The following is a 137,500-nucleotide window of genomic DNA, read 5'->3' as shown; positions in this document are numbered from 1 at the left end:
GGCTACAGCCGCCAAAATAAACGTTTGGTTTAACATGAACCAGAAATTATGACAGAAATCTATTACTATTGTACAGTAGAATGTAATATAAGTAAAAATATAGTTTATTAACCTGTTAACTGTCACTCACGTTTTTGAAGATAGACTTGAACGTGCATGATACAAACCTAAATTTTTATAATTCATGACTGAAAACATTTTGTAACATGATTTTGTTTACATGGTAATGCAATGTCTGATTTTAAAATGGGTTTTAAAGGATGAATTTTGAGATTTTATGTTTTCAAGTGATATATAACTTCTGATGATTTCTAAAATGTGATAGAGAAAAAGGCAACAATTTAATATATTTAGTTAATAATCGATAGATGTTAGATCTTGCGTGAAATTGATATGACCATATTTCTTGTCTTCACATGCGTTCATGATGGTGGCTGTCAGGAAACCAGTTTGTGTCCTTGTTTTGTGTTTGCAGGTTCGCTCCATCAGTCTGAACGTGAGGAAGAACGTGTCTCTGAGTACCATGAGTCAGGACGTCCTGCTGAAGGAGTTCTCCTCTATATCCTGAAACCACGGGACCTTTGACCTTCATACTGACGCATCCATCGCCCCACATCTGAGGCTCCTCCACGTCACACCAGCCCATCTAGAACCGGACAGGACTGGATCTGATCTTCAGGCTGTGTACTGATGCGGTCGTGCTCAGAACAGACTCGGATTGGCTTCACAAAGCAATCAGGCCAACTTTGCACAATGTGAATTTGGATCCTGAATCCCCGGTGTTACTGGTTCCTGATTTTTTTCTTCCTTTTATTGGCAGTCCAGTGCTGTTTCTGTTGATTCTGTCGCGTATTCTTCATTGCCTTAGTACCATAACGGATGAAAACCAATATGCTCGCACAGAATAACCGCTGATTTTCAGTTCTCGTCTGCATTCACTCTGAATATAGAAAAAACATCCTATCCGCATGAACCTGAAAAAGAAATGTCTGGGTCACAATTCACCATGTATTCGAAAGAAAGAAAATCATAATTTGCATTAATCAAATAAAGCCATTAAGATTTGCATTCTGACATATTTTCATGACAAACACATTTTCTCCAAATTCTCATTATTGTAATGCAAAAAAAGGACAAGATTCTCATTACCATAATGCACCAAAAATATCATTCTCATTACCGTGATACCTTTCTTTTCTTTTCTTTTTTTAAAAACTTCATAAATTCAGTTGAATGCATACTACATAATGCATACTTACAATTCTAAATGTTTTTTTATATATATATAACGGTAATGAGGATTTGTGAAATTTCCTTAATTGGCTTCTCATTACCTTAATGTGCCAAAAACTCATTCTCATTACTGTAATACAGGAATCATATATTTTGTATGTATTTTTTGTTTTTTTATTGAAAACACCATTTAAATAGCATTTATATACAATTTTGAATATAATATACATTTTGATTGTTATGGTAATGATAATTTGGGTGTACAATTATATCAATAATATATGTAAGTAAATATTAATATTCCTAAAACATTTCCGCACATTTCCTCTCAAAATCTTACAGGAATGTTTAAAAAAATATATCCTTATTGTAACATTAAAACAGTAAAGATAACTATCCTATCCTTTTTTATTAAAAACAGAATTTCAGTGAATAATTCAAATTTCAGTTATATATATGGTAATGATAACTTGAGGAGAAAATTGTCTTGTCATTAAAAAATGGTTAGGCTTTATTTTAAAGCAAAATATCATATGCAACCTGGACATTTCTTGTTGGTTTTCATGTGATTCATCCTTTGGTATGAGTGCATTCAGACGGTCTCTTCATGTTGCTCTCTCTCAGTATTTCCCAGTATTGCAAGATGTTTCAGTGTGGTATCATGAACAGAAAGAAGAATTAAGAAACAATTAAAGCAAAGTATTAATTTGACACCGCACTGAAGAGAAGCGGCTGTCTGTGTTGGTCTGTATTTATAACATTATTGAATCCAAACCAGTTCTGCTACTAATTTGTCAGATTTAAACTAACACCTGGAGGATGATAACTGAATAAAACAAACGCATTTCAAAGACATCCTTCCTGGGTTTGGTTCTAAATGAGTATCTGGCTTTCTATGCCTTAGTGTTATTATTTATGGGTGTTTGTTTCCTTATTAAATCTTATTTTGTAAAACACACACTATGATGGCCAGTGTCTTGGTTTGTGTTACACACTTCAATGTTAACCCTATAATGCTCTGGCATCCCGGTAGTGACTTTTGCCATTAACAGTTGAAGTCGTCTTCTAAAAAACAAATCTGGTTTAACTTATTATCATTTACTATTATTAATTCTCAAATGTCGAATGTCTCAATGTCAAAAAGATCAATTAACCACACAAAAACCTATTATCAATGCTTACACACTTATTAAATCAGGCTTGTTTTAGGAGGATAAAGAGAGCTTCAGCTGTTTCTGTTTACAAAGCGTTTTTCACCTACTTTTCTCGTTTGGCCCGAAGGTGATTAAATCAATAAAAACAAAGCATATCACAAAAAAATAAACATTTATAATAGGCCTATGTAATTTTATTTAAACTATTAACAATACAAAAATATAAATATTAAAACAGTCTGTCGTTGCAGATTTTCCATTGGCTGCTGTTTTTGAATAATTAATTAGGTAGATCTAGTTTTTAGTAGTCATTTGTAAAGAAAACAATGCTGCAAGTCCCATTTTGGTTCCTGTATAGTAATGGTTACATTCCAGATTACTTAATTAGCTTATATACATCCATCATAATGTTCTTTTACCTGCTTTATAAGAATGAACAGTTGTTGTTGTTGTCATTGTTTTTTGTTAAATCATGAATTAACTGACAAACCTCAACTGAAATCCCTGTCTGATACATACCTTTGATTTCACTTTTTAATATCACAATACATAATGTCCATGAAAAGTATCTCAAATAACTCTCGTCTGAGTTTGATCACATCGTGTCAAAATGCGTTCAAAAGTTATTTTCTGCACGTGAAAGGAGGATTGTCTTCTGTTGTATTATTAGAGCATCTGAAATGCTCTGATCTTGAATGGGTGTTGTCAGCCCATGTCCTTTTCACCGGTTTCATGATTTTTAGACGGATAAATATAAACCCAATATTATATCAGACGATGCGTATACAGATCCTAACAGTTATATATACATCCTAACAGTATTAGGTCATTAATTTTTTTTCTATAGAAGATAAGATAATTCTTTTTTTGGAGAAGTGTGGTTTAAAAATATTTTAATAAACTACTTTACATTTTGGCAAATTGGTGGAATATTAGTATGTTTTTATTTGATCTTATCTTCCAGTGGTGGTTATGTTGAGGGGTGAACCTACAAGATCATCCTCAGAATTGTATGTTTTTGTATGATTCACATCGCAAAAAATATACCTTAAACATAGTTAGGTTTACCGTGAGATCAGATTGGATTTTTCAGATTTTCAAACAGTGATTAGAATTAGAATGCAGTGAATAAGAATGCATAAAAAATGTTGTAATTTTTTAAAAATAAAAAACAAAAGTTTAAAACTTTTGATTCAGAATGTTAAAAACATCTTTGATTTCAAAAGTGATTTTTTATTTATTTTGATTCTGAATTTGTTCATTAAAAAGCCTTTGATTTGGAATATGTAACATTCCTTTGATTCGGAATGTGTAAAAATGCTTCTGATTTGGAATTTTACAAAATGTTTTTGAGTTAAAAAAAAAAAAAAAAAAAAAAACTTTTGCTTTGCAGTGTCCACAAACTTATTATTTAGAAAAAGACAAAAGTGCTTTTGATTCAGAATGTGTAAAAATTAATTTGTTTCGGAATTTGTAAAAATGTATTTGGTATTCGTAAAGATAATTCTGGGATGTTGAAGAAAAAAAAATTGTTTCAAAGTGCAAACATGATTTTGATTCGGAATGAACAAAAATTATTTTGATTCAGAATGCACCAGAAATTATTTTGATTCGGAATAAACAAAATGATTTTTGATTCGGAATGCACAAAAAAAGTTCGATTTGAAAACATGCCGAAAAATAATTGGAATTTGTTGTTATTTGTTGTAACAAAGAAAAGTTTTTAAATCAGAAAACGTTATATGCTTTAGATTTGAGAAACAAAATTATCTGATGTGGAAAGTGCCAACAATACGTTGGAGTGTGTTCAAATAACTACTGCTGATGCTGGAGTGCCACATAACTTGATTTGAAGTTTTCTACAATGGGCAGTGATCTGGACCGTGCCAATGATGATGTCCAAACGCGATGTCCTGATTCACCGAGCAGGTTATTCATTACGCAGCAGGGCAGAACAGATGGCAGTGAGGCGAAGCGGAGACAGAGAAGAACTGACTTTGATAGTAGCCTACAGTCAGTCTACACACGTTCTTCAGATACTGGAGCGAATTCAAACACGACCGACGGGAACTTCTAATGGAAATATAACAACATTACTAACTCTCTAAAGCCTTGCACTCATACATTTTCTGTCAGACAGATAATTCAGTATCACTCTATCGGGATTAAAGGTGTTTTCTTCTGACTGCATCATGAAGGTGACTTCTAGAGATGAGAGCGTGAATACTTCTGGAGAATGTGACGGATCCAGTGACCTGCTGACGGGTGAGGGCTCTCAAATGACGAGACTTTTATGAGTGTATGGTATTTTTTGTATGCTCTCAAACTGAAGTTGCCAGCCCTTCCTTGTAGATTATGTATGTTCGCTAAACTCTCGCTGACTGAAGTTTAGCTTTTCGTTTTCAGAATGACTTTTACAGGACATATTTTCCGACGACTGCATATTTACAAGCAGCAACTATCTCTTCTATTATACCATGAAGAAGAAACAGAGTTCTCGATGTTTATTTACCACATTATTTCTGCATATAATATAGCCTCCACCTGACAGGACTTGGATTCATTGTCAGTGAGTTAAACCGTCACGTTTCATGTTTAAGTTTTTTAAGAAATGACATAAGCTACATTATACACAGCTGAGGCTACTGTTGACATGTTAAACTCAAGCTATTTTAATAAGCTTTTTGCTAATTATTTTATATAGCCTAGTTATGTCTACAGTTTTTATGACCACGGTTCAGTGCAGTGAATATTTGCAATAGGTCTGATACTGCTTTCACAGCATGAAAGACATCTTTCACATGTCAGTTTTACATAATGAACATCTTCTAAACGTCTATTTGACATCTGATAGGAAACATCCCATAGATGAACTGCATATGAGCAAACACTAACAATACGTCTAATAGACGTCTTTGTGATGTGCTATCAGGGATATTAATATAAAAATAATGACCTTGTCAAAAATACCAACACAGCTACATCTGGTTCATATTTTGATGGTTTTTCACGCTCATTTCATGCTAACTGTATTTCACATCTTGTCATAACAACTCTTTGTAATATGCGTGAATAATTGATGAAGTTTCATTTTAGAGTCAGGCTTCCTCTTTCTCAGTGTCACAGCTGTTCAGTTGCCTTTGTTTAATCCAATTTGTATAAAACATGTTGATGCATGTTAATGAAGACCTTATAAAAAATACTATGGTGGCCCTTGATAGATGGATAGATATACTTTGGATAGATAGATGAACATCTGTAATGTATGTAGCTCCTAGGTCACTGAGTGATTTATAAACTAGTAAAAGTCATCTGGTTATGTGACTTTCCCAGTTGATTAACAAGGTAAGTAGCTAATAAACTAAATCTAGTGCTATCTTTTTCCAGGATCTTAGTCACCTCTCTGCTCTTTCTGAGGATTCGGATAAGCTAGCTAATTTTGTTGTTGCGTCCATCTTGGTTTCGACCTTCATGCGTTCCTTTGTGTCTGTCAATACTCTCAGTAGCTTCAAATGAGAGACTGAGAAACAAACAAACAAAAAAAACAAATGTCTTTGCAACTTCTCATCCAACTGACAACCTGAAGGACTATTTTAAAATGGATCACTATTAAAAAAAACCTGATCAGCATGGTCAAATGGACCAAAATCACTCCTGAACTGAGCTGGTATTTAAAGCAGAAGACTGTAATTGCAGTGCCTCTTCGCGTCACCAAATGGAATAGCACAAATAATGAAATTAGAGTCTCATTCACTAAAATATGTGTGTTTTAATGGATTAATAGTGATCAGCTTTCGAACTAACATGTGTAGGAACAATTGAAACCACACGTATGAAAAACATGTTTTTCTAAGCGTATTAAGATTCAATTTTATACATAGATATTCCAATTGAGCTGCCGTTTAGACATTTTTATGCACAGTGGAAAAAGTATTTTTAACATGAAGCCTAGTTTACGGGGATACAGTGCATATTGTCACCACAACCCGGAGTAAGTAATAATAACACCCAATGAAACTGATCTAAGGTCTGTTCTGAATATTATTTTATTTTTGTTTCTGACTTTTACTTTGATGTTTTATTCATGACGCATTAGTTTTGATTTAAGAGTTTGTTTTCGATAAGCCACTTTAATATTTTCATGGGCATAATTATCTGTTTGCGCCTTCAAGATGATTCTTGGGGATTTTTTCGTGAACGCTACTACAGTTCATGAATCATTCATTCAACCGATTCTTTCAAAACGCTGATCAGGATTAAAACAAGCGTCTGACACGTACATCTCAGAGACGTCTATTTGATGTGCGTGTTTACTTCTGGAAGAAGTTGGCATCTGTCAGAGGTCAAATAGACGTTCAGAAGATGTCTTTAAGATGTTTATGATTTAAAATGAATGTAAAACCGACATCTAATAACACATTATTATGTTGTTATATTGTTATTGTTCTACACACACATCTGTTGGCCTGAACATGCACTTCATACTTTGCCCATGAAATTTTGTTGCTCAAATGTGAACGCGACTTTAATGGTATTTTCCTACTAAAATCAAATGCCATGTCCAGTAAACTCAAAAGGGTCAAAGAAAAGTATGTGCTCATATTCCTTCATCTTATGCTTGGGTGAAATCCAGTTCTCCAGATTCAGTGATCCGATTCATTTTTGAATCAAAGCCAGAGCAGCCAACTGGGCCAACTGACTGAGACAGACCGCGTGTTTTGCAAATGGTTTTGTGTCCTTGTGATTGAATTTAAATGATTTTCTGCATAGCTAAGCAGTTTCCCGATGTTTTTGCAGGTAACCCTCCCTCAGGCCCGAGCAGAAAGAGCATGAAACAGCGCTTCCTCAAACTTCTGCCCTGCTGTCATGTGGACTCCACGCCAACAGTCAGGCAAAGCAAGTGACCCACTCACTTTATGCACGTTCTTTCTGCATATATCTCTGAAATTAATTAAGTATTGTTTTTAGTTTAATGTTAATTTATTGTTATGTTTACCTCTGTCATATAGACAGTATAGAGGAGGATTTTGAGCTTGCCACTGTGTGCTGCAGGCCGGATAGTCTGGAAAAAATTCTGGAACAGACCAAGTTCACCAAAACAGAGCTACAGATCCTCTATAGAGGTTTTAAAAACGTGAGAAGCTTTTCCCTTAATGACTTTGTAAGCTCTCTACGGGTTTGATTTATTAATGGACTCTACAATAAGTTTATATATTTATAATACAAGTGTGTTTCTTCTTCTCTACGGCACTTAAGAATTAAACGAGCAGAAAAACGTTACTGTACCTTTAAGACTTCTAAATGTAAATCAGCTCTGTTGTGATTGGCTAGCTTCGCCACATGTGAATGAAGAAAGACTACTCATAGTTTGTGGGTTTGTTGACAGTCTCTTCGCAAAAATGTGCTTTTCCGAAAAGTCGCGTGATAATTCGCAACTATTTTATGTGATATTTTTGTATGAGCAGTTCATAGCCATTGGTTTTTTATTGTACAAATATACAAATAATGTGTTTTCCATATTGTATGAATTTGTACGAAATTAAAACTTTGTCAAAACCTTACGTTTTTTATCATTAAACCGGGATGGGTTTTCCGTGATGTGGCTTTTTTACGCTTACCAATTTTTCTTCTTTTCTATGTTGAATTACATATCGAAGATCTTTGTTTACCATTGTTTCCTCAAATCGTTCTATTGCTATTAAATATAGTTGAAATACTGAAATATTTTGATTATAGTTTTGTGTATGACTATTTTTATGTACTGTAGGAATGTCCCACTGGATTAGTGAATGAAGAGACTTTAAAGTTAATCTACTCTCATTTTTTCCCCCAAGGAGGTGAGTGTTCCATTTGTTCCAACTTTATAAATTCCAGTGAAATTCTATATTCCAACTCCCATTAATTAACTGAATTTAAAGAGACCTTTATAAATCCCTCGGTGTTTCACTAAATTCTTTTGAAGATTCTAGCGCATACGCTCATTTCCTGTTTGAGGCTTTTGACAGACACAAAAACGGAGCAGTTAATTTTGAGGTCAGTTTGCTGTTCATATACTTAATATGAATAAACATAATTAATATACCATTTACTTAATTGATTCAAAAGCATATAGTAATGTATAATAACTATGTAAAAGTTGAAAAGAAAATCATTTGCATGTATTTTATCATGTATCATAAAGTTGCACATTAAGATCGTTCTTTCGTTTACACTTACTGGTGTATTTCTCATTGGCTTCAGGACTTTGTGGTTGGCCTGTCAATCATCTTGCGTGGCACCGTCACTGATAGACTGTGTTGGGCCTTTAGTTTGTATGATCTCAACAAAGATGGATGCATCACTAAAGAGGTACTAAACTGTGTATCTGAACATTTATTCTAGTGCAGAATCTGGCCATTTATGTGGAGCCATTACTGTATTCATTCATTTGTTCTGTCTGTTTTAGGAGATGAATGATATTATGCAGTCTATTTATGATTTGATGGGGAAGTACACATATCCGTGTATGGAGGACAGTGCACCTAGAGAACATGTCGAAAGTTTCTTCCAGGTCACAAACTCCAGATCAGCATATCAGAGTGATATAATGATGCTGAAAATTCAGCTTTGATCACAGGAATAAATTATATTTTACTATATATTCAAATAGAAACCAATTATCTTGTATTGTAATAATATTTCACAATATTACTGTTTTTAGTGTATTTTTGATCAAATAAATGCAAGATGAGCAGAATAAAAAAACATAAAATGAAAACGATCATTTATTTTTGTTATTCTTTCTTTTAAACTGCTAATGCTTGTCATGTTTCTAGTAGAAACGGTCTCAAATTATTAATTTATTGATTGTTTATCCGTTTGCTCTCAGAAAATGGATCACAACAATGATGGCGTCGTCACAATGGAGGAGTTCCTGGAGTCGTGTCAAAAGGTACAAGGATGGCATGAAAACTAATTATCTCTGTCATTGTTTTGATTTTGGTATAAAGTGTAAATAACTTGTTTTTAGAATGTGATTAAAGATGCATTAGAAACCGTTTAGGTGGAGACCTGCAATGATATTTAAAGGGATAGTTCACCCAAAAATGAACATTTGCTGAAGATGTTCTCACCCTTGGACCTTCCAGAGTTTTTCTTTGTAGAAATGTAGCATTGCATCACTGTCTCTACAATGGATCCAATGGGTGCCGTCACCCACACAAGAATTAACGTCTTGTGAAGCCAAAAGCTGCATGTTTGTAAGAAATAAAAATTCCTCATTAATCAGGTTTAACTTGAAACTGTCACTTCTGGCCAAAATACGAGTCCATAATCCATAATACCGCTTCCTCCAGTGAAGCAGTCCATCCTCTGTAGTCTCTCACATCGAAATACAGACATTTTAACAAGAAGCAAAGGTTCTGGATTTTTTAGGAACTCAGCTTTTCACTTCACAAGATGTTAACTGATGGCCTGGAGTTGTGTGGATTATTGTGATGTTTGTATCAGCTCTTTGGACTCTCATTCTGACGGCACCCATTCACTGCACAGGATCCACTGGTGAACAAGTGATGTGATGCTATATTTCTTTAAATCTGATGAAAAAACAAACTCATCTACATCTTGGATTTCCTGAGGATTAGGGATGCATCGAAATCCGAAACTCGGGATGCATAAGCGCTCTGTGTCACTCTATATGGGCGCCTTTAGTATTATAATACCTTTCTGCACAATCAAAGATCATTAATAGTCTTTCTTGTTCTGTCCTATCTATGATATGTTGCTGCCTTTACTACTTTGCTATACATAAAAAAACATATTTCATATTTCTATATAAATGTATATACTTGTTCTTACATGAATGTTTTTTACATCAATACAAAGAGCAATGTGTAACATTTTACCAGATTTTAGACTTTTATTGTACTAGATTTTATACAATTATTGTGCACCTGTGATTTTTCTAGAATCTAGAGTATCTTTTGCTGCTGAATAATCCACTGACCTAGTTTATAACAGTATTATAATATATTATTATATAATAATAATTATTATTTTTTCATTAGTTATTTTTCATTAAAATGAAGTTGTGTACAGTATATGTAGTCGATTGTGTTTAACACACAAAAGAGTGATGATCAGGTCAACACAGAGAAGTACAGAAATTCTACATTGATTTAAAAAAAAACTGTGCTGTATCGGACTGGATCGGTATCGGCAGATACTCAGAATTTTCGGTATTGGATCGGATCTGTTCTGAAAAAGTGGTATCGTTGCATCCCTACTGAGGATGAGGAGATTTTCAGCACATTTTAAATTTTGTCAGCCTCGATCAACTATTCCTTTAATATGTTCTTTGTTTTACTAACTATTTTTGTTCAGGATGAGGCCATCATGGAGTCCATGCAGATGTTGGATCACGTAATTTAGCTCTGCATGATGATCTTTGGCAAATATTTCTCAACAGCAGCAGTGTTTGGACTGTTGTAGCGTCTGCTAGATGACTTCATCTTACACCTACAAAAAAAAAGACTGACAGTGAACACCTAAAAGACTGACAGTGAACACCTGAACAGGTGCAATACGAGCATGCCATGCTATTTTACACCCTGAGGATGAAATGACGTCTTTGAAGATCAGCTGTTATATGCCACTGTCTTTGCATTCTTTTTTTATGTTAATATAATTGATAGAAAGAGATATATTAAGCCAATTCAACAATATTTTTTTTATTTGTTCTGTTTTAAATTTGTTTTGCCAATTGTTTTCAAATAAATGCACAATTTTAAGTGCACTAAAACCTTATATCACTGTTATGTTTCCCAGAGAACAGAATGTGTGAAAATTCTATAGATCTACATAAATTATTCACGTCAGATGTAATTTATTTAGATTGTGTTCTGACATGCTACTTTAAAATATAGGTATATGCACAACAATTTAAAATCAATTTCCCTAATGGGAAAGGTTATGGAATTGGTGGAATTTGATGTGACAAACTATGCAAAAGTGGAATTGATTTATGTAGATAATATATATATATATATATATATATATATATATATATATATATATATATATATATATATATATATATATATATATATATAGAGAGAGAGAGATTAAATATTTATAAACTACTATAATATTTTGAGTAGATGAAGCATATGTGGACTTTTCATGTGTTTGCTAAGATTTTTAAGCTTGGTAAATCTTTTCAAGTTTATTTTATAGATTTGTTTATGTTAACAAACAGATTCATGATTGCTATGCACAAAAGTGTTAAATGTATTTCTATAAGGAAAATCATAATTTAGCCTAAATATACTTCACACCTGAGATATATATATATAGGTGCTGGTCATATAATTAGAATATCATCAAAAAGTTGATTTATTTCACTAATTCCATTCAATATGTGAAACTTGTATATTATATTCATTCATTACACACATACTGATATATTTCAAATGTTTATTTCTTTTCATTTTGATGATTATAACTGACAACTAAGGAAAATCATCTCTAGGTTACGTATGTAACCCTAGTTCCTCGAGGGAAAGAGACACTGCGTCGAAACGCTTTGGGGAATGCGTTTAGTGTGAGCAACTCTGAATATGATATCTAATCTGTCTTATAGAAGAGTGTGATGTCACAGGCGGGGTGACGTAAGCGACCAGGAAGCTATAAAGGCACGAGCCGCGCAGCTGGCTTCAGCTTCGAGTACCAGCAAGTGCCGGCAGGGGTGACGGGGTTATGGCCTCGAGACGCAGCGTCTCGTTCCCTCGAGGAACTAGGGTTACATATGTAACCTAGAGGCGTTCCTCTTCAGGAACTCGAGCTGCGTCGAAACGCTTTGGGGATTGAGTACCAACGCTGCCAGACTACCAAACCCCTGCCTAGTGTGTACATGAAGAGCACAGCTTAGGACGAAGGGAATGAAGTGCCTGGAGTGACATGTCTAAGCCATAGAATCTTTCAAAAGTAGAAGGCGTGGACCAACCCGCATCATTGCAGATGTCCAGCATGGACGCACCTGCTAGAAAGGCCTTGGAGGCCGCCATACCCCATGTAGAGTGAGCCTTGGCTCCCGACAGCGGGGGACGACCAGAGGACTTAAAGTGGCGTTGATAGTCTCAACTATCCAACGACTAATAGTCTGCTTAGAAGCAGGAAAACCCCTCTTGGGGGGACTGCGGCATGCAAGCAATTGGTATATTTTTCTCCACAGGGCAGCTCTGTGGGCGTATGCATCCAGCACTCGAGCTGGACACACACAATTTAGCTTCTCTTGGTTGGGCTCCCGAAAGGGAGGAGGACAGAAGGCCTGCAGCACTACAGGTTGTGGTGTAATAGAGGGCACCTTAGGAACATATCCCGCTCGAGGATATATGAACACTTTGGTCATTGCCAGGTGCAAAATCAAGATAGGTAGGGGCCACTGAGAGGGCCTGTAAATCTCCTATTCTCCCCAGAAAGGTAATGGCCAACAGAAAGGCGGAGTCAGATGTCTGTCTGAGATATCTTGAATCGGTTGAATGGATATTTACAAAGAGCCTCTAACACCACACCCAAGTCCCGGGGGGAACACGAGACTGTACTGGAGGTCTCAGCCTCAGCGCACCGCGGAGGAAACATGTAACTAAGGGGTATTGTAGAGAAGGGCATTGTAGGCCGCAATGGCTGCCACGTAAACCTTCAGCGTGGAGTGGGTCAACCCTGCAGAGAGCCTGGCCTGTAGAAAATCCAGAACTGTACCAACTGGGCAGTTTGCTGGGTCTAGCTGGCGGTCTCTGCACCATGAGGTGAAGAGTTTCCACCTCAGGACGTACAGTTTCCTCGTTGAGGGAGCTCTGGATTGGAGGAGGGTCTCAACAACCTCAGTTGAGAGACCAGCTGCTAACAGTTGTGCCCCCTCAGGGGCCACATCCACAGCTTCCACAACTCTGAGCGAGGGTGAATTATCATACCCTGTGCCTGTGAGAGTAGGTCTTTCCTGATCGGTATCTCCCATGGAGAGCCGTCAAAGAGCGAGACCAGATATGCGAACCATACTCGGCCCAGCCAGAACGGGGCTACTAATAACAGACAGACCCCATCCCGACGTACTCTCGCCAGAGCTCTCGAGAGCAGAGTAATAGGGGAAAGGCGTACAGACGAAGCCTCGGCCAGGTCTGTACCATAGCGTCCAGTCCCGGAGGAGCTGGATAAACTAGAGAGAACCAAAGGGGACATTCTGATGTCTCTTGAGTTGCAAATTGGTCTACTTGAGCCCTGCCAAATACTCTCCATATCTGCTTCACCACCTCTGGGTGAAGTCTCCATTCCCCGGGCCTCAGTCCCTGCCTCGACAGTATGTCTGCTCCCATATTTAGTTTCCCAGGAATATATACTGCTCTTAATGAGAGGAGTTTGCTCTGGGACCACACCAGGATCTGGTGCGCCAGCTTGTATAAAGGGCGCGAACGCAGACCTCCCTGGTGGTTGATGTAAGAAACCACCGATGTGTTGTCAGTGCGCACCAACACATGGTGACCCCTTAGATCTGGGAGGAAGTGCTTCAGTGCACGATAAACTGCTAGCATTTCTAGACAATTGATATGCCATGTTAGATGGCGACCGCTCCACAGACCACGGGCAGGGTGGCCACTCATGACCGCACCCCAGCCGGTGAGAGATGTGTCCGTCGCTAGTATTACACGGCGACAAGGAGCTCCCAGCACCGGGCCCTGATTCAAGAACCAAGGTTTCTTCCACATGTCTAAGGCACGGAGGCAGCGCCGCCCCTTGGGGAAAATCCCTTGGTCTTGAGCCACCACTGTAGGGGTGTCATGTACAGCAGGCCAAGAGGTATCAGGTTGGATGCAGCTGCCATCATACCCAACAATCTCTGAAATTGTTTGACAGTAAGTGACTGGCCTTCTTTGACTCTCTCGACTGAGATGAGGATCAACTCGATACGAACAGGGGACAATCGTGCCTCCATCGTGGTCGAATCCCATACTACGCCTAGATAGGTGATTCTCTGAACCAGAGAAAGTACACTCTTACACTCGGTCGAAGGACCGCCTCGATGGCCCCCTTCTATAATAGGGTTTCTCTTCTTGTTCCATAACCAGACCCTGCCAGGGGCCGACCATCGTCGGAATTACCCCGTTGAATATCGACGGTACAGAGCCGAATTTAATACGGTAGCTTTTTCTACTGTGTGCTGTGAGTTCACAGAGGGGGAAGGAACCGTTTTGCGTGCTTCCGAACCTCGAGAATGAACTTTGAATCTAAGGAATATGGGTGGAGATAGGCAGAGCCGTCTTCGCCCCGTCCTTAGATATGCGAGAAGCACAGTCAGGCCCTTTATTATTATTTTTTTTCGAGAGCTGACTGCGTGAGCTGCGCTCCTCATTAATGCTGCTTGTTATACAGTTAGGCATAATATGTTTGTGAAACTGATGCTTGTGTAACTGTTTGTCTGTGCAAATGATTTTTAAGCAGCTTATGTTTGTGCAAATGCGAGCCCATCGACGCCCTCCGTTTCAATCTCCTCGGAGAAAAAAAGGCGGTGCGTCACGGCCGTCACTTGGGGGGGAAGGATCGCAGCACTCGGGCTTCCACACCTGGAGATAGGGCAGATCTGGCGGGTGAGGTAGGAGATAGGGATGCGCCCGTCTCCCTACCCTCCAGCAGATCTTATCTGCGAACCCAGCGAGTGCAGGCGCTGCTCTGGCTCGGCGAAAGCAGGACCGACACCGAGAGGAACGCTGGCGAAGACTTGTACCAGTGCAGGCAGTCGGCTGCCTCAAGAGCCGAAACAGCGTGCCTCAATCCCAGGCAGACCGTGCACAGACCGTGTATTCTCACTCGTGATGAACACACAATCTGAAACGTGATCTGGATTCGCCTTTCAGATGTTTCGTCTTAGCTTTGCTCTTTGACTATTGCTTACTCTTTGAGGAGCTAATAGTGACAAACAACAATAAATAAGACTGACAAGACAGAATGACATGCACACACAGAGCGCTTGCTGAGAACGCAGAAGCTGAAGCCAACTGCGCGGCTCGTGCCTTATTAGCTTCCTGGTTGCTTACGTCACCCAGCCTGTGATGTCACACTCTTCTATAAGACAGATTAGATATCATATTCAGAGTCGCTCACGCTAAACGCATTCCCCAAAGCGTTTCGTCGCAGCTCGAGTTCCTGAAGAGGAACCCAAATTCAGTATCTCAGAAGATTAGAATATTGTGCCACACTCTAATCAGCTAATTAACTCAAAACACCTGCAAAGGCCTTTAAATGTTCTCTCAGTCTAGTTCTGTAGGCTACACAATCATGGGGAAGACTGCTGACTTGACAGTGGTCCAAAAGATGACCATTGACACCTTGCACAAGGAGGGCAAGACACAAAAGGTCATTGCAAAAGAGGCTGGCTGTTCACAGAGCTCTGTGTCCAAGCACATTAATAGAGAGGGGATGTGAAGGAAAAGATGTGATAGAAAAAAGTGTACAAGCAACAGGGATAACTTCACCCTGGAGAGGATTGTGAAACAAAACCCATTCAAAAATGTGGGGGAGATTCACAAAGAGTGGACTGCAGCTGGAGTCAGTGCTTCAAGAATCACTAAACACAGACGTATGCAAGACATGGGTTTCAGCTTCACATTCCTGGTGTCAAGCCACTCTTGAACAACAGACAGCATCAGAAGCATCTCAAGACAAAAAGGACTGGACTGGAGCTGAGTGGTCCACAGTTATGTTCTCTGATGAAAGTAAATTTTGTATTTCCTTTGGAAATCAGGGTCCCAGAGTCTGGAGGAAGAGAGGAGAGGCACACAATCCACGTTGCTTGAAGTCCAGTGTAAAGTTTCCACAGTCAGTGATGGTTTGGGGTGCCATGTGGATTCATTTGAGGGGTTTAAATTGAACCAAACAAAAATACAACCACGAAAATAAGTAAATAGGGAATTTCCTTCAGGAGTTGACCAGGTCAAAATAATAGAAAAAAAAATTTAGTTTAAGATTTCTTTCCTAAACCCTAATCAAAATAAAATAAAATAAAATAAAAGTACAATATTTTAACCTAACTTCCTAACCAAAACAGAGATCAAAATGTAACAATAAACAAGATGGCGTCAAACTCCTTACTTCCTCCCAACCCTCTATATTTACAATAATATACAACTATTTACAAGATCAGGCAAACAGAGTTACAAGGAGAATCTAAATCCGCATCAACGACAAAATGCAAAACACATGTACCACATGACATCTGCTGGTGTTGGTCCACTGTGTTTTTTTAGGTCCAAGATCAACACAGCCGTATACCAGGAAGTTTTAGAGCACTTCATGCTTCCTGCTGCTGACCAACTTTATGGAGATGCAGATTTCATTTTCCTTCAAGACTTGGCACCTGTACACAGTGCCAAAGCTTCCAGTACCTGGTTTAAGGACCATGGTATCACTGTTCTTAATTGGCCAGCAAACTCATCTGACCTTAACCCCATAGAAAAATCTATGTTATATGGTGAAGAGGAAGATGTGATATGCCAGACCCAAGAATGCAGAAGAGCTGAAGGCCACTATCAGAGCATATAAAACTAAAGAAAAGTAATTATTCATTTTGATGTCATTTGGTGTAACTCTCAAGTAAAAAGAAATAACATATTTTTCTTACATCCTGAATATATGTGTCACATCTTAGTCATTATTTTCAACTTTTTTTAAAATATGTTTTTCAGTGTATTTTGAAAAGTATTTTTTACAAATATCATGAATTATTAATTCATAAATATTGAGTTTTTGAGTCGCACCACATGACATTTTAAACCTGAACCAACCTTTGGCTTAGTTTATTAAAATTATTGGATATTCTAAGAGATTTATTGACTTTTTTTGCAGGTTGGTTGCACCACATGACAAAAGATATTAATGAAAAGTGATGCAGTTTTGTTTAAATATATATTTCAGAAATAATAATAAGAGTTGACAAATTACTTTTTTTTTAATTTAATGTGATAATAGTACAATTATATAACCCTGACATTTTATTACCTTATGCCTCTCAAAAAATATAAAAGTTACATTTTAATACAGAAATTAAAAACTTTATTATTATGACAAATATGTATTTAAGTCACTGTATGTTTAATTGCATTTTTTTTAATGCATTCCTTTTCCTTTGCTTTCTCTGTTTCATCCTGCTGTGAACATTCATTCGTCTTCATGCTTCCTACAAATTTACAACCAGGCTGTTGTCAGTATACCTTTGAGTTAGTGGTGGATTCACCGGTGATTCTTCTGTGGGAAGATTTCAGACGCTATTGACAAAAACTATTGAATAACCGTCAGTGTGAGAATGACATCATCTGTTTTGGGAAGTTTTCTGAAGTTTTCCGATTGCTCTTTTTTTAGTTTCCTGCCGCTGGGTTTTGCTATCGACTAGATTCATTGCAGTCGACAGTAATGACCGAAACTAATGTCAGGAACTGATTGGTGTCTTCAGAAGTATTTGGTTCCCAAATAAATTGAAGGCACTTCTATAGAATAAGTTCAGCTGTAAATATAACATAAATTCATTTTAATATACATAAATTCAGGTGTTACAAAGATTTTGATAATTTCAAGTTACCATCTTCAACCTGATGCCACGTTCCTGATTGTGTGGATTTTCTGCAAAATAAAATAATCATTATTATTGTTTATTATATACATTTTTTGTTATAATGAAATATATATATATATATATATATATATATAAAATCATGCATTATTATTAATTATTATTATTAACACTATGATAATTTTATTATGTACATTTTTGCGATATAAAAAATTAATTAATTAATATATTATCACTGCACTACATACATTTTTGCTATAATTGGTGAGATTTAATATTAGTTATCATATTTATTATTTATGTGTGTGTGTGATTTATTAAAAATAAATCATGCTTTTTACTGTCATTGTTTATGACATTTTTGTGATATGTATTATTTTCAATATCACTTCAAGTTTCCTGATTGCATGGATTTCTATTGAAATGACTGGATTTTGCTCACAAAATGTTGCCAAACTAGGCTAAATGTGTCTTTATAAGCACAATGCTTTTTTTAAACATCCACTATGAAATTCAACTGTATTTTGCATTTTTTGAATGAATATCATGACTTTCTTCAAAGTAAAGAGTGAAGAAATGTTGTGTTCCTGTAGATCTGCATGTGCAGGGTCTGTTTCGGGTCCCATTATACATGTGCTTTTGTTACTTTCATAACATATAGCTTTATTTTTATTTCAGCTCTAGTTTTAGTGAATTTAGTACTTCATTATTTTTATTTCAATGACTTGCCACGGAAACATTTGTAATTTTTTATTTAGCTTTATTTTCATTTCAGTGTTTTATTTGAAGAAATGTACTTCTTCAGCTTAAACATATTTCGGTTAGTTAATTCAAATGTTTTTCATTTAGGTTCTCCAAGTTTAGGTTATTTTAATAGCCACAGACCTCTTTAGGTGGCTTTTTTTATTATGTTGCCATTCATTTTTACAATAATTACATTGTGTGGGTTTATATAACAATATATTAACATATTAAAAACAGTTATAATAGCAATAGCATCGATGTTTTGAATAATTAAATAAATATAATTCCTTGATTTACCTTTGTAAAGAAATCTCATTGCTCTCTGCTTTCTTTACCAACGACATATTGACTTGTGTCGGCCACCGTAGCTCTATCAGGGGAGGGGTGAGCGGGGGACTGAGACGTTGGTTGCAATTCACAACCTCACCGCTAGATGACGCTAAAATCTACACACTGCACCTTTAACTAAACGACTTTTACAGATTCTGCAACAGATTTCAGTAAAGCAGAGAAATGGGGCAAAAGTATTGTAGTGTATCTCAGCCTTTGTTTTGGTATTGTTGTAACATACTAGAAGTTGAGACTAACTTAATTTAATATGTGAATTATTATTATTATTATTATTATTATTATTATTATTCGTTGTATGTTTTTAAGCTGTTCAGGTGTTGATGGGTAAACCACTGGATGTGTATAACTGACCCATGACCAGATTAACTCTCTCAGCTCATTCATATTGTCGAGGTATGTGTGTAATATATTTGTGTGTGTGGAAGTGTGTGCTGATGTCTGGACCATGTAACTTGCATAAATCACTCAGTTTATGCTGTAATCAGATTTTAAGGGAACGATAGACAAAATTTACTTTCAAAAGTGTATTATTATCATTTAGAGGTCTGTGTATAAACTGGTATTTGTTTCCATAAATGTGCCTATTTTAAAACCTGAGCTTGCTTTACTGGTGTAAATCATCAGCTTAAGAAAGTTTCCATGTAGTTTAACCACTAAGTCAAGAAGGTTTGTGTATTTTTGTATAAAAATTCATTTCAGTGTATGATAAATTTGTGTTTTTATATTGAGAAGTGCACAAAGCAGCCATGTTTCTTTACTGACTGTTGTTCCAGGGTTGATTTCGAGGGTTTTGGGTGCGTGTCAAGGGTCTTGACGAGGTGTTTGGGAGGTTTTATATGTTACAAGTGAGGTGGAGAGGATCATGGGAAGGATGCAGTGGTTGCTCTGTGTTCATAAGGTCAGTGTGTATGTGATGTCACTTCCTTTCATTGTCCATCATTTATAGATGTGTTTGGTTACAGGCGCTGTCCAAATGGACATTCCCTCGACTACTGTGGGTTTTATATCTGACTGATGAATTTTTTCCTCCAATTTTAATGCTCAAACTTAAATGTTTTTTTCTATAAATCTATATTTTAAGCCTAAAATTATGCAAACAGGGTGGTTAGATTGTTGAAATGGCCGGAAATAGTTTAAAAACATCTTTTGCATGCACGCGAGTTTTCAAGTTTAATATTACTGAACATACACGTGCGCAGGTGTCTGTTGGAAGAGATGTGATGTAACGTTTGGAAAATCACTGATTTGACACGGTCTCATTTTTTAATTCATTTATTTTTTTACATTTATTTTTATAGTAGTTAAAACTGTTTGTGCGGTAGTTTTGACCACTAGGAGGCGCTACATCACAGGTAATAATATCAGAAAAAAATATCATGCTTATCTTGACACAGCAGCCACAGTGCCACTGTATAACTGATATAGGCTTATGTCCCTACTGAGAAAAAAAACAACAACAAAAAAAACCCCTTGAACCCTTCACAGAAATTGTTCTTGGTTTCCACTACAATAAATAAATAAAAAACACAAACCACCAACTTTTACCCATTAAAACCATTAAAAATGGTTTGTTGTAGTGTGTTTTGGGACATATTCCATTAGGACTTTGCATAAAAATCCGTGCCAGATATCGGTGTTATACCAAAATTGTTTTTACGAAAATGTTTTATACGATTGACTTTGTATTTAATGTGAATTTATTACAAACATTGTTACAAGTTACTAATTAGCCTTTTAAATTACTAAATTAAGTTACTAATTACACTTTTGTTGTACAGAGAGAGAGCAAAGAACAATTTCAGATCAGTCTAGCGAGTTCAAGCTCTCTCATAATAATCTCTAAAGCTGTTTGCATTAATATCTTACACTCTTCACTCGCATTCAGTGTTTGGTGTCATATGATGGGGGGGGGGGGGGGGCATGTCCCATAGGCATGTATGTGGTCCAATTCAGCAGACTCAAGACATTAATACTGGTTCTGATGGGAAGGTGTCACTTTGGGAAGAAGGCAAGCCGGCGGAGGCAGTGTGATGCTTATATATATATATATATATATTCAGTCACTAATTCATATACTGTATTATATATACACACACACACACATACAGTAGTATATATACATACTATATAAGTATACTATGAATATAAATAAATAAAGTATAAAGAGAGCAATGTATATATATAATTATAGTTTATATTCATGGTCCATTGCTTGATTGGGTAATTTGTCTATGGAATGAGAAATGTCCAAGTTAAAACAAATAAATTATTAAACCTAGCTTACAGTTTACAACATGTACTTAGTACAGCCTTTCCGTTTACAAAAAATAACTATCGATTGCCCTGTAAATCATACATTTTATATATCTTTCCCTAAACATATTCTTCCATAAAGTTATACTTGTGTGCACATAAATGCTCAGTTCTTGTGTTTGTAGAGCCTCGTCCTCCTCCCTCTTCCTCGTCCAGACCCCACGCAGCCAGAGACTGTAATTACCCAGAGAGAGAGAGAGAGAGAGAGAGAGAGAGAGCAGGACATCTGCAGGTCTCCCATTACTGTGTGTGTGTGTGTGTGTGTGTGTGACCGTTAGAAACCGTTGGAGGGTGTAATATTGACTGGGAGGAGTTAGAAGCTGTGATTTGTAGATCCTTTGATGGACGATGCCTATATGTGAATGAGGGAGGACGAGTGTGGGAGATTACACGAGTCTGTCTTTTTTTTTTTCCAGAGCTCTACCCTGGAGGAAAGAAAGAGCAAGAAAGACAGAGAGAGAGAGTGAGAGAGAAAGAGAGAGAGAGAGAGAGAGAGAGAGAGAGAGAGAGAGAGAGAGGGGATCACTGTAGAAAGACAAGCATCACACAAAGACCAGCCAAAAAAACAGTCTGGAGAGAAGAAAATAACAAGTTCTGTTATTCCTGAGGGATCTGCGGTCTGTTGGCTTTACTTTCACTCTTTGTTTTTGACATTTTGAGTGTTTCAAGAAGTGATAGCGGTCCTGTAGTACATGTTTGGGCATTTGCAGCATCCATAGAGGTTCAGACGCACTTCTTTGAGCTTTGGGTTAGAGATGCCGGTCAGGACTGGCTGTCTGAATGCTGAACTGATGCTTCCCAGCTGTGGTTGGTGGATCTGGGGTTTGCTGTGCGCCCTTCTCCTGACGGGTCAGTCTGGAGCATGTCCTCCTCACTGCTCCTGCACAGGCACCACTGTGGACTGCCATGGACTTGCCTTCAAAAACGTGCCACGAAATATACCAAAGAACACAGAACGACTGTGAGTATGATCTGCTGACTGCAGCTGTGTCACCAAACGTCACTCTAATGTATGTGCATGATTGTGGATTTGTGAATGGCGTAGGCTGACACTCATCACCTTGCTTGGCTTTAACAGGATGTATTTTATGTGCTTGATACTTACATTTTGAATCTGTAAAGTATGTTTAGGGATATTTTAGATCCAATTTTCTCCAAAAATTATATCTGGCAACTTAAAGAATGTTTTGTGTTCAAAACAAGAACTACATATAATTATATTGACTTACCACTTAGTTTGTAAAAACATGGAATATATGTTTAGTGATGCATTTTAAATGACAAATGTTATATTTGCGATGCACAATATATCAGTGCCGTATTGATTCTCAGCTGATATTAGAGATTTTTTTAATTATCGGTATCACTTGAATCTTGGTTATTTAGATTATCTTTGCCATGATCTCAGACTCTGTCAAAGATAATCTTTAAAAGCAATACTAATTTTTACACTTTTAAATGTAACAGCTAACAAATCTAAATATTGATATAAATAAAAAAAAAATCATACAGTACTTTATAACTCTGTGCTACATAAATTCTATTTAAAAAGTTTTTTTTCAGTATATATAATTCTATTAAAAAATAGTTTACTTTTATTTAAACTGGACTGAAGTATAGTGTAGATATTTAATTTTTGCCATTCATCAGATATAGCTGATTGTTTGATATTGCTAATGACTCTATTTAACATCATTTTCTGCAATTAAAATAAAGCTGAAATTAGGTAAAAATATAAATATTACATAAAAAAATTTACAATTAGAAAATTTATGTTTTTTATTTAAGTTGAAGTACTAAAATTACTATAACTAAAACAAACAAATATCATATAAATATAAAAAAAGGAAAATATAAAAGTAACAAGGAAAAATAACTAGGAATAAGTACTATTATCGGTTTATCGGTATTGGCTAAATTATCGGTGCATTGCTGTTTAAGTATAGCTCACTAAGCTTGTCTGTACAAAATGAAACCCAATGAAACCCAAAAGTCCTGATCATGTAAGTCAGGTCAAGATCAAGATAATGGTATGGTAAACCCAATAACATTTGCATGATATGTTTAAAGTGGACTAGAAATGTACTGTTTACATAGAAAAAAATTATGTTAGTAACACAGATTATAGATAGATAGATAGATAGATAGATAGATAGATAGATAGATGTGCACAGTCAGTTATATTTTATTCAGAGAATGTACAACACAGTTGTTGTTTTCTGGTTGTGTTTACAGTGTCGGCCTTTAAATTATGCACCAGCTCTGTATATGAGCATGTTTGTGTGTCTCAGAGGTTAGAGTACCTCATGTTAGATCTATCAGAGCATGTCCATCAAACCCTCCATGCAGCTCAAGAGATGTCAAAAGTAACTGATACTGCAGGACATAATGTCCATTGATTTGGAGGACGTGATTCCGGTTATCGTCCTCCTCGAGTGCGCTTTCAGATCATACTGAGATGTATCATATGTTTGTTTCCTAAGATTGTTGTATTGTATAGCAGTGCCTCAAATTGCAAATGTTGCATTTAAAAGAATTGTTCAACTAAAAATCGTTTAATTCTGTCATGTCATGCCGAACCTGTATGACTTTCTTTCTTCTGCACAAGTTTCCATAGATATAATAAAAATGCCTGAAAGTTTTCAATAACAAAAAAGTATTGGAAAAGTAATCCATACAACTCTAGTGACTATGTCCAAGCCTTCTGACCAGAACAGACTGAAGTAGTTAATTCACAAATTAAATCAAAACATTCTTTAACTTGTATATTCAGAGCCCCAAATCAAAAATGACGACATGTGAGTAACATATAAGTTGTGGTCAGCGAAATTTTGCAGCGGACAAGGTCCATCGTCTGTTGTCAACAGTGTAATAATGTATGAAGCCGAACTCAAACAGAAGTCAAACCAAACAAACTTCTGTTGGTCATTGGGGAAAATCCATGTGACCAGCTTGAACCCATTGCGAAATATGCTTAAGGAAATCTTTCGCCCTTAATTCCCAATTACTGGATTTCATCCTTGACTGCAAATGAGACCAGACCCTTTCCCCAACAGGAATGATGTTTCGGGACAAACAAACAATTCAGGAAAGTGCCGCAAAAGAACAATGAAAAGGCATTTAGATGAGGTTCAATGTGTTCAACCCTGTTGAACAATTAGCAGTGAAAGCAATATTGATAACAGCCAGCGGCTCTATAGTGAGGAGGACATTCCCTAGGCGATGCGCAGCAAACAGAGTCATTTATCAAGGAGACTGCACTAGCCAAATAATATCCCCCATGGTCCCCTGAGCTTTGCCCAAGCAGTGGTAAAGAATGGAGCTGCGGAGGCGCCGTTATTTGAGTTGGCTGGGGGAGGCGAGGGTCGGGAAGGAGGGCAAAAGGCTGCTGAGGCTTGCAGCACTCAAACGGCTCTACATGATATCACTAGCCAATTATAGAGTTGAGAACGGACAGGATATATCTGTACAAGCTGTTTTTGCCTTTTGAATGAAATGAATTGAACATGAACGTAAACTGATTGATGAGACCATTGTATTAAATATCTAGTGCAAGGGTCTTTAACCGAGGATCTGCAGCGGTACTGCAGGGGGTCCACCAATCAATGTTTGAACACAAATCATTTTTGGTTTCAAAAATGAAAACGTAGGTAAACAAACAACAAATACAACAACAAAAAACCCATAGTCATTTTTAAATGTAAGCACCGTAAAACTAAAGCAAGATTTAGAAAGTACTCCTTTGAGTTTGAGCTTTGGAGAATGTGAAATGTTCCTGTACAGTGTGTTTTTGCAGCAGTGAGAAATCTAGCTAATGACAGACAGGTTTGTTGATCTCCTGAATGCAATGGCCAATCAGAGGTGTGTAAGTTGGAATCCACTCACCGCTCAAAACGTTTACGTTTTTGAATCTGCTTTCATTTGTAAACAACGACACAAAAGGAGATTCATTATGCAGTGTAGAGTAATTTATTGATTTTGATATATTGATCACAAACTTAGTAGTTGTAAAGTGAGCAGCTTTTCGCACTTTTGAGGCTTTATAATTTTCTATTAACACCAAAGGCTGTACGCTTAATATATTGCTCTGCTTCACACATTTGGTATCAGAGTTCTTTCTCACCGTGAAAAACATTGAAGACCCTAAATTTAGTGTATGGCATCTCATGTCTCAAATGCTCTGTAAAAGAGTTCAGTGTAAGCCAGTTGTTCATAAGAGATCGAATCTGAAGTGATTGGTAGTGGCCGAACACTGAAGGTGCGAAGGTATATACCAGAATGAGTAACAGGGTTGAAAATGTAGCCTACATGAGACTGGATGATGGTTTCTAGAAAAAGAAAGTCCATTACATGAAATATATGTTTAGTGTAAAATGTTTAGAAGAGGCTGAATTGGAAGTATGGGATGGATGATTGTTAAGGACCAAACTTTGAAGGTGTGTAGGTGCTTATTTAGGAGCGTTAATAGGGCTCATGGGCCTCCTGGACAGGTTATGGACTCAGATTCCCCTTAAAATCGTGTTCCAGGGGTAAGGCTAAAAATTGCTTGGCCTTCTGTCTGATCAGGGCCCATAGAATTGTCCCAACCATTCCCCCTGTGTTTATGTGTATAGCAGAATGGGTAACAGGGTTGAAGATGTAGCCTACATTAATCTGCCACTCAGTCGATCTTAGCTAGTTTGAGTCCAAAAAAACCCCAAAACCATTCCATTAAATTAAATATATGTTCAATGTAACCTGTAAAACACCAAAGTTGTAGCCTAAACCAATCTCTTAGTAGTGTTTAATATAAACTTAGCTATTCATAAGAGACCAAATCTGATGTATGGTAAATTGGTATGCAACAAACTCTGAAGGTGCATAGATATCTGTGGAGGAGTACTAATAGTGCACCGGATATCATTCTGGGCTCCCCTTAAAATCATACTCTGGGGGAATGCTGAGATTGCTGGGTCCCTCATCTGACCAGGGCCGTCATACTCATCCCAACCTCCCCCGTGTCACATTGCCCCCATTTGTATATATATGCCAGAGTGGGTAAAAGGGTAGCAAGTTACTGGGTTGAAATTGTAAGGGTACAATTTGAACATGGATTTGGGCTCCCCTAACAATCATTTTGCAGGTTAATGCTGAAATTTCCAGTCTCCCTAATTTGACCAGGGCCTGAAGAATTGTCCCATCTTTTTCTCTATTTTAGCTCCCCAGAGTTCATTTACCAGCATGGGTAATAGGGATGCAAGTAACAGGGTTGAAATTGTAGCCTATAATCTGTTTACGATTTGTCTCTGATCTTTACTAGTTTGAGGCTAAATAGTTTTTTCTTATTTATTTAGGGTCATTCATTGGTCAGTAACTTGTGTAACAGGGAACAACAGACAGAGAGACGGACAGACAGACAGACAGACATATAAGATAGATATTCCCCAACACATATCTAGATTCCATTTGAGTAGTTTTTCAAACTTTTCAATTTTCACTATATTGCTATGAAAATTACTTAAAATGTTATTAATATTCAAAATTGTTTTTCTGCAACACCAACAAATTTGACTTTGAAGGCCTAGTGATAGTTATTAGCCCTGAAAACTAATAATTTGTAAATAATTCAATCTGCTCAATCTTATTTCTCTGGGAAAAAAAAAAAGTCCAAAATAAACCACCCAAAAGGGTATTTGTGCTGAGAATATGCTTTAAAATTAATAATTACATAAATTATTAGGAGTAGTCTTAACTGCTTTTTATTAAATTAATTATTATTTTCCTAATATATTTTCTCAACGTTAATTGGGCCTGATAATGAACCCTTGCAAATGCATGCATTATATATAGACTCTTTATTGCCACATGACTGCGCTTGCAGAACTTAAGGTCTTTTGGTTATGTATATCTTTGTGTCAAGCCATTAGCTACTTTTTCAAGCTCTCATTGTAACTGTAGGGGTGTATAGCAGATAAAGAGATCAAGCTGCTTTTGTGTCCAATTTTCCACATTAATGGTCCCAGTGTTGGCCGCAGATGCAGGCCTAATTAAAGGATTAAAGGAGTCGCCTCATTCACTGCCTTGATTGGTCACACCTGGGCTCTTTTCCACAATAGTGCCATTACAACCCATGTCCCAGGTGACACTAGTCTACGTGTGTAAATGTATATTTCCACTACAAAAGGGGCGGCCTGTCAGCATTCACCTCTAAACAATGAATGTAACCCTGCTTTGCATGCACAAATTGCAGTCTTTATAGAATTATATATCCATTTCTTTGGTTTCAGTTCATTCACGCCTGTGTGCTGGTGTCCAAAAAATTAGATTAATGCCTACATTAATCTCATGAATGTCAAGGACAAACTATTGAGATATTAATTAAATTACCTAGCTGACTTTTGTTTAATCATTGCTGTTGCATCACTTCCTTTTGAAATGCACAAACTGAATTATCACTTATTTAAGCCTCACCTTGTCCACCTCCTTTCATTCCATTTCATGTATTTCTTTCCATATCATATTTCTTCTCTGTCCAACCCCCATTTAATATAAATATGAATAATAAAATATATCAGAATGGGTAACATGGTTGAAAATATATAAAATAAGCTAGTTTGGAGTCAAATGTTGACTTTTGTAGTTTAGCATAAATTAAGAAAATATTTGTTAGGTACTTTTCTTTAACATTACAATAACAAAAATGTTGGTAACAGGGTTGACTTTTTTTTATTGCCGTTGATTTATTAACTCATTGGCTGTTATTTAAAATAGTAAGTTATAATTACTATTTCACTTGTGATTAACAATACCTCTTTCATCTTTCTTTTAAAGAGACTTGAACACAAATAACCTCACACATATTGGCAAGGATGACTTCGCTGGCCTAAAGCACCTCCGAATTCTGTGAGTTTTATCCATTTATTTTTTCACATCAATCTGATTTCTGTTGTATTTTGTAATGTATAGAGATCCGGGCATTAAAATAGTTTTATATATGCCACAACTATAACTAGAAAGCAGGCAAGAGCACATTTGAACATGTAAGCAACAGTTTGGAATGGAATGTGTGGCCGTTCTTCAACACTTCACTTTCTCCACTTTGTGTTGAATGTTTGTTTCTTTTTAACTCTCACTGTGCATTACTTTATGAATTTATACAGGCACCTCATGGATAACCAGATTGTCAATATTGATAGAGCAGCCTTCAGTGATCTGAAGGAGTTGGACAGACTGTGAGTTTAAATAATTCTCTTTGTAATACAGTATTCTGTTTTGAAGGTTTTAACATTGTAAAGCATGACATATGAAATTATATTTATATGATTCATATAATTTGAAATGAAATAGTTATTAAACCTTTAGACAAATTCTAAAAACAGAAGTCTCTCTTTCTATATATAGATATATTTCAGAATAGATAACAGGGTTGAAAATGTCTAAACTAAGCTAGTTTGAGACAAATATTGGCTTGTAGTTTACCATAAATTATGAAAATGTTTGTTAGGTACTTACTATAAATTCATTATAACAATAACGTTGGTAACAGAATTGGCCACAATTTGTGCAACTAGTTAGAAACTGGTACAATATAATATCCTTGAGCATGTTGAGACAATAATTATATTTGATGGATCAGACTATTATGACTTGTATAAATATGATAAAATGAGAATATGAAGCTCATAATGTAGGAAGAAAAGCATCTCAGTTTTATTCAAAGGCCCAAACACATATGCAATTTGGTGCAGATGCTGATATTTATATGGGCAAACATAAGATGAAATTCTGAATGCATGTAAAGTAAATCAATCAGAATTTTTTTATAACAGTTTAGGAGACTACGTTCATAAAATAAAATAAATGTTAGTCATCATCACTCTATCTCTACCAATAATATGTCTTAAGGTGATATTTAAATGCTTAATTTTATTGGTGTAAGCTCTGTATAAGACTGTATAAGCAAATGGGCATGTGAGCCACTACCTGAAGGTGAACGTTTTAAATTTGTACTAAAAGGACTTTTACTTGCTAAAAAGTAACTAGCAATCAGACAATCATGTTGATAATTTAAAGGCCTTAGAAATGTTCAGATCAAAAATGTTACAGTAAGATTAATAGGGATAGGGTTAATATAAAATGTGTAGCATTTAACTATCTTTAACTATCATCTGTTGGAATTGACCACTTTCCTAATATCTGGGCTCCATGAGTCCCCAGAGCTGTATGTGTAAAATTAATCATAGTAATTTTGAAATTAACCTTCATTTTCCTTTTTACATATTTTTGATATGTTCCTCTGACCTAATAAAATCCAGATTTCACAAAAGAATCTTGGATGATTCCGCACTGTGCCTGGAATCCAATAATAGTAACAGAGTTTTACTTTGGATCAAATTTGACTTTTCAAATGAACTGCATCTATTCATGTCTTATATCGTTTCCCAAATTGGGTTTACTGAGCAGTATATCTGTGTGCTCCCCTCAGGCATCTAAGCCAATATCAGAATGGGAAACAGGGTTGAAAGTATCAAAATTAAGCTAGTCTGTGGCCAAATATTGGCTTTAAGTTTACCACAAATTAAGAAAATATTTGAATTTAAATAACTTTACAGGAGCAATGATTTTGGTAACAGGGTTGACTAATACAACCCTACAATTTGTGTAACTAATTAGAATCAGGCACAAAATTAATTTCTTTGAAAGCTACAGTGTGTAAGGACAATTAGTTAATAATCTTCAAACTGGGTTTAATTGTGAGCTGTATGTCTTTGTGCTTCCTGTAGACGTCTCAACCGAAACCGTCTCCAGCAACTCCCAGAGCTCCTGTTCCTGAAAAATCCCACTCTCTCCAGACTGTGAGTGACTGCTCCTTATCAGAAACATCAGGAAATGCTTGTTGAGATGGAACCATAGAAATTTCACACAACAACATAACAATAACTCTAGCAATAGCTTCTGCTAATAAATATTCACCAAAACATTCTGTGTAGCGACTTCCTGGAAAATATCATCTTAATAAGTGCTGAGGTTAGTTAGCTGTGGTTAGTCAAAATGTTTTACCATATAGTTTTTTGTGTTCTGTGTTTATTACGCTATGTTTACTATCATATCCTATTGTTAGCTTAGCTAACATGCTAATACCATTCTCAAGTGGAATCAACCTTTGTGAAAAAAGTAAACTTTAGAAATGAGTACTACGGAAGGAATATACTTAAGTGGGAACTAAATGTAATGTTTTCACACACTTAATTGCATGGTACTTGCAATTTCTAGGCAATTTCATAAATTTATTGTCTTTGAAATATGACAATGTTAATGACAAAAATATAGTATCTAGCTAATTTGCCTAGCCTAGTTTCTACCAATGAATTTGCTTCAAAACACCTTTGATGTACTTTTGTTGCATCTTCCTGGACATTCTTGTCCAAATAAGAGCTTAGGTTAGTGAGCTGTTGTTTGGCCAAGGGTTTTTATCATTGAATACAAATACAGTTGGTGAAGTCTCCTCTGTTGGGGGCAGTGGGTCAAAAAAGAAACTATGTAGGAATGTGTGGGAGTACGGAAAGAGGCATAATGGGTGCGAACAAATAGTTAAGGACAGCTGTGTTTGCTTGTTATTTGGTTGTTTGTTCATGCCATTTCACACGTTGTCTCATTAGTGAGTTGCCATATGGATGTGGTGCGTTCAGTCAATCTGCCTGCGAACACCCCCAACCACCCACACATGCCTTTAGGGAAAGATGTCTGCTATTATAAATGGAATTCATAGGGAGACACTCGTTTTGGTAACCTCAGGAATATTGGTTTATGATAATGTGGGTCATGTGGATTTTTTCTTTCTCTGTGTTTGAATTTTGTGGTGAACAATTAAAACAAAGCAAGAGCTAGTTCATTAAAACAAGTAATAGTTTCCTAATACTCGAAGATTCATTAGGATAGCTTTGCTAATTGGCACCACGGTGGTGTTCTCCGTGCACAATTAATTAACACATTTAATCAAGAGGGGAAATAACAGGGGTGATTGCTAATTATGATTGGTATGTAGATTTTTTTTCTCAACTCTGTCACTGTAGGTAGCAAAAGTTTTATTTTGCGCTAACGATGTGTGAACTTAGCTTAGAATGTGTATGTTAAGAACCAATGATGATGACAGAAAAGACTAATTATTCTTCAGTATTCAAGTTATTTAGTCTCTCTCCAGGAACGCTCAGAAACTGATTTCATTTGACAGGATGCTGTAGTGTGAACAGCTTTATTCCAAAAACTAGCAAGCTGCATATGAAGACAGCATTTTAAAGAGTATAAGTGCACTCTTTTGAATTGTAGGAATTAAAATGATATTGCCTCAAATCTCATTTAGGACAACATCCAACAAGCTCAGTTAAAAAACAACAGCAAAGTTTGTTCAGTACTTTGATGTATTGATAAAAATAGTTGACTATATTGTTTCACCCAATATTTTTTGTGATGTGTTTTGTGTGCTATGTTTATTATCATATCCCGTTGTTAGCTTAGCAAACATACTAATACAGAAATCAATTGGAATTCATTTGCAAAAAAGTACACTTTAAAATACTATTTAAAAGCGTAATTATTATGAAAATAATATATTTTAAAAGAATATATTTAAGTGTGAACTGAATGCAAATGTGTAGTAGTTTAGAGTCCTTTTTTGACCCATTTAAGTTGGATTTAAGTAAATTTTTATGCTATTTCAAATTATTTCGGAATGTTAATTCAAAGTATTTATTTTAAGCATCTTTTCTAAAATACAATATACTTTAATGTAAAATCTATCGAAGTGCATAGTTGTGTCTTTAAATATATTTTAATTATACATGTGTAATGAAGTTGCAATTTTAAATGTAATCATTTTAAATGTAATATTAACACACTACAGTTAGAACTGTAATTAAATACTTGATATGTGTTTTAATATGTTAGTCAACACATTAAAATATTTCAATTTTAGGTCCTCTGTTGTTTTCCTTATACATTACAATACTTATATGACTTACCAAATTGTTGAAAGGAAACTAAATGTCAGTTTCATGCAGATGACACAGTAATTTATATATCAGCAGCAGATTTATTAACAAATGAAATGACTGGTGTTTCACTGTGGTGCCAAAATAACTGCTAGGCTTTGAATTAATTAGAGTTTCAATGCAATAGAAAGAGTTAGTGATTTTAAATCTTTAGGCGTTATCTTATATTCTCAATTAAAATTTGATGTGCATGTAAAGAGGCTTTGTAAAACCATCAGAACAAACCTGAATTGCTTTTATATGATTAGATAATTTAAATCAGCTAAGTTATATATGAATGCAATGGAACAGTATCTAAATTTACTATCAAACCTGTTGGATCCCTATATAAACAAACCTTAAAGGGGGGGTGAAATGCTATTTCATGCATACTGAGTTTTTTACACTGTTAAAGAGTTGGATTCCCATGCTAAACATGGACAAAGTTTCACAAATTAAGTTGTACGTTTGAAGGAGTATTTCTGTTCCAAAAAAACCTCTTCCGGTTTGTCACAAGTTTCGGAAAGTTTTTTTCGAGTATGGCTCTGTGTGACGTTAGATGGAGCGGAATTTCCTTATATGGGTCCTAAGTGCGTGCTCTTCTGCCGGAAGAGCGCGCGCTCCTGTATAGCAGAGCACTGAGAGGCTGAGCACAGCCTGATCAGAGCGAGAGCGTCGCAAAAAGTCACAAAAGAAGTGTGTTTTTGGTTGCCAGGGCAAGACAACCCTGCACAGATTACCAAAAGAGAAACAGCATTAAGGGACCAGTGGATGGAGTTTATATTTACAGAGCATCAACGGAGTTGTGCAAGTGTTTTTGTTTGTTCCCTGCATTTCGGATTGCACATCGTTTATTTCTTAAGGATAATGCAGTCCCAACGGAAAAGGGTCACGATTGTGTGTTGGAACCACATGCGGTGAGTAAAACTGCTTCAAATATCTCTGTGTTGTTAACTTACCTATCAGCGCGTAAGCACATCAAGTAAACAACATGCGATGTTGTTATCAAACTGCACTTTCCACATGTACAGCTTAAAAAAATAAATAAAAAAAAGACGACATAAAGTAGAACTTAGTCATTTTCCAAAACCGCTAAGCAAATATATACAGTTTCAGTACATACCACATAGCGTACCGCCTTTGCTGATGCTGCTCTTGTTAAATTTCAGCCTCTGGATCTGTGTCACAGCTTCCAGACGCTCTCAACTCAAAAGCCTACTGGCGCTCCTGATTCTTTAGCTCCGCCCACACGTCACGCCTCTAGGCGCTCGTGTTTTTCCGGGAAAAATCGGTACAGACTATCTTTCTCTTATAAATATAATAAAAATAAAGACTTTTTGGAGTTATGAAGGATGCAGTACTACTCTATAGGTACTCAAGATTAACAGGATATTGAGTGAAAACGAGCATTTCACCCCCCTTTAAACATTTTGACAAGAAATCAATCAGATGGCATCATTACAAAATTGTACAAAAAGACAGTTTGCTTAGTTTTGACAATTTTATGAATCTGTCTCTTATTAAAATGGTTTTAAATTGTACCAGTAAGCTTGCTCCAGATATCATTTACCAATTAGTAGTAAAATAGAGTAGTATAGGCATCTCTACACAAAACTGCATAGTGCCTAAGAGTAAAACAAAATTATCTCAATCCACATTTTCTGTTAAAGGCACACTGCTTTGGAACAGCTTGTTAGTCGAACTAAAAATGCAAAATGAATTGAGCATCTTATATATATATATAATATATATAATATATTATTTTCAAGTAGAGTTCAAGATCACATTCAATACAATTAAATGCACTTCTCTGAAAATTGAGGGATTTTTTTTTTTATCCAAAATGTTAATTGCACAGATCCTTGAAGATAAGGTGTGTGTGAGGTGTGTGTGTGTTTTTAAAGTTATGTTGTATGTACAGTACAGTATGCATCTCATTGTTAGCTTTGCAACATACTATTGACAAACTCCATGTGAGCAGATGACCTAGCCCAAACTTTTTTTTCTAATTTCTAAAGTGTTTTGTAGTGCTAGTAGTACATGTTATGCTAACTGGTTATTTTACTAGAACGTTTTTTGCTTTTCAACTTACAAATATCTGTGGTTTGTTGTTGCTTTAAATACGTTTCTGGTCTTGAAGGAATCATTATGCTGAATGATTATTCTACATGGTAATATAATGGTCATTTTGGAGGCTTTCCTTGTAAAGTTATGCAATAATGGCACAATTAACCACCTCTTACAGTTCACTGGCCGGTCACACAAAATGTGCTTGAGTCAGACGTCTGCCTAGTTGTAGTGCAAGTGGTGACATGAGGAATTATTTATGATAGTACCTTGAATTATTGAAAATAACTGCACACCCGAGGTTGTAATGTGAAGCAGAGTTCAAGTTTTGGTAATTACATGGAAGACATGTAGGCTGGCATGATAATCAGCTAGCTATGATAAGCTAATGCCAACTATTACATAGAGTGTTTAATGTTTATCTTACAAAACATAAGCTAACTAAAAAAAAAAACATAGTAAGTTTAACTATCTATAGATCTGGTTGTATACCTATATAAATAAAGGTATATAATATGTGTAACAATTTAAAAGGCACAGTGTTGGATTTTTTTCAGTCTCTTATTCGTTCATCCATTTTCTCTCGGTTTACTTTCTTCACTGTCTTTGAGCTCTGATGAATGAGTTTTGCCTTTGCTAACATTTAATATCCCTCAGTAAACAGTATGTCAAACACAAAAAGACAAATGTAAGAAAGACGACGGCTAACAAAAGGAAACCAGTGTGGTTAGTCGCAGTCTCTCAGATCCCACAACTTGTTGCTCGTTTTTCCCACTCAGGTCTCTTTTGTCTTCTTCTTCTTGCCCTCTTTCAAGGGTTTTCAAATAAAAGATCTGGAGTGTAATATTTGCAGAGGTTGAGCAGTCTTACTAGCCGTACTGTTTGCCTTCACCTCTGTATGTCAGCCAGGTTGGGACCACAGCAAATGCAAACTGAACATCTTTGGCAACAGCTTTAATTAAAGGGGGTTACCAGGAAACCCTGTGCTCACACTGAGAGCACTGCAGGCTTTTCTTCCCAGAGTTTAGGAGTTTTTTCAAGTTTCCCTTAGTTTTTAAAGATGGATAAGACAGATATGAAGTTAGAATGTGTTTAAATTAGTTTGATGTGATAGACAATTGGCAGTGTTACATGTAAATAATGCAAGCCTGCATTACATTATCACGATACTTCTTGAGTTCTGTATATATTCAGGAGTCAGTAAAACAAGTTAAAAACAAACAGAAATACTTGTAAAGTAATGCTGATTACCACAAAAATAAATTAGACTCATTAATTGTTTGATATAAACAAAAAAAGTAAATATCAAAGTTGTGGGGAGGAAGTCACAATGTAAGCAACTTCACTCCTGAATCCAATGAGAAACGTTGAGTTCATATTGATATCCCTGACTTTGACTCATTAATACGTGATATCATTGGGATGATAGAGTTGACCAGAGTTGACCAGTAACCAGTGACTAGCATTCACAGGTAATAAGCTGTAAAGTAGAAGATAACACAGAGAATAAATTATTGCTTACATTTACATGAATGACAAATTAATTTAATTAGCCCTAGTAGGTATGTGCAATTAAACTAGCCCCACTGAATGCATATGTGGGTCAAATATGACCGATGTCATTTATTTTACTTTATAAAACTGCATTATGTGACAATAAATATGTTTTATAAGTGTAAAACAATATTTTTGTTAACATTTTATTAATTCAAGTATGATATTGAAATATCATGACTCTTATATTTAAATCACATTTATTACATATATAATTTCAGTTGAAAAAATTACCAGTGGAATGCATTAAAATACATAGAAAATGTATGTCATTTTGACCTACTTAAGCATTCCGGGAATAATGATACCTTATAGAAGGAAAATGCTTTTTAGAATGAAAATCTAATATAAAAAATTAACCATCCCTGGAATGTGAGGTGAAAAAGACCTATTTGCCCATATTTGCACTGAAAAGTACAAGAAGCAATTGAAAGCACATGCCATTTTAGACCCACATTCACATTTCTGACTCAAACAGCTGGTGGTTTTGTGTTCATTTCTATACTTATTTACAGTAAAAAAAAAAGACTCCTTACTATTTGTTAAAATAAAAAATATTCAGCATTTTCTCACTCTTTTCTCATTCCATTTCCCACTTGATTACAGATGTCTTATTTTGTGTCTGGTTCATTGTCTGGCTACTGGAAATAGCACCTTAGCAACTGACATCTGCTGTTAGCTTTTTACTGCTTTTAACTCTTTAAACAAAAAAAGAGCTTTAACCCTCTGGAGTCTAAGGGTATTTTTGGGGCCTTGAGAAGTTTTGTCATGCCCTGACATTTGTGCTTTTTTCAGTTTCTTATAAATATCTAAATGGGTAAAGTCTAATATCACTGTAATCAGCACAAACTGGGCTATAATAATATGTGAAAGGCATGCATGTACATGATTGTATTTTTGAGAAAAAAAATGTTATGCATGGTTAGTGAAAAACTAAAAATGTTAAATCACTTGAATAAGGCAATAAAACACATACATAAAATTGGTTGCCGGAAAAGTTGAGAACTGGAGCTTGTAGCCTAGAATTTTTCTTTCTGAATGATGTGAAAATCATCTTGTTTACTCATTCACAGAAAACAATATATTGATTTAAATTTTCTAAAACACTTTTTGTTGGTAAAAGTCATATGCGAGTAGGCTTCAACTATCATGAATATCATTGTGATTTACACCTGAGAAGACAAAGCCATGCATAATGAGCTGCATAATGAGCCTCTCATTCAACTGAGGGAGGACTTACAAGAAAGAATGTGAGAACAAAATAAAAGTAATTTTATGTTTGTAGTTTATTAAGAATATATGTAATTATCCCACAACATAATTTAATATCCACTTGGGGGAGCAGTTAAACAGTTTATTAGGAACAATCAAAGCTGACTTTCAAACAATTTTTTTGGCATCCTTCAGTCACACAATCCTTCAGAAATCCTTTTAACAATCTTATTTTCTACCAAATAAACCCCATTTATTATCATCATCATTATTATTATTATTATTAATGTTGAAAAGAGCTGATAATATTTTTCAGGTTTTTTTAGGGGGAATAAATCGAAAGAACTGCATTGTTTTTACATTTGTTAGAGTTATCTCTATTTGTCACATTTATATTATTTACATCAAGCTTTTGAATGGTATAGTATTGTATATTGTTATTGAAACTTCATAATGTTTCACTTGATTATACGTTTAGTCAGGAATTATAGTTTGGAAAAAGTCTTTGGAAAAAGTCTAACTAGTAAAATGTTTACACTTTATGTGAAAACTAGTACAAATAAATAAAAAGAGACTTACTCATGTTTATGATCTCTGCTGAATAAAGTGCTTCATTCTTTTTTCTGAGGAAATTCATTTCTTAAATCCTCAACCACATCACATCTTTTTGGGGTGAATTATGTCTTAGTCCTCTTATTGCGAAGCAAACAGTAAAATAAAATAAAAACTTGAAGAACAGACTCGCTGCTTTTTCTTCTGTGTGGGCGTATTCAAGCCGCGCGCTTCAGTTTGAATCTGAATAGCGCGTTCAGCGCGGGGGCGTGGTCACATTAGATATAATGAGCGGAGATATGAAGAACAGACATTGCGTTGTTTTCATATGGATTACTTTATCTCAGAATATTTGTTTTCGGCAGCACTTGTTTAGTTTAAAAGTAGACATTCCAGGCTTTCTATAGATATCTCTCTCATGTCTCTTCTTTGAGTATTCACGGAGTTACAGTTCATTTTAACGAAATGTTTGTACATGACGATCAGCGGAGACAAAGACTGTAGACAGCGCACCTTGTTTGTTATCTTTATTTTATAAGTGCACAAAGGTTCTTTGTTATTATGTTTGTATCCAAAAAAAACTAGACCCTTTACAGATTCGATTGATGTATTGCTCTTATCTGTACGATTAAAACTGAAAGTGTAATTTAAGTTCTTTTCGGGGTTATCAGGAGAAAATGACTCAAAACGCATATATGCGTTAATCGACTCGAAAGGGTTAATTTGATGAACTCTTTGTTCGTTCTGATGGAACTTAAAAGGCTTCCATCAAATGCTTACTGTAGCTTGAACCAATTGCGGGGAACTTAACAACAGTTTGAAATTGCAGCAAAAATCACATGCATTAGGAAAAGGTCACCAATTGCTTTCACATGCAGAGAAAACAGATGAAATGACATTTGGGAATCCAGATCTCCTTTTATTAAATGTCAATTTCCTGAAGAACAGCACAGAGCATGACTAGATATGAAATATAGACACTTTTCATATCCATGGCTGTGAGATTGTGTCACACACATTTTGTTTTCCGCCAAATTGGAAATGTTATTCATGCAGAGGCTTTATTTTGCATGATTAAAAATAATTGTCAATGAAAATAAATATTATATTTATATTTATATTAATATTATTTATACATTTAGCAGACGTTTTTATCCAAAGCGACTTACAGTGCATTCAGCTACCAATTTTTACCTAAATAATAAAATAATAAAGGACACAATTAAATTCTAAATAGAAAGTTACATATAATAAGGAAAAACATTTCTTTTGTATTTTTATTGTATTTATTATTCTTTTTAAAACAATAAAGAATAATCTTCATGTAACTTTTTAACAGTTTATTTTGAAAAAAACCCAGACAACAAAAGTAGTTTGTTTATCCAAGGTTTTTTTATTTTTTTTATGTGAGATACAGAAAGAAAATTAAATAGTTTAAAAACATTATGCATCATTTAATAAATCTGAGACAAAGCTGATAAATGAAATACTATACTCTACTAGAGGAGTAGTTCACCCAAAAATGTAAAATTTTACATTCTCCCCAACTGTAAAAGAGCAATAAATGTTGCATCTTGACTTGGTTGCTGATGGTTTCTAACTTAAACTTACATTTCAGCATCAGTTCAGTTCTAAATATTGATTTAATTTAATAAGATCTCTTAACAATTCTTTCAATTAGGGACTTAAGTGAAAATGCCATCCACATGATACCGAGAAGAGCATTTAGAGGAGCTACGAACATCAAGAACTTGTGAGTTAAAGTTCACACAACTTTATCTATAAATGTTTACTTTAATTTGTCCAATAAAATGATTTAAACGTAACCTTTAAATAATCAAAATGTGTCGTGTGCCATTGTGTTTCTGTTGATCTCAGACAGCTGGATAAGAATCACATCAGCTGCATTGAGGACGGAGCGTTTCGTGCCATGAGAGTCCTGGAGGTCCTGTATGTAGTTTTATTTAAAAAGTTTATGTTTATTGTTTGGTTTGCGTGTATTTCAGACTATATCTGTTCCTTTTCTTTGGTTCTCCTTCACAGCACACTGAACAACAATAATATCAGCACCATCCCCATTTCCAGCTTTAATCACATGCCCAAGTTACGTACCTTGTGAGTCCAGAGCCTTTTCCACATTTCTCCTCACACAGGAGTATGAGGATTGACAATAGTGATGCTTGCACAGTCCGTTGTCAGCAGTTATCTACTTTTGTTTTCCTAGCCGGCTACACTCTAACAGTCTGCGGTGTGACTGTCATTTGTCATGGCTGTCTCAGTGGCTCAGACAGAGACCGACACTGGGTCTATACACTCAGTGCAGTGCACCACCAAACCTACATGGCCTCAACCTGGCCGAATTGCAGAAGAAAGACTTCACATGCTCCGGTAAATCTGGCCTCTTGGGATATGGGATGTAGTTTGGACACTTTTTGCAAATTTTTTGTAATAATTTTTATTATTATTATTATTATTATTATTTTGCAATTTAATAATGCAATTAAATAATACAATTACAAGATACATTTTTACAGTTTTTGTAGATTTTTCCTTTTTTGTTAATTTCTATCAAAAATTATATATATATATATATATATATATATATATATATATATATATATATATATATATATATATATATATATATATATATATATATATATATCACATTTTAACATTAATGAAATTCCAACAAAAAATATTTAAAATAGATTTAACTCTTTAATTTCTCTTTGATATGTAGTATGAAGGTCACATTTTTCTTCAACTTGAATGTTTTGGGGTTATTTTTTAAAACATCTTTAAAACTTTAATTAAATTAAAAGTGAAATAATGGAAAAAAAATATTATAAAGAGATTTTCGACTTTTTATTTCTTTAGATGGTCACATGATAGGCTGCTTCTTTAACTTTTATGTCCCAGGTTAAATTTTTTTGCAACATTTCTAAAATGCTTAGTAAATCGGAATTTAAATTAAAAAAAATTTATTATGAGATTTTGACTTTTTGCTTTTTTTATATATAAATAGTATTATGAAGTTCACATGAACAGTGTGATAATTTTTTTTTGTTGCTATTTTCTGACTAACTTTAAGGAATTGATTTTGTTCCAGCCCCAGATTTAAGAATATGAAAATACGTCATAAAAATGTCACCCTTTTTCGTTATTATAATCTCAAAACAGTGTAAAACAATAATAAACCATTTTAACATTTATTGTGTGAAAGATATTTATAATTTTGCTATCAATTTTACTATTTGTAAAATATGGATTTTTAAATATCAGTGAACTTGTTTACCACGGAGACTAAAGAATATTTTTATTATTATGTATTATTTCTAATTAAGTTGAATATTATATAAAAAACAATCACCAAAATTGTTTTGCAAATTTTGGATAAATGAAATGCTTGCTGTGAAATTGCTCTCAGCAAGACAAATAATTCGGCCATTTTATTCAATGACAAAAATGTCATTTCCACAACAAATTAAATGATGATTTGAAAATTTAATTTTTTATTATTATTTAGAAACATGATGTTTTCTGAAAACAACACTGTTCCAAATCTAAAGAAAAACCCAGACCGATACCGAGCTAACTTTAAACCAATCAGCTGCATGCCTAATACTAATATCTGTAATGTTTCCTTCTTCTCCTGAGGTGTTTTTGATTCCGGTCCTCAGCCCTGTGGTCTTGCGTCTGGTTCCTGTCCACCGATGTGCTCCTGCATGAACAATATCGTGGACTGCAGAGGAAAAGGTCTGACAGCGATTCCAGCCAACATGCCTGAAGGCATGACTGAGATGTGAGTGTGTCTTTTACTACGAATATACTGTGAAAAATAAGTTCACTTTAGCACACTTTTAAAAAGAGTACTTGATATACTTGAGTATGAACAGAATATAATATTTTCAGACTCTTTAATTACATTTACCCTTGACCTGGGTTTACCCTTTCTTGACCCGTGTTGGTGCGCTCGACTGTTTGACTAGGGCTAAAGGTCGTGCCCTTCACAGAGCAGTCTGCATGATAAAAAAGGGGGCCAAGGAGACGCTCGAAATAACAGAGCTGAACTGTAAAGCTAACCATCCACCCTTGACATTTAGTTGAACTGCTCTTCTGTCTTTCAGACGTTTGGAGCAGAACGGTATAAAGTCTGTTCCTCCAGGAGCGTTCGCTTCCTACAAGAGACTGCGCAGAATGTGAGTCATTACATTTATATAAACTGTGACACAAATAAGCTTCATTAGTTACATACATTTACTAGAATCACTATACATGCAGTATTTGCTAAACATGTAATTGTCATAGAATTTATTCCAATTAAGAAAGAAATTGCTTTAGGATCTGCTGCATTTTTTATGAAACAGATGTTTTCCCTTATATTTATGATTATTACATTTCATCGTTCTGTCTTTTGCTCTGCAGTGATTTGAGTAATAACCAAATCTCTGAAATCGCCCCCGATGCGTTTCAAGGCCTGCGCTCACTCAACTCACTGTAAGTGTGCATTTATAATTCAATACAATTCATTCACTCTTACTGGGGCTGTTTTACAGATTTACATTAGAGAAAATAAAGGGATTCACAGCATATTTCCACATTTTAAATGTACAAACAAACATTATATTATATACTATTATATTATATTATAATGCATAATATGATATATTTTTATTTTTAAAGAAATTAATAACTTGAGCATGAATGCATAAAATTTATCAAAAGTAACAGTAAATACATTCTTGATGGCAATATTCTTTATTCGAATAACTTTATTCCGCTTTTTCCATTCAAAAAGGTTATGAAGAAATATAAAGCATCCTAAATATATTGATAATAATAAAAAAAAGTCTTGCTTGAGCAGCAAATTAAATATTTCTGAGAAATGGTGCTGAAAATTCAGCTTTGATCGCAGAAATATTAATTAATCAACAATATTTACAGCTTTTATTGTATTTAACATCAAACAAATTCAGCATTGGTGAGCAGGAGAGACTTATTTAAAAAAAAAAAATTCTACTGAATAGATTTAGCAATTCAGATGTTTCACTATAGCATGCTGAAAATAAATAAATAAATAAATAAAAAAAACCCAGAACAAATCAAACAAATGGAAAGCTCTCAACCCTTCAATGGATTTAAAACCCTGTAGAGTCACAATTTCAAACATGCTGTGTGTCATAAAGCTGAAGCGGTGCTAGAAATAGACCTTACAAGAAAATGACCCCCCCCCAAAAAAATCTTTGATAGAACAAAGAAGAAAATGGAGGTATTATATGAAATGACCAAGTCATAAACTCATAAAAATGCTGCAGAGGGTTTCATAAAGGCCTCAGACATCACTGATAAAATCATTCTGCTACAGAAATGTTGATGTAGACATTACTGCTAATGTTCCTTTAAACAACCCGGACCTAAAAGAAATGATTTCCAACAGCGTTTGGAGCAAATACTTATTTTTTCCACAGCAGGAAATGATATTTTCAACTATTTATATATTTACAGGAGAGTAAAGCCTTTAATAAATCCCCAGCAACAGTGATATAAATGAATAATTAAATGTATCCATAATAGAATTTTGCACTTGAATAAAAAAATTCAACAACGTTTAATCACAAAGAATAATTTGTATTTAATTATTATTTGTAAAATCAGCTCTGCTTACAATATTGTTTTGAGAATTACATTTCCATTTATTCAAATCTGTAAACAAGATGCCTGTGGTGTACATTTTCACAGCACTTATAGTATACAGTCATTTAATCAGCACGTATTTCCAACATGTTCATACATGCGCGCTTAATAGCTGTGTTGAATTATGCATCATGTAGCATGAAGAGCTCTTTGTAGACATCTGTTCTGAGACAATCTCAGCAGGGCTCTGATGTGATTGTGTGTGGTGTGTGTAAATATATGAGTGTGTGTCTGGCCTCCAGCGCTAGTCATCTCTAGCATACATGTCTTATATGATTTGATTGTGTGAGGAGGATGTGTGCGATTCAGCTCAGCGGGAACAATGTTTCATGCCAGATTGTCTGCCATGCTGTGTGTGACTTTTCTAAGTAATCAACTTAAAGTTTTTGATAAAACTGGTGTTAAAATCACATAGACTAACATTTAGTCACTTAGATCCAGTTGGTCTGATTCGTTACTGCTAATCGGCTCTTTCATTGACTGAAAAGACTGGACAGAGTAGTGATTCGTTCAAGAATCAGACTTTAATTAATACATTTATTTCGGAAAGTGTAAATATCTGATTCATGAATGAATTGAGTCAAATCTTTTGAATGAATCAGTGACACTGGTTCACAGACTCTGCTCGAATGTTTCATTCACAAACTGGTTGTTGGTTTAACAATTTACTAAAATGTTAATCTGACATTTCCAAAAGATTCGGTCCTGTGAGTAATTGTTTAGTTGACTTTAGAGCCATTTGGTCCAGTTCAGTCTAATTTGTGAATGAATTTCTCAAATTGATTCAGTTGATTCATTAAAAGATTCATTAAGATGTTTCATTCATGAATCGCACATTACTTATATTGAAAAAGGAAGTCATATCTAGAACTCTACACCAGGTAATAAATTGTTTTATTTGTTTCTTTGTTTGTGTTTTTTTATTTATTCATGAATGAATCATTCTGTTGAGTCATTCAATCAGTTGAACCTGTTCACAAATCTCAGCCTAAATGACTCATTCCAAATTTGGTTTTTGGTTCAAGGAATCTGTGAATTGTTGAAATGTCTAAATATATTTTGGTTTTAAGAGTTGCCGATTTGTGAAAAGCTTGAATCATATTGATTTTGTTCAACTGATTCATTATAATGCATTGCTTATGCTGAAGAAAAGAGACAAGAATATCATAGAGACTTGATGATTTGGCCAGTAAAATGTAAAATCATAAATTCAGAAAGATTGATAAAATGTGAATAGAATGTGTAAAATAAAATAAAATCTTTTTAACTTTGTGTTTGTGACATTTGTATTTAAATGTATGCGTAACCTTGTGTCCGAATGGTCAATTTTCTAATCCCTGTAGCCCTCAGCACCATTGTATCTCATGATTGTGTTTTGTTTCACAGGGTCCTTTATGGAAATAAGATTACAGATTTGCCTCGAGGCGTTTTTGATGGATTGATTGCATTAGAGTTACTGTAAGTACAGAAAAGCTTATGCCAATGCAAAATTACCACCCACATTTGACAAATGTCACAATGACGTTGCTTAATGGTCCATAAATAAAGTAGCACACTGAAACAGCAACATCCAGACAGTCTTTGTAATGTCTGAGATTTCTGTCGTTCTCTCTTTTAGACTATTAAATGCCAATAAAATCCACTGTGTTCGCGTCAACGTCTTCCAGGACCTTGAGAACCTGTCTCTATTGTCCCTGTATGACAATAAGATCCAGACTCTAGCCAAAGGCACATTTACTCCGCTGAAATCCATCCAGACCCTGTAAGAGATCTTATCTATTATAAACAGTTGATATGGGCATTTACTGTAACTAAGACGTTTTATCGTTGGCTTTCTTTCAGTCACTTAGCTCAGAACCCGTTCGTCTGTGATTGTGGTTTGAAGTGGCTGGCGGACTTTTTGCGCTCCAACCCGATTGAGACCAGTGGCACACGATGCGCCAGTCCTCGACGGCTCGCCAACAAGCGCATCAGTCAGATCAAGAGCAAGAAGTTCCGCTGTTCAGGTAGAACACACAAACGCACCGTGCAATTACACTGAACACAATTATAAACACAACCCTTTAGGTTTTTTCAATGTATTTGCATACATTTATTTATTTAAAAGTATGCACATAAGCTTTAATTGGGATGACTGTGTACAATTCCATGTTATTGTGTTGTAACTGTTTCTGAAGCCAGCACACTAGTAGCTGTTCCTAAACGAATCAAATCAGTTCTCTCGTAAGAAAAAGTTATTTGTTTTGTTCCTGAATAAATAAATGTTTTTCAACAAATCAGTTAAATTAATGATTTAATGATCAACTCATGAAGACAGTCACTGGTTTCATTCCCGAATGAATCTGTGTTGTTGAACAAATCATTTAAATTCATTATTTACTGATTCGTTTGTCAAGACAGCTACTTGTTTAGTTTATGAATTAATTTTTTTTTTGTACAAAAAATCTGAATGAATTATTCAGTGATATAGACAGTCATTTGTTTAATTCCTAAATTAATCAGTGGTATTGAACAAATCATTTAAGTGAAAGATTTAATGAGTTACTCATAAAAACAGTCACTGTTTTAATTAATTTTTCTTTTTCTGAACGAATCGTGTCAATAACTGTGTGTAGTTCCTGAATAAAACAGCACTGTTGAACAAATTGGTTAAGTGAACGATTTTGTAACGAAATTAAAACTCCATAATCATCGGGAAGAAGGAGGCGGGAACCGGCGCACAGTCAAAACATTTTAATATTCAAAATAAATACAAAACAGCGCACCAGCCCCTCACGGACGACTGGTGCGCGCAAATAAAAACCAAAGCATAAAATAATGGCCCAGGCCTGGTCCTCTCTCGTCCTTCACTATAGTCGCTCCAGTTATATATCCTTCCATCTGCTACGTGGGACTCGATACTGGCGGTGGGGCGCAGGTGTAGCTCATCTCCAATCACTACACCTGGCCTCACTCCTCGTTCCCACGCCTCTCGGCCCCGGCCCACTCGCCACAGATTTAATCACTATTTTGTTCCTTAAAGAGCAAATCAGTTAAAAGAATGCTTAAGTGACTCACTTATATAGACAGTAACTTGTTTAAGTGAATAAATCCAAACCGTTTTAGATCTTTGCTGGCTCCATGTTTATCTACACTTTCATAGATACATATTTTCTGTTTACTTGCATGTGTTGTCATAGCAGCCAAGGAACAGTACCACATTCCAGGTGAGTTGTTTATATCTTTTAAGTATCTCATTGAATCAGTTTTTTAAATGAATGGAAAAAGTTTATGTCATACAAAAAAAAAAAAAAAAAAAAATGGCCCATTTATACTCTCCTTTGACTGATGGTGGTTCTCTGAAAGCGTCTTTATATTTGTCTCAGGCTCAGAAGACACGCGTTTGAATAAGGACTGTAACAGCAAGCCAGTTTGTCCACCCAAATGTCGCTGTGAAGCCACTGTGGTGGACTGCTCAAATTTACGCCTAACCAAGTTCCCAGAGCACCTTCCCATTTCTACAACCGAACTGTAAGAAGATAAACACATACAACAATTACTCTATACTGTAGCTCTTATCTAAAATTGAGTGAGCTGCTTACATAAGGAATATTTTACAGCATCGTGTGTGTGCTCTCATTTGCCTAAAGTAGACTGTATTAATATACTATTCTTTTGTCCATTTCTTTTGTGTGAAAAGTCAATACAAGATTGCATTGCGACAAGCTCTGTGAAAAAAATCTGTCCAATATGGCGGCTGAAGGAACAGAAAAGTTGATCTTAAACTATTCTTTTAGTAACAGTTTGCTAAAAATAGTTTTGTGCTGTAGTCGAACATTGTTAGCTTAGCAACATTCTTTGTTTATTTCATTGTCTTTATTGCATTCTTTCAGACGTCTCAATAACAATGACTTGTCCATCCTGGAGGCAACAGGACTCTTTCGGTCCCTCACACATCTCAAGAAAATGTGAGATTGACATCTCTGTTCTACATATTATTATGAAACAAAGTCAACTGAATGGTCAGTAAACCAGTTTTGGTGCATTTCTCTCACAGAAACCTTAGCAACAATAAAATCACTGAGATTGAGGACGGAGCTTTTGACGGCGCGTCGTCTGTGGTTGAACTTCACCTGACCGCCAACCACCTGGTGTCTGTACGTGGAGGAATGTTCCGGGGAATGGACGGATTACGCATGCTGCAAGTCTCCTTTTCACCATCAGTTCTACCACAGCATTTCTAGTACTCTGAGAAGCATGGCTATTGAATAACTAGTTTTGGTTTTACATAATTAAAACAGTCATTTGCAAGTCTTTAGTTGTTCTACTATTCAGTTGGTTCACTGATTGACCTAGGAGGGCTTATTTATTGATTGATTGATTATTGGATTGGTTAATTGGCCAAATGATTGGTATTATGAAAATGATTGGTTGGTATGTTGATTGATTGATTGATTAGTTGGTCAACTGATGGAATGGTAGTGTAATGGTTGTATGACAGATTGACTTTTAGGATTTCAGATTTTTTGGGCTTATTGGTTGATTAATAGATTGGTTGGTTGACCGATTGATTGATGGGATGACTGATTGGTTGGTTGATTGACAGATTAGTTGGTGGACTGACTGATTGGTTAGTTGGATGACTGACTGACTGATTGGTTGCTTAATAGATTGCTTGATTACTTGCTTAACTGACTGAATGTTAGTATTAGTGATTGGCTGATAGGATTGGTGATTGGTTGATTAATAGATTGATTGGTAGCACGAGTGACTGTTAGGATGACTGGTTGGTTGCTTGTTTAATAGATTAGTTGGTTGATTGAATAGTTGGTTAACTGATTGATTGGTAGGCTGACTGATTTATTATTTGGTTAACTGATTGATATGTAGTATGAGTGATTGACTGGTATGATTTCTGATTAACTGGTTGTTTGATTAACAGTTTGATTGATTGGTTGCTTGGATGACTGACTGACTGATGGTTAATAGATTGGTTGGTTGGTTGATCAACAGATTAGTGGGTTGAATGACTGATTGGTTGGTTCCTGGTTACTGGATTGACTGGTAGTATGAGTGAATGACTGACATGATGGGTGGTTGGTTGGTTGGTTAAATAACAGATTGGTACAGTAGATTTTCTGACTGATTGATTAGTTGTTTAACAAGTTGATTGGTAGTATTGGTGATTGATGGGATAACTGACTGATTGATTGGTTGGTTGGATGACAGGTCTGTTAATAGATACATTTTTGTCCCAGTTTATCCAGGAATAATTTATGCATTCAGGACTCAACAGGAAGGATGTTCTGATTTAAAAAAAAAAAAATTAAATATAGAAATTTTCATTCATATATTCGCTGATAAAAAAGATTTCTTACATTTTAAATTAAATATTAGTTTATATTTTGTGTAAAAGATGTGTAAATTTACAGCTGTTAAAAAACAAACAAACAAACAAACAATGGTTTACATCAATGGTAAAATACATCACAAAACCAAATTCTCAAGTTTAAAAGAATGTAACATCTTTTTGTTCAGTGCTGGTATTGAATGAATTCTCACAACAGTCCAGGATGTTCATATATTTATGGTGAAGCCGTTCATTTATTTAAAAGTCTCATTATATTTAAATGTATCACTGCAGGATTGTGCAAATGCATCATGACTCAAGCACAATCAAAGCAAGCTCAGCCATTTTCATGGTTCCTCACAGTCACTCCGAAGCCCTGAAACGTTTGTTCTGTCTTTGTTAGGATGCTGAGGAATAATCGCATCCGCTGCATCCACAACAGCAGCTTCTCAGGCCTGCAGAACGTACGTCTGCTCTCGCTCTACGACAACCAGCTTACCACCATCATGCCTGGAGCCTTCGACACGCTGCCAAACCTCTCCACCCTGTAAACACCTGCAGTTCGTGCTGCCAGTTACTAATGTGTCTGATCTGAATATGGTAACTCTGTTTAATCTTAATGGTCTTTTTTCAGAAACCTTCTGGCAAACCCTTTTAACTGCGATTGTCGTCTGTCCTGGTTGGGCGAGTGGCTGCGATCTCGGCAGATCGTGACGGGAAACCCTCGCTGCCAGAACCCAGCCTTCCTCCGAGAGATCCCACTGCAGGACGTGGCAAGGCCGGACTTCATCTGTGACAAGGGTAAGTGACCGCTTTCAGGTTTTAAGATTTGAGTTGACTTTATCATTTGGAAGGCCAAAACATACTTAAATATGCGAACGCAGATCCATTTAGCTATGCTAGTTTGATTAAATGATTTTTTCCAGAACACAATTTACAATAAAACCCAGAACTGATAACTTTATCGCCCGAGCTGCAAAAGGCATGTGATTTCAAGTTTCAAATAATACAACAATTCTGTCTAGGTGCAGACTATTAAAAAACAAAAAAATAAATGGTGCCCTAATTTCTGTCTGAATTTGCTGAAGTAATTTATGTATTCGGGGCACAACAGTAAGGATTTCTTATTTCCAACATTTTCTCTGGCTCTTATTTTATTTCTATATTTACTACTAATAATATATTGTTATATTTTAATATATTTACAAGTAATACATAAAAGCGTCTGCAAAATAACTAAATGTAAATGTAATATTCAATTTTTTTTTTTTATCAAATATTGCGTTTTTTATATATATATTTTTCAGCTACAGTAAAATGGAACTGCTTAAATATATATATATATTTTTTACTGGAAAACACTGAAAGCCTATATGATCCAAAACATAACTGATTAGTTTGTAGTCTTCTTAGTTAATATCTAGGCATTTTTTACTTTTTTTTGTTGTTTTTCTGCAATTCAGAGTTAGTTTTTTGTTTCTGCCACATAAAAAAAAGGAAAAAAGTAATTGCAACTTTTTTTCTCATAACCCAAACTTCTTAACTTGCAAATCTGAGTTTACCAGAACTGCATGATAAAATAATTTTTTTCCGCCATAGAATAATAATAAAAAAAGAAGGTAATTGCGACTTTTTTAAAAATCAAATAAATCTGATTTTGCTTTTTCAGAATTGTTTATTTCTTGCAATTCTCTTCAAGAAAATAAAGCAATTAAAGTGAATTGTGACAATCACATTTGCTTTTTGTTTTATTCCTCGGCGTAAATGTGCTTCCATACTCATCTGCTGTTTATGATTATTCATCAAAGTCCACAAGTGTCATCCTGTCTGTGACTGTTTCTAAACACGTTCAGCTCTGATTGAAGACGATGAGAGTTGTGTGCCTAAGCCGGCGTGTCCTGAGCAGTGCACGTGTCTGGATACAGTGGTGCGCTGCAGCAACAAGCACCTGTCGGCTTTACCCCGCGGCGTCCCACACAATGTCACTGAACTGTGAGTCACACACTCGGCCGGATGATGGCTTCATGCTGTCTGCCTGTGGTTGAGTGTCTGATCAACTCTCTCTCTCTGTCTGTCACAGATACCTGGATGGGAATCTGTTTGTTGCGGTGCCTAAAGAGCTCTCAGCGTTCAAACATTTACAGCTGGTGTGAGTGTCAGATCTGCTGACTGTGTGCCTGCGTCATCTTCACTTACATCCACTGCTTTAATATATATACACTACCACACCAGCAGATTAATAGGAATAGGTGTATTATAGGAAATAGCATAATACATATAATATAAATAATAGATTGTGTGCTACATATATTATATTGGTTAAAAACAACAACAGCAACAATAATAATACCAACAATAATCTGTTATTATTATGGTTGTATATTGTCTTACTTGATAATAGTACAATGTTGCTAAATTATAAAAATGAATCCTAATACTAAAAATAATGACTAAGAAACAATGTGAATAATTTAAGAAACAATAAAATACTTGTAATAATTAATTTGTCAAATAATACTATAATATTACTATATTATATAATATACATTAATGATAATAATAAAATCTATGATTATTATTGTTTATCATTGTTGTTGTTACATATAGTTAAGAACAGAATAATAATAGAAAAATAAATTATTAAAATATTATTATTTATAATATTGTATAAATGTTTAATAATAATAATAATAATAATAATAATAATAATAATAATAATAATTATTATTATTATTACTAATGAGTATTATTGTTGCCATTGATGTTTTATATAATAATAAAATGTTGCAATCTTCTATAATATTATATTATATTAATAATAATCTGTTATTATTATTGTACATTGTTTCACTTGGTAGAGTACAAATAATGACATGATAAAATAAATAATAATAACATTAATAATTATTAACATTATTAACATAAAAAAATAAAAGATGATGATAATAATAATAATAATAATATATTATTATTATTATTATGTTATTTAATTAATTGAAAGTTATAACAAAAGTAAAAATAGAAAAATATAAATAAAGAATAACAATATTATTAACATTGCGTATTATTATTATCACAATTGTTTCTGTTGTTGTTATAGTATGTATAACGAAAGGATTTTGCTATATATTATATATGTACAGTAAATGAATATAAAAACATTATTATTATCATATAATGAAAGTACTTTTTGTGTTTTATTTCAGAGACTTGAGCAACAATAAAATCAGTTTCTTGTCCAATTCGTCTTTTGCCAACATGAGTCAACTCACCACACTGTAAGTGTCTCTCACACACACACACACACACACACACTCTCTCACACACACACACACACACACACACACACTGACTGCCGGCTCTGAACGTGTGTTGTGGTGTTTCACAGGATCTTGAGTTATAACGCTCTGCGCTGTATTCCTCGTCTGGTGTTTGGAGGCCTGTCGTCTCTCCGCCTGCTGTGAGTTTCCTCTGAAAACACTCTTACCGTCTCTCACGCAGCACACAGATCTCTCAACCCACACCTGTTTACCGCAGATCTCTCCATGGGAACAACATTTCTGAACTACACCAGGAAGTCTTCAGAGACGCCGCGTCGCTCTCGCACCTGTGAGTCTCACCTGTCTCACATCCACACGCAGCATCTGATTGTGAATGCATGCATTTACTGTCCGGCAAATCCTCATGAAGTCGGTGCGCTCATCTGCACGCGTGTTTTCCTGCATCTCTCCAGTGCGATCGGAGCAAACCCGCTGTACTGTGACTGTGGGCTGCGCTGGCTGTCTGACTGGGTGAAGAGCGGCTACAAGGAGCCCGGGATCGCCCGCTGCGCCGCCCCGCAGGGCATGGAGGGGAAACTGCTGCTCACCACGCCAGGCGCCAGCTTCCAGTGCACAGGTGCGTGACCGAGACCCCCCGCTCGGAGAGGAACGCCCTTTCCTTTGACCACTCAGCTTGAGTCTGCTCTCCCTCAGGTCCTGTGGATCCGTCCGTGTCTGAGAAGTGCAGCCCGTGTTCGTCCAACCCCTGCCAGAATCGAGGCCTGTGCCACAGCGACCCCGTCCTTCAGTACAAGTGCAGCTGTCCGCAGGGTTACAAGGTCCCCGACATCCTTTACTCAGCATAAAACCAAAAACATCACAGGATCAATACATGCACCGGATACGGGACATAACCACAACAATGATAGCTCACACTAAACATGAACATCTCACCCTCAGGCCATCCAAGATATAGAGGAGTTTGTTTCTTCATCAGATCTGGAGAAATGTAGCATTGCATCACTTGTTCACCAGTGGATGGGTGCCGTCAGAACGAGAGTTCACCACTCCAGTCCATCAGTTAATGTCTGGTGAAGTGTTCGTAAGAAACAAAGGCATCGTTAAGATTACTTCTGGCTTAAACACGAGTCCTCTATTCATAATAATGCTTAATAAAGTGAAAAACTTGCCTCGTCTGAATCAGGAGAGAAATCTGCACAGATTAAGAACCGTTTACGAGCAACAATGGTATTAACCAGACCTTGTGATGTTTTTAAGCAGCTGTTTGGAGCCATGAATGAGTGAAGAAACCGGCTCATACACATCTTCGATGGCCTGAGGGTGAACTATCAGCAAATCTGAGTTTTGTGGTTCTTTGCATTTCAGCTAAATTCACAATTTCTTTTTACAATTATAAATTTATTTTTACACATTTGCATTCTTTGCTATTTACATGTATGCATTTAGCAGATGCATTTATCCAAAGCGACTTACAGTGCATTCGGGCTATTCATTTTTTTTCTTTTTTTACAAGTATGTGTGTTCAATGGGAATTGAACCCGTGACCATTTCATATTTAAGTATAAATTACATTTACATACATTACATTTATGCATTTAGCAGACGCTTTTATCCAAAGCGACTTACAGTGCACTCAGGCTATCAATTTTTACCTATCATGTGTTCCCGGGGAATCGAACCCACAACCTTGTGCTTGATAGCGCAGTGCTCTACCACTTGAGATACAGGAGCACATATAAATAATGTACTTTTTAGTATTTATGCACTCTCTTATGTAGCTTGTATTTTCAGGAGAACCGTGTTTGCTTGTGTTTTCGAACCAAAGCAGACTCCAGCCTGATTTTCTCGGTCAGTGAGGCGTGTGTTTGTTGTATTGAGTGTTAAAGGTCTACTGCTGCTGTCTCCAGGGGAGGAACTGTGAGGTGTCTGTCAGCGCTTGTGAAGGCAGTCCATGTGTGAACGGAGGAACCTGTCACAGCGACGAGGCCAGGAAGGGTTTCAGGTGAGCACACACACACACACACACACACACACACACACACACACACATGTGATGACGCTGCCTCGCTCTCTCTCCAGCTGCCGGTGTCCCGTGGGCTTCTCCGGTCAGTTCTGTGAGCTGGACATCGATGACTGTGTGGAGAGCCAGTGTGAGAATGGCACCATCTGTGTGGACGGAGTGGGGAACTACAGCTGCGTGTGTCCTCGGCCCTTCTCAGGTCAGTGTTCGGAGCGGGCGCTTGACGAGAGCTGCGCTGGTGTCCTGCTTGGATTGAAGGGAGGTGTCGGTGTGTGTTACAGGACAGAGGTGTGAGGAGTATGAGGAGGATCTGTGTTATCCGGGACAGAACCCCTGTCATCGGGGGTCCACCTGTATACCCACCGTCACCGGACCTAAGTGAGTACCACACCTGATCAGATCTGTGTCTGCATCGTTACTGTAAATACTGGATGAAGATCGGTCATTACTCACATGGTTATAGATGAGGAAAACTCAGTATATAATGCATATTATAAAAAAAATGCACTTATTTATATATATATATATTAATTATTATAATACACACACACACACACACACACACACACACACATACTGTATATATATATCATGCACTACCATTTATATGTTTTGGGTCAGTGATCATTTTTTATGTTTCTTAAAGTCTATTTTGCTAACCAAGTCTGCATTTATTTGAAATAGAAACATTTTATAAGTTTAGAAAATTATTTACTGTCACTTTTGAACAGTTTCTTGCATTATTGCTAAGGATTTTGTTTAAATATAAAAAAAAATAAAAATAAAAAACTGACACCAAAGCAGTGCAATGTTTAAATATTTTATATTAAATATAAATGATACATAAAAGGTATTTATTATTTATATTAAAGAAAAAATGTTACTTAAAAATAAAGTTATATATATATATATATATATATATATATATATATATATATATATATATATATATATATATATAAATATTAACCATCATAAATTATTATAAATATTACATAATATTAATATAAATATAAAAATGATTAATATTAACATTAAAACAGTACAGTAAATCACGTGGCACACGTGTGTGTGTGTGTATGTGTGTGTGTATATATTTGTGTGTGTGTGTGTATATGTGTGTGTGTATATATGTGTATATATGTATGTGTGTGTGTGTGTGTCTGTGTGTATATATATTTGTGTGTGTGTGTGTATATATTTGTGTGTGTGTGTGTATATATTTGTGTGTGTGTGTGTATATGTGTGTGTGTGTATATGTGTCTGTGTGTATATATATTTGTGTGTGTGTGTGTTTTTGTGTGTATGTGTGTGTATATGTATGTATGTGTGTGTATATGTGTGTGTATATATTTGTATGTGTGTGTGTGTGTATATGTGTGTGTGTATATATTTGTGTGTGTTTGTGTGCGTGTGTATATGTGTGTGTGTGTGTGTATATATTTTTCTGTGTGTCTGTGTGTATATATATTTGTGTGTTTGTATATGTGTGTATGTGTGTATATATTTGTGTGTGTGTGTATATATGTGTGTGTGTGTGTGTATATATGTGTGTGTATGCGTGTGTGTGTGTGTACAAAATCAGGTGTTTGGAGAGTAAAGTAAATCACATTTCTTCTCCTTTTAAAGGGAATAGAACATGTTTCTGATGAAGGAGAATTGCGCTAACTTTGATAAAACCTTGTCCTTTGCGCTGATGAGTTGTGCTCTTCTGAAAGACTCCACAGGAATGTTGTTTCTATTCAGGCTCCTGTTTATGGCAAATATTTGCTGTGGTGTGTGAATAGGGCTTTGAGCTGAAAAGCGGCGTTTAAGGTCATTCAGATAATGAAATGAGAGAGATTTGTGAGCGTGTGTGTTTGTGTGCAGATGCATCTGTCCGCCGGGGTTCGTGGGAGACGACTGCAGCGTGGATTATAATGAATGTGAGGGTCATTACTGTCAGAACGGGGCGCGCTGTGTGGATCATGTGGCGGGATACACGTGTGTGTGTCCTCAGGGCTACAGGTGAGTCAATGCCCCACTATTTTTTTTTAAAATTTAGATAGAAAGATAGATACAATTAAAAAAAGAAATATATATTTTTTTTTCTCTTATTTTAAATATTCAGTAGGCAACACCACATGGCTTTTGAAAATGTTTTTTTTTAAGAAATAAATATTTAATTATAAAATGTTTTCAGATTACTACAGGTTTTTTTTTTATATAGATTTTTCACATTACTCAAATTGTTTATTTTTCCCTGTAAAAATATAAAATCTGACTAATTTATTATATGAAATAATAAAAAAAAAAAATTAAATGCAGTTAATACATTCAATGACTTAAATACATTTTTAATGTGGTGCTTATATAGTTTGTTGTTATAAAGTTAATATATTATTTGTATTTTGTTCAAATATTATATTATTTTTACATATAACATCTATATTAATACAATAATATTTAGATATTATACAATATTAGAAATGGATAATTTGATTAATAAGAATAGAAAAATCTGAATTATTTTGAAGGTAATATTTATATATAATATTTATATTATTCTATTATATATTATAAAATATTAATAATAATAGCATCAATATAGAAACTGTCCACTAAATCAAAGTCATATTGTGCACCTAACATGCAGGAGGAAAAAGCTAAATAAATAAATTACAACCAAAATTATAATATTGATATTCTGATAAGATCTGCACTGATACTAATAATAATAATAATTTGACCTTAAATTGTATTAACTAAATTATAAAATAAATAATAATGTCACCTTTTTAATGACGAGTCAGATATCAGGTGGTGCGACTTCCCAAAAACCCAATGATGAATTAATACTTCATGATATTTGTAAAATATACGGTTTCACATTAAAAAAGGATTTTTTTATTAAATTGTTACATTTGAACACTTGTGCTGAAGTATGCTTTTACTTTTTACTCTTTGATTACACCACAACACATTTTTTTTGAGTAAATAAATGTAATATTTTATTTAAAATCATATAAAAAGTGCTAGAGAACCGTACGAAACCAACATTTTTTACAAAGAGCACACTTTCAGGAGCTAGATTTGTCCTTGTCTTTATTCCGGACACTCTCGTGTGTGATCTGTCGTTGATGTGTGTGTGTTTGTGTGTGTGTGTGTGATCTGTCGTTGATGTGTGTGTGTGTGTGTGTGTGGCAGCGGTCGTCTGTGTGAAGTGTCTCTCTGGGCTCCGGCCGGCTGTGAACAGCTGCTCTGTGAGAATGGCGCCCCCTGTGTGGAGAGCGACGGTACTGCAGCGTGTCAGTGTCTGTCCGGGTTCGGCGGCCCGCGCTGCGAGAAGCTCCTCAGCGTCAACTTCATCGACAGAGACTCTTACCTGCTGCTGGACGACGTCAAGAACTGGCCCCAGACCAACATCACGCTTCAGGTGCAGTCCACTCAACAAACAAGAAATCATCAGCATGCCAGTCAAACACAGGAATGAATCACTACATGAACGTCTCAGTCGATCAAGTCCACCTTTCCCGCCATGCATGTTGAACTTGGATGTTGTCATTTATTCTCTCGGTTGTTAAGGACAATCAACAACCAAATTTGGAGCGTGTGATGCGTTTCCTGTAATTGTGATGTGTGTAAAGACACAAAATAAATTCTGTGGCAGCACATATGTCAACTATTACTCACGTTTATCCACCAAACATGTGCATTAGTGTTGTTAGAAGCACTCTTTAATTTATGATAATGTGAGAGAGACAGAGACCTCCACCATATGCCCAAAATATAAAAGGAAAAACAGCTCCCTAAAGAAATTATTTCGGTCCAAGCATATGCTTCACATTCGTTTCCCCTGACCTTGACACACGCAGCATCTGCTAAACAAGTAAATGTAATTTTAACAGCCATATGTCAGAGTAATTTTCATATTTTTTATGTTTGTACAATTGTAAGATTCAAGTATGCAATATAAACTATAGAGTGAAACACACCAGACACTGAACACTTTCATTTACAGCTGCTTTGCAGAAAAATGCATCACGGAAAGCACAAAATAAATAACCACTAGTATATATGTATATTACCACATGGTTAATATTAAAAGATATATCAATAATTGTATTTTCAGGTCTCCACAGCTGAAGAAAATGGGATTCTTCTCTACAACGGCGTCAATGATCACATCGCAGTCGAGTTACACGACGGCCGAGTCAAAGTGACCTACGACGCGGGACAGCAGCCGGGGAGCACCATTTACAGGTACATTAAAGATCACGCTCCTCTTTAAACATGAACCTATACCTGCTCTGATTCTCTGCCTGTCTCCTCAGCTCTGAGATAGTGAACGACGGACAGTTTCATACCGTCGAGCTCGTGACTTATGACCAAATGGTCAACCTTTCTGTGGACGGGGGGCTTCCTACGACTCTGGACAGCTCGGGACACGTCCAGCCCCTCACCAGAGACGCCCCACTATACGTCGGGGGTATGATTGTCACCCATAATCATGAATAATGATCCTACTTGTCTGCATCCATCTCTAGATGTGTGTTTTTCTCATCAGGTATGCCTGAAAACGCCCAGTCGCTGTCTTCCAACCAGTGGCCGTCTCTCAACGGCTCCAGTTTTCAGGGCTGCATCCGAAACCTGTACATCAATAATGAGCTGCAGGACTTCACGCGCACGCAGATGAAGCCTGGAGTGGTGCCGGGCTGCAGGGCCTGTCAGGAGCTGCGCTGTGTGAACGGCCTGTGTCTGCCGGACTCCACCGTCGGCCCCGTGTGTCACTGTCAGCCGGGATGGACCGGCAAACACTGCCATCAGGCCCTGCTCGCAGCCGCTACCAACCCCTGCCAGAAACACAAGTGCGTACCTGTGTGTTCATGGGACTCGTTCCAAATCAAAAGACTGAACATGTTTGTGTGGAGGTTATTTAATATGAAAACATAACATAAATTATCTGACACTTGAAATATACTGATGTAACATCAAATATTGAAGAAAATGTTTTTCTGTCATACAATATGTAAAAAATGGTAAAAAAAAGGGTTTAAATATTTTGTAGAGATAAAATAAAAATCTTATAAAATCTTTATATTTTTTATCTATTTTATATATATATATATATATATATATATATATATATATATATATATATATAAATCAGATATAAAGCATTTTTAATGTTGTCTATGAATATACTATTTATGTCAAAAATAATATTTTTGTTTAAAAACACACATGTATATACACACTATAATATAATTTTATAAAATGTAATAGAATATAATATAAAAAGCTAACTAAAAATGTTGATAAATGTTGTTCATATAAAATATAAAACAAATGAAAATATAAAAAATATAAACATTATCACGTTTATGTAATATAAAGGCCAATCTAAAATTTTTATTATTTTTTATATAAAAATATAATATTGCTAAAATTTTTTATACATTTCTTTACAGATAATAAACATTTTCCTACATTTTTTGTACGTACATTTATGGATAGAGCAGACGTTTCTTTCCAAAGTGATTTAAGTTGCATTCAAGGTATTCATTTTGTCAAATTCATGCATTCATTCAACCCATGACTTTGGTGTGGCAATTTAATTTTATAATATAAAAGCATTATTAACCAGGAAAATATTCCATTATTATGACACAAACCACTAGTGTTCAACAAACCCTTACTTACAGAGTTTCTAAACATATTCTAAGCCTCCTTTCTCTTCCTGTAAGGTGTGTTCACGGCACCTGTGTCCCGGTGGACCTGCAGTCGTATCGCTGCGAGTGTGCGGACGGTTTCCAGGGGCCCCTGTGCGCTCAAGAGGACGAGTCCCCCGGCCCCTGTGCGGCGCTCTCATGCCAGCACGGCTTCTGCGAGGTATCACCCACAGGACAGGCGCAGTGTGTTTGCGACAGCGGCTACAGCGGACAGTTATGCGACACAGGTGAACAGTGCTCATTGACACAGCAAACGACTGTCATAAAGCCATTATCTGACTGTGTGCTTTGCCTCCAGTGGCTCCGTGTCAGGGCGAGTCCGTACGGGACTTCCATCGCGTGCAGCGCGGCGAGGTCCAGTGTCGCAGCACACAGCCGCTGTCCTGGGTGGAGTGTCGTGGTGGCTGTAGGCCGGATTCGGGCTTCTGCTGCGGCGGCACCAGAGTACGACGCAGACGCTATAGCTTCGAATGTGACGACGGAAGTTCCTTCACACAGGAAGTAGAAAAGACGGTCGAATGCGGCTGTGGAAAGTGTGTGTAGTCATCAGAGACCACAGAAGACATTGAAAAGCTAAAATAGTGTGCATTTGTAACTGTGGACCATAACATCTGTGAGGTAGCTTGAGGAACTATTTAATAAAAGATAACCCTTGCATGTGAATGACGAATTATGAGTATTTTGTGCTGTCAGATGAGGAATTATTAATGTCGAAAGTTAAAATCTAACAATTGGAATATAGATTTAAGAGTATAGTTTAACGCACTGGTTCCCAACCTTGGTCCTTGAGGCACCCCAACACCACGTTTTCCATGTTTCCTTAATCTAACACACCTGATTCAGGTCATTATCTCATTAGCTCATCACTTCAGGACCTGAAACTGGTGTGTCAGAGAAAAGAGACATGCAAAATGTGCAGTGATGGGGTGCCTCAAGGACCAGGGTTGGGAACCTCTGGTTTAACGGACAGCATGTTATACAGGATTTATAGTATTTAATATAATTGTAAAATATTTGCTCAACATTCATTTTGATTGTAATATATATACGGTTTTTAATTTCCATATAGTATTTTTGTATGTTGAACACCGACATTGGTGATGTACATTTTTTTTTTTTTTTACCTTTTAGTCTGTTTTCTGCCCACAATTGTTTGACAAAGTAGTTTAAGCAGCTTCTTTTCATTTAATGCCATCTCATAAGTGTTTTTGTGTCTGCAAGTGTTTCTATTTATTTCATTAAAGGTTTTTTGCCTATTAAAAAGGCTGGATTTACCCTACAGTGTCTCTGTTATTTTTTTAGGTCTTTTTATGTGATTTTTACCTAACCCCATTGTGATATATACAATTGCAATAACAATCAATCAATCAAAGAAAAACTGTGTTTGTACGTTCAGCCACAGAGCATTGTAAATATCAATATCTTGGTCTATTTGCTAACATCGAACCTGTCGGTGAGTCTTGTGAAACCGTTTGTTAACTGGAGCAAAGGAAGCAATGTTTCCTTACTTTACAGCTTAAAAGATCAAATACAGCTTTTAAAATGACTGGATTCTTATGAAAAAAGAATATCATATACACTTAGGATGTGTGAGTAATACTTAGGGTGAGTAATTTATGGGCTAATTTAAAATTTTGGGTGAACTAACCCTTTAACGAGGAACAGAGAGTGTGTGCACACTTCTAGCTCAGAGGACAGAAATAAGATGATTTAAAAATAAAAGTGACAAGACGACAGAACGCTTAGCAGGGGCTCCTAACTAAACCACAGGAAATTTGTCAGGAAACGTTAAACGCGAACAAGCCGCCAGGGAAGGTGAGCTGCAAGCTATCACAATATGTCACCTAGACCTGAAACTTTTTTGAAATTCTAAAGAAGTTTATTGACCTTAGGCAGGTTAGACGCCAAGTCGAATTTTACAGATGAAAACGAATCTGTGAGAGGTAGACTTACTGTACGGTGCTCCCGAAATCATGTAATGTCTTAGTAGGTACTACATTTGAATTTACTTCGTGACTGTTAAAAAAGTATGTTCTATATCAGGGATGGGCAACTGGCAACCTGCTGGATTATATTAGACACGGATGATCAATGTTAAAACATTTGAAAAGTAGGTCACGTAACGATTGCTTTTAGTTTATGATGTTAATACTGTCTTCAAACAGGAGAGGTCGCTATAGTTTCCAGCCGCTCACCATATTAATTACAGCGCACTAGGACGTGCACCATAGACAGTAAAAGAAATGGACACAGCGACCCCATTGGAACTCAATTGAGACAAGTGAAGCCCGTTTTTAGCATTTTTTAGCACTTCCGTTTCTGACGCGCAGACTCAAACGAAGCTTGACGACGTCAGCAACCTGTCTGACAGATGTAAATCTTCTAGTAGCTGTGTGTGCAAACTGCCATCGTTAATCTTGCAGAGACAGCGAGCTTGAGCGGGGAGTTCTTTGTCGTGAGTGAGCAGGAGTAAGTATTCTGATTAATTATTTTGTATAGTATTTTAAAATGTAACGCCAGTACGCCATATTAAGTTAATTGCCTGCGAGCTTCTCCTCCTGTCTGTACGGTAATGCGACAGAGAGAAGAGTGGTTATGACGCAATCGTTAGCCTATTTTTACAAAAACTGTTTCTACGGGGCCATAATGTAACATATAAGGCAATGGAGCCCTTTATACATTGTCTTGTATCTTTAGAAATAAATAAGGGACAAACAGAGTCTTTAAACACCTCAGATGTAAAGTTATTCGCTGTCAAAGTGACTCCAAAATGAATGGGAGTCAATGGGATGCTAACGCAAGTGAAGTTCTGCTAAAAGATGGCGGCACGTGGTCGACTTCAACTTCCAGTCGACTTCCTTCCCGCCTGACGTGCACTAGTCATAAACATTTAGTCAATAACTAATAAGAAGCTGACCATGAAAGCAATATTTTCCAGTCAAGACGGTAAACAGATGGCGTTTTTACCAAGTTCAGTGGGTCTTTCACCATAACAGTAACATAAGTTACCAATGTTTAAAAACTTGTAATATTGAGTTAATGCATTTAAAAACACAAGCTAAAATATTCTCAGCTGTAAAAGGTTATCCCGTTTCTTTGGAGTGTTAAATCTCTGTGGTTTTTACAACCATCGGCTGTGCAGGATTGTGACATCTTCAAATATTCATTGATTATTATGGTGAATGACGTCAGGTTGACTGTTACAAATGGCGGATGCTTCTACATGCTTGGTACAATCAAATGGGTTTTGTTTTGGCATCTACCTATACAGTACATATCTACGGGACATACTACATCTACCATGTTGTTACTGTCACAAGACACACTTCACTGCCATTCATTAATCCTCTCCCGTGGCCTCATGGGATAGTAAAATGTTGAACGGGCAATTCAGAATCCAGGCAGAAGTAGTAGGTCATCCGGGTACTTTACACCTACTGTTATTCAAATACTATTAATTAAAAATACTACATACTTAAGGATTTTAGACAATCAATCTACAGGTTTACTGTATTTTCAATGGTGAGCGTTGTATAAATATCCCCAAAAACTAATTCCACAACAATGATTTTAGTGGTTTTATACTTTTTCAGAATCTCTCTTTTTCAGAATACTTTTTTTACTTACATTTTTTTTATTCAGACACATTGCTTTGTTCACAATCAGTTTTTCACCTATATGTGTCAAATTGTGCGCGATTGTGTATGCAGCCAAACTGTAGCTGACATGGATTGGGTCATAAATATTAATTAATGTTATGTGAGGTTCGTAAAATACTGATCTGCTTAAAAGGTAGATGTTGGAAAGTGAGTATTAGTCTTGTGGTATGCTGCATTCAAGTCGTGTTGGGAAGATTGTATTTATGAAAATTAATGCACATGAACTTCACCACAATGTCGTCATTATGAGAAACTGGGAAATGGATGCAGCACCTGAAGATGAAGGTACAAATTTACAGTTTCATATATAAAATGATTTTGATTTGTGAAATGAAGTTAATCCATGCGATTGGAAATTCGGCATCAAGGCAAATGATGTCCTCACACAGATTTGAGGTTCAGGATGGTCAACTGTATTCACCATGATGACCAGCAGAAAGCTGGTTTGAAAGTGACTTGTTTGAGCTGCTTCATATATCACTTGACAGTAGGCAATTTGTTTGGCACAAAATTTCACTAATGTGATCACACCTTAAGATAATTATCTCTTTGAACACACTGAACCAACTGGTTGATTGTAGATAAAACCAGTGTATTATATACAAACCTTTAGAACAGTATAAACAACAAAAACCTTCAATATTCACACGGTATAAAAACATTTATTCTTTCTGCAATAAATGAATCGAAACACCCTCCTCAGCCACAAGAAGAAGCTCAAATCCATGTCCGTGCACCATTTAAACCCCACACCTCTGCTGCTCAAGCATACACAGCTATTTTTAACCTTAGCAACTCACAATGCTTCAAATTAGCCGTGCTAACCTCTGCACCAAAGTCGTCTAATCCAAGCTGTCTAATGATTACAGACCTGTTGTTCTCATTTCTGTTAAGAAGACACTGAAGCATAGTTTAATAACCTTAACTTGATATATACTGGAAGCAGCAAACATCCGTGCATATTTGATATTCAAAGGAACTTCTTTATTCTGTTGAACGTAAAAGAAGGTATTTTGAAAATGGTCTCTTAGTTTTACAGTCAAATGGCTCCAATGTTGTCTACAAATAGTCGTCTTTTGTGTTCTGCAGAAGTTAAGCATGGATTATTTAAGTGTTGTATGCTTGAATCACCTCCCCACCCTATCGGCGCAAATGTTAATCGGTTTTTAAACTCATGAAAACATGTATTTCATATGTAAGCGAGTCTGAAAGATATCAAAACTTAGTTCATTCATCTTGAAAAGTAATAGACCCCTTTTTTTTAATAATGTATGTACATGCTTTAACAAAAACATCAAGATGACAGCAGCTGTCAGTGCATATAAGTGTATTTATAGATGTAATTTGTTTATACCATATATATATATATATATATATATATATATATATATATATATATATATATATACTGTATAGTTGCATGTCAGGATCCAGTTGCTTAATGTTTCATCTGTCTTGATGTCATTGTAGATGTAGACTGTCAACTAAATGAGAAATAGATTAAGACCATGTCTGTGACAGTGTAATGTTGTTTACGACCAAATACATAAATTCTTTGTGAACTGTCTTTTTTTTTTTAATTGAATCCATTTTCTGCAGTTGTTACTGAGTAATGGGGACACTTGCCGAGTGCTTGCAACTGTGCACAGTAGGAAAGACTCTGAGATTATGGACCTGACCTTTCCTCTCACTGACATATGTGAGTTTAAGACAATGAAGACCCTTAGCAGGTAAGTGTAGTGTTGTTGGTATTATTAAAATATGGAGCAATCAATAATGGGTGATGTCAAATGATTTTGCTGATGTAATGTGTTTAAAGGGGTGGTTGACTGTTTTTTTTTTTCTAGGCTTGATTGTGTTTATGGGGTGCAGTGTAATGTGTAATTGCTATGTAAAAATAAAAATACAAAAAACATGAATATATATATATATATACATTAGTTCACATAATTTACCTTTATTCCACACCGCTCTGTCCCTTCTCTGATAAACGCACCGATCATTTCCTGCTTTTACGAAGCCCCTCATAACTTCTCATAGCTATGTGAAAATAAGTGTATACTTAAACAGTTCATTGTTGGAGCAAAGCAGAATGAGAGAGAGAGAGAGAGAGAGAGAGAGAGAGCAGGTCGACATGAGGGACAGTATTAAGAGCCGCTGATTTAAAACATTGATTTTGAAACTTGTGAATCCATTAGAATCGTTAGAAGACAGAATCATGATTCATATATAAATAGATTTTTACATGCACCTCTTGTCTTCTCTTCCTCTTTTCTAAAGCAGGATATCATAGCCTCGCCCCCCTTTGCTGCCTTTTCCCTGAGGGCGGGGTTTATCTGGGTTTGTTATGTTACAAACCCTGGATGTAACAGTGTGTAATGTTACTTACAGTGATCCACTGATTCCATAACAGAGTTGAACTATTGAGGTTAATGTATTCCTGTCAATATCTCTACAGTAGTTCAGCTGGGTTACGGAGAGAAAATACAGTGATCAGGATTTTTTGGGTGGGCACAAAGTACAGCAATAAACATGGTGAAGTGCAACGATTCTTTAGTAGTTCAACTCTGTTATGTCGGAAGAAAATAACCAATTGTTTCTATAACAGAGTTAACTGTTGAACTTAAAGTGGCCTTGTCAATCTCTCGTCAATTTGTTCGCTCTTTAATTGAGGAAATAAACAAGTGATCATGATATTTTTGAGTCACAAAGTAAAACAATAAATGTGGTGAGGTGCAAAAATGTTTCTATAGTTCAACTCTCATGCAGGAAAATTTAGCAGTGCTTACTTGTTTCTATAACGGAGTTGAACTTGACGTGGCCTTATTAAACTCCCTACTGTAGCTCAACTCTGTTATGCATTAAAAATAACTGATCAGTTTCCATAACAGAGTTGAACGATCAAGCTCGAAATGGCCAGTATATGGGCAAAATATAATATTGATCATATTGACAGTTTAGGGATACATTTATATTAAATTTATATAACTCTGCTATGGGGAAAATCGCAGTGATCATTATCTAAACAAAATGTGCCGTGGTGTTATATTTGGTAGTTAAAAATGTACAACGTTGTACTGATCTTCAACACTTTAAACTTAAACCCTGCAAAATGTTGAATGCTACGGGTTTGGGGCAAAACATGTTTAAAGAGAAATGTAATCGCTTTATATTTTTATTTTAATTTGTGATTGATTATCTATTTAAATTATGATTAAACTAGTGACTTACTGTGACATGGTTGAAATAATGTAGCATTTATATATAATTCACTAGAAAACGTTTAAGACTTTAAGACAGCGATAGCTTGAAAATTAAGTATACTTTAAGTGACGACTAAAAATAGATATAATTCATCAGAAATAACAGTAGAAACATGCAACAGCACAATAAATCAGTCTCAACACTTTTTCACAACAAAAATTTATTAGAAGAATAGTGGTTTTCATAAGAAGGTTCTAGCATCCAGTGAATACTAACTTGCACAATGTTACAATTAAAATGCGTTGAAAAATGGCATTTTTTTCTTAATGGGTAAAATATAACCAGTTAAACTCCACACATGCACAAAGACGGATCTAACCAGCATTTTGCTTAATGGTCAATGCAAATAAAAAGAGAGAGAAAACTTTTTTTTTAGTTTGTTTTTAAATTAGACCATAGAAAATCTAATCAGTTTTTTTTCCTTTTAATTTTTTTAAATTAAAAATCACATACATTAGGAGACAGCTTATTATTCATTAGCCCAGCTCAAAAAAACAAAAACAAAGATTTTGCATTAAAACGGAAAACAAAACAAACTCTAAACAAATAGTGCAATCAAACAAAAATAATTGTGATCCTTATAAGTGCTCGATTACGGACATCGATTATAGTCTAGAATAAAAGTCAAACACACAGTACAAAAAAAGAACAAATTAATATAAATAAACCTACAGTACAAGAAAATATTAAACTATACAATGTTTTTGTCAAAGAGTAAACAGTATATATTGAAATGAGGTCTATTCCAGTTTTGGATCGCCTGTCTTCCACCAATTGGACCGACTCTAAGGAACCAGCGTCAAGATGCCATTTCGTTAAAAAAGCACTCGTTTCGATCTAGATGGTCTGAGGTATATCGAAAACAGATAAGATTCGGAAAAAGCAGCACCTTATCCCACACTGGCAAACCTCTGCGTTTTAAAAACCTGTTCCGTCTCGTATTAAAATAGTTAACATGTAAGTATTTCATATTTTCTTTTTTGCCTTAAATCAAGCCTGAACTCTTGAATCCAAGCCTGTGTGGAAAACAACAAACTCACTGCTTGTTATCAGGCATCGCAAACTAAAACCCACGAGGACCAGAACGACAACAGGAATGTTTCGAGAACTGCAAGTCTAATGGGAAAATAACAACAAACACTCTACACCAACACTGCGTGAGGGGTAAATGCTGCCCTTGTTTCACTCGACCGCTTTATTATAAACGATTCCCGTCTTTCTGAAAACACAACCAGTTCATAAATCTTCCGTTAGGCATCTGAGCTTTTTTGACAATAAGAGTAGGCACCTAAAAGCTCGAGAAAAGACAAACAGACCTCAACGTAAAGCCGTTCACATATTGAGAGGCATGTTCTTCAGGCAGTTTTTTCGCTGAAATACTTACATGCTAAAAGCAGAGATCGAAACTACCAATTACTGACTGCAAATGTGAAAGATCAGGCCTTGCGCTGTAGAGGTACGTCTGTATAGGAGTGCTGAGACGGGTCGACCACTATCATTGAGGGCTCTGATGTGGTGTTTGTCGCTTTAGTGTCGTTTTATTGTCTTCAGGCATTTGAGGCACAGTGTGTGCAGAGGAAATTGTAATGAAAAGCACTGTCTGGCTGAGTGTTGCTCTTCACCTGAAGTTTCAGCTTGACATTCATTTCGTATATTGTACTTAAGTCTGGATACAAAGAATACAAAAACTAAAAAGGACAGAGAAAAAGAAACTAGGCGACAACAGGTTAAAAATGACTCTCGTCACGAGCGACCATTTTCTTTTGCTCAATTTCTCAAAAAATATGTACTTTTTTTTCGTATTTTAACAGCTAGGCCGCAGAATCTAGAGAAAGTACCTGAATAGATTGAATCAGTGTCGTTTGTCCCTGAGGGATTCGTAGTTGTGGCTTAATAATTGGATTTAAGATAAATAGAGAAATGGTTTTAAGGAACGTTTTTCATCTTTCGTTTCACAGATGATCGTGAAAACCACTACTCAGAGGCTCGTCTTATCGGAAATCATATGATTTAGTGTGTAATAAAATGGTTTATCCACAAAATGCATGAGCAAAAAGCGAAAAATTAAAACCTAGAGAAATTCAACACACTCATACACAACCAGCTCACAGCTACAGAGACGTTTCAGCTCACACGAGAAATTATAATAGTAATAAACATCATCATTTTTAAGAAAAAGCAGTTGCAGGAAAAAGCACACCGAGGGCGCGTTTCCTCATCGTAATGAATAAGGATGATTTTAGGACATCGTCCGATAGAGATCCAGTGTTCACAAACGATTTTAACCATCCTACTTCTGTACTTAAATTTAACGTACAATTAGCAAGCAAAAATAACAAGCAATACCGCAAAACCTGGCTGTTAACTTTTTTTGTTTTGTTTTTTCACGGGGAAAATTAATTTACATCACCGACTGATGTCGCAATAAATACTTTCAAATCACGTAAAATGGTGTTCAACTAAAAGGGTAAAATAAAATACAATTGCGGAATGGGTACGAGACTATATACACATCCACCTTAAAAAGTTTGTACTTCTTGATATATATTTTCGTTTGTACAGTATTGTGGAAAAACGGTCTGCACCACTGCAGCGGTAGATGCCTTACAATAACGTAATTTATTCTTTGTTTAGCCTACTTCAAGACTAACTTCCAATATGTGGACGATAAAAGTGAGCAAATGAAAACGAACTATACAAATGCCGTATACAGGAGTCTAAATATACTGCACTGAAATGTTTGTTCCCTGAATCAAACGAGGAAGAGATAAACATCTCTTTCCAGAAGTATATAACTATACAGAACATTATATACAATGCACTGTGACTTTTGAGTGTATATATATATATATAAGAACACATTAATATAATAATCTATAGCTTGTCCTAAAGTATGTATAGTTACATAAAAAGTTAGTTTCTGTGTTAAGAGTTTCATTTTTTTTTTATTCTTTTTCCCCCTACATTCAGTTTAGCTGATAATGACAATGAATGATGAAATTACGTTGGACAAATGAGTGAACTATGGCTTATGCTCAACAAACTACCTCTAAAAAAGACAAAGCCCACCTTTTCATTTAAAAAACGAGTTTTCAATGGCCAAACTTGGAGCTGCAACTTAATTTATGGTAATAGACCAAAATATTCAATTAGAAACATACTACTTGATTTGGTAACTACAGTGTTACTTTGAAATGGACTGTAAAAATAAGCATCTACTACTGAGGCAATGTCTTCCCTTCCTAAAACGCCATTCACACAGTCTTCGATAAGAACTGGAGGTCACAAAGTTGCTCTACTGTTGGTTGCTAGAAGACGTTTCTACTCAACCACAATATCCAAATGAATCAGGTGACAAATCACATTCTAGACTCCCATTGGTTGTCACCGCATCACTATGCATTTGCATAAAGTTAGCTCAATTTTGTTGCATCAACAACAGTCTGACGCTCAAGTCACCTCAAATCCCCAACTCTCATTGGAATTCAGAGTGAACGCCGCTAAACGTCAAGCACAGAGGAACGATTAATGAAGTAATGGTTACTTTGTTCCTGGGACTACAAAACAAACATGAAAAGAAATGAATGATACCTCCACAACATATAACGGGCAGTGAAATGAGAGAAGAGGCGTCCGACAGACATGAGAGGTGGTGAGGCAGTGAACAGGCTTCTATCTACACGTGGAGGCTGTCAAGATTTACATGGATTTATTATCTGAGGTATTCTGTGTTGTAAGGTTTTTTTCTTTAGGTTGTAACATCACATAGTGTACAGACAACAGAAACAAAATAAATAGTCTTTGTGGCCTTGTGGGTCTCAACTTAGTGCGTTTATGTTTTTTCAGGAAATTCGTACTTTACAATCCTCGCCGTTTATAAAGCAATGAACTAAGGATATTTGGCTGAATCTTTTTAAATGCAAAAGGCGGTCTGATAAGGACATGCAGTTGAGTTGTCCGGCTGTTGGGCACCCTGCTTTCTTGGACCTGTGACGAAAAAACTTACTTTTCTCAAGTCAAGGGGACTTGACTTAAAAGAATACTCCACCCCTCGTTAATCACTTACCCCCATGTTGTTCCAAACCCGTAAAATCTTTGTTTGTTTTTGGAACACAATTTAAGATATTCTCGATGAAAACTGGGAAGCCTGTGATTGTCCCATAGCTATGAAGCGACGAGAATGCTTTTTGTAAGTGAAGAAAACAAAAATAACTACTTTGTCAACAATCTTCCCTGTGTCTCTCCATATCACCATATGCTGCGTATGCTCTTATGTATCAGCTGCGCCACAAGGATGCACTGTTTTCTTTCAAATAAAAGCTAAATACACATAGAAACGTGTCGTTAAGTTGTTATTTTTATTTTCTTTGCTTACAAAAAGTATTTTTGCTGCTTCGTAATGTTACGGTTGAACCACTGATGGCAGATGGACTATTCTGACAATGTCTTTTATACTTTACTGGACCTTGACAGTGTAACTTACTTGTCGTTAGTCTATGGGACAGCCACAAGCCTCCCGGTTTTCATCCAAAATATCTTAAATTGTGCCCCTAAGACGAAACAAAGCTTTTACGGGTTTGGAACGACATGGGGGTAAATGATCAATGACAAAATTTTCATTTTGGGGTGGAGTATCCCTTTAAATCACAAGTATTGCCTTGCTTCAGTCGTTTTCACACTCATAGCTTAATATTGCAAAATAAAATCACCAAAAATGTTTTTTTTTTTTTTTTTTTTTTTGGACAACTTTACTGGTGGGATTTTGAATTATGGGCGAAAATAAAATGGAAACTAAAGGCAAGCGTTTTTTAAAGTATTCACAATATCAATAGTATTAAGAAATATAGAAAAGGTATCAATCTTTAGCCGAGCCTAATCATTCCACTCTCATGCATTAACCTGAGGGGGTACGGGAGAAGGGATCCGATCATCATACTACACTGAACGCCAAACCTATACAACGTTAAGACTCTACTCTGAGAATTCTTACGAAACTTTAAAAAAGTATTTTGAAAATATGAACACAAGCTGAACAGATAGCCAAAGGCATTTTTGCTCCATAAAACTTACGACTCCACACATGGAAAAACCCACAAAAAGTTTAAGCACAGCACCCCGTCGAGGGATAAGATGCGCACCTTTAAGGTATGCAAATTAATGCAAATGCGACCAATTGCATTTCTCGCAAACAAAGATACTGCCCACAGACTGCATTTGGCTTGAATTTCAAGGGCACAAACTAATATGGTGTGGCATGACTATACTAGATTCTTGAGGAAATACACATAACGCGTTTCAAACCTTAGAGGTGATCGGTCAACCTGATTCTTCCCAAACACTGGTCCTAAAAGCAGATGGAATGCATAACTTGGGAACTTCTGGTCCCAAAAAGTCATTACCTCTATCAAAAATGTGAATTATTAGATACACACATGTGCATGCAGTATGTATAACTGCTTTCCGACAGAATGGGACTGCGACTTTGGGAATGACAAGCCAGTGTTATCCGTGCATCTGAAATGCTACATACGGTACAGCACGTAAGCCGATCAAACCACCAATATGTTTCCACAACCTGATCGACAAAACCTGTAGGGACAGTCAGTCCCTCAAGATACAAGTCATTTTTGCTTTACTACCAAAGGGCTCCTATGTCAAAACCATCTGAACGTTGAGGTAGCAAAACTAATAATCCTAATCCCACAGAACTCAATGGACTGCAGGGTTGAAACAGTCATGGATGAAGTTAATGGTCAAGAGCAGATTCAGGCATGAAATACCATGCAATTCCAGCATAGTACAAGGACAAATGGCAGAAACATTGTAACTCCCCACACATTTTCAAACCAATATTCTCCTCATTTCTGTCTCGGCAAATTTGCAACAAAATCAAATTAACACAAACTAGGTCTCCATTTCAATGGTAGAAATTACATAAAATACTGGTATAAAATAAAAAAACAGGAAAAGAATGTGGGTTTTGCTTTAATAAAAGCATAATTAGAATAGACACACCTTTACTTGTGAATGATCTTGCAAGATTGTCATGGCATCACAAGGGCAGCCCTTTCATGGCCCAAAGCTCTCAAGATCTCTAGAAGAATGTTGGCCATTTGATCAAGTCCATTTTCTTCTTTCTACTTTCATTTGCGTTTTCACAGCTCTATTTGACCTCTCACTGAGCTAGCATTGAACCTCTTAAGAATGAAGTCATCATTGTCAGCCATGTTAATATTTCATTTTAGTAGAGGTAGCGTTCTGGTGTTGAATTTCCATGGCTCTGTTCCATATAATTCACAGTTTACCTTTTGAAGGAAGTGTGTAATTTTATTGATATTCAAATTCTTTATGTTGTCCCTGTTTTTTGATGTTGACTAGAAAATAACTTTTTGTTAACAGTTGTTTAGTTAGTTGTTTGATTCCCCTAAAAAGCATAAATACTGTTAAATGATCAGTCGTGCGTTTCCGACAGCGATGTTAGGCCACTATGGTTGCATGTTCTGTCATTACCAACATAGTTCAACAATTCAGTGTTTTCTGAAACCAAAGTTCAAACAAGCATTCACAAACAGCAAACTTATGTGGTGTGAAATACAGCTCTCTATCTGTGGTTTGAACATAAGAGGGAACCAGGAATGAATCGAAAAAATAGTGAAGTAGACATTCGATGCCATGTTCAATACAACAGCATCTCAGAGATCTCAAATCTATGAATTAACAGAAGCTATTACGTCGCCACATGTATGTATTTGCATTAAAGGAACACTCCACTAAAAAAAATAGGCTCATTTTCGAACTCCCCTAGAGTTGTGTTTTACCATTTTTTAATCCATTCAGCCGATCTCCGGGTCTGGCAGTAGCAATTTTAGCTTGGCATAGATCATTGAATCGGATTAAACCATTAGCATCTCACTCAAAAATGACCAAAGAGTTTCCATAGTTTTCCTATTTAAAACTTGACTCTTCTGTAGTTACATCATGTACGAAAACTGACGGAAAATGAAAAGTTGCGATTATCTAGGCCAAATGGTTAGGAACTATACTCTCTATACTCTAGTTCCTAGACATATAGGCCTAGAAAATCACAACTTTTCATATTACGTCTGTCTTTTTTTTGAGCGAGATGCTAATGGTCAAACCAGATTTAACGATCTATGCTAAACTAAGCTAAAAGTGCTACCACCAGATCCGGACATTGGCTGAATGGATTCGAAAACGGTTAACTCTAGGGGAGTTGGAAAATGAGCCCATTTAAAAAAAAAGTGGAGTGTTCCCTTAACAACGGTCTATATTGTTGAACCAACGTGGTTCAAACGACGGAGATGTGACTATGTTTGGGAAACAGTCGTGACTACCTAGTTAGTTATTACAATGATGCATCATATTATGGTGGTTAAGCAGCGAGTTACATCATTTTACAGGAAACGCACCAATACTTGTTTAAGCATCCTGTCTACAGGTGCATTTCTATCAAGTCCTGTCATTACCAACAGAGTTCAACTGAATTGTCATCCCTAGTTGGCTAACGATGCTTTTGGGAAATGCACCCAAACCTAGCATAGCATTATTGGCTAAACCAATAGTGTGTTGGGGGGTGTAGTTATCTATTTGCTGGACAAATGTGTTTAAAACAATTCAATATCTATCTATCGATCTATCTATATAAGACATGTATTTATTTTTATTTAATTGCATTAAAGCAATCAATATGACATTTGATTAAATTTAATAAAAATAACATATAGATTGTAAGTTGCCTTGGTTAATGATTTTAGATTGTTGTTACCCATTATCGGCAGGTATTATTGGCCCATTATCGTTTAAATTAATTAGTTAACAAAAATTATTAATATTTGATGATCGAATGGAATTATTGAACTATCGGTGACGACTGAACACTGCAAAACAGGCACTACGGATGACAGCGATATTCTAATGAAAAGCATCAAGTACACAGAATCATAGTAAACACATATATCGGAGTGTATTCTATTCTGAGCTACTGTCTGTGCATATTCCATCAGTTTTCTCTGAGACATGTTTCTCTAGAAGGTTACATTCAAAACATGTCTTTTACCATGGTGTGTGCTGCAAGTTGTACCATGACAACAGCTATTTTAAGCCATACGGCCTCTAAAACTACTTAACATTATCACAAACTCCGAAAACAGTTAATGGTGGAAGTAACTTGACCCTCTCCGGTGCATAGATTTACAGTACGATGGATATCCACAGTTGAATTGGACTACAGTGTTTGCCGACAATTTGTTTCTCCCAATTTCAAAGATGTTTTCTGTCAAATAAAGGTGTGCCTATTCATGGTGGGGGGAGGGGGGTTGGTTGACAGTCACAAAACAATATGTATCTAAATGCCATTGAAAAGAGACATCAGCTGAAATAATAATAAAGACAGCTAATTTGGAATGTGTCCATATATGCCTTTTCTGTTTCTTTCTCATTAAGATATCAAACCATTAGCCTAAAACTGTATAACCACCCACATGATGAAGACCTGATGGTGTTTTGTGTACATGTGAGGGTATGGAGTGTGTATTAATTGTGATGTACAAATGTGTGCCCTACTGATTTGAACTTTTGTGTGCTAACTTCAATAAAGTTGCATTCAAAAAGAGACCCGTGGTTCAGTTAAGCAAAGCATTAATATTAGAAAAAAAAAAATCACAGAAGGAAAACAAAAATGCGAATAGCGTCATTTATAAACTGCTTCCTTGAAGAGTAATAGTTGCGTTTTTGGAAACGTGTAAAAGTCAAGTACAGGTCCTGATTTCTACAAGTAAATGTAGAATCAGCTGCTCTGGGAGATCTCACCTGAGGTAATGCCGTTATGTGGATATGCAGTGAAAGTCATAAAAGGGAAACAAAAAGGGCTTTCTGAGCATCTTTTCAGAAAGTAAATCATTATGAGCCACTTGAGACAAACAAATGGCACTTCATATGGTACAGAAACTGAGGTTGTAGCTGTCAGCGTCGTTTTCCCATCATTTCTTAGTGTAGCATTTCAATTTCAACGAGAAAAAGACAAATAAAAACATAAACTGTAAAATAAATATAATATATATTCATTTGTATATGTATAGATTTTTCTTCCATATAAAGGTATCTCTTGAAATTTTTGGAATGCAGTTTAAAAACAAGTTTACAGAGAGCACAGAAACAACAGAAGGTTAACATTTCCACCTGTCCCATATTCTCCCCTTCAAAACCTCCATTAGTGTTTTTCACAAAAACACCAATGACGGTTAAATCATATTTCAGAGTACAGGGATTGAAGGTATTGTACTACAGTATCCTCTGATATTTGCCTTGATGATCAATGTTAAAAGTTAACTTAAAGGATGGGACCTGTTATTGGCAAGATGAGAATAATGTTAAGCGAAACTTTTGATTGTATTCAAAAAGTTCGATTTTCTGTACCTGAATGAAAAGGGTGTAAATATTGGTCAGTCAGACACATGAAATGCCTCGCTTGCCATCCCTCTCATAGACGACAAAAAAAGAGGGTGAAATAGGAAAACGAAAATAATTTCCCAGAGTTTCAACTGCTCCTTTTCCACGTGCCCCTGAATGGTATTTAAGGATGTGGCACAGAAAGGTGCGTTTATTCCCAAGGATGAGGTATATTGTGCAAAGACTGTAGTTAATATAACATGTATATGCACATCTTGTACAGGTAGTTATGTCTGCATCGTTATCCGACTGACAAATATTGCAAACCCTTCTGCTGAATCTATCCTGAGATAAGAAAGTACTGAAGGCTACAGTGTACGTTTCAGAGAAACGCAAACAATAATTTAAATGAGAGCAGCAAGAGAAAAACTAAAACGTCTGTTCAAAGTATGAAATGTGAAAGTGACATTTTCTAAACAACTAGTTAAAAGTTATTCGTAATGGTTTACATTCATTTGAGTAAAGACAGTATAACTTCTTCAAGAGGAGGATGTTTTGGACAGGGGGAGCCGTTAACCCTGTAATACATTAATCATCAAAGTCAAATTAAATAAATATGTTGAAATGGCATGCACCATAGTGAATCAGACAGCTGATGATAAATAAAGGTTGAAGAATGTACAGTAGCTTTGTGAAAGTTCAAAACTTTCTAGATTAGCAAATAAAGAAGTGATCGTTTGAAACGGTTAGATTTAAGTGCTGCAAAACAACTTCCAGTCATTGCCATCAGTGCAATCATTTTTAAGTGCCAATTATAGGGGAAAATATTCAATTCTACTAGGTCTACTACTAATTTACTAGTTGCACTTCAAACTAATATTTTATCTTTTGTTTAACAGTAAACATTAAAGTAATTTTATTGGAGAATCCAACTAAACGTATTCTTAAAACGAGAAACGTAAATTTGCCAAATTAAAAATAATGGTAAGAAAAATGTAATTCAAGGGTTTCAAATTTTCTAAGAAACCAAGAAAACGTATCTTGACTTATGCATCTTAAGATATTTTTACTGTAAAACAAGGCAAAATTACTGGTTAAGAAATGTTTAAATTGAAAAAGTCAATCAAAATGAGTGGTATTTTACATCACGTTTGATTAATAAATAAATCTTATTGACTGATTGATTGATAAAGAACCTAACTAATTTCTAATTAGACACTTCAGCATTGGTAAAGTGTTGGTGCATTTGATGCCAGATGACCTAAAGCGATTTACACAGTAGAGCTTATAAGTATGAATATTTTCTAAATTAGTTATAACTCTTTATACATAGTTATTTATTTTGACTTGCTTCTTGTAGAAGTACAGTAGCATGTGATCAACTTATAAACTGAACCAAATATGTTACATCAGTGGTTTACTATTGTATGTTGTATTGATTAAAATACTCTGATTTATATTAATTTCAGTAGTGTCTTCACACATGGCTATAACTGCAATGCAACTACATTAAACAAAGCTAGCAAAACAATAATTAAAATGACTTACAAGTATCGCACTGTAGGAAATATATACAATATACTCAAGCCTAATATAATGTGGGAAATTACTAAAATTACTTGATTTCACTAGGTCTAATATTATAAAGGTGAGCCCAGGACAGTGTCCCCGGTTGTCTACTTTGATGCCAACCCCGCCACCAAGTGTCAGATTATAAATAGTAAATCAGCGTCCACTTAACTGGTGCATGCCATTTACTTAAATGATTCAAATTAAATAATGAAATAAATAAAAGGTACATTTAAAAGAGTCAGTTTCATCATCAGAAACCCTGAAGTTTGAAGTATAATTTTTTTTCACAGACTGGGTGAGCACCAGGCAGTGATATATACCAGAATGCCCTTCAAAACAACATCAAAGTGGAGCATGCCATTCCAAAAGCCTTCTCTTTGAAATCTTCACAGATCTATGATCTTTTTCGGGTTTATATACATCAGACTACACAGTTTAGATTTGAAAAAGGGGCAATGTGACAATAAACAGTGAGGCAACACTAGTCAAATCTGAGAATTTAAGCTGTCGACCACTGTATATTGAAGAGGTAATTTTTTCAAAACGAAATGAGCATGTTTGGGTCTGAGCTGCAGGACGCCGGGGGTCATTGAAATGCTCCCCCTTTGATCTTGCAAGTCTCCTTTATGCTATCTGCTACTGCAAAAGCTACTTTAAAACACACCCAAACATATTCACTTTTATTTTTATACAAAGTGCTATTTTCAGAGAGATCTCAGAAAATTCCCAACTGGCCAGGTGTTTCCAATAACATCCCACTGATATCTCCAATTCATGGCTCAGCTTGACCCAACCTATGCCTGGTATAAAGCCCTGCCCCTGACCCAACTCAATGACTAAGAATTGTGTCAAAGGTTCCAGTTCAAGTAGGTAATATGCATTGTTTCTCTAAAAACATGATCGCTATATTTGTCTCAGTAGCCCTGAGTTTTACACGAGGAAAATAAACTATTCAGAGACAAGAATTGGCTCTCTGAAAGAATGCTAATTTATAATATAACAGGGTTATATGGTTATAACCCTACCTACATTTCCCCCCACCTATGTTCCCCAAAACCAACCCTCTGCGAAAATGCTCTTCTTTTTATAAATATATGTAAGTGACTGACTGTAAGCAGCGACGAGGGAGCAGCCAGAATCAGCCAAAAGTGGACTGCATGCACCCTCCCTCGATTAATTTTAGTAGAAAGATGAGAATCTGAAACACGTTCCTGTCCTGTGTGGCTTAAGTTGGCATTGTTCCTTCGTGGGTGTTGAAATGTTAAATAGTAGAGTACTGTAAAATGAGTATTATGTAGTATGCCAGACAGAACAGTAAGTGCGTAATGCAAGCAGTGTTGAGGTAATCAGGTCTAATTGCCAGATTTAGGCTCTGGCGAGCGCCAGACTGCAAGTGTAGTGCAAAAGAAAGCGCTAGAGTTAAAGAAAAGTTTAGTTACAGTAAAGTAAATAAAATAAAATAAAATAATAATAATAATCTTTTCAACATCACAAACATGCATCCCTGAATGACTAATCTTAAGCTTCATTTTTTTTTTTTAAATGGACGTGTCTAATTCTTAGTCTGTTTCAGAATATAAAAGGAGGAAACTACAAAGAGCTGAAAGAAATAGTTTTTACCTGTTAATAGAAAAACGGGCCTAGGATCGATCCCTGGTGAGAATCCAACTCCATTTGAAATAAATTAGTTTTAAAGATCATGAATTATATCATAAACCTACTAATCAGAGGAGATAAATTCATCCTTGAAGGGTCAATTTCCAGCCTTGCACGTAACCCTTGAAACCCGCTTCTTGTTTCTCTAAATGGCATGCCGTCCAATACTAATGGCGCAGCTCACAAAGTTCAGCTGAAGGGCCAAACAAAGGGTTAATCTGCTTGCTTTTCTTTTTTAATAAAATGTCTCTGTCGATACTCTCTTATGGCTTTAGTACGCATTTGTTGCTTTATGTTGTAAAAAACTTCAGCAAATGTTTGCAGTGTCAATGCGACCACTGTGATAACTGCCAATTTTTTTTCTTATCCCAAGTTATCAGGCTTAAATCCTCCCATGAATCCCTGCAGTTGTGCTCACCCAGATACTGCAAGTATAAATTGGCACAATTAAAGCCCCATCCTCAATTCCAAATCATTTTAGTTTTTTAAATGTCAGAATTTAAAACGTTTTCCGTTTTATGAGGTGTTATGTGTTATCTACTCGACTTTTTCTCCTGTCTCCTGCAAGACATCCACTTGCATTGCGATGGGTGTAGTGGCGGGCGTCGATGTGGATTCGGTTTCGGCGGTGATCCCAGAGTCCTGTCCCTCTGCCCTCATCATCAGTTTAAGCTTTTTCTTTGGTGGGTTCTTCAGGGTGCCCAACCGCTCTTTCACCTTGTACTCCAAGGTACTGTGGGGAATACCATAGATGTTCTGCGCCTTCGAAACGCTCATCTTCCCACTCATCACCACAGCAATGGCTTCTTCTAGAATCTCGCTGTTGTACTGACGATACCGTCCCCTTTTCTTTCTGGGTTGCTTGGAGCCGGTCGGGTCTGCCTCTGGATCTGAAGTTGGGTACTGAGGTCCCAAAGTTGGCTGTTCGAGGTCTGCACCCCAGTACTCGCCCACGGCTCCTCCATCGAGAAGACCTCCGAGAGCGGCCCTGCGACTCTGCTTTGGCAAGATAGCCCTCAGCTTCCGACTGAGCGCATTCTCAGAGTGCACATTGCCCAAAACTATAGAGCTATAAGTGTAGAGATCCGAGGAATTCCCATGGGAGTCCCAAGACAGATCCATGCCTCTGACTTGCGGGATTTTCAAGTCCACTGGAGGGGAATGTCCGGGTTCTTTCTTTACTGTGATGGAACCACTATCATGGGACTTTGTACCCTTGGTGAACAAGCCTTGGTTCTCCTGGAAAAGAGGCAGGTCGTTGAGGTCGCCGCTAACTTGTTTGAGCTTCAGGAGGCCATCTAGATGGGATTTCCCCCATGTCCCATCGCGGGAAAGGATGGATTGGGCTTGGCTGTTGAGAAGACCCGCAGACTCTAAGCTAGCCAAAGATAGAGGTTGGCCAAGGAGGCGATGTTTTTGACTCAGGAGTTCCTCTTTTATGAGGAGCGAGCGGACCAAGGGTGGCTTGAGGGGTTCAGAACCAATACAGTTCTCCCTAATCCCATCATGCAAGCTTCTCAGTGGCAAACCATCCTCATCATCATCTCGATAGTTGTGATCAGCTCTCTGGGAACGCCTAATTTATGGAAAGATAAAACATTCAGATGTGAGAATGTGGTATGCGATTGGAAGGAAGTCTTGTATTTCAGTACTTCAGAAAGGGGCAATTCCTTTGTCTCCTAGAAAGTGAATTGGGCAGTTTCCATGAATAGGATACACTTTAGCATCCCATTATGTTTTTTTGTAAAAAGAAACTATTTTTTTGTGTGTATGAGAACTATTAGATTTTAAGATTTCTTGACTGGATCCAACAATTAAAGTTAAACGTTGTCATTTTCACATAATCTGATGAATTTCTGAACAAATGTAGTTAAATTATAAAGATTAACTTTATTTTAAATAACCATAAACACTGTTCCCTTTCAGTTGGTCACTCTTGGCGCCCCTGTCGGTGACCGACGCAAAATGGATTATCGCTTTGATAGACCAATCTACTTTGAGTGTTAACTAAACGAGCCAATGCACATTGGCATGCAATTATGACATCCGTACCGATGCTGAGATCGAAATCCGGTCGGGGTGAGGCCCACTTGCTCCACTGGATCGGAGGTGCAGGAGGAGCGATGATCCCCAGAGGTTCCCTACGGGGTTTGTCATCACTGTGACCCTCAAACCACCCGCGCTACTGCCGGAAGTGATAAACATCTGTCGGCTGCCAGAACAAGCCCCAGATCACGGCAGCGGCAGATGGTCATGGTCCCGCAATGAGAGCATGATGCATCCACGGAAGCCACCTCAGCGTGCAGCGAAGGGGTATTCGGGAATCCCGTCTGTGGCGCAGGCGGTAGCGATGCAGTTGCGTCCTAAATTGGGCCCCTGTGTTCCACCTCGCTGCCCCACTGAGGGTGCGGCTGTGGTCCTGCTGGTCCCAATTGTATGGTTTTTTATGCGTCTAGTCAGCGCTACCCAGCCCATCTCGCTGGCTTCTGCGGACCATCAGCCTCGGCTATGCGATTCAGTTCGCCCGCCGTCCCCCCAAGTACCGCGGTATCCGCTTCACTACAGTGAAAGCGTCCGATGCCCCTGTTTTGCGGGAAGAGATCGCAGTCCTACTGGCGAAGGACGCGACAGAGCCAGTCCCTCCTGCCGATATGAGGACAGGGTTTAACAGCCCTTACTTCATTGTACCCAAGAAAGGCGGTGGGTTACGACCGATCTTGCATCTGCGAGTTTTGAATCGGGCCCTTCACAGAATGCAGAAACGTATTTTTGGGTGTGTCCGTCCCCAAGATTGGTTTGTAGTGATCGAACTGAAGGACGCGTACTTTCATGTATCCATCCTTCCGCGCAACAGACCCTTTCTGAGGTTTGCGTTCGAAGGACGGGGATATCAGTACAAGGTCCTGCCCTTTGGGCTGTCCCTGTCTCCCTGTGTCCTCACGAAAGTCAAGGAGGCAGCTCTTGTTCTCCTCAGAGAGCAGGGTGTTTGCATTTTCAACTATCTAGATTATTGGCTGATACTAGCACAATCTCGGGATCAGTTGTGCGAGCACAGGGATTTGGTGCTCCGGCACCTGAGCCTGTTGGGCCTTCGGGTCAACTGGGAAAAGAGCAAACTCTTGCCGAGGCAGAGGATCTCTTGGTATGGAGTTGTACTCAGTCGAACAGACAGCACACCTCACAGAGGAATGTGCGCGGTCGGTGCTAGCCTGCTTGAATACATTCAACGGCAGGACAGCGGTCCCACTGAAACTTTTTCAGAGGCTCCTGGGGCATATGGCGGCTGCAGCGGCACTTACACCGCTCTGCCTGTTACATATGAGACCACTCCAGCACTGGCTTTATGGCCGAGTCCCGAGGTGGGCGTGGAAGCGCGGTACTCACCGGGTCCAAGTTACACCGGCCTGTCACCAAACTCTCAGCCTGTGGTCAGATCTTGCGTTTCTCCGGGCAGGGGTGCCCCTAGAGCAGATCTCCAGGCATGCTGTGGTTTACACAGATGCCTCCACCACCGGCTGGGTGCCACGTATGACGGGCATGCAGTCTCAGGGGTTTGGACGGGCCCGCAGCTGCAGTGGCACATCAGTTGCCTGGATTTGTTAGCAGTGCACCTTGCCTTGAACCGTCTCAAAGGTCTTTTAGGAGGCAAGCATGTGCTGGTCTGAACGGACAACACAGCGACCGTTACCCCCGGCCTGGATACGTGCCCAAGGTTCCCACTACACCCTTCAAAGACCAAGTGGTGAACCTGCAAGCGCTGCCCCTGGAGGAGGCAGACCCAGCCCTGGCTTAGCTCTGTCCCATCCGAGCATTGAGGTGCTACGTAGACCGGACACAAAGCTTCAGGACCTCAGACCAGCTCTTTGTCTTTTACGGAGTCCGGAAGAAGGGGAGTTCCGTCTTTAAGCAGAGGATGGCCAACTGGATTGTGGATGCCATCGCTCTGGCTTATCAGGCTCAGGGTGTCCCCTGCCCATTCAGGTTGTGAGCTCACTCAACTAGAAGTATTGCATCCTACTGGGCGCTGGCTCGTGGCACCTCACTGACAGATACCTGTAGAGCTGCGGTTGGGTGACCACTAACACGTTCGCTAGGTTCTATAGCCTTCGTGTAGAGCCTGCATCCTCCTGTGTTCTCACCTCAAACCGGTAGTGGCACTGAGAGGCCCGGTTAGAGTCGGCTTGCTTAAACTGCTCCACAGTGTCCATACTGTAGACCCTGTTGATATCCTCCATTACCTTAGGCAGCTGGACGCAGCGGAACATCCGGCGTCATGCCTTCATGATGAATCCGTGAGAACCATGGAAGACTGGGTTCCGTACTGAGACCAAAGCGGTACTCGTATGTGTATAGTCCACGGTATAGCCTTAGAGCCCGTGTTTCCCCGGCAGACTTCTGCCTTCCCAAGGGGGTTTTAATCACCTCAAATTTCGCCATATACACCTAAAAGGATGCTATATGTATATTTGCTTCGGGAAGGATGGTGCTTCTGCAGCGTCCCTGTCCCAAGCGGAACGGGTACGTTTTCCCAGTGTTATCCAATCTCACCCAGTGAGGTAGTGCTTAAACAATGGTGAGTGGAACTACTTGTTCCAAGCTCTGGCCTACACCTAATAGGGGCGCAGGCGGCTCGCACAGGGCACTGGAAGGGGCAGCACCCATGGCACTTTGGTAGATCCCATTTTGCGTCAGTCACCGACGTGGCGTCGAGAGTGACCAACTGAAAGGGAACGTCTCGGTTACATATGGGACCCCCTACGTCCCGTCGCCATGGTTGCTGTACCGCCGCTGAGCTGCCAGGTCTCCAGCTCAGCTCCTCAGTGAAAAGCTGGTATGCATTGCACCTGCTGCCTTCTTACAGTCACGCTGTGATCAGCGGCAGCTGGATGCAATAATTACATGCCAATGTGCATTGGCTCATTTAGTTTACACTCAAAGTAGATTGGTCTATCGAAGCGATATCCCATTTTGCATCGGTCACCGACGTGGCATCTCTGTTCCCTCCTTCAGGGAATGAATTCACCATACTTAACCAAGACATTTTTTTGTTTCCAAATTTTCACAGTCAACCCCATTAACACTTCCCCCAGTTACCACATGGTGACAAGTAACGCATAGTTTCTCCTCAATTTTTCTCAAAGTGCAGTGTTGACAGAATACATCAACCCCAATCATTTAACCATTACCAAATTATTGCAAGAAGAAAAATTGTAAATCAGTTCATCAACTTTCCAGTTGATAAACTTTTTGAATGGGTAACAGGTAAGCCATTTAGATTGTTATTCTGTCGCTGAAGAATAAGGTTAGCTAGTTTGGGACCAAATATTCAGTGACAGATTAATTTATTATAAATTAGCTAACCTGCTACTAATTCTAGCCTTTTTCATTAATAAATGTAGCCAATTAAAATGACATATATTTAACATGTATCATGTTTATTGCTAGGCAACAAAATTACTAGGGCTGTCAGTCAATAATTGTTTTTTTTAATTAATTAAATTTGTCAATAAATTTGCAAATTAATTTCAAATTTAATTTGGCTGTGAAATTACCCACAAAATATAATTTAAAGCTATTATTGTGTTAAATGAGGAAGTATCAAGTAGACATTAAAAAGAGTAGCTTTATAAATAAATATTTTATTTGATTCAACATAAAAGTTATTACACATAAATGTTTAGGCTACAACGGCCTAACATAAAGTATGCAACATAAAGGAAGATACTTTGAGAAACTTTTTTTTTTTGCAATGAAAGTCACTGGTAAACGAACAAGCTTTGGTTCCAGCAATTTTAAAAACACCACCTTTTATGTTGGGCAAAAGAAAGTCGTACAGGTTTGAATCAACATGAGGGTGAGTAAATGACATAATTAAAGTTTTTAATTAAGGTTTTTTTTATAAATTATACTCTACTTACTTAAGAAACTAAAACTGGCAGCAGATTGCAGTAAATGTCTTTATTTAATAATGAGTGATAAGTAATTTACTCATTCAATTCATTCAAACGGCTGATTCATTCAGGAATTATACTTTTTGTTATTAATCACTTACCCCCCCCCTCCCCATTTCGTTCCAAACTCTTAAAAACTTTATCTTTGTAACACAATTGAAGATATTTGGGATGAAAACCGGCTTGTGACCATCCCATTGGCTGCCAAATAAAATACACTGTCAAGGTCCAATGTAAATACACGACCTTGACAGTGTAGGTTCCATAAGTGAATAATGACACAATTTTCATTTTGGGGTGGAGTATCCCTTGAAGTAAACAGCTCTCTTTATCTATGGGCCTCAATCAATGAATCATTGGCTCACACAATTAGTTGAAAATTAGGAATTATTCAGAAACTAAACACTGCATGCTCCTCGGAGATGCCAATCAGTATATGGCTTTATAGGCAATATTTCTTTTTTTTTTTGGCAAAATTGAGCAAAAACCGTGTTTCACAATGCAAACAACATAAAAATGAACAGATAAAATGCAGAATAAAACAGCTCATGTAATATTTAGTTTGACCCACCTGAGGTTTTGACTTAACATTTTACAATTTTTAACACCTACCATTTGTTTTTGTTTTTTTAAATGTGTAAGTTGTATAAAGTTTCATAGATGATCATTCACATTACCATTTTGTATCTTTCAGAAAACAAAAAAAGTTTAAGTAAAATAAATGTGCCTCTCCAGAGGAAAAAGATAGTCTGTACCTTAGTTTACTTACTTTAAAGTGTCTTAGTACAGAAAAGAAAATAAAGCATATTTTTGCGTATCATGTGATGCTTCTGCAGTGCTCATTTTGTGAGCTACCACAAACGATAGTGAAACACAAAATAAGCATCTGTGATTGGACAAAAGTCTCATCAAGGCTTCTTATTCACTGTTACAGACGTGTAAAACAATCATGTCTGCGACGGTTACAATGCCACAAAGTGTTTGATGTGGGATGATTAGACCTAAACGGAAAGCTGTAATATTTTAACAAAGGAAAAAAAGACTTCTTACCCCTTAACTGTGGGCATGATTGAGAAACCTTGAGAGCTTTTCAGTGAGACACTACCATGACTGTGGTTTTTCTTAGTTGAGAGGTCAAGGACTCCATCTGAAAAACATTTCCAAAATAAAATATCAGGCCATCAGATCTTCTAAACACTGTCAATACAAAAGTTACAGACATAATTTAATATAGATATATTATCTTATTTTCAGTTCACTATTGAGATTGAATTTGTTTTTATTTTATATTTTACATTTTAAATGCAATACTATAAAAGTCTTTATAGTTATTTTTTTTCTTTTTTATTATTTCATTTTAGTTATTTTAGTATATGAATTTAAACTAAATGATAGGGGTGCACCAATACCACTTTTTTCAGAACGAGGCCGTTACTGTTATTTTTATTTTTGGTACTTGTTGATAGCGAGTACCGATACCTGTATTTTCATGCCATGTGCAATTTTTTTAAATAATGAATACAGAAACCAAAAGAATATGAATAATGTTATTTGACTTAGTTAATTTAACAAATAGGTGTTTCCCATTATTTATTTATTTTCACACTTAATTATGCCCATTAAAATTTATTGTACAAGCTTTTGTTATTTGCACTGTTCATTTTATTTCTCCCTTCATATTTCATCTTCAATCTAAAGAAAATTCAGTCCGCATGCTATGCTTATCAGCTGGCGCACATCAGCTATACAGGCGTGAATATTGAATGTTTGACATTTATATTGATTACATGTACTTCATATAAATCCTTAATCTCTAATACCTTCATTCTGATCTCTGTTGGTCTGTTGTTGCGTTTCTTTGTCTGGACAAATCACTGTTTACACATTGTGTGGTAATGGCTTTTGGTATCTGTGCATTTTAATGAGTACGAGTACAAAAGCACATTATCAGTATCGGTATCAGTGCATTCTTACCAAATACACAAACAAGCTTGAATAGGTCATTTTCAGGCAAATATTAATATAAATCAAACCTTGTTTCATTCATTTTAGTGTCTCAGAACTGTATAATTGAACATATCTGTTCGTCCACTTATTCAACAATTAATCTGCCTCAATTTTTACAGATTTCCCCTCTTCAAAATGTACATGCTATATTTTTTAGAACCAAAAAAAATATTTAGGTTTATTGTTTTTTATTATTATTTTTTGATGTTTCTGTGAATACAGATCAAATAAATATGTCAACTGATTTCTTTTATGTAGTAGAAAAAACTGCCTTTTTTATTTTTTATTATATAGAGGAAAAAACAAATCCTGCACACTATGCAAGAAATATCAAAATATTTTTTTATTGACGACGTTTCGGATACATGACCTTCATCAGGAATTTTGATTAACATTTTTTTAGTAGTTAGTTTTTTGCTTTTTCTGAAATATAATTCTGTGTTAAGGATTTTTCGACATTTTTCAAAAGAAAGTATTTTTTGCATAAAGTAAAATAGAACATATTAAATATGAGCAGAACGGTTCATCACCTTGTTCTCTGGGTTCAGTCTCTGGTTTCTTGATGGTGAGGTCCAGTGGGGAGTCCTGGTCTGCCATGAGAAGCTTGCTGAGGACGGGATTCTGTGCGGAGGCAGCGGGTGTGGAGGCGTCCGGCTCCAGCGAGGGCGCTTTCGGCAGGCTTTGGTCCTTGGTGCCGTTGGGCTGGGACTGGGGTTGGGGTACGTCCTGAGTTGAGCTGGTTTTTGAGGTATATTCGGCAGCGAACTGTCGGATCATTCGCTGCATGATTTCACGAGCCACTAGAGGAATGTGGGGGTCTGTAAATCTCGGGAGGTCTGCTGAAGGAAATATATATGAAGGAATGAGCCAATGATTGTGTTATAGCGTATATATACTACTTGTTTTTTGAAGATACACCGAATAGATTTTAGCTACAAAATATAAAAAAATCAACCCTCTAAATATTTTGATCACTCCAATGATATTTACTGCTTATACTATTTTTGTATAATTTAGATATTATTATAGTTAAAATTTGATTTTTATATATATTTTACATTTAAATCTGAGTAAGTTTTAGTAATTTTATTGTTGTGTTTTTTAATATGTTTTAGTAATTTCAATTTTAGATATATATTATTTTATTACATTTGTTGTTTTTTAATTCCATTTTTTATTATTTTAGTTTTAGTTTTTTTTTTTTTTTTAGTTTATCAAGTTACACTGAATGAAAATAAGTATTTTTTTTCCTTCGGCAACTAGCTGAAATACGTTTGTTTTAAAATTTTTACATTTATTTTATTTCAAGTAACAATCCTGCTTCACACACATTTGAAAAAAATATATATCTTGTATTTTGCAATATTGTTATTGAACAGCCAGGGTTGAATAAAAGTTAATATTTGACTAAAAGTACCTCAAGTCAAATTTCCTCTTTTAAGAATTTTACATCTTATAAATGCATCATTTAACTAGTAGTTTCACAAAACACATGGCTAGTGCCATTGTTAAAATCAAAGGCGCTGGATTTGGCAGACAAGCCTTTGAAAACATTTCCTACAGGGCAGTAAAGTCAACAGACTTCCAAAAAGGAAAGACTGCTTCCTTATATTCGTTTAGAGTAAAAAACATCAAATATACAAATATAAACGGAGAACCAGAAGACTGAAAACATCTGAACATCAAAGCACTTTTCTTGGAAATCCATATACATATACTGTGTGCATAATTCATGTGTGTATATGAAATTGTAAAAAAATATTTTTTTAGAAATTAATAGTTATTTCAAAAGTGATTTTTTACCATGTCATAACTATTTGAATTTTATCTTACAAATCTATTAAAAAAACAATTTAATTCACCAATGTAATTGCCTTCGTTTATTAAAAAAAATTAGAAAAATACATAGGATTATTACATAGAAAGTCAACTACTTTGGTTTCAGCCCTTGTAATGTACAACATAATGCAAGGCTTACCCTTTCTATAGAAGACAACATTGAGGAAATCCTCTGCTTGCCTCTCAAGTTTGTTAATGTTGGACTGCTCTTGCTTGAAGCTGTCCGCTTCTGATAACACTTGGTTGTTCAAACCAACAAAATTTTCCTAGAGAGAAAAAATCCAATAAAATAGGAGACAAAAAATAATTAAATAAATAAAACATTAACATATTTGAAATTGCACGTACATTTGATAATCATACATCATTATGAATTGTACATGAATTTCATTGGTGGTGGGGGGATCCTGTAAAATGTACCAGTTTACCATTATGTTGTTAGCCTGTGAAAATGTCTGCAAATTTGTGAATACAAAAGCTGTTCAGTTTCAAAGAAAGAGTAAAGCTGATTTATTGTTCTTTCACAGTCATTGGTCACGTCTGGAGATGTGTTGTCAAGTAATAGCTTAACAAAAACTTAAGTTAGAATAATAATTACCTGTCATTTGAATGGTAAACATTAAAAGTGCTAATGAGCATTTTTTTTTCTTTCAACACCAAAGACCCTACTACAACAAACATCTTTAAAGTGCTGCGTGGTTGAAAACATTAAATGACTCAATGTGATATGTAAAATTGCTAATGCATTGTTTGTGGAAACATATAGGTAGGAAGATTAATTACCTTCACTTTTTCACGTCTCAAGCAGCAAAAGAGACAGTTTTCATTAAACGACCAATCTGACACACCCTCTGGCTCACAATCTGCAAGAAGAAGAGAAGAATTTTAACAGTGCTGTTCTTTTACAAACACAACTAAATACACTTTTATTTTATCCACATATCACAACACACAATTATAAATAATAATGCATTTTAACATATTTATATTCTGTGTTCTTCCTACACTGACAGTTTTCAGTAGCATCCCAAATAATAGTTTGTGCCACATACAATGTTATATATATATATATATATATATATATATATATATATATATATATATATATTTGACTGCAAAATGAGATGAGACAATCTTCCATTTTTAACTATGCCAGGTGAAAAGATGTCTCATAGGGGCATATTCGTTATGACTATAAAAATTAACATTGTAACATCTGTTAGAAGCAACTAGATGTTGTCGTGTTATCAAAGAAAATGAATAACCAGAACTAACCTGTACTGATCTGTGTATAAATTATTAACTTGAGCAACATTTAAAGTGCATTAACACTTCCATCTAGAAGGCCATGTAATTTGTGGCTGTGTGAATTTTAGGTTACTGTTTTTGCAAAAGTAAGTATTTCTCTTTATAATTACCAACATAAGTCAAAACTTCGGAAAAAAAATGACCTTTTTCTCCAACATAATTATGTTTACTGTGTGAAGCTTTAATTTGCTCTTCAAGTTCTGCAAAAAGAGCAAACCACTTTTATAATTGTAAACCATGTTTAGAATTCATGTTTAAATTTAGTTTTGATGATTTAAGCTCATGAATGGGTCACAGTTCATTGTCTACAACTTCAGAAACAGACAATTTAAACATTTTCTGGTTGATATGCTAATTAGATTGATGCATCATATTGCGAATTCACAAAATTACTCAAGGGCTTAGAATAGAGCCCTGTGGTACTCCCAGAAAAAAAAATGGATGTTTTTCAAATGAGCAATTTTATTTGAGTTTACAAAATATATATATAATATTTCATACTCAAATTACTTTATTTAAAGGTTTGCTCCCTGAAAAAACCTATAACGCACTGCAAAAACAGGGAGAATTGTAGATGCTCACTGCGCACCCATAAAATGAATAACATCACATTTCTGAATCGTGAAACATAAAATGGCTGTGCCAACACAATAACACATGATAGAAAATTTGAAAAGCAAAAACACATAGCTAGACAGGTAGCAAACACATCTAGTTAACATCTATAATTAATATTCAGCTGTTAAAAAAAATATGTTACAGAACAGTGTGTTCAAAAACATTTAAAACTATGTCTGCCTGTTCTTGATTAATACCTCTGGTGATTACAAAATTGTAAGTAGTCATGTAACTGTCCAATGTGTAGTAGGCGAGGGTCCTTACCAGTGCCCAGATTCATGTACACACTATACCAATTCACTAGCTAGGAAGCTAACTGAGACGCACCCCACACGTCTCACTTTTGGCTGCTCCTCTTAGGAGTCTCCACTGTGAATTATCCATATTTTTATTTGACACAGGATTTACTTACTAACTCCACAATATCTTAAATTACATATTAAAGCATTATTAGAGTAAAATGACAGTTTTAAAATTTAAATACTGTCAACTTTTTAACTTAGTTTGTAAATTTTTTATAATTAGTTATTTTTTCAAACTTATTAGTTTGCTAAAATTGCATGTTCATTTGGAAATTACTTTAATTTAAAATATAGTTTTAAATGTATGTAGTAAATGATTTTTTTAATGGATTTTCATAATTTAAAATATAAAGTCTGGGAAAAGGATAAAATAATAGCATACAAGAAAGGTTAAAAAAAATCAGATTCAAATATGATATCATTTAGACTTAAATTAAAAATTTACTCCAACAACAGCATTCTTCTTATCTAAAACTAACCATCAGTATAATCTTCACCTTCATCGTATCCAATGTAACACTGACCTTGAAAGAGGGTAAGATCTTTTATGAGTCCTGGTCCAAACAGCCCCTCCAAAATGCTTTCAAACCCTGTGAAGAAAACAAAGGTATGTTCTTATTAGCTCTGTGGAAGGTCTATAAGTCGAAATCACATGTCCACCCACGTCCACCCCCGCACGTGCACAAACTGCTTTCAATTTTATGAACTAAATCAATGCTTTTCCGATTTAATACTGCCACTCAGTTTAATTAACTGCAAATACCAGCTCAAGAGCATAGTTGCATGAATACACCCTGAAGAATCTGCTAAAATAGGAAACAAAAAGACAAGTATTAGCCTACTCTGTGTAAATGTTTTATAGTAAGGATTCTTGGAAACGAATCAAATGCAATGCAGACATCGGAATGTCAAGATGTGAACGCCAGTAGTTTTGGTGCTTTAAAAAGGGAACAAATTTAAAGACGCAATATTTTTGAGAGTTATACCATGCTAGTAGCTAATGCACAACACATAGCAATCTCCTAATTAAATCAACAACGACAAAAACGATCAAGAAAAAAGGCAAAACAAAAATCAAAAGTGAAAAAAAAAAAAGATTTATAATAGCAGTCATTATAATAAAAATAATTAATGTGAACGGAATAACATTTTTGTGCATTCTCTATTCTAAACTACACACTTAAACTTGAAAGGATCATAGTGGCATTTTCTCGAATTGTTTAAGGCATATCCTTACAGCTTGTTCAATGACGTCCTGTCGCAATGATTAAGAAGAACATGATTACAAGTTTTTGTCCTTCAGGATACGGCGTTCTTTCTGACAGAAATACAAACCACCAGGCTTAGTTAGTGCGATTCACTATTCATCAGCTGTTCCCGCTGCAGTTTGCTTATAAAGCATGCATTCCAAATTGTTGCTGGCTACAAAGGAGGCTTTGAAAACAAAAATGAGCACTTCAAAGTGTTCTAACATTCCAGTCCATTAAATGCACAGCATTACTGCTGAAACTGCAGCGGTTTTCAATGTCTAGTGGATAATTGCATCGGTACACAATGATTGAGTACTGTACACAGAATGAAAAGATATTTGTGTTAAAGCATACCATTTACGTTAGAATTGTTTTTGCAAATACATTTCAGAAACACTAACACTAACAATAAAAAAAAAAAATAAAAAAAAAAAAACACGAAATCATGCTCTTCCAAAAACTCATAAAACCCTCATTAAATCGACTTGAATTTTTAGGGATACTGAGTTTGTATTAAATGCTTGAATTGTATTCAATTCAGTGCTTGTTCATATGACGTGTAGTTAAATATGAAAAGCACTAGTGCATGAGGCCTGTTGGAGGAGAACTGTGTGGGATATCGCCACAAAAGAGCGACTCATTCAACACAACAAAACTAACATTCATTCACTACACTACACAACCTTAAATCACCAAGACCACATAAAGAATGCATTGCATACATGCACAAAAATTTTACAATCAGGGTGAGGAAAGGTCCAGTTGAAATGTGCGTGAACATACAGAAACAAGCCAATCAATTCAACACCAGGGAGTCACGCTAGCAGCTTTTTGTTTGAACTTCCTGGTGACCATTAATTATCTATATATAGTGTAGTGGATGTATGAATAATTTACTTTCACTGGGCAACAAGCACCAATGCATCTAACCAGTAGATAAGATCGATATAGTCTGAGTTCTGCAGATGGTTGAAGGACACTATTTCCAAACAAGCTTCCCACATAAGCTAACTGTTCAATGTAAAATGTAATTAAATCTAACCTAACAAACTGCATACATTTAATCTATATTGTGGACAGATTTTAGAAGACACAGTTACTGTACAAACAATCATGCTTTTACTTCTAATGCAGAAATTAGCCTAAATACAATTAACTTGAAACGCTTCAATCCATAAACTATACCAGGGTTTTTAAACAGTATCCTCAAGCTATGTTCTTGTCAAGTCCATGTTCCATGTTGTTAAATCAAATATGAAAATAAACATACTGCAAAAAAGACATAACAATGTCTCTATGCAAAGGATGAAATTTGCCATTAGAATAATTTTTTTTAGCTGTGGTGACTACATGTCAGTTTATAGACTTTCACACATTGGATCGAGTACTGAACCCTGAGGCACACCACTTGCCATTTGGCCCCTTTAAAATGGACTTGGATATTAACTGCTTCTGAATTATTATTACAAAAATTCATTAAGATTTTGGCTTTGTGAATGTTGCTAAGAATTTTTTTTTTTTTTTATTTATGTTAAACAATCAAATTGGTTGCTAATTTAGGTTTTCAAATATACACTTTCCTTAAGCTATTGTCAATGTCTTCCAAACGACTTCTGTAACATTTTAAGGAACTAAGCACCACCCAAGAGATCAATATCATCTTACATAAAGACTAAGGGAAAAAAAGAGCTTTCTCTCTCCGGGGAGGACAATACCTTCAGGTTAAGTCATTAAAATCAGCATATTGGAGACAGTGCATGCTTTCTACCCATGGTTTATCTTAACCCTAAATTAAGGCAACTCCCTACCCCCAATTCTTCATACATGGGAGACAGAAAGGGGGTTGGGGTTGTTCTTCAGGGGAAATCTGTGTCAACTACAACCATCTCTATCTGGTAGAGCCAATCCATGAGACAGACACTACAAAACAGCCTGGCCAAAGGCAACTAAGACAAGACAACTTAATTTTGAGTTTAAGAACAAACCAATGATCAAATTGACTAATACAATGAATATAAGTGTCTAAAACACACCTACTTCAACACACACACACAGTCACTGTGGCAACCTCTGTGATGGTAAGAGTAGATCGCCCTTTATCCGGCTCTAGGCAATTCAAAAGACACCAAAAAAAAAAAAAAAAAACTCCAAAAAATGTCCCCACCCTAATTTTTCAGTCCATTGTTGTGTTTAAAGAGTAGTTTCTCCACATTTCAAATGCATTTATCCAATTTCACTCCAAGCATATTCAAATTGGGGAGGGGCAAAAGAAACTGGGTCATTTCTCTTTGTTTGGTTAAGGAGTTAACCCACAAAAAAAGCCTCAGTCTCTGAGCAAGCAATCATAATCTGTGAAGAACCTGCCATTGTGACCCTGACGGCTATTCTTTAAATTTCAAAGAAAAAAAAAGCAGCAACATTTTCCTGATAATCATCCAACAGGAAGCCGTCGGCTGAAATTCAGTGTGGCGGCACGCAGGAGTCACGCTGTGCAATTCAACGATTCTGTTGGGGCCAATGATTTATTCAGTGTGCCATGTGCCAAAAGCAGAACGTCTAATTAATTATCCAATTATATAATTATCCAACTGAAGGCCACTTAAATGATAAAGAATTCTATTGTTCCTTGTATATGAAAATAAATGAAATAAGATTTGAATGTGCTCCAATATTAACTCAGAAAGAAACGTAGCTAGAATAATATATGAATTCATTTTGAGAGGTCTCAAATGTTTAATATTCCTTTCAAAACATTAAACAAGACACATATCTAAATAATATAAGGTGAAATGCATGCTGGAAATGCTGACAATTAGAATTATGAACAGATGTATAAGGATGATATCTACAATTTGTCCTAGAAAATAATGTTAAACATAAAATGTGAGTCAGAGACTTACACTATATAAGTACTCCCTAAGTTTCATCATTTAGACAAGTAATAACACACTTCTCCTCAAAAAGCTCAAATAAAATAAAATAAAATAACAAAATAAATGTATGCATTTAGCAGATGATTTTATCCAAAGCGACTTACAGTGAATTCAGGCTATCAATTTTTACCTATCATGTGTTCCCGGGGAATCGAACCCACAACCTTGCGCTTGATAAGCAATGCTCTACAAATTTAACACTTAACAAATAGCTTAAGGATTTGAGATATTATTCATGTCCATAATACAAACACACAAAAATATGTTTTTTACTGTTGGGCTTTGTTTAAACAAGCTCAAGAAATTAAAAGTTGAGCTCAGAATAATTTAGTAAATTCATATTATTATGAATTATAAAATCATGATTACTACCATGCTGTCTATAATGTAAATATGAATAAAACACATACAACTATTTTTTTTTCAGCAAGTTAGTGATGTCTTTGATTTTATGTTTGGTTTAATGAGCTCAAACTGGTATAACAATGTATAAAAGTTCCTTTATTTAATCAAATAAGTGATGCTTTCTGAATTTACACTGTAAATTAAAGTAAAAAGTAGTTAAGTAGTTTAGTTAAAAGTTATTCATTCAACATCTATTTAAAAAAATGTTACTGGCGAAATTTAATTTCACAAATCATTATCTTCAACTCTTGATGCAGTGACACTTTGCGTCTCAAAAAAGCAGCTAGCAATGTATTCAAAAGCATATGTGTTGTATTCCGTATTTAAGGCGCTCATATTGTTATTGTTGGAGTTGAACAGATATTAAGGTAATAGAGATCCCGTAGAAGATTTGACTGCTTTTACTGCAGGCGTAAAGATTCACCCTTGAGAAAGTAGATGAATTCTTAAAGACGTATAGCTGTCTAGGAAGCATTTCTTCTCTTGTCTAAGTCACCTGGGAGATACGGCGTACACATACTATACAAACGAATGCTGAATGAATAGAGCAGATATCACATGTGACCGGGCTTGGTGACAATGTGATATCTATAGACTGAAGTTCTCTATTCAGTGACCTCTTCCTGAAAGTGCTTTATAGGTTTCCTACGCTTCAATTCACACGTTCTGCCAGATTCAATTTACTTCAATTCCAAATAAACTGTGAACACGGACACAAAAGCATAGCCCATGCACAGCTGACCTTGTCAAATGCTTTTCTAAAAAAGGAAACTAAAAGAAAACACATAGTAGCAGAAATAAAGAGAAGAATTTTTGGCTCAACACAAACAATGAATTCAAAACATACAAATACAACTTTTTTTTATGTTTGACCTTCTCACAGAGTTTTTTATCAGATAGAAAAGAAAACATTTTTTAAAAGCACAAATAGCATAAATGTATACCATGTAAAGGTGAAAAGACATGAAGGGAAGAGAGTTTTCAAATGCGAAATGTTGCAAGCTGGATTTGAACCAACAACGTCCACATGAGCATGATATAATGCTTTTCTACTGCACGGTACGGCTTGGTACGGTTTACTTGTTGTTGTTTTTCTCACTAAGTACGGTACCTGGTACCTTGATTGAAGTTCCAAGTAAACCGAACCAAATCATGACGTGCAAACTCTGCTGATCACTGATTGGCTGGAGGAATCGTCACCACATGCGTCAATGAACTTGCGACATAAACACAAAACAATTGCTAAATTTAAGCATAGCCAGAGAAGGATCGAATAAATCGGTTTCGAACGAGCACACCTTTTTTTAACAAAAAAAAAAGTTTTGTTGTCTGTTGCGGAAATAAGTACAGACGTTCCTACGTACGATCAAGTAGGAGTCGTGGCAGTAGAGGCGGCACAACTATAATGACGTGAATAATCCCGCCTTCTCTAAAGAGATACTAAACTGCACTGAAACTCAAACCGAGCCGTTTTCCACAGTGGAAAAGCGCCAATAGTCTTCAAGTAAAAGCCTACATTAAATTTTTTGGATTCAAGGCCTCTAACTACTAAAAATGTATTCTATTATGGCAGAAGCGTAAACAAAAGAGTGGCACACCACCTGTGTGAGATATAAATAAGCATACGCTACTGCCATTTTGATTACATCTGCGATTAAATGCCCTCTATCTGCGTATTTCATACACAGACATCAAACTAATTAATTTGAAGGACTCTAGAAAAAGCTAATTATGAGGTCGCAAAGTGCACATATTTTATTATTAAAGAGAGAACAAAAAAGGGAAATTTGTAGCGACAGACCAGCTTTTCTCAGACGTGTGCTTCCTAACCTCACTGGGCGAGATCGCTATACTTCTCCTAATTAGCCTTTCCTCCATACCTTTTTGTCTCCTGCTGCCTGCCAGTCATTTCACGGACTAAATATATATATATAACATGTTTGGTGTGCAATTGAAAAGTTGCTTTATAAAACCTCAGCTCGTCTGGCTTTTGATTTCTAAAGGACATGCAGTATAAAAGGGGGAAAAAATCCAATCAAGAAAGTGACCCCCATCATCCATTTCATCGGCTTTCTTTGCAGATGAATGACTAATTATGTGGTTAGGGTGAAGTTAGGAAGGTATTTATAACCCTATGGTCATAACCATCTACAGCGGATGCATTAGAGCAAACGCAAAAGGTTAAAGGGTAAAATTACCGCTAAAATGGTTTTATACTTTTATCCACAGTTTTTCAAGAATAGAAAATGACTGATGAGTTTTTTTTTTATGTAGATATTCAGAGATTAGAGTGGCAGATGGCCAGTGTAATACAGATCTTTTTTTAAATACATATACAGTTAAATGATTGCATATGAAATGTACACACATCTAATGTAGTTTAGTGAGTTTGGCTAATCGATTTTAAACTTTTCTTAACTACAAATATAATATATATTTGATATTTTAATTGCTGCTTTAATTAGAGCGCTGAGATTTTCGCTCTTTTGAAGACAAAAACTAGAACACATCACGATCAATTCAGCCTGAAACTGGACTAATCATTCAGGCCCTCCCAAGTCAACTAGTCACCCAGGAACCCCTACTAACTACTCTATTTTGAATAATTGCACATCCCAGCTCAAAATCAGCTAAATATCCAAACTATCCATTGGAATCAACCAGCTGGCACACTTAACAGACAAGAGTCTCAAAATGGTCAAATAGGACTGAACGATATGGCTGAAAAAATTATCACAATAAAGTTTCCTGAGTGAAAGTTGTAGAAATCAGACCATTAATTGTGGTTTTAAACTACTCTTTATGGTCAGAACATGATAAACACTTCTCAGTTTATGTATGTTCTAATGAGTGATACTGCTTCAAATCACGAAACAGGTTTGTGTTGCCTGACTGCAGGCTACAGTATTAATATTACATTTTTGTCTGTTAGAAATGCACATTTAACAGTAGCTTGAGCTGACAGTGGAAATAGCTTTATGTGCATTATCAAAAACATCTGTAAAAATCGTAACAACCTCATTTTTAGATGGTAAATGTAATCATTCTGACTGAGTTTTATTCAAATTAACCATTGTTCTTCCAGAGTAGCTCACAGTTAGATCATGTTAACCACAGCGTACAACACCTCAATGGTAAATATTTAACTATATGGTTTCTAGGTATCTGCAGAAAAGACAGTAGTCTAAATAGATTTAGTATAAATACACAAATGCTATACAATCACACAAGATACTGTCAAAATACCGTTCAAATGAGTTGTGCTGTTTCTGGCCACTTTTGGTGAATAAACCTTTTATCTTTATCACAATCGTTTTTATCAAGGATGATTATATCTTGATAATTATCATTATCATTTTTCGCCCATAATAATACACATTGCTTGGGTCCAACTGATCCAAAAATAACACGCTCATTGCTGTACCTTATCTTCGGCTCAATTTAGTAAATACATATTGTGTTAATTAACGTATATATTTGAGAAGGTTAACAAGATGAATATAACATCTTCCAGATAATTTTGTCCTATTACCTGAAAGACTTTGCTTTTCCATCAACATAAAAACCTGGAAACAATTGCATGAATGTTCTAGCAACAAGGTACGAGGCTAGTGAGCAAAATACAGAGAAAAACAAATAGAAAACACAATCAACTGCTTCCTGCATCAACCATTTTATTTTCCCTTGTTCAACTCCAGCGAGAACATTGCAAGTGTTCTTTTTTTTTTGTTGTTGAGGAGGTTAAACAATGTCATTCGGGCTCCTCTTGACCTAGATTGAGTTTAAATTAGAGTGCGGGAAAACCGTAAACCCTTAGCTGTGCTATGAGGGCACGGCCGATCACATTTAACCCATCAGGACATCGGCCTTCCATGACAGGACCTTTTAGGTCACCAAACTCCAACTGCAGGGAATGTAGATCCCGTACATGCACCAGTCGTCATAAAGAGGAACTACTGGCCAAAGAAAGTCAATTTTAAGCTTTTGATGGTGGTGATTAGTGTCAAAAGCAATGTTTACTTGGCCATTTAGTACCAAATGTGCAGCATTAGGTTAAAGTAGACGTCTGGATTTAAGTTCGCTGCAAAGCAGGTTATTTATAGGGTTAAGTGTCCCAAAAAAAACAAAAACAAATGTGATAAAGAATAAAGGAACCATTTTTTTTGCAATACTTGGTTGACTGTGCTTTCAAAAGATGTACTCTTCAGTCGGTATTCCACAATACTTCATGTTTGCGAGCCACTCTGTGATAGCTAGTTAGTCACAACAAACGGTTTATTTTCAGGACTGGAACATGTCAAGCTGATGTTATGATCTCCAAGTAAACCCACAGAACATCTGTAGCATGATTAAAAATATATCTGTTTTTGAGAAAATCATTTTTTATAGCCTAAGGTCAATCTGAGAATGAAAGCACTCTACAAAAAAGGCTTGGCCTTCATCTTGCGTATCTATGCACCACTTTGTATTTGTTTTTCACCCGAACCTTGGATCAATTATATCTTTTTAATCTGTCTGTCTATCTTTCCATTTTCTGTCTTTACAATACAGTAACATATAGTATATACAGTGCAGTAAATGCCAAGTATATATAAAAAATGCTTAATGCAGCAAGTAAAATACAACTAGGGTTGATTGTGCCACAGAGTTTTCCCCAAAAATTATTTAAATAATCATATTTAATCATTTTCAAGGAGCAATAGAGCAATACATACTGTTTAAAATAAATATTTGCCAACATAAAATATATGTCCGCAAAAAAAAAAAAAAAATGACCTCACATGTCAATCACGTTTACACTGCCTCCGAAGTCCGTCATAAAAAAAATCGGATTGCAATTGATTTTTTTTATTTTTCGCAACTGTTGCAAGCATGTTGAGAGGTGTTTTGACAGTTCAGAGCCACTGTACAAGCTAACTCCGAAATCCAGATATTATGTGAAGTTAATCCACATCGTCTCGCAGCACAAAAAACACTGTATATAGATCCTTGAACACTGAGTTCACATAAATTAGTGGTCTTCTTTTTCATATGTGACGCTAGTATCGCTAGCAAAAATATCAAACTGAGCCACTGACATCCTGAAGTAAACTTTGAATCACCTAGAATTATCCCACTGCTATTGAGGGGGAAATATCTGTCCTCTCTACATCTCAGGATTGGATGGACCCAATATTTCCTTTCTTTCTTCCTGCAACAGATCAATCAATACGCATCAGACTCAAGTTGCAAGGTTTCTGTGCGTTGCAATTTTTTTGGATTTCGAAAACTGTGTACCTTAAGAAGTCAAATATAATGTTGTTCCCAACTTTCTTTCTTCTGTGAAACAAAGAAATTCAGGAGAATGTCCAAGCTGCTCTTTTCCATAATATGAAAGTGAAAAGAGAATATTTACATTTTATGTATAATAGCAGCTTGGACATTCTGTTAAATAACTCCTGACTTTCAAAAATAGAGCGTATAATTATGAAATTTTCCCTTTTTTGGGGGGGTTGAGCTACACCTTTCATAAAGACATCAGAGAATGTTATCCATTGAATGCCACTCTCATAATTCAACAATACATGAGTGAAAGGAAAACTTCATCTCTCTAGTTGACATACAATGCAGGTGATATGATACTCCATTCAAAAATGCTCTTTCCCACCAAACAATCTGTCTATTGAATCCGCCAGATCCATCCCTGAAAAATCAAACATCCAAATCAAAAACATTCCATAGATTAGTTAAGACAATGCAGAAATCAGCAAATCAACTCACACACAAACACAAAATCTGCCTTTTTACACAAATGTTCAAAAAGTCTTATTCGGACAGCTGAGATTTAGCCAGAAATTAAAATAACCTATTTCGGCGTATATATCCAAGTCTATTGTTTTGTGTTTCTCGCATAATTTATGAGAAGTTGTTTCCCGAGGTTTAAATGCAAACAGCATCTGCTAAAACTTCAGCAAATAATTTTATGTACTTTCTATATCTGCTTAAATATAACTCTAGGCTGGTTTTTAATGAGATTTAATCTAGTTAGGACTAGGTTGAAAAACAGACAAAACGTAATAACTTGGCTGAAGAGATAACAGTTATTTTGCATTTCCACTAAATGACTTTTATACTAAGCCTGATGCATTAACAGAAATAACTTCATAATAATTCACCATTTTCCAAATAATAATATGTAGTTTATTTTACTTTTGTAATTATTGGCAGCTAATGCAGTCTTACATCGTGACTCCGAGTTAATCCTCATTTAATAGCAGAAAGACACTTAAGACAATAGTCTTCAGATCACCAGAGAATAAAATTATCTGTAGTTGGGAGGGGGGCGTGTAATTGATATGAGATTTCAGCAGGCTTGGGCTGTTCAAATCATGTGATTTACACATGCATTCCTGCTCTTTACCACCGAGAAACAAAAGAAATCATTCACACGTGGGATCCACATGGATGTAGGACTGAGTCGTTGGAGAATGAATTCAGTTGCAAATTTAAGCATTGTTTCTAAAAAAATAAAAAAAATAATTTGTCAACCTCACTAATCAACAAGTTTGTTGGACTAGTCGACCACTGGCAAGGCACCCCAATATAGCTAAACATCATGAACCATAAAAGACATGAAAATATACTGAAAAAACGATAACATCTAAATTAACTATCCATTCATACCAACAAAACTATTTTTTGGGGGGTTAAATAAAATAGAAATTGCTCTTCAATGTAACAGTTGGAGATTACCACTTTTTACAAAAAATTGGTACATTTGTAAAATGTAAAATCTAATAATAGCAAAAAGATAACCTGCTGAAAGTATGCTACACTTGAACATGCATTTGTCTACAATATTTGATGTTTTTCTACACATTTTAAGTGTTTAATCCCAAGATTAAAACTACTTTGCTAAATGATGCTAAAACTGCATCATCAGTATTTGCATCAGCTTTCCAGCAGTTCCCTGAAAACATTAGGCAGCAAAAATACAAAAAAAAAAAAAATCCTTCAACCCCCATAGGCAGCTTTTCAGGGCATTCAACTTTGAGCATAATCTAAACCCATTCTGAACACAGCAAGTGTTCAGGGGCTTTAATGGAAAACAACCAAAGAGTGTCACATGACGCTAGCAGGCAGACAAAAAAATGGCAAACCATATGGATGATTTTGGATTTGCAGGGATTGGTTTAGGAAAATGTGAAGTACAGCAAAGAAAGAGGAAGAGTGAAAATTTAGCTTATCTTGTCTTAAACGGTTACTGTTAATCAAAAAGAAACACTCCCAAAGTTCTTGTGCAAGAGCCTGTTAAGGAATGTCTATCTTAATAGAATCAAAGGTCTCACGTACCTGGAATCTTTTAGGAATTTAAGGAGAAAACTTAACCTGACAGAAAAAATGTGGCCAAAATTCAATGTTCTTGAAAATAAAGCCTTATTATACAATTATTATTCATTTCCATTTGCAAATTTAGTGGCGAACAACATCTAACAAACAACCATTATTAGGATTAGCATCAGTCGAAAAAGTCAGAATTGGGATGAATACGGATTTAATCTATGTCCTTTGACAGAATGAGAGTCCCTGGGGTTTAAAAGCAGAAAATAATGGAGACAGACTTCCCAGATGTCAAAATACTTGTGACAGCCTGACACATTTAAGATCTGAACTGCTGAGAACAATCCAGCGAAAAACCAAAAGTATTATCTCTGTGGGAGTATAATGCTACTTCCCTGATAGTCACTTACATGGTTTAACGAAGCCCTGACAGCTTCAGCGCTTCAGTATAAAAGTGGTGGAAACCCAAGCTGTAAACTTTAGATAAATGCTAAAATCAAGAAGAATCAAAGCTTTAGATACAAACAAAAATGCACGCTTTTTTTCCAAACGTGCAAACAAAACAATTTTCACTTGGCCATTTAAACATTTTTTTTTTTTAAGTGCAATGCTTCCTAATGGTTTTTGTATGTTTCAGTGGATCGTTCAATATTTTATATAAAATATTAAGTAAAATGTATGATACATTACCAAACCCAGGCTTTTTAACATTTATTTCATTAACTACTAAATAATTTAATCAAATATTATATGCAGTATTTTCCTCCTATACTGTAACTACATGCAGCTTCTCAACAAGACAAAGAGCCATACATAATTCAGATTTTTTTTTACCAATTTAAAATGCTGTTGATTTTCAGCGATGGTCAAAAAGAATGCAACTCGAATCAATGCAGCTTCTCGCAGCCTACATGCCAATTAAATCCGCTGGAAACTGTCGTCAAATAGCTCCAGACGCTTCTTTAACGACCTCTTCACTTGGGGGTGGATGTTCAAGAGCTGCCAGAAGAGGTTTATGGTCTAGCTAGAAAAATTAAAGGTAAAGGCACTCTCAATATGCGCCAAAAAGATTCCCAACCCACCAAAACTAAAATGCATGCTTAGAAACCAATAATATTTTTTTGAACAGAACTACAAGAACTTGTATAAGCACTAGACGGTAACCCAACTGGAGACTTTCAAATATCAAAGGAATATCTAAACCAACCCTATATTTGAGCGAGATATTGAAAGAAACATAATTGGCCATAAGATTGTTGCTGATCTTTGATGAAACGAGAGGAAAGGCGAATGCATAGGGGAGCGTTCGAAGAGAGCGAGGGGGAGGTAGATGATGACTAGAGATAAAAATAAAAAGTGACATTTTTCCTGATGGTAATGCTTCTCACAGCAAGCAGCTTTGACCTTCAGTTTTGTTTGAATTTGTGACGCTCTCGTGCATGACACCAAACGTGTGGTGACAAATTCACACAGAAAGAGTCTGAAAAGCCAAGAAAGCCAAGGTTAGGATGAGTTTTGGCACATCCATGTAATGTATAAGCTGTTTGCGGCCAGTATAAAATAAATAGCAGACGAATAAATGTGTTTGATTAAAACAGCGGCATCTCACCAGAGTTATTTATTTAACCAACTGAAAGCTCCACACACACATGATCAAACTACATTTGATGTATTTAGAGGCTTCAAGGCTAGATAAAAAGACAACTTCAAGAGTTAAACTAAGATTAAAGACTAATACATCAACAACCCAACGCAACTCATTCAACAATCTTTTCACCAAACCTTGAGCCACAAATAAACGGAAATAATTGAATTGAAATATACTAGACGGTTACTTCTAGTGAATGAAAATAAATGACCAAGCTGTTCACTACCTCGAACAGAAAAGTGTCGATGAATTTGGTGACAAATTGGTTGGTGCTCTTTATCAAATATTATTAGTTTATCTTTAGAGCTACATTATAATTATTACCAATGACAAAAATCTGATATCATTGACAGACCAAATTCAGCTTCAAACTGACTGGGGAAAAAATCTTCTTTGCTGGCTTTCAAGGAGAGTTCGTTAACAACAACAGAGTTTAGAATTTTGAACTTTGACCCTTGAAAAAAGTTTGTGGGAATGATTTATGATGCTCCCTAAAGCGTTATCAGCAGAGCGAGGACGGAAATTCTTCTCATGTAGGTGTGAATCAACTTTGACATAATTCTAGATTTCAGAAAGGCGATGGGAGGTTTAAAGACTTTGGTTGCTTTTTACATCCAACGCTAAGCTCTCATTTCCAATTCACTGGAGACTTTCCATTGTCTAAACCCAAATTATTCAGTCTACATTCTAGGCATCCTTAGAAACAAATCTTTAAGCCTTCAACACAGCAATTATATTTAAAGCAGAGTTCCACACATTTCTGCATGGCATTCGAGTCATTCGTGATTTGGATTTCATAACTATTTTATAGGGACTGTACTCTCAAGGAAATATCTTTATTCAGTTAACTAGCCTACATCGGGTAGCAATTAATTTAATAACCTCTATGACTTTCGCAGGCCTAAAAACTCACAATGTTTCAATTTCACCAATATTATCGCCATGGGGGACCTTGTTAAAAGCTCCCAGTCAAATATCTTTCCCTTTTCTTCACAGAATAGCAATGAATTCACCCTCCCAAAAAAGCTTTCCCATCTTTAGTGTCCCATTTATTATTATATTCAATATCTGATATTAAGGCAGCATTAGACGCTCACCATTCATCGTTATATCTACAGTACCAATGCTGTGGTTGATAGAAAGAGTGACCAACATTTACTCAAAAGCTGCAGTTAACAGATGCCAAAAGCCACGGGTTTTCTTTCTGACATTAAAAGGGAGATTAACACAAATCTAGGGTTGAAAACTAGGAAACCTGGCGGTTAAGACTCGACAGATAATCTCCCAATAACATCAGATACGGCGATTTAAAGGGATTAAACAAAGCTAATGAAACGTTAGATTTAACGGGGGAGGGGCGGGAAAACAACAGTTTCTGTCATATTTTTGGAAATGAGAACCAAAAATGAGTAAATAGCAAACAAGAAACGTGACTCTTGGCTTCTTAAAACCAAATATTGTTGATATCTGCTAGACATTTTGGCTACACTGGAACATCTCGTTCATGGACTGCCTTTCTGCTTCAAAGCGAGCAATCGATTGACGAAAAAAAAATCAAAACTGACTCAAATATCAGCGCATAAAAATCTCCTGACTTAAGATCAATGCGTTACGTTAAAATGTTTAGTGAAAGACGAATGTGGCCTTGACAAGGCCGCGATAACAACTAAGCAATATGCGCAGTGTCATTTTCTTTGTCAACCCCCACCTTCCCCTAAAATACAAAATTATTTTCTGACATTTCCCCATTGCAGCAATGCGCGCTCCCCCAGCGCCGATCATTTGAGGGAAGGGAGGGCACGCGCGCGGTGGGGCGGGGACGCGCACAGCCCTCCCCCCCAAATAATACAGTAGCCTACAATAAAGCAGGGAGCGCGCACACTGGCAAAACGGACGCCGGTGATTGGCCAGTGCACAATTCCCTCTGTACACGTAACACGCCCTGCTTACAATAAATAAACATCGCCTAAAATTTCTCTAAAAAAATAATAACTAAAAAGAAATGACGTTGGGCCAGAACACCAACTGTTAAACATTCTAATAAAAAAACAAAAATATAGCTCCAGTATTAATCAGATATTTAACGTCCGCGCAACTAAACTCATATCTGCGATTTTTTTTTTTTTTTTTTTTTTTTGGATAAGGTCCAGCGGGTGGTGAGCGGCTATAAGGAAAAAAATCTTTGCGAGAAAAAAAATAAATAAATGCACTACAGGCAATAGATTTTCGCAGGTCCCCACACCAATTAAACACATTCAATCAGCACGCGATGCCCAAATACACAGTTCTGCATGTTAGGTTAAACGAGCTTACCTACACAGTGAATGAGTTTATGCCTCCACGAGTCAAGCTCCTGCCGAAAGCCGCGCCTCTCGATCGTACATTGCTGCCTTCTGCACAGACTCGCCATTTTCTAGCGGCCCCTCCCGCGGGCACGCGCCTTCTACCGGGAGCTTCCCGGCGACGACGTCATCAGCTCCCTTCCTCTCTCTCTCTCTCTCTCTCTCTCTCTCTCTCTTTGAAGGTAGCGCTGAAGGGGGTCTTCAGTGCTGCAGCACTGACATGTCCCTCCCATATCCAAATCTTATTCAGCCTATGAGTAAAGCTTTATAGCGCATTTCGCTCTGAATGAGTAAGGTCTGGGGTGGGCTTGAGAACTGTGCTATAATAACCCCTACTAATACAACTCGTGTTAACTTCTATGTTAGACCATTTTCATTGCATCAAAAGTTGTTAATACTTTACTATAATAAGGGGTGGATCATTTTATCATTTGTTTATTATTAATGCAACAGTACTGGTGATAGTTTTCGTTAATAGGCATAAATGATAACTTTGTTTAGTGCTTATATATATATATATATATATATATATATATATATATATATATATATATATATATATATATATATATATATATATATATATATATATATATATATATATATATTTAGGTTGGGGTTTGGGGGTTGGGTTAAGACAATTCCAAGGGCCCAGCGAGGCAGCTCAGGAGCCCCAGAAACCACATTGGCACACACTTGTTGATGGCTGTCAGTTTAAGTGCCGGTGGTGCAGTGTTGCCAGATATTGCTATGAAGACAAATAAAAGAGATGGGCACAATGATCCACATCTCTTATGTTCATTTAAGACACAACCGACTGTGGATCGTAGGAAACACATCTGTAAATTTCTCCATGTGACTCCAGTGGTTTGACCTCAATTTTATTAAGCGACCTGAGTGCTTTGTATGCACTACAAATATAATTGACAACTTTATTTAGGAAAATATTGATCTGTATTGTGCGTTCACAAGAGCATTATGATGCATCTGTGTTGTGTTCATAAAATTGAGGTTAAACCACAGGAGTCACATGGATTACATTAATGATGTCTTTCCCTTCTGGACCCTTGAATTTGTGAGTTGCATGACATGACTGTAGAGGGTCAGAAAGCTCTGGGATTTCATCAAAAAAGATCTTCATTTGTGTTCCGAGGATGAATGAAGGTCTTACAGGAGTGTAACGACACGAGGGTGAGTCATTGACAACAGAATTTAGATTTTAGGGTGAACTTTTTCTTTAAGACATATTGATTCACTTGGCAAAAACTGTGATTCTTTATCAAAGTTAAGACTTGTCCACACCCCCCAAAAACGGCTTGTTCTAACAAGCCCCACATGTCTACATCACGATGTGGGAAGATTAGCATGACGCCGCCCAAATGTTTCCGCGCCGCCATGTTGAGCGAGTGGAGACCGTGTGAGGGAATCGAGAAAAATCGATTTGCTAACGTTTGGCTCTGGTTGTGTAATAAAGCAGGACTTCTGTTCCCTCACAGTTCACGCTGACAGTAAAAGTACAGTACGGTTGAAGGTAGGCTGTTTGTTAAGTGGAAATAGAGTGACTGACAGCTTTTATTGTACTTACAGCGGCGCTGCAGATTTCTATGAGTTACTGTGGTAACAATTGAGGCAAATGTTATATAGGCGGGCATGGGAAAAAAAAGGCAAATGAAATGAATAAAAATATAAATGGATTATACATTCTTTGCTACCTGAGAATAGTGAATGGTATTTTTTTTCTCTGTGTCATCCAATCGTCTGCATGATCTTTCTTTCTTGCGTGGAGAATGTGATGATTAGCTGGATGTCCAAGTTGTTCTTTTCCATACTACAAAAGAAGACAGAAAAGGGATATCAAAGTGTAAAAATACAGTAAAAGGAAGAATATGTGGAACTCCAGAGACTCTAGATGTGTTTTTAGGGTGCACTCATTGATGTGTTCATAGACGGGCACAAGCATGGCTGTAACTATAGTGGGGTGAAAGATGGAAACATTTCGTAACACCCAAAAGTGTACATCTATTTCAGTAAAAATCCTCTACAAATCCATTTAACTGGAATGTAATAAGCATTAATGTTACCTTTTGTCCCGAGCTGCAGTTCTCCACGATCTTGTCTCTTAAAAGCAAAAAGCCAAAAAATATTTCAGAAATTTAACTTGAGTATTCTGCTAATAAGCACTGAAGATACTTCATTGAGTGACCTGCACCAATCTTTATTTCACTCAGTATCTCGCCATTGGTGTTACAGGGACACAGCGATGCGAACAATAAGATCCTTTACTTTCCCAGCAGAAGATGGAAGTCATGGGTCAAAAAGAGATTAAAAAGTGCTCGATGTGAATTCAGACTTTGCAATTAGCGGCAGATAATGTGAAAAATGTGCATTCTGACAGCCAAGGTCAGGACAGTCATCGGAGCGAAAACATATTCAATGCATTTTGTTTTTGGAAAATGAAAGATCTTTGTTGCGTGGTAAATCATAAATTCCAAACCAAACGTCTGCTGATACTAAACGATCATCTCACAGAGTGTCTTCTCCATCTTTAGAGACGGCTAAACACACACAAACTGAGGCGCTATATGTACCAGGGCTCCATGTACCCTCAAGGTCTTCTTTGCAGTATGGTATGAACAAAAGGCATCAGTCCCGCAGGGAAAGACAAAGCAGTCACTCACAAAGTGATCTGAATACACTATTTTGGTAATGATATAGTGAACCGTAACAGACACGGTTTTGTTGTGTTTATATACACAGAACAATGCAGGAAACTGATTTGCTGGAGCAAGTTCCAATGGAGACCAAACTGAGTCTGACCTGTTGATTGGTTGCATCTTTTTATTTAAAAATTTTTTTATGAACGTTATTGGCTGTATGACCTTTGAGACATTTCTGAACATTTAACATTTAAGTCTCCAAGAAATGACTATTGAACACTTATCCAGACCCCCCCCCCCGCCGACTCAACTTGCACACAAGGCCAGCGTGTCTTAACTCTCTCGCTGCCTAATTCGTTCCTTAGCCTGGACTCATGCGTACCGCTCAAAGCGTTTAGGGATAATCTGATGTTCAAATACCAGTGAGGTGGGGGAGGGGCTTCACAGGCCGTGTTTCTTTGGAGATTGGGAGCGCAGTATGGGAGTTAAAGGGGCCAATACAAAAGATTAGGCATTGATGTAATGTAAGGCTTCTGAATGCGCAGTGTACGCTTTCAGTAAACCTTGATAGATCTGTTTAGGCTACTTAGTGTTTCCTGACTGAATTCGGTTACTGAATCTCCAGCACCACGCCAAAACAAATTATATTTCACCTGATATGAGCTTGTAGTCTGAATTCGATATGATGGCATAGAAAGACTGAGTACCACAAAATAATATTAGGATGATAAGATCATTTATGAAACACAAGCAGAATGATTTTTATGTAAAAATACATATTTTATTGAATTTTCAGATTAAGTAGTCTCTACATTTTCACATGTGTGGTAGGCTGTGTGAAACATCCAAACATTTTGTTTTCTTAGTTTCAGTCTTAGTTTAAGTCTCTTTTGTATTTTTGCAATATACTGAAGCCAAATCTAAGAAGGTAGTCCACAAATCCCACATATTCCTGTTCCCTGATTTGGAACAAAACAAAACACACACAACACAACAACACACACCACAACATCCAACAACACAACACACACACCACAAAAACACAGCACACAAAACACAACACACAACACACCACACAAAACACAACACACACACAACACAACAACACTCACCACAACATCCAACAACACAAACATAAAACACACAACTCAACAACACTCACAAGGCACAACACACAAAACACAACACACAAAACACAACACACAGACCACACAAAACACAACACACACACAACACAACAACACACACCACAACATCCAACAACACAAACATAAAACACACAACTCAACAACACTCACAAGGCACAACACACAAAACACAACACACACACCACACAAAACACAGCACACAAAACACAACACACACACCACACAAAACACAACACACACACAACACAACAACACACACCACAACATCCAACAACACAAACATAAAACACACAACTCAACAACACTCACAAGGCACAACACACAAAACACAACACACACACCACACAAAACACAGCACACAAAACACAACACACAACACACACACCACACAAAACACAGCACACACACCACAAAAACACAGCACACAAAACACAACACACAACACACACACCACACAAAACACAGCACACACACCACAAAAACACAGCACACAAAACACAACACACACACCACACAAAACACAACACACACACACCACACAAAACACAGCACACAACACACACACCACACAAAACACAGCCCACAAAACACAACACACAACACACACACACCACACAAAACACAACACACAACACACACACCACACAAAACACAGCCCACAAAACACAACACACAACACACACACACCACACAAAACACAGCACACAAAACACAACACACACACACCACACAAAACACAGCACACAAAACACAACACACACACACCACACAAAACACAGCACACACACCACAAAAACACAGCACACAAAACACAACACACACACACCACACAAAACACAGCACACAAAACACAACACACACACACCACACAAAACACAGCACACAAAACACAACACACACACACCACACAAAACACAGCACACACACCACAAAAACACAGCACACAAAACACAACACACACACCACACAAAACACAACACACACACCACACAAAACACAGCACACAAAACACAACACACAACACACACACACCACACAAAACACAGCACACAAAACACAACACACACACACCACACAAAACACAGCACACACACCACAAAAACACAGCACACAAAACACAACACACACACCACACAAAACACAACACACACACCACACAAAACACAACACACACACCACAAAAACACAGCACACAAAACACAACACACACACACCACACAAAACACAGCACACACACCACAAAAACACAGCACACACACCACAAAAACACAGCACACAAAACACAACACACACACACACCACACAAAACACAACACACACACCACACAAAACACAGCACACAAAACACAACACACAACACACACACACCACACAAAACACAGCACACAAAACACAACACACACACACCACACAAAACACAGCACACACACCACAAAAACACAGCACACAAAACACAACACACACACACACCACACAAAACACAACACACACACCACACAAAACACAGCACACAAAACACAACACACAACACACACACACCACACAAAACACAGCACACAAAACACAACACACACACACCACACAAAACACAACACACACACCACACAAAACACAGCACACAAAACACAACACACACACCACACAAAACACAACACACAAAACACAGCACACAAAACACAGCACACAAAACACAACACACAACACACACACCACACAAAACACAGCACACAAAACACAACACACAACACACACACACCACACAAAACACAGCACACAAAACACAACACACACACACCACACAAAACACAGCACACACACCACAAAAACACAGCACACAAAACACAACACACACACCACACAAAACACAACACACAAAACACAGCACACACACCACAAAAACACAGCACACAAAACACAACACACACACCACACAAAACACAACACACACACCACACAAAACACAACACACACACCACACAAAACACAACACACAAAACACAACACACACACCACACAAAACACAACACACACACCACACAAAACACAACACACACACCACACAAAACACAACACACAAAACACAGCACACAAAACACAGCACACAAAACACAACACACAAAACACAACACACAAAACACAACACACACACCACACAAAACACAACACACACACCACACAAAACACAACACACAGAACACAGCACACAAAACACAGCACACAAAACACAACACACACACCACACAAAACACAACACACACACCACACAAAACACAACACACACACCACACAAAACACAACACACAAAACACAACACACACACCACACAAAACACAACACACACACCACACAAAACACAACACACACACCACACAAAACACAACACACAAAACACAGCACACAAAACACAGCACACAAAACACAACACACAAAACACAACACACACACCACACAAAACACAACACACAAAACACAGCACACAAAACACAGCACACACACACCACACAAAACACAGCACACACACCACAAAAACACAGCACACAAAACACAACACACACACACCACACAAAACACAGCACACACACCACAAAAACACAGCACACAAAACACAACACACACACACACCACACAAAACACAACACACACACCACACAAAACACAGCACACAAAACACAACACACAACACACACACACCACACAAAACACAGCACACAAAACACAACACACACACACCACACAAAACACAGCACACACACCACAAAAACACAGCACACAAAACACAACACACACACCACACAAAACACAACACACACACCACACAAAACACAGCACACAAAACACAACACACAACACACACACCACACAAAACACAGCACACAAAACACAACACACACACCACACAAAACACAACACACACACCACACAAAACACAACACACACACACCACAAAAACACAGCACACAAAACACACCACAAAAACACAGCACACAAAACACAACACACACACCACACAAAACACAACACACACACCACACAAAACACAACACACACACCACACAAAACACAACACACACACCACACAAAACACAACACACAAAACACAACACACACACCACACAAAACACAACACACACACCACACAAAACACAACACACAAAACACAGCACACAAAACACAGCACACAAAACACAACACACACACCACACAAAACACAACACACACACCACACAAAACACAACACACAAAACACAGCACACAAAACACAGCACACAAAACACAACACACAAAACACAACACACACACCACACAAAACACAACACACAAAACACAGCACACAAAACACAGCACACAAAACACAGCACACAAAACACAACACACAACACACACACCACACAAAACACAGCACACAAAACACAACACACAACACACACACACCACACAAAACACAGCACACAAAACACAACACACACACACCACACAAAACACAGCACACACACCACAAAAACACAGCACACAAAACACAACACACACACACCACACAAAACACAGCACACACACCACAAAAACACAGCACACAAAACACAACACACACACCACACAAAACACAACACACACACCACACAAAACACAACACACACACCACACAAAACACAACACACAAAACACAACACACACACCACACAAAACACAACACACACACCACACAAAACACAACACACACCACACAAAACACAACACACAAAACACAGCACACAAAACACAGCACACAAAACACACCACACAAAACACAACACACACACCACACAAAACACAACACACAAAACACAGCACACAAAACACAGCACACAAAACACAAAACACAACACACACACCACACAAAACACAACACACAAAACACAGCACACAAAACACAGCACACAAAACACAACACACAACACACACACCACACAAAACACAGCACACAAAACACAACACACAACACACACACACCACACAAAACACAGCACACAAAACACAACACACACACACCACACAAAACACAGCACACACACCACAAAAACACAGCACACAAAACACAACACACACACACCACACAAAACACAACACACACACCACACAAAACACAGCACACAAAACACAACACACAACACACACACACCACACAAAACACAGCACACAAAACACAACACACACACACCACACAAAACACAACACACACACACCACACAAAACACAGCACACAAAACACAACACACAACACACACACACCACACAAAACACAGCACACAAAACACAACACACACACACCACACAAAACACAGCACACTCACCACAAAAACACAGCACACAAAACACAACACACACACCACACAAAACACAACACACACACCACACAAAACACAACACACAAAACACAGCACACAAAACACAACACACAAAACACAACACAACACACACACCACACAAAACACAACACACACACCACACAAAACACAACACACAAAACACAGCACACAAAACACAGCACACAAAACACAACACACACACCACACAAAACACAGCACACACACCACACAAAACACAACACACACACCACACAAAACACAACACAAAAAGGTCATTTTAATGAAATGGTAAAATACCAATCAGTTAGGATCGATTTAAGTCAATGAATTACTCACAGAATCAAAACCAGAACTGATATTGTTTTATGTATGTAGTTGATTAATTCAAATTAATTTAAAAGGGACAATTTCTCTAGTCTATATTTTCCATCACAAGCTTCGTAGCACCTCAATCAACATCGAGTAAGGTGTTTTCTAATTAAATCATTTAACAAAGATTGACATGTTTGCCCTGATCTGCATTCATTTCAAAATAGCTTTTCAGACACAATCTCAGTTTCCTAACTGAAAAAAAAAAAAATATATAAAAAAAAATTAACAATTAATGTAAGTACCTGCAGAATTAATATATTCCAAGGAAATGTGTGGGTTACAGTAATTAGCTGGGCAGCAGGAGACGTATTAACTTAATTCAGTCAAAGGCTAATTGCTACAATAAAACCTTCTTGTATTTTCTTAATAAAATAATTGTACTTGTATTTGTATGTATTACAAAAGTTACACAGAACAAACAAATAAATAATAACAAATGAAACTAAACACAAGTGAATAATGTTGTTCTTTAAAAGCATTTGGGAAAAGTAACAACTCTGGATACGAATGTTGTATTTTATTCTGGTGTCTTCATTTTTCATCTTAATATATGATACCATCAAAACCTCAGAATAAATACTTGAAAAAAAAAAAAGAACTGCTTAATTATAAGTAGTTTGTTTTAAAGACACTCTCAAAGCAAATGTACATACTGATGAATATAATAATGACAGATCCTGTGAGTAAAAGCTACACCTGAAAGTGTTTTCTTAAAAATAATTGGGTCATTTGCAAATTCCTGCTCTTCACATACGAACATCAAAGCTACTGATTGACACAAGCTCCACACAAAGTCCTAATTATCAGGCAGTGTCGCTTGATATTGGTCTGATGTTGAGCATGTCACAGATAGTTCTCTCTGTGTAAAAAAACCCCTGAAAATTATAACAGGTGTCACGGCCCTGGACTCATTGTATTGTGTTTTCCCTCCCCATGTGTTCAGTGTCTCATTGTACCTGTGTTTAGTAATTATCCCCTGTATAAAAATGCTTGTCTGTTCAGTTTGTCTCTGTCGGGTCTACTTGTGACAGAAGACCTGACTGACACAGTTACCTCCGTTTGTCTCCCCTCTGTCTGTTTTCTAAGTTTTCTTTCCAATAGGCATGTTCGACTGATTACTGAATGATAGGCACAGAATGATCACTGTATGACATCAAAGTACCGCGAGCGCGATTTGAATGCATCGGATCCATGTGCTATCTTATCCTTCTCGCGTTAATTTGATGTCATACAGTGATCATTCTGTGCAGCGCTGCTCAAATTCGAACGCTCCTATTGCGTTGTCCTATGGATGCCCTCCTTCGCCCAGAATACCTCCTCCTCCTGGTGGAGCAGGGGGGAAAAATAGCTCGTGGCCCACACCAGAATGTTCTTGGTACTGGCAAGCCTCACCAACTACCCGGACGACGTGCTCAGTGCATTCTAGGACGCCAGTTTGAGCATCGCATACAGAGCCCCATCATCCGAGGGCGGTCCCTGAGTGGAATTCACCACCTTTGTGCAGTGGACACTGGAAAGAAATGGATCATCGGAGCCCACGATGATGGACAGCCAATTCCTGCCGTGATCCGTGAGCCAGCGCAATACCATGATAATGTCATGCCCCTGGAATCATTTTAGTGTGTTTTCTCTCCCCATGTGTTCAGTGTCCCATGTTAACTGTCTAAATCTATGCACATGTGTTTATTATCCCCTGTATAAAAGTCTTTGTATGTTCAGTTTGTCTCTCTAGGGTCTACTTGTTGGATGTTCTGTTACCGTTGTGTATTATCCCTGTGATTCCTAGATTAAATACTTGCTTGTACTTTACGTTTCTCTCTCACTCATCCCTCGAGTCCCCTCTCCCCTACAAAATCTCCTGGCTAAGAATGTCTTCCTAGATTATGGAATAGGTAGCTCTGTAAGAGCTGACAGATGGGGAGCCTAATTTAGTAAACCATTAGCTGGCAAAAATGCGATAGCTCCCTTCCTCCACTACACTCAAATCCTCACACACCGAGGCCTGAAGATTGTCATGCCGCCTGTGAACTTACACGTAGAATATTTGGCCACTTTTATGCATTTTCTGATCAGAATATCTGCAAAATTCTGCTCTTCAACTGGATGTTGAAATATAATCTAAATTAAAGCTGCAAGCAGCGATGAACGGGCCCTCGCACCCGGGCTCACCGCCATTGTGTGGCTTTAGTAAAAAGGTGAACGTTGAGAAAGATGCATTTAAACTCATAAATATAAGTGCAATATATCAAAGTTTATTCCATATGTGTGCCAATCTTTCTGTTGCCAGCAGGTGGCGCTATCGTTATAATGGAATATTGGCCTTCAGATGTGTTCAAACCAGGACCCTTATCACACATGTGAAGTTTGGGCAAGATCGGACATTTTATGCCTGAGTTATAACATCTTTTATTCCCATGGTGAGACATTGAACTTCGTCATGGCGCCATGGACACACCTTTTAACAAAAACTCAAGATCTTCACAACTAAACATCACACAGGTCTTTAGATTAGACTGACCACAAAAAAGACATTGATGTCATACTATTTCTATGAGTAGTTTGTCGCAGCGTAAAATATGACACTTCCTGTTGCCAATAGGTGGCGCTATGACTATAACTGAATATTGGCATGTAGATCTGTTCAGGTGAAGAGTCTTATCAAACATGTGAAGTTTGGGGCAGACTGGACATTGTATGTGTGAGTTATAGCACCATCATTTTTCATGGCGAATCATCGAAATTTGTCAGGCCGCCATGGACACGCCCTTTAACGAAACCTCAATTCCTTCGCAATTTAACATCGCAAAGGGCTTTAGATTACACTGACCAAGTTTGGTGTTGATCTGAGTAAATCTCTAGGAGGAGTTTGTTAAAATACAACCCCTGAAAATGACAAAAACAACACCAATTTTGCAGGGAAAATTAAAAATAACCGACTTCCTGTTGGGATTCGGATTTCGTACCAAGAGACTTTTTTGTAGCTATTGGTGTGTTACATATGTTTACCGATTTTCGTACATGTACATGACATGTAGCTCGAGGCGCACTCCATTGAAAACGTATAGGTGGCGCTATCGAGCCATTTTGCCACACCCAATGGAATATTAGCCTCCAGATGTGTGCAGGTCAGTACTCTCATCAAACATGTGAAGTTTGGGCAAGATCTGATATTTTATGACTGAGTTACAACAACTTCTACTCCCATGGCGAGACATCGAACTTTGACATGGCGCCATGGACACGCCCTTTAACGAAAACTCAAGATCTTCTCAATTTAACATCGTACAGGCCTTTAGATTAGACTGACGACAAAAAAGACATTGATGTCAAAAATTTCTAGGAGTAGTTTGTCGCAGTGTAAAATATGTCACTTCCTGTTGCCAATAGGTGGCGCTATGACTATAACTGAATATGGTCATGTCAAACCGTTCAGGACAGGAGTCTCATCAAACATGTGAAGTTTGGGGCAGATTGGTCATTGTATGTCTGAGTTATAGCAACTTCCTGTTTCATGGCGAATCATCGAAATTCGCCAGGCCGCCACACACAGGCCCTTCAACGAAAACTCAAAAGCTTCGCAATTTAACATCGCAAAGGCCTTTAAATTAGGCATACCAAATTTGGTGTTGATCTGAATTAATCTCTAGGAGGAGTTCGTTAAAATACAACGCATGGAATTGACAAAAATGACACAAAATTTGCTCATAATATTAGAAATAACCGACTTCCTGTTGGGTTTCGGATTTTGCTCCAAGAGACTTTTTTGTAGGTTTTGGAGAGTTACATGTGTATACCGATTTTCATACATGTACATGAAACGTAGCTCGAGGCGCACACCGTTGAACGTGTATAGGTGGCGCTGTTGAGCCATTTTGCCACACCCACTTCTGAAACCCATATCAGACGTAAATTTTCGCCAGTTCTGAGGTGTGTGCAAAGTTTCATGACTTTTCGAGCATGTTTAGGCCCTCAAAAATGCGATTCATCTTAGAGAAGAATAATAATAATAATAATAATAATTAAAGCTGCAAGCAGCGATGAACGGGCCCTCGCACCCGGGCTCACCGGCAGCGAGTGGCTTTAGTTAATAGGTGAACGGTGAGAAATATGCGTTTAAACTCATAAATATAAGTAGAATATATCAATGTTTATTCCATATATGTGCCAATCTTCCTGTTGCCAGCAGGTGGCGCTATCATTATAATGGAATATTGGCCTTCAGATGTGTTCAGGGCAGGACTTTTATCGAACATGTGAGGTTTGGGGAGGATTGGACACTTTATGCCTGAGTTACAACAACATCCTATTTCATGGCGAAACAATGAAATTTGTCAGGCCGCCATGGACACGCCCTTTAACGAAACCTCAAGATCTTCGCAATTTAAGATCGCAAAAGGATTTAGATTACACGGACCAAGTTTGGTGTTGATCTGAATAAATATCTAGGAGGAGTTCGTTAAAGTACAACCCCTGAAAATGGCCAAAACAACAGCAATTTTGAAGGGAAAATTCAAAATAACTGACTTCCTGTTGGGATTCGGACTTCGTACCAAGAGACTTTTTCGTAGATATTGGTGTGTTACATGTGTGTACCGATTCTTGTACATGTACGTGAAACATAGCTCAAGGCGCACTCCGTTTAAAGTGTATACGCACTCCGTTGAAAGTGTATAGGTGGTGCTATTGAGCCATTTTGCCACACTCGATGGAATATTGGCCTTCAGATCTGTTCAGGCCAGGACCCTTATCACACAAGTGAAGTTTGGGCAAGATCGGACATTTTATGCCTGAGTTATAACATCTTTTATTCCCATGGCGAGACATTGAACTTCATCACGGCGCCATGGACACACCTTTTAACAAAAACTCAAGATCTTCACAACTAAACATCACACAGGTCTTTAGATTAGACTGACCACAAAAAAGACATTGATGTCATAAAATTTCTAGGAGTAGTTTGTCGCAGTGTAAAATATGTAACTTCCTGTTGCCAATAGGTGGCACTATTACTATAACTGAATATTGGCATGTAGATCTGTTCAGGTCAAGAGTCTTATCCAACATGTGAAGTTTGGGGCAGATTGGACATTGTATGTCTGAGTTACAGCAACTTCCTTTTTCATGGCGAAACATCGAAATTTTTCAGGCCGCCATGGACCCGCCCTTTAACGAAACCTCAAGTCCTTCGCAATTTATTATCGCAAAGGGCTTTAGATTACACTGACCAAGTTTGATGTTGATCTGAATAAATCTCTAGGAGGAGTTCGTTAAAGTACAACCCCTGAAAATGGCAAAAACAACAGCAATTTTGAAGGGAAAATTCAAAATAACCGACTTCCTGTTGGGATCCGGATTTCGTACCAAGAGACTTTTTTGTAGGTATTGGAGTGTTACATGTGTGTACCAATTTTTGTACATGTACGTGAAACATAGCTCGAGGCGCACTCCGTTGAAAGTGTATAGGTGGCGCTATAGAGCCATTTTGCCACACCCGGTGGAATATTGGCCTGAAGATCTGTTCAGGCCAGGACTCTTATCACACATGTGAAGTTTGGGGAAGATCGGACATCTTATGCCTGAGTTATAACATCTTTTATTCGCATGGCGAGACATCGAACTTCATCACGGCGCCATGAACAAGCCTTTTAACGAAAACTCAAGATCTTCACAACTGAACATCGCACAGGCCTTTAGATTAGACTGACCACAAAAAAGACATTGATGTCATAAAATTTCTAGGAGTAGTTCGTCGCAGCATAAAATATGTCACTTCCTGTTGCCAATAGGTGGCGCTATGACTATAACTGAATATGGGCATGTCAATCTGTTCAGGTTCGGAGTCTCATCAAACATGTGAAGTTTGGGGCAGATTGGTCATTGTATGTGTGAGTTATAGCAACTTCATTTTTCATGGCGAATCATCGAAATTCACCAGGCCGCCACGGACACGCCCTTCAACGAAAAGTCAGGATCTTCGCAATTTTACATCGCAAAGGCCTTTAGATTAGGCTTACCAAATTTGGTGTTGATTTGAAGAACTCTCTAGGAGGAGTTCGTTAAAATACAACACATGGAAATGACCAAAATTACACAAAATATGCTCATAATATTAAAAATAACCGATTTCCTGTTGGGTTTAGAATTTCGCTCCAAGAGTCTTTTTTGTAGGTATTGGTGTGTTACATATGTGTGCCAATTTTCGTGCATGTACGTGAAACATAGCTGGAAGGCTGTTGATTTTCTTGGTATAGGTGGCGCTGTCGAGCCATTTTGCCACACCCTCTTCTGAATCCTATATCAGACGAAAATTTTCACCAGGTTTGACGAGTGTGCAAAGTTTCATGACTTTTTGAGCATGTTAAAGCCCTCAAAAATGCGATTCATTCGGGAGAAGAAGAAGAAGAAGAATAATAATAATATAGCTGCAAGCAGCGATGGCGGGCTCAAGCCGTCAGTGCAACGCCACCCCGGTGGCATCGGGAAAACTGTGCCCAGCGGGCATAAGCATTTATAAAAAATGTATGCATTTGAAAATTAGTGCATTGTAGCTGACACCTAAATTAACACATTAAAATTGTTTTGTGACTGCAAGTCTTTCTCCTCAAATGCTATTGAGCTTCAAATTTGCATTTGAGCCCATGTGAAAAAGTAGCATAATTTACATTTGACTTACAGTTTGTTTTAATAAACATAAAACATTCAATTTAATTGTGCATTATAGCTGTCACCTAGATGAACAATTACAGTTGTTTTTATGACTGTAAGTCATTCTCTTCAAATGCTACTGACGTTAGAAAAGTGTATAACAATATCACATGTAACTTTAGAGACGGTCCCTAAATTTGAGACTCTCGAATGTCCAATGTCAAGCCAAATTTATGCCTGTTTTTTTTGTTGTTTTTTTTTTACTTTCTTTAGTTTTCTTTCCTCTGTCAATTACGAACATTCAGCCGCAAACATGAGGTGTGAGTGATTACGAGCGCAGATGGGAGAATGGTGCAGGGTTTTTTTTGTTTGTTTTTTTTAGCAACTGGGATGGTGTCCCCTCTGGAAGTTGGTGCCCTATGAAGACTGCATACTCTGCATATAGGGAGTCACGGTACTATCTGGAAGATATATTCCTCAAATTGTCGTACAAGAGGAGGGGATGCTAGTCCTTCAAGAATCACTCAAAATATTCTGTTCATAAAGCCAATATATAAAGTCTTAATATATAGTATTCCACAATACATCATGCTATTCTAATTAAGTCATTTTTTGGGATCTTTTACGTCTCTCAGAACCTGACACATTGTAATTCTGAGACTCCAGGAAAGTTGCAGTTCTGGAAAATGGTGGCACTGTAGACTAAATGCTCCCTGATAGTGTCACACCTAATTCTTCACTTTAATTCTTAATTCTTTTGCAGTTTAGGTGTTTCTGTTCTTCTCCACCTGTTTTTTTATCTTTCTGACCCTTCTGACCCAGTGAGCATTTTGCTGTCCAGTGGTCATGTCTTTACTTTGTAATTACTGTAGTGATCTAATTTTGAATATTTCTCATGAGGATCTAATAATTTTGGGTTTTTTTTCAGTCTGAGTGAAATGTCTTTTTTTTGGCTCATATTATCAGTAAAGGAAAAGTGCCTTTATAGTTATTTTTTTCTCTTCCAGTCTTCATGGTCAACTACGTATATATCACACTCGTTGCATTCTCTAGTGCAGCTCAACCAATTCACATCCCATTCGTCAATATTTGTGATTTCACAAATCCCGGAAAATGCTTGTTGTAGTCCAAACAATTTTTGTTGTAGTTTTTAAAAAGTGATTTTTGTATAATTGCGCATGTTTATATTACACACATATATATATATATATATATATATATATATATATATATATATATATATATATAGCTTTCCAATGCCGTTGCTGTTGATAATAGGATTAAGCAAGTCTAGAACACGTACAAAGACAGACGTAGATGCATAACAAATGTCTTTCTTTATTTCTTGAGCTCCATTAAACATGATCTCAAACTTCTTGTGGCCTCTCCTTATTCACATGTACACACAAAGCCATACCTTATGGACCGAATACAACTAGAATCCACCTTACGGGCTAATATGCCATGTGCTCAAAAACTGTGCTTCCCAGTTACCAACACTGCAACACACACAGTTCTTGCTTAGGTGCTCTAATTAAACATAACCACAGCACCACCAAGTGGACAAAACCTTTACCATCCCCAAAATGTCTCCTACTATATATATATATATATATATATATATAATTAAAGTGTACAGTTTACTTTTATTGCATATTGAAATAAATATTTCTGAGTTCTGTATCAATATGTGTTGTTGTTTGTTTATTTTAATTTTTCTTAGGAAGATAACTGACCTTTTCCTTTGTAATAGATGTGCTGTTAATGTTAAGACAAGGCTTTATAAAGCATAAACTGACTATTTACTAATGAGTGCAGTTATTATAAAGTGTTACCAATGCATTTACTAATGTTAACAAATTAGACATTATTTTACAGTGTGATCAAATCCTTAAATGATTTATATGTGTTTTGTAATGATTTTATTGACCTATAAGCATTTGTGAAAGTTCTGCTTGCATTGCAGCTTACTCTTCATCTGTGAGCTGAACAGATTTACTGTTACATCCATGAGATTATGTAAATTCAAATAATATCATGTCACAGGATGTCATAGGTCAGTATCAAATGAGTTTGAAATTATTATTTGCAGCACAAATAAGGTTTTTTAGGATTTTTAAAAATCCCCTAAAACTGTCAGTAAAGGATAAGGCCGGAGATATGTCTATGTAAGTGGCTAAATGTATTTATGTTTTTATAATTATAATACATAAACTATGAAATTATACAAAATGTATAAAAAAGTAAATAAATAAATACGGCACACACATTTAAAAAAAGCAGCCAAGACAAATGAATTTCCTTTTTTATATGTATAGATTAAAATTGAAGACCGAAGCAGGTAAATGCGGTCACTTAATATTCTCAACAGTTTATGTTCACGTGGCTGTTTTCGTTTATATTCGCCAAGCTATTATGTATTTTGAAATAATCTTGTCCGTGAAGTGTTCGTTCTTACGACGAAAGGCAGAATCCTGCAGCTCGAGAGATCAATGTTATTCTGCCAGTCGCGCTTTCAAATAGTCTTGCACACATAAACGGGTCACAAACACCTGCATTAAGCTCTAGTTGTGTTATAATGGGTGCATTGTGTGCATTTGTGGCAATATTCTATTTTAAAAAGCTCTTAAACAAGAATAAATTCGCTTGTTTTGACATCGTGACACTGTACGCGCTGATCGGAGCGGTGATTTCAGATATAGGCAGCCGCAAATATTTCATTTTCACACAAACAGTTCAAAAACATCTGAATTTAGCTCTTGGTGTGTTCTAATTGGTGAATTGTGTGATATCGTTTTAATATTTTAATTTGAAAAGCTATAAAACAAGAATAAACTCGTTTTTTTCTGAGCTCGTCATTCCACACGCTCATCCTCAGAGCGGTGATTCATCTCTCGTATTTCTCACGTATCACTGACCACACATCCATTATTAATGAGCCATGACCTGGTAATAATCATTTATGTTGGTTTAGCTTGTCAGTGTGAATTAAATCTAAGTATTTATTTGTATTTTAACCGATTTAAAAGTGAAAATAAAAGAGAGTCTCCTCCCTTTTTTTTCTTTTTTTTTTGCGGGAATTGCACCTGTAGGGGCGCTATTTCTCTCAGACAATGGAAGTCTAAGCACACACACTCAAACAGAGGGACAGAGTGAGATGAGATGTCTGACAGTTTTTTTAATTTTCTGTTATCCATACAGTGTTGTAAAGTCATGAAACTATGCATATTTCCTCAGAATGACATTTCCATCTGTATGAAAAAAAGTTTTGAAGTGTTTGGAATTTAAAAATGCAGGAAAATTAATAATTCCATTTTTACTGTCATTTAAAAAAATCACCACGACAAAACCGTTCAAGCTATCCAAAATCCATTGGCAATTTAAGTTGTTTAAAATGTTTTGGCATCATGTAGACAAAGTTTGGTGTGTATAGTATTACTCTTCTCTGAGCAGTATGCATTAATTCACAGCTAAATGTAAAAAAAAAATCCACATTCAAATCAAAATAGCTGACTTCCTGTTGATCGTAGCTGATAACTGTGAATTAGAAAGTTGTCCGTCTTGATAAGAACAATTTTTGTACCGAGTTTGGTGTCTGTAGCTAAAACTAACCCCCCCACTTTTGACAAAAGGTGGCGCTATAGAGTGCCTCTTCCACGCCCTCTTATGAACTTTTGCCAGTGTCTAGTTATCATAAAAACTGATATGTGTTCTGAGTTTGATGAAATTTTAAGCATGTTATATGCCTCAAAATCACCTGAGAAGTATTCCAGTTTGACATGTTGCCACGGCAATAATATTTTTAGATATCAATATCCCCCCAGCAGATTTATATCGGCTGTGTTTTAACATTATTCTGATGAAGTTTGAAGCAAATCAAGTAAAAATAAGATGCTGAATTCAAAGCATTTTCAAAATGACACACTTCCTGCTGCCAGTTGGTGGCGCTATAACTTTGACTCCTAATAGTCACATATATGCGATCGACATCATATAACGAATAATCTGATGAAGTTTGATTAAAATCAGGAAATGTATGTGGATGGTATTAGACACTCCCTGTTTCTCATTTCTCGCCATAATTTCAACGCCTCGCCACGAGCAAACCGTTCGAGATATCAAAAATCCCCTGGCAATTTTTCATCCCCAATGTCTTGAGATCATGTTGACCGAGTTTGGTGGCAATCGACAAAAAAACCTATGACAAGTATTTCAAATTCCAGAGCATGCGCTTTTTACATAACTCTAAATAACTGACTTCCTGTTGGGCGGAGCCTATGACATGCAATATGAAAGTTGTTCGGCACGATGAGATCTATATGTGTACTGAGTTTCATATTAATACGTGCAAGTATGTGTGAGCTATACATCAATATTTATAACTGTGATCCAGGGGGCGCCGTAGAGCCCCTGTGCCACGCCCAGGTCTCAGCCTCTGCAGGCTCCTTAAGGCCACAGATTCCAAAGTGTGCGCAAATTTTCAAGAGTTTTTGAGTATGTTAAGGACCCCAAAAGCCCCCACAACTTTGACGACAAATATGAATAATAAACCCCAAATAGCCAACTTCCTGTTGGGCGGAGCCTATGATATGCAATACGAAAGTTGTTTGTATTGATGAGTTCTATATGTGTACCGAGTTTCGTATGTCTATGTGCAAGTATGTATGATATATGGCCCTCCATATTCCAGGGGGCGCTGTAGAGCCCCTGTGCCACGCCCGTGTATCAGTCTCTGCCCGGCCCTAATGGCCGCAGGTTCCAATGTGTGTGCCAATTTTCAAGACTTTTTAAGCATGTTAAGGGCCCCAAAAGCCCCCGAAACCTTGAAGAAAAATAATAATAATAAATAATAATAATAATAATAATAACAAATAATCCTAAGGAAAACAATAGGGCTCTCGCCCTCCAGGCTTGAGCCCTAATTAAAGCTGCAAGCAGCGATGAACGGGCCCTCGCACCCGGGCTCACCGACATCGTGTGGCTTTAGTAAAAAGGTGAACGTTGAGAAATATGCATTTAATGTCCTAAATATAAGTGGAATATATCAAAGTATATCCCATATATGTGCCAATCTTACCGTTGCCAGCAGGTGGCGCTATCATTATAATGGAATATTGGCCTTCAGATGTGTTCAGGCCAGGACTCTTATCAAACATGTGAAGTTTGGGGAAGATTGAACATTTTATGATTGAGTTACAACAACTTCTCTTGCTGTGGCAAGACATCAAATTTTGTCATGGCGCCATGGAAACGCCCTTTAACAAAAACTCAAGATCTCCAAAAGTTAACATTGCACAGGCCTTTAGATTAGACTGACCACAAAATATATGTTAATCTCAAAAAAATTATAGGAGTAGTTTGTTGCAGCGTAAAACATGTCACTTCCTGTTGCCAATAGGTGGCGCTATGACTATAACTGAATGTGGGCATGTAGATCTGTTAAGGGCAGAAGTTTTATCTAACATGTGAAGTTTGGGGCAGATTGGACATTGTATGTCTGAGTTACAGCAACTTCCTTTTTCATGGCGAAACATCGAAATTTGTCAGGCCACCATGGACACGCCCTTTAACGAAATCTAAAGATCTTCGCAATTTAACATCGCAAAGGGCTTAAGATTACACTGACCAGGTTTGGTGTTGATCTGAATAAATCTCTAGGAGGAGTTCGTTAAAGTACAACCCCTGAAAATTGCAAAAACAACGCCAATTTTGCAGAGAAAATTCTAAATAACCGACTTCCTGTTGGGATTCGGATTTCGTACCAAGAGACTTTTTTGTAGGTATTGGTGTGTTACAGGTGTATACCGATTTTTGTACATGTACGTGAAACATAGCTCGAGGCGCACTCTGTTGAAAGTGTATAGGTGGCGCTATCGAGCCATTTTGCCACACCTAATGGAATTTTGGCCTTCAGATGTGTTCAGGCCAGGACTCTTATCACACATGTGCAGTTTGGGGAAGATCGGACATTTTATGCCTGAGTTATAACATATTTTATTCCCATGGCGAGACATTGAAATTCGTGACGGCGCCATGGACACGCCTTTTAACGAAAACTCAAGATCTTCACAACTTAACATCACACAGGCCTTTAGATTAGACTGACCACAAAAAATACATTGATGTCATAAAATTTCTAGGAGTAGTTCATCGCAGTGTAAAATATATCACTTCCTGTTGCCAATAGGTGGCGCTATGACTATAACTGAATATGGGCATGTCAATCTGTTCAGGTCAGGAGTCTCATCAAACATGTGAAGTTTGGGGCAGATTGGTCATTGTATGTCTGAGTTATAGCAACTTCCTTTTTCATGGCGAATCATCGAAATTCGCCAGGCCGCCACGGACACGCCCATTAACGAAAACTCAAAAGCTTCGCAATTTAACATCGCAAAGGCCTTCAGATTAGGCATTCCAAATTTGGGGTTGATCTGAATGAATCTCTAGGAGGAGTTCGTTAAAATACAACGCATGGAAATGACAAAAATGACACAAAATTTGCTCATAATATTAGTAATAACCGACTTCCTGTTGGGTTTCGGATTTTGCTCCAAGAGACTTTTTTGTAGGTGTTGGAGAGTTACATGAGTATACCGATTTTCATACATGTACATGAAACGTAGCTCGAGGCGCACACCATTGAACGTGTATAGGTGGCGCTGTTGAGCCATTTTGCCACACCCACTTCTGAAACCCATATCAGACGTAAATTTTCGCCAGTTCTGAGGTGTGTGCAAAGTTTCATGACTTTTCAAGCATGTTTAGGCCCTCAAAAATGCGATTCATTTTGGAGAAGAAGAATAATAATAATAATAATAATAATAATAATAATAATAATAATAATAAACGGAGCAATTCCAAGAGGGTCCTCACACCATCGGTGCTCGGGCCCTAATTAAAGCTGCAAGCAGCGATGAACGGGCCCTCGCACCAGGCTCACCGGCAGCGAGTGGCTTTAGTTAATAGGTGAACGGTGAGAAATATGCGTTTAAACTCATAAATATAAGTAGAATATATCAATGTTTATTCCATATATGTGCCAATCTTCCTGTTGCCAGCAGGTGGCGCTATCATTATAGTGGAATATTGGCCTTCAGATGTGTTCAGGGCAGGACTTTTGTCGAACATGTGAGGTTTGGGGAGGATTGGACATTTTATGCCTGAGTTACAACAACATCCTATTTCATGGTGAAACATCGAAATTTGTCAGGCCGCCATGGACACGCCCTTTAACGAAACCTCAAGATCTTTGCAAATTAAGATCGCAAAAGGCTTTAGATTACACTGACCAAGTTTGGTGTTGATCTGAATAAATCTCTAGGAGGAGTTCGTTAAAGTCCAACTCCTGAAAATGACCAAATCAACACTAATTTTGCAGAGAAAATTCTAAATAACTGACTTCCTGTTGGGATTCGAATTTCGTACCAAGAGGCTTTTTCGTAGATATTGGTGTGTTACATGTGTGTACCGATTTTTGTACATGTACGTGAAACATAGCTCGAGGCACACTCCGTTGAAAATGTATAGGTGGCGCTATCGAGCCATTTTGCCACACCCGATGGAATATTGGCCTTCAGATGTGTTCAGGCCAGGACTCTTATCACACATGTGAAGTTTGGGGAAGATCGGACATTTTATGCCTGAGTTATAACATCTTTTATTCACATGGCGAGACATCGAACTTCATCACGGTGCCATGGACACACCTTTTAACAAAAACTCAAGATCTTCACAACTAAACATCACACAGGTCTTTAGATTAGACTGACCACAAAAAAGACATTGATGTCATAAAATTTCTAGGAGTAGTTTGTCGCAGTGTAAAATATGTAACTTCCTGTTGCCAATAGGTGGCGCTATGACTATAACTGAATATTGGCATGTAGATCTGTTCAGGTCAAGAGTCTTATCCAACATGTGAAGTTTGGGGCAGATTGGACATTGTATGTCTGAGTTACAGCAACTTCCTTTTTCATGGCGAAACATCGAAATTTGTCAGGCCGCCATGGACCCGCCCTTTAACGAAACCTCAAGTCCTTCGCAATTTATTATCGCAAAGGGCTTTAGATTACACTGACCAAGTTTGGTGTTGATCTGAATAAATCTCTAGGAGGAGTTCGTTAAAGTACAACCCCTGAAAATGGCAAAAACAACAGCAATTTTGAAGGGAAAATTCAAAATAACCGACTTCCTGTTGGGATCCGGATTTCGTACCAACAGACTTTTTTGTAGGTATTGGAGTGTTACATGTGTGTACAAATTTTTGTACATGTACGTGAAACATAGCTCGAGGCGCACTCCGTTGAAAGTGTATAGGTGGCGCTATAGAGCCATTCTGCCACACCCGGTGGAATATTGGCCTGAAGATCTGTTCAGGCCAGGACTCTTATCACACATGTGAAGTTTGGGGAAGATCGGACATCTTATGCCTGAGTTATAACATCTTTTATTCGCATGGCGAGACATCGAACTTCGTTGCGGCGCCATGAACAAGCCTTTTAACGAAAACTCAAGATCTTCACAACTGAACATCGCACAGGCCTTAAGATTAGACTGACCACAAAAAAGACATTGATGTCATAAAATTTCTAGGAGTAGTTCGTCGCAGCGTAAAATATGTCACTTCCTGTTGCCAATAGGTGGCGCTATGACTATAACTGAATATGGGCATGTCAATCTGTTCAGGTTCGGAGTCTCATCAAACATGTGAAGTTTGGGGCAGATTGGTCATTGTATGTGTGAGTTATAGCAACTTCATTTTTCATGGCGAATCATCGAAATTCGCCAGGCCGCCACGGACACGCCCTTCAACGAAAAGTCAGGATCTTCGCAATTTAACATCGCAAAGGCCTTTAGATTAGGCATACCAAATTTGGTGTTGATTTGAAGAACTCTCTAGGAGGAGTTCGTTAAAATACAACACATGGAAATGACCAAAATTACACAAAATATGCTCATAATATTAAAAATAACCGACTTCCTGTTGGGTTTAGAATTTCGCTCCAAGAGTCTTTTTTGTAGGTATTGGTGTGTTACATATGTGTGCCAATTTCCGTGCATGTACGTGAAACATAGCTGGAAGGCTGTTGATTTTCTTGGTATAGGTGGCGCTGTCGAGCCATTTTGCCACACCCTCTTCTGAATCCTATATCAGACGAAAATTTTCACCAGGTTTGACGAGTGTGCAAAGTTTCATGACTTTTTGAGCATTTTAAAGCCCTCAAAAATGCGATTCATTCGGGAGAAGAAGAAGAAGAAGAAGAAGAAGAAATATAGCTGCAAGCAGCGATGGCGGGCTCAAGCCGTCAGTGCAACGCCACCCCGGTGGCATCGGGAAAACTGTGCCCAGCGGGCATAAGCATTTACAGTAACCCTCTGGCAATCAAGTTTTAAGGGATACGGCAGTTAAAGGGTTAATCCGACCCATCTAGACTTTGAAATCACATACACAGAACAATATATATAACTTTAGTAACACTTTATTTTAATATATACAAAAAATGTATAAGGTGTGCATTGTAGCTGACACCTAAATTAACACATTAAAATTGTTTTATGACTGCAAGTCTTTCTCCTCAAATGCTATTGAGCTTCAAATTTGCTTTTGAGTCCATGTGAAAAAGTAGCATAATTTACATATGACTTACAGTTTGTTTTAATAAACATCAAACATTTAATTTTATTGTGCATTATAGCTGTCACGTAGATGAACAATTACAGTTGTTTTTATGACTGTAAGTCATACTCTTCAAATGCTACTGATGTTAGAAAAGTGTATAACAAGATCACATATAACTTTAGAGACGGTCCCTAAATTTGAGACTCTCGAATGTCCAATGTCAAGCCAAATTTATGCCTGTTTTTCTTTTTTTTTTACTTTCTCTAATTTTCTTTTCTCTGTGCCTGATTGCTTATGTCCTTTACCCAGGCTGATGTCCATCCAAAATTCAAAAATTGAGCCGCAAACATGAGGTGCGAATGGGAGAATGGTGAATGTTTTTTTTTTTTTTGCAACTGGGATGGTGTCCCCTCTGGAAGTTGGTGCCCTATGAAGACTGCATACTCTGCATATAGGGAGTCGCGGTACTATCTGGAAGATATATTCCTCAAACCGTCGTTCAAGAGGAGGGGATGCTAGTCCTTCAAGAATCACTCAAAATATTCCGTTCATAAAGCCAATATATAAATTCTTAATATATAGTATTCCACAGTACATCATGTTATTCTAATTAAGTCCTTTTTTTGGGATCTTTTACATCTCTCAGAACCTGACACATTGTAATTCTGAGAGTCCAGGAAAGTTGCAGTTCTGGAAAATGGTGGCACTCTAGACTAAATGCTCCATTATAGTGTCACACCTAATTCTTAACTTTAATTCTTTTGCAATTTAGGTGTTTCTGTTCTTCTCCATCTGTTTTTTTTTCTTTCTGACCCTTCTGACCCAGTAAGCATTTTGCTGTCCAGTGGTCATGTCTTTACTTTGTAATTACTGTAGTGATCTAATTTTGAATATTTCTCATGAGGATCTAATAATTTTGTTTTTTTTTTTTCAGTCTGAGTGAAATGTCTTTTTTGGCTCATTTTATCAGTAAAGGAAAAGTTCCTTCATAGTTATTTTTTTCTCTTCCAGTCTTCATGGTCAACTACGTGTATATCACACTCGTTGCCTTTTTTTAGTGCAGCTCAACCAATTCACATCCCATTCGTCAATATTTGTGATATCACAAATCCCGGAAAATGCTTGTTGTAGTCCAAACAAATTTTTTGTTGTAGTTTTTAAAAAGTGATTTTTGTATAATTGTGCATGTTCAAATTTCATATATATATATATATATATATATATATATATATATATATATATATATATATATATATATATATATAATTAAACATAACCACAGCACCACCAAGTGGACAAACCTTTACCATCCCCAACGTGTCTCCCACTATATATATATATATATATATATATATATATATATATATATATATATATATATATATATATATATATTCCAAGTGTACAGTTTACTTTTATTGCATATTGAAATAAATATGTGCTTATAAATCAAGAACAAGCTATTTATAGCTGTATTTATAAACTGCTTAGTATTGACTATTAATGTTAAAACAAGGCTTTATAAAGCATAAACTGACTATTTACTAATGAGTGCAGTTATTATAAAGTGTTACCAATGCATTTACTAATGTTAACAAATTAGACATTATTTTACAGTGTTATCAAATCCTTAAATGATTTATAAGTTTTTTTTAATAATGATTTTATTGACCTATAAGCATTTGTGAAAGTTCTGCTTGCATTACAGCTTAGTCTTGATCTGTGAGCTGAACAGATTTACTGTTACATCCATGAGATTATGTAAATTCAAATAAATATCATGTCACAGGATGTCATAGGTCAGTATCAAATGATTTTGAAATTATTATTTGCAGCACAAATAAGGTTTTTTAGGATTTTTAAAAAATCCCTAAAACTGTCAGAAAAGGATAAGGCCTAAGATATTTCTATGTAAGTGGCTAAATGTATTTATGTTTTTATAATTATAATACATAAACTATGAAATTATACAAAATGTATAAAAAAGTAAATAAATAAATAAATACGCACAGACATTTAAAAAAAGCAGCCAAGACGAATGAGTTTCCTTTTTTATATATATAGATTAAAATTGAAGACAGAAGCAGGTAAATGCGGTCACTTAATATTCAAACCGAGTAGATCCACTTCAGATTTATTTCTCAAAAGTTTATGTTCACGTGGCTGTTTTCGTTTATATTAGCCAAGCTATTATGTATTTTGAAATAATCTTGTCCGTGATGTGTTCGTTCTTACGACGAAAGGCAGAACCCTGCAGCTCGAGAGATATATGTTATTCTGCCAGTCGCGCTTTCAAATAGTCTTGCACACATAAACGGGTCACAAACACCTGCATTTAGCTTGCTGTGTTATAATGGGTGTATTGTGTGCATTTATGGCAATATTTTATTTGAAAAAGCTCTTAAACAAGAACAAATTAGTTTGTTTTGAACTAGTGACACTGTACGCGCTGATCAGAGGCAGTGATTTCAGATATAGGCAGCCGCGAATATTTCGTTTTCACACAAACAGTTCAAAAACATCTGAATTTAGCTCTTGGTGTGTTCTAATTGGTGAATTGTGTGATATCGCTGCAATACTTTATTTTAATAGCTATAAAACAAGAATAAACTCGTTTTTTCTGAGCTCATCATTCCACATGCTCCTGCTCAGAGCGGTGATTCATCTCTCGTGTTTCTCACGTATCACTGACCACACATCAATTATTAATGAGCCCTGACATGGTAATAATCATATATGTTGGTTTAGCTTGTCAGTGTGAATTAAATCCAAGTATTTATTTGTATTTTAACCGATTTAAAAGTGAAAATAAAAGAGAGTCTCCTCCCTTTTTTTTGCGGGAATTGCACCTGTAGGGGCGCTATTTCTCTCAGCCAATGGTAGTCTAAGCACACACACTCAAACAGGGGGATAGAGTGAGATCAGATGTCTGACAGTTTTTTAATTTTCTGTTATCCATACAGTGTTGTAAAGTCATGAAACTATGCATATTTCCTCAGAATGACTTTTTTCTGTATGAAAAAAGGTTTTGAAGTGTTTGGAATTTAAAAATGCAGGAAAATTAATAATTCCATTTTTACTGTCATTTAAAAAAATCACCACCACTAAACCATCCAAGCTATCCAAAACCCATTCACAATTTAAGTTCCTCAATGTTTTTTCAACATGTAGACAAAGTTTGGTGTGTATAGTGTTACTCTCCTCTGAGCAGTATGCATTAATTCACAGCTAAATGTAAAAAAATCCACATTCAAATAAAAATAGCCAACTTCCTGTTGGTCGTAGCTGATGACTGTGAATTAGAAAGTTGTCCGTCTTAAAAAGAACAATTTTTGTACTGAGTTTGGTGTTTGTAGCTAAAACTAACCCCCCCACTTTTGACAAAAGGTGGCGCTATAGAGTGCCTCTTCCACACCCTCTTATGAACTTTTGCCAGTGTCTAGCTGTCACTAATACTGATATGTGTTCTGAGTTTGATGAAATTCTAAGCATGTTATATGCCTCAAAATCACCTGAGAAGTATTCCAGTTTGACATGTTGCCACGGCAACAATATTTTTAGATATCAATATCCCCCCAGTAGATTTATATCGGCTGTGTTTTAACATTATTCTGATGAAGTTTGAAGCAAATCGAGTAAAAATAAGATGCTGAATTCCAAGCATTTTGAAAATGACACACTTCCTGCTGCCAGTTGGTGGCGCTATAACTTTGACTCCTAATAGTCACATATATGTGATCGACATCATACAATGAATAATCTGATGAAGTTTGATTGAAATCAGGAAATGTATGTGGATGGTATTAGACACTTCCTGTTTCTCAATTCTCGCCATAATTCAATGCCTCGCCACGAGCAAACCGTTCGAGATATCAAAAATCCCCTGGCAATTTTTCATCCCCAATGTCTTGAGATCATGTTGACCGAGTTTGGTGGTAAACGAGTAAAAAACCTATGACAAGTATATCAAATTCCAGAGCATGCGCTTTTTACATAACTCTAAATAGCTGACTTCCTGTTGGGCGGAGCCCAATGACATGCAATACGAAAATTGTTTGGCACAATGAGATCTATATGTGTACTGAGTTTCATATGAATATGTGCAAGTATGTGTGAGCTATACATCAACATTTATGACTGTGTTCCAGGGGGCGCCGTAGAGCCCCTGTGCCACGCCCGGGTCCCAGCCTCTGCAGGCTCCTAAAGGGCACAGATTCCAAAGTGTGTGCAAATTTTCAAGAGTTTTTGAGTATGTTAGGGACCCCAAAAGCCCCACAACTTTGACCAAAAATATGAATAATAAACCCTAAATAGCCAACTTCCTGTTGGGCGGAGCCTATGACATGCAGTACGAAAGTTGTTTGGTTTAATGAGATCTACATGTGTACCGAGTTTCATGTGTCTACGTGCAAGTATGTGTGATATATGGCCCTCAGTATTCCAGGGGGCGCTGTAGAGCCCCTGTGCCACGCCCGTGTATCAGTCTCTGCCCGACCCTGATGGCCGCAGGTTCCAATCTGTGTGCCAATTTTCAAGAGTTTTCGAGCATGTTAAGGACCCCAAAAGCCCCCGTAACGTTAGAAAAAAAAATAATAATAATAATAATAAAAAATATAGCTGCAAGCAGCGATGGCGGGCTCAAGCCACCAGTGCCATCGCCACCCCGGTGGCATCAGGTAAACTGTGCCCCAGCGGGCACATGCATTCACAATTATCCCTCTGGCAGTGAGGTTTAAAAGATATGGCAGTTAAAGGGTTAATCCGAATCATCTAGACTTTAAAATCACATTCACAGAACAATATATATATATATATATATATATATATATATATATATATATATATATATATATATATATATATAACTTTAGTAACACTTTACAATAAGATTCCATTTATAAACATTATGTTAACATGAAACAATATTTATATAGCATTCATTCATGTCAGTTAATATTCCAAACTTAAACATTAAAACATTGTTTTATTGTGATTTTTTTCCAAGCACATTTTACCAATTCCAAACCATATCAATCTTAATAACTACCATTATTTTTTATTTAATCATTTATGAGTGCTATACAATAGTCCAGGAAAGCTGGAAGAGAAAAACAGGTCAAGAAGAACTGACAAAAAGAATTGCAAAATAATTAGGAATTAATGTGAAGATTAATTTTTAGTCAATTCTGCAAGACAGACTTTCAGGAAAGGAGGTGGAATAAAAATGAGCTCCTAAATCTTAATCCTGGATTCTGAAAGATATATTCCTCAAACTATCGAACAAGAGGAGGTGGTGCTGGTCCTTCACGAGTCACTCTAATCTGTTTATTAAGCCTATATATAAAGCCTTAATATATAGTATTTCACAATACTTCATGGTATTCTAATTAAATCATTTTTTGGGATCTTAAGTCTCTC

At 36.7% G+C, this 137,500-nt stretch overlaps 4 protein-coding genes across 6 annotated transcripts in view; 3 read left to right on the top strand and 1 right to left on the bottom strand.

Moving 5' to 3' along the window:
• LOC113065158 (armadillo-like helical domain-containing protein 3) overlaps positions 1–2,191 on the top strand; it is a 16,944-nt gene extending 14,753 nt beyond the window's left edge. The window contains exon 26 of the mRNA XM_026236382.1: positions 476–2,191. Within this exon, the coding sequence (XP_026092167.1) occupies positions 476–568 (93 nt within the window). The 3' untranslated portion in view covers positions 569–2,191. The remainder of the gene's footprint in view (positions 1–475) is intronic.
• A 1,977-nt stretch (positions 2,192–4,168) lies between these two features.
• Positions 4,169–11,087, top strand: LOC113065159 (Kv channel-interacting protein 2-like). The gene is made up of 9 exons (XM_026236383.1): positions 4,169–4,652; positions 7,185–7,287; positions 7,344–7,521; positions 8,155–8,224; positions 8,350–8,420; positions 8,628–8,735; positions 8,833–8,937; positions 9,256–9,318; positions 10,749–11,087. Exons 1-9 carry the CDS (start codon positions 4,580–4,582, stop codon positions 10,794–10,796), a joined length of 819 nt encoding a protein of 272 aa, XP_026092168.1. The 5' UTR covers positions 4,169–4,579; the 3' UTR covers positions 10,797–11,087.
• Positions 11,088–21,723: 10,636 nt separating this feature from the next.
• On the top strand, positions 21,724–61,217 carry slit1b (slit homolog 1b (Drosophila)). Of its 2 annotated transcripts, none has more exons than XM_026236380.1 (37): positions 21,724–22,348; positions 28,198–28,269; positions 28,527–28,598; positions 30,150–30,221; positions 39,460–39,531; positions 39,657–39,728; positions 39,822–39,893; positions 40,003–40,166; positions 41,439–41,583; positions 41,909–41,980; positions 42,207–42,278; positions 44,862–44,933; positions 45,094–45,237; positions 45,318–45,481; positions 46,655–46,681; positions 46,841–46,985; positions 47,348–47,422; positions 47,512–47,655; positions 49,208–49,351; positions 49,439–49,605; positions 50,658–50,796; positions 50,885–50,953; positions 52,011–52,082; positions 52,193–52,264; positions 52,342–52,413; positions 52,538–52,701; positions 52,779–52,903; positions 53,993–54,087; positions 54,165–54,304; positions 54,387–54,483; positions 55,975–56,112; positions 57,292–57,520; positions 58,217–58,347; positions 58,419–58,573; positions 58,652–58,952; positions 59,832–60,043; positions 60,115–61,217. In XM_026236380.1, the coding sequence occupies exons 1-37, from the start codon at positions 22,143–22,145 to the stop codon at positions 60,357–60,359; spliced, it is 4,629 nt and encodes a 1,542-aa protein (XP_026092165.1). In that variant the 5' UTR covers positions 21,724–22,142; the 3' UTR covers positions 60,360–61,217. The 2 variants fall into 2 exon arrangements, with proteins under 2 accessions (XP_026092165.1, XP_026092166.1); XM_026236381.1 differs by having other exon boundaries at positions 46,658–46,681; positions 60,115–61,216.
• Positions 61,218–69,118: 7,901 nt separating this feature from the next.
• LOC113065155 (ligand-dependent corepressor-like) lies at positions 69,119–107,416 on the bottom strand. Of its 2 annotated transcripts, none has more exons than XM_026236378.1 (7): positions 107,270–107,416; positions 91,925–91,990; positions 89,956–90,035; positions 89,312–89,438; positions 87,864–88,172; positions 86,377–86,473; positions 69,119–80,951 (listed from the first exon to the last, which is right to left on the bottom strand). In XM_026236378.1, the coding sequence occupies exons 1-7, from the start codon at positions 107,364–107,366 to the stop codon at positions 79,913–79,915; spliced, it is 1,815 nt and encodes a 604-aa protein (XP_026092163.1). In that variant the 5' UTR covers positions 107,367–107,416; the 3' UTR covers positions 69,119–79,912. The 2 variants fall into 2 exon arrangements, with proteins under 2 accessions (XP_026092163.1, XP_026092164.1); XM_026236379.1 differs by having other exon boundaries at positions 87,864–88,169.
• Between the last annotated feature and the right edge of the window lie 30,084 nt (positions 107,417–137,500).

This window comes from Carassius auratus, chromosome 47, assembly GCF_003368295.1.
Source record: "Carassius auratus strain Wakin chromosome 47, ASM336829v1, whole genome shotgun sequence".
Taxonomy (NCBI): Eukaryota; Metazoa; Chordata; class Actinopteri; order Cypriniformes; family Cyprinidae; genus Carassius; species Carassius auratus.
This window is presented reverse-complemented; position numbering and strand designations above follow the sequence as displayed.

Bases quoted from the DNA above. Each gene is read 5' to 3' on its own strand.
- slit1b (XM_026236380.1), top strand. From the start codon at position 22,143: ATGCCGGTCAGGACTGGCTGTCTGAATGCTGAACTGATGCTTCCCAGC. The intron at 39,894-40,002 runs GTGAGTCCAGAG...TTGTTTTCCTAG, and splicing joins ATGCCCAAGTTACGTACCTT to CCGGCTACACTCTAACAGTC. The intron at 50,797-50,884 runs GTGAGTCACACA...TGTCTGTCACAG, and splicing joins CCACACAATGTCACTGAACT to ATACCTGGATGGGAATCTGT.
- LOC113065155 (XM_026236378.1), bottom strand. From the start codon at position 107,366: ATGGCGAGTCTGTGCAGAAGGCAGCAATGTACGATCGAGAGGCGCGGC. The intron at 90,036-91,924 runs GTCAGTGTTACA...TTCTTCTTGCAG, and splicing joins AGATCTTACCCTCTTTCAAG to ATTGTGAGCCAGAGGGTGTG. The intron at 88,173-89,311 runs GTAAGCCTTGCA...TATTTCCTTCAG, and splicing joins TGTTGTCTTCTATAGAAAGG to CAGACCTCCCGAGATTTACA.
- LOC113065159 (XM_026236383.1), top strand. From the start codon at position 4,580: ATGAAGGTGACTTCTAGAGATGAGAGCGTGAATACTTCTGGAGAATGT. The intron at 4,653-7,184 runs GTGAGGGCTCTC...ATGTTTTTGCAG, and splicing joins ATCCAGTGACCTGCTGACGG to GTAACCCTCCCTCAGGCCCG. The intron at 8,225-8,349 runs GTGAGTGTTCCA...ATTCTTTTGAAG, and splicing joins TCATTTTTTCCCCCAAGGAG to ATTCTAGCGCATACGCTCAT.